Genomic DNA, 119,908 nt, shown 5'->3' with positions numbered 1-119,908 from the left:
AACCAATCAAAACTAATATCACATCAATTATACTCCTAAACTAGTATATTGTATATATAATATAGTATATTGTAATATAGTAATAATATAAAAATAATATATTATAGTATATTATAATATATAATGATATATCATTAGTATAACTATTAATACAATAGATTATAGTGATATAGGATTTTAAAATTTAATATTATATTAATTAGTAATTTATCATATAATACAAAATTATTTTATATATAATTATATATTATATATAAAAAATCATATAAAAATATTTTATATAATATAAAAAATTAATATATATATATATATGAATCGGTCCAATCTAATGTTAGAAAAAGGTAAACCGGAATTGAACTAATTTTAACCAATTTTAAAAAAAATGAAACCGGTACCAAATCGAATCAAATTCGATATCGGACCAAATTCACTGGTTCGGTCTGGTTTATTGGTTCACCAGTTTTTTTTCACCCCTAACTAGGATATTTCATTAATAGTTTTAAATCAAAGTGATTAAATTTCTAGATGTGGGAAGTTAGAACTAAAGGAGCTTCTGGTTTTCCTTTAATACACTTCCAGTTTTGAATTTCTGGACGTAAGGGCTATTCTTAGTTATTGTAAATAGCCCAATTTCCTAGCTTTTGTATGGAATTTGTGGTCCCAAAATCTTTCGATGAGGTTTGTGAGGGCGTTATGTGGTTGATTAGAATGTATAAGATATTAGTTGTTGATCATGGGGGGTCCAATAAGATTAGTCATTAAATAAAAAGACCTTCGTTATGATGAAGGAGGGAGGCTTGGTGCTCATTTTAGAGACGAGTTGGTGTGTAGTGAAGGAGTTACGTCTTGGGAAAGCTTTGGTGAAATGGTTTATCAGGACCTTAGAGGAAAGCTTGAGGAGTGGGATGAAGGAGCTGTATGCAACAATAAGGCAGGGAAAACAGAAGTTTTATAGCACAGAGGTGCTCAAATGCCCAAGGAAGATTTATAGCATTGGTGGAGTATAATGGAGATGGAAGAAGTAACTTCATCTTCATTCAAGAAGATGTGGAGGGAAGGGGATGGAGGAGAATGTCTGCTATGCTAGGAGAGATCTCCTTGAATGAACAAAGTGCGATGTACAAAGGAGGAGGATGCCCACAGAAGCTGTCGGAGGTGAGGCCTAGTATGCAGTCTCAATCATATAGGGAGGCACCGATGCAATGTAAGGTGCCAGCACAACCTAGGGAACATAATAGAAGTGGAGTTACAAACACGGCGTGCACAGTACTATTGCAGAGGGAAGAAGGCGGTGGCATGTTTTGTGCCAGCATGTCAAAAAATGACTTGCAAACTACGTTACATAGAATGAAAGACCAGTTGAAGGCATTGCAGGAGCAAGTTGGTTTACTAATATAGTGCTTTAAGGAGAGAGGTGAGGTTGACCTAGCCCTAGGACAAGTCCATGAGAGGGTCAATTGGCAGAGGCGTGGGTCTAGTCCAAAAGGGAGGACAAAGCCCATGGAAACTCACTCATGGGTGGTGCCTATACATTTTCGAATAATCATACGTGGTCTAGATTGGACAAATTTTTAGTATCAACATAATGGAAACTCACTATCCAAAGCTTATCAAAAGAGGTTGCCTCATCTATGCTCGGATCATTTCCCACTTACTAGATTATGGAGGTATTCAGGGAGGGCGTCGTTATTTTAAGTTTGAAAACATGTGGCTAAACACTGAAGGTTTTGTAGAAAGGGTTAGGCAATGGTGAGATTCTTAGCAAATTGATGGCACCTCTAGTTTCTTTCTTGCAAGTAAATTGAAAGCTCTAAAAACGATTTAAAGCTATGGACCTTTCAATCATTTGGTAATGTAGGAGACTGTAAAAAGTTAATGCCAGAGGCCCTATGAGCTTCAGGAGGTAGAGAGGACTCAAGAGGGGAAGGCTCTTTCTATGGAGGAAGCATCTCAGAAGGCTAAGTTAAAGACAGAATTAGAAAAGGTTGTATGTGTTACTAAAGGAGGTCTATTGACGTCAAAAATCAAGAGTTTTATGGTTGAAAGAAAGGGACCGCAGCACAAAGTTCTTTCATAGAGTGGCCAAATCTCATAGGAGAACTAACACCATCAAGATGCTGAAAATAGATAAAGTGGATTGTATGGAGGCTCCTGTAATTAGGGAGCATATTGTGGGATTTTTTGAACACTTACTTCATTAACAGGTAGGATGGCGGCCAAAACTCGATGGACTAGTCTTTGAGTCCATTGATCCACAACAAGTTTTGTGGCTGGAGCGGCCTTTTGAGGAACTAGAAGTCCACGGCGTGGAAAGGAGAATGGTTAAAGATAAAACACCTAACCCTAATGGCCTTTCCGTGGGATTTTTTCAAACTTGTTGGGATTTGGCAAGGGTGGATTTAATGAAAGTGTTCCAAGAATTCTTTTCAATCTGGAAATTTGAAAAAAACCTTAATGTCACATTTATTGCACTCATTCCTAAGAAGATTGAGGCCTCGTAGGTGAAGGATTACCAGCCTATTAGCCTTGTGAATGAAATTTATAAGATTATTTTTAAGGTACTTGTTAATCGCTTAAGAGAGGTTTTGGAGAGGATCACTACAAAACCCCAAAACGCTTTCGTTAAAGATAGGCAAATTCTATATTCAGTCCTCATTGCTAACGAATGCCAGATAGTAGGCTAAAATATAGCCAACTGGAAATCCTATGCAAGTTAGATATGAAAAAGGCGTATGATTATGTAAACTATGAGTTCTTACTCTATGTGCTTGGGAGATGCTATTTTGGGGAGAAATTGTGATCATTCGTTGGTTCGATGGTGTATTTCAACGGTAAGGTTTTCCATATTTGTGAACTACTGGGCACATAGTTTTTTTTAATAGCTCTTGAGGTTTAAGATAAGGAGATCCTTTGTCTCCACTCTTTTTTGTTCTTGTAATGGATGCACCAGTTTCGGTTTGGTAAACAAAAATTTTCATCTCAAACTCAAAATTCTCATCTCATCATTATAACTTTCCCAAATCCCCATACAAAATATAATAAATAATTTAACTTTTTCTTAACTTTTTCAAATCTCAAAACAATAATAATATTAAAATATAATATTTTAATATTTTATCTTAAACTCAAAATTTTCATCTCACTTAAAATATAATATTTTAATGATTCTAGCCTTGGTAAATAGTGGTTTTATCAAGGGATTTTTGGTGAGTAATCCTAATAGGGGCACCATTAACCTATCTCACTTATTGTTTGGCACTGATTTTTTGTGAGGCGGAACAAAACCAAATTCAAACATTAAGGGCATTATTACTTTGTTTTGAAGCGGTTTCCGGATTAAAAGTAAACTTTAATAAATCAAAATTGGTGTCAATGGGTAATATTCCTAACATCCGGCAGCTGGCTAGGCTTCACAGATGATGTACATGCAGCAAGATGAATTCATGCGTACGGGTAAACCTTCATTGTTATTCAATTTTGATTTATGATGATCATGCAAATATATAATTAACTCTTACTAGCTTGACATTTATGATATTACTAGTAAGGGCAACGTGTGCTACATGTATGCCCAGTTGATAAAAATAAAGAAAAAAAATACTAGTTAGTAAAAAAAATAAAAATAGTACAAAATAGTAAATGGGAATGTAAGAAAAGAAATCTAAACAAAAATTGAACAAAATATAATAAAAAGTGAAGAAAGAAACATAGATTTTACATACAAGTTAGTGTCTTATTTCAATGTTCTTGTAGCCGCCCGTTGTCACTTTTGTCTACTTCGACTGCTCTTTCTTGTTCTCTACTCTTTGGTACATTTTTTTTTATAAGAAAAAATTTTATTTTATTTTTTAATATTTATATAAATGCACATGTAATTAACAAAAATAGTTGACATCATATGTTTCTTGTACGAATAATTTTTTTCTCATCAGATTGATTTTTTTTAATAGATTTGTTCTATTTTTAGATGTACTAACTAATTTAGTTGATTTAATGTAATCTGTATGAATTTATTTATAATGAAATGTTTGCTTCTTCTCCTATTAATATATACATGTCTACCTATATGTAATTAAGGCAACATCATAAAGGTTCAAAATCTCTTCTTGTTAAACTTTTAACAGTTATAATTATATACTTAAACAGAACGTTGACTTATATTTTTAGATGTACTAACTAATTTAGTTGATTTAATGTAATCTGTATAAATTTATTTATAATGAAATGTTTGGTTCTTCTCCTATTAATATATACATGTCTATCTATATGTAATTAAGGCAACATCATAAAGGTTCAAAATCTCTTCTTGTTAAACTTTTAACAGTTATAATTATATACTTAAACAGAACGTTGACTTATATATAAAGTCCATATATTTTTCTTCACTTTTTATTATGTTTTGTTTAACTTTTGTTTAAATTTCTTTTCTCACCTTCTCATTTACTATTTCCTATTATTTCTATTTTTTGCCTTATTTTTTATATTAATTTTCATATTAGTGTTGATATAGATACATAATGTGATAATTTTTAACTTATATATTACAATATCTAGTTTCAAATAATTAAATAATATAATTATTAAATTAAGAATTGAAGGAGATAAAATGTTTCTCAAAATAAAATGCTACTTAAAAGAAACAATCAATATTATAAACATTATTAAAACATTAATAAAACATAAAAATTTCTTAATTTTAAATTTGTATCTATTAATGTATAAAATAATCAAATTTGGGTCTCAATTTCGTAAAGGTAGAGTCACTCTTACTGTTTTACTTTTCTAATTTGTTTTTCTTAATTTATGTTCTAGGGCCCGTGAGTGCTTAGATCATTTTTTGAATTTTTTCTCTCTATTTTAATTTTTGTTCTAGGTATGTAGTGAACTGATGATTTTTTAAGTTTTTTATTTTTTATTTTTTAGTTTCTGTTCTAGGGCCGTGAGTATGATATGATTAGCTTTTAAACTTAAAAAGTTACTCAAATCACTTTCATTTACTGCACGTCAAAACAAACAAATAAATAATAACAATATTTATCTAAAAACCATTTTATTCTAACCAACTTAAAATAAGACCTAACGAAGGTGGGCCTTTTCCTTTCCACATAAATAATAACTCTTTCTCTACTTTCCCTTTCACTTCCCATTTTGTCTCTGCTTCTATTTTCAAATTTTAAACATATTTATTTTCAAATATGTCCTTGCATTTTTTATCAACTGACCATTTTGTTTATTTCTACTTTTCCCTTGCTGTCTGCCTCATTTGGTTATATAGTTTAGATAAGATGAGATGTTTTGTTAAAAGTTGAATAAAATATTGTTATAATATAATTTTTTAATATTAGTTTTGTTTTGAGATTTAAAAATGTTAAATTGTTTATTATATTTTATATAGAGATTTGAAAAAGTTGTAATTATAAGATAAGATAAGATAACTTTGGATAAACAAACGGGACCAATTCTTACATTTCTAAAACCTTCTGAAACTTTCTGGACTCAAAACTTTTAGATGTTTATACTTTCCTTTGTCTTCAACTTTTCAGCTGCTTTTGGAAACACACGGGACCCACCATTAGTGGGAGATAGGGGAATTGCTTCAGATGTTTATACTTTCTTTTGTCTTCGACTTTTGAGTTGATGATTTGAGATAATAAAAAAAATCTCGATAGAGGTGATGACAAGCAATATCATCTTGGTTCGGCCTGTTAATTATGGAATGGAGCTACCAACGAAAGAAAATAACTTTGTTTGTTATTTTTCAATCACAATAATTAATATACCACATTAATCGAAGTGGTCTATAGATAAAATCTAATATAAAAATACTATTATTAAACTTTAAATCCATCCATAAGGGAAAAAAGTGATCATAAAAATAGAAAGTAGCTCAATATCATGATTAAATCCTGACTGTTGAAACTATTGGATTAGATCTAAAAATCCTAGGATGAATGGCCTAGATTAAAACTCACCAAACCCTAGCATTTTCTTTTCTTTTCTTCTTCCTTCTCAGTCCTTGTTCATCTCTCTCTCTCTCTCTCTCTCTCTCTCTCTCTCTCTCTCTCTCTCTCTCTCTCTCTCTCTCTCTCCAATTCATTCCCCTAGCCACTATAGCCTCCCCTTTCCCTCATCGGCCCCTAGGGTGACCAGCAGTCATCGTTGCAGCATCGACGGCATCACCCCACGCTGAACCCCTAACATCCGACTATCTCTTTCTCTCCTCGCAGCCATGTTGAAACACACCATTTCTCTTCCCGATTTCTCCCTCACGCCAGCTCCTCTGCAAATCGACGGCACCACGAGCACACCATCAACAATGAGTTTCCCCACCGCAGGTCTTATCTCTCCTTACCCGAAACACACTCTCTCTATCTCCCGAATCTCATTAGATCCTTGTATTGTCGCTGTGAGCCATCCACTAGCCCTAGGCTTATCAGCTGCAATGCCACCAATCTCCCCTTGCCAACCACTAATGGCAATCTCTTTACCCTCCCCTAGGATCTCTCTCCCTCTCGGATCTAAACAAATCCATGTAGACACTAATATTGCTGCCACCCAAAGCCACTTGCAGCGCCACCATGAGCCACCGTGAGCCTCCATGACTTGAGCCACCTCGATCCACCATTGCTTCACCCAGCAACCAAACAAAGAAAAGCCAAAAGAAAAACTATAGGATTACAGTAAAAGATCGAGAAAAAAAATTCAGATGTTGAGAAACAACGAGGCTTGGGACACACCACCGAACATCCCTTCATCCTCATCATCACCTCCTCCTTGTAGCCGGCCATCGCGTCCTTCTCCACCAAATATCTAAGATCTACACAAACCACACCTGCAAATACACAAAAAATAAAATAAAATAATCATTCTTCTCAGATGTTTATACAAAAAATATGAGCACATGCTTCCGAATAGATCTTAAGCAAATCTAGAGAACATGGCTAAAGATTTGCGATAGATCTAATGAACCATGGGCCCCAACTGCAAGTCAGTGATAGAGACCAACACATCAACGATTTTTGCCATGATTTTCATCTACACGGAGAATAGAGCTCAACTGCAACTTGATGGCTCAAAAGTGTATGATCGGTGACTTGTGAAGGATGACGACAACTGAAAAAGAGAGGGTTGCGACTAATGGAGAGAGAGAGAGAGAGAGAGAGAGAGAGAGAGAGAGAGAGAGAGAGAGAGAGAGAGAGAGAGAGAGAGAGAGAGAGAGAGAGAGAGAGAGAGAGGTTTTCATTGGTTTAAAATCAAAGGGAACCTAGGGACAAAAAGGTACACATTCAGCTAGGCAAAACGGAAATTTGGAAAACAAAGCAAAGGCAAAATCAGTAACAAAATTGTTTAACGAAAATATTATTCATCCCACATTCGCATTTATATATATAGTAGATATGCGTGCGTGCGTATGCAATTGGGTTCATGGTTTGTAATTTTAACTTGCATATTTAAGTAGCTAGCTAGTTACTGCAGTCAATTAAATAGCATGAGCAGAAAATGCATGGCATGCAGCGATCTCCAATATATCTATATACTAGTAAGATGTTACATGCATGCCCAATTGAAAGTACTATTATATTTTATTAAGATAAAAAAAGGGTGATATTATGGAAAACATAACAAAATAGGTTCATGTAATTCTAGCATGGGAAACTAAGGGCACATTTGGGGGTAGAGATGAGAATTTTGAGTTTGAAATGAAAGTTTAAAATATTATTTTTTAGTATTATAATTATTTTGGGATTTGAAAAAATTAAATTGTTTATTATATTTTGTGTGGAAATTTGAGAAAATTGTAATGATAGGATGATAATTTTGAGTTTGAGATGAGAATTTTCTACCCTCCAAACTTGCCCAGATTGGTGGTGTGGGACTTTAGACCATTTTTATGCTTCTTGCAAGTGTCGGTTAGAAGTTAATGGAAAATGATGGACTTTCCTGGAACTTAGAAGCTGTTTCACTATATGCTTTTGCTCTTCTGGGAACACTAAAGCATATTAATAATCTATAGAAGTAGATAATGCACAAATTGATTAGGAAATGTGCTCATTACATTTTTTTTTTTTTTTTTTGATCGGTGGAAATGTGTACATTACATATAACACAAAGGTATTGGTATTAAAGCTGTAATAACTTAGAACATAGCAAATTACTTCATTTCAGTACACTACAGGTAGATCATTTCCATGCATATTATGCAGTAGTCATAAGTTCATCTTCAATTATGTTATTACTACAAGAAATGGGAAGAGTTCAAAATGAGCATAATTGATTGAATAACAAAACAGAACCTTCAAACAAGGTATCAGTGCAAGCTAGAGAGTCTTAATAGATTATAGTTAATCCACATAAGGAGCTGGTATCTTGATGGAAAATAATTTCCACAGATAGAATCGACATCCGATTTCCTTACTGCCATAAAAATTCATCTCTCAAATAATTTACCATGTACAAAGTGTAGGAAAATTGATAATGATACAATTATATTTGTTTGCTCGAGAAAATTAAAGAAATTAAAGATAAAAGAGACCAGAGATTTAAGAATCAACTCAATTATGAAAGAAGCATGGTTGGAATTTTTAAAAGTGACTGTACAAATTATACTACTGTACTAACCAATCAATACAAGAAAAAAAAATCCAAGGTTACATTCTATATGAAATGAAACTGCTATTAATCCAAACTTGCTACTAGGTGGGGTTTGTAAAGCCCTGGGGTTTTGTGAATTATATACAATGATTTTGACAATAGGTTTAAAATTGTAACTTCCCACAAACAAATGATCACATGGCCACATTGGGACTTCTCCTTACTAAGCAATGTGAAATCTTATACACTGCATACCTTATCCTCTTATATATGATCAAATATCACAATAAACTACTTTTTTTGTACAAGTAAACGAGCATCAATATAAACCAATTGGGGCCTGCCAAATGGATTATTTTCTGCCACTCAACTCCATCTAGTATTATATCCTCAATTCTCTATTGAACAACCACGTTATTAGATTGTAACGTTAATTATTTTCATTCTTTACACTTGTAGTGTATGTTTATTTTATTCTTTAATTGTATAGAGTACCTTAGTGAAATATAAAATGTATAAATAGGGCTCTGAGTCTTGTACAGTGACAGACATTATTTTCTAATATAATGGATTACGTACAGTGGAAAGCAGAGAGTTTAATATGGTATTAGTGATTTTTTTTTTTTCTGCAATTACCCTTACTTTCCCTTTCATACTTCCAATCTTACTTTCCCTTTCGTACTTCCAGTCTTACTTTCCCTCTCTTGATTTCGTTCGATTATTTTTGTTTGGCTTCTGATTTCGTTATTGTGTGAATTCGATTTCGATTCCATCTCACATTTCCAAAGCCTTTGATTTCAATTTCGTTTCTTTGATTTCAATTTTGCCTAAATCATAAACCCTAGAATCATGCCTGAAACCGATTCATCCTCTTCTTCCCCTCCTGTTCTCAATGTAGAAGCCGATCCTCGCAGTCCTTTCTATCTAACGACTGTGGATCATCCTAGTGTGCTCCTCGTCAGTGAGAAACTCCACACCAGCAACTACCATTTCAGGAGCCGATCTACGTTTCTCTCTTTGAAGGCGAGAAACAAGTTAGCTTTTATTGATGGATATCTTCATCCTCCTGCTCAAACTGATTTGCTATTTTCTTCGTGGAGCAAATGCGACACTATTGTCCTCTCCTGACTTCTAAATTCATTGTCTCCTAAAATTGCTCAAAGTGTCATTTATATTGATACTTCTCGTGCGATGTGGCTTGAATTGAAGGAGCGATTTTCTCAAGGGAACGGACCTCGTGTTTTTGAGTTGCAGACTGCCATCTCTGCCCTACGACAGAATCAAAGAGATGTAAGTACTTACTTCACTGAATTGAAGGTGCTTTGGGATGAACTGTGAAATTATCAACCTCTACCAGTGTGCATCTGTCGAGGATGTACATGTAATTCATCCAAGACCTTTGCTACATATCATCACCAGAGTTATGTGATGGCATTTCTCATGGGGCTTACTGATATATTTGATGCCGTGAGAGGTCAGATTTTAATGATGGAACCTCTACCATCTATTAACAAAGCTTTTAGTCTTGTTATACAAGAAGAACGCCAAAGGCTTCTTAGTCAGAGGCATACTCCTTCTGTATCTGTTGAGTCTGTTGCTTTAGCTGCTAAGCCAGACCTTGTAGTTGGGAATTTTAAACTTTCTACACGTAGCAAGGTTACTTGTAGTCACTGTGGCATTTCCGGCCATACAGTTGACCGGTGCCAGAAAATCCATGGATATCCTCCTAACTATAAATTTCGAGATAAGACTAAAAGTGTTAATGCCACTGTCAATGCTGTTTAGAACACTGATTTGTCTTCCTTGTCACTTACTGCGGATCAGTGTCAACAATTACTAGCCTTACTCAAACCAACTGCTTCCTCTCCACCTTCTTCAGTAAACATGGCTTTAATTCCCAATTTTACTGGTAAGTCTAATTCTGTTTGTGCCTCTGTTGACTCATTTCACTCGAATTCTTGGATAATTGACAGTAGTGCATCAGACCACATGGTTCATTCTCCTTGTTTCTATACCAGCAAGCCTGTTATTGTCTCTCATTCTGTCAAGTTACCTAATGGTACTTTTGCTCGCTTAGGTTACACATATTGGTGATGTTGCCTTAAGTTCCTATCTTATTCTCACTAATGTTTTATGTGTACCTAGTTTTACTTTCAATCTTCTGTCAATCAGTAAAATTATTCAAACATCATAATGTTGTTTGATCCTTAAACCTCATCATTGTTTCTTGCAGGACCTAGTAATCTTGAAGATGATTGGGATGGGTGAAATGCAAGATGGCCTTTATAGGTTGACTTTTCCTCAGCCATCTATCATTTCCAGGGAATCTTCTACTCCTATATCTTGTTTTTCCATTCAATCTAATGTAGCCTTGTGGCACTTTAGATTAGATCATCCATCTTCTTCTAGATTGCAATCTTTACGACAGTTTATTCCTGTTTTGCATTCTAAATTTGATACTTGTACCACTTGTCCAATTGCAAAACAGAAACGTTTATCTTTTCCTGTTGGTCATCATAAATGTAATGCCTCATTTGATTTGATACATTGTGATATTTGGGGACCAATGACCTCTTCTACTTATGATGGTTTTAGATATTTTATTACCATAGTTGATGATTATTCTCGAGCTACATGGGTATATCTAATGAAATCTAAGTCTGAAGTTGCATCTTTACTACAGTCTTCTTTCTTCATGTTAAAACACAATTCAATCTCAAAATCAAAGAATTAGGTCTGATAATGGTCCTGAATTTGCTTTAAAATCTTTTTTTGCTTCCGAGGGTATGTTTCACCAACTGAGTTGTGTTGCAACTCCACAACAAAATTCTGTTGTGGAGCGTAAACACTAACATATTCTTAATGTGACAAAATCCCTTCTTTTTCATGCTAAACTTCCTCTTTGTTATTAGGGAGATAGCATCCTTACTTCTGTTTATTTGATTAACAGAATTCCGAGTCCTATTCTTTTGAATAAGACTCCTTATGAGCTTTTGTATCACAAAACACCATCTTATACTCATCTTAGGGTGTTTGGTTGTTTATGTTTTGGTTCAACACTCTCTCATGCTCGCTCTAAATTCTCTCCTAGAGCTGTAAAGTCTGTTTTTCTAGGTTATCCTTTTGGTGTTAAGGGTTACAAGCTGTTAAACTTAGAAACTTAGACTTGCTATGTCTCTAGAGATGTAGTATTCCATGAAGAAGTATTTCCTTTTGAATCTTCTTCATCAACACCATCATGTGCTACAGATTCTTCTCTTGGTCTCCTACCCAATCTTGCTCCTAATTCTGATTTTAATATTATTGCTCCTCCACAAACTGAGATCAGTAATATTAATTCAAATTCTTTATTTCCTTCTCTTAGAAGGTCATCTAGGACTCCTCACCCTCCTTCATACCTTCATTCCTATCACTGTCAACCGGTTGCTGCTTTGCATTCACCTTCTCCCACTGATCAAAAGGTTGCTAGTCTTCCTTCCTCCCACATTTCTCACCCAATCAGCAGGCATTTGACATATGATAAACTTTCTTCATCTCAGAAATCTTTTCTTCTCTCTACGTCTATTCTTGTTGAGCCTAAATCTTATTCTCAAGCTGTCAAATATCCTAAATGGAGGGAAGCTATGCAAGCTGAAATTTCAGCTTTAGAGCAGAATGTCACTTGGGATTTAGTCCCTTTACCCCTTGGTAAACGCCCATTTGGATGTAAATGGGTTTACAAGTTGAAGCTGAAGTCTGATAGGAGTGTGGAACGATGTAAGGCTAGGTTAGTAGCCAAGGGTTACACCCAGTTAGAAGGACATGACTATTATGAGACTTTTAGTCCAGTAGCCACTCACTACTGTGAGAATTTTTCTTTCAATCACTGCTGCCAAACAGTGGCCAATTTTCTAGCTAGATGTAAACAATGCCTTCTTGAATGGTGAGCTTCAAGAAGAGGTTTACATGTCATTACCATCTGGTTTTGACAGCAAGGGGGAGTCAACACTTGTATGCAAACTTAAGAAATCCTTGTATGGCTTGAAATAAGCATCAAGGCAATGGTTTGCAAAATTCTCATCGACTTTGTTGCTTAATGAGTTTACTCAATTAAGATCAGACTACTCATTTTTCAGCAAGCAAGAGGGTACTTTAGTTATCTTTATTCTTGTGTATGTAGATGACATTTTAGTCTCAAGTAATGATACTGCTGTTGTAGAAGCCTTGAAGTCATATCTGAACATCCATTTTAAAATGAAAGACCTAGGTCCTTTGAAATATTTCTTAGGCCTTGAAGCAGCCAGATCTGCTAAGGAAATTCATCTGTGTCAGAGAAAGTATTCTCTAGAAATTATTGAAGATTGTGGCTTGGCTGGTTGTAAACCAACATCTTCACCCATGGAACAAAATTTGATTTTGAATGCTGAAAGTGGGGATGAGTTAGAAGATCCTTCTCAGTTTAGGAGATTAATTGGTAGGTTGATTTACCTAACCATTACAAGATCAGATATTGCTTTTTCAGTGCAAAGATTAAACCAATTCATGCAGGCCTCAGGTACCACACATGGCAGCAGCAAATAGGGTGGTTCGATATGTCAAAGCCACAGTTGGCTTAGGATTATTTTTCTCATCTACTACCACTGATTTCCAGCTCAAAGTGTACACAGATTCAGATTGGGCAGCATGCCCACATACCAAGAAATCTGTCACTAGTTACACTGTGTTTTTAGGGGATAATTGGGTCAGTTGGAAGTCAAAGAAGCAACAAACAAATTCCAGATCTTCTGCTGAGTCAGAATATAGGGCAATGGCAACTGGGTTTTGTGAAATACTTTGGCTGAAAAATTTGTTAGCAGATTTTGAGATTTCACACTCACAACCAACTTTAATGTACTATGATTCACAAGCTGCTATTTACATAGCTTCTAATCCGGTATACCGTGAAAGAACAAAACATATTGAGATAGATTGTCATCTTGTGAGGGAGAAGATGCAAACTGGTGTGATCAAGCTATTCCATGTCAAAACAGGTTGTCAAATTGCTGATGTCTTGACAAAGTCTCTAGGTTTGAATCAGTTTAACCATCTCATTGGCAAGATGGGACTATTAAATATATATAGTCCGTCTTGAGGGGGAGTATTAGATTGTAACGTTAATTATTTACATTATTTACACGTGTAGTGTATGTTTATTTTATTCTTTAATTGTATAGAGTACCTTAGTGAAATATAAAATGTATAAATAGGGCTCTGAGTCTTGTATAGTGACAGACATTATTTTCTAATACAATGGATTATGTACAGTGGAAAGCAGAGAGTTCAATACACGTGTTTAGAGCTTATAATTTCAACTTAAATAATTTTTTGCCTCCCTTTCTCCCACTTTTTATTTTTCCACATTGATAAATCACTCTTTCACACTGGTGCATTTGAATGCCTCTGATGCACGACTCTCTCCCTTTGATCTCAAATGGTGCCACCCTCACTTTCTCATGAATTTAAATGAAAGCAATAAATCTAGTTGGTGTCACCATTTAACTCGTACTTCTTTTATTAGTGGAAACAGGCAACTCTATTTATGCTAGTTTTCCATTATTCTCTTGTTTTTTAAATAGAAAATTGGTGTAAAAATTTACAGGGTACCATCCCCTTTAAAAACAATTAAAGACTGATATACAAAAAGGGAATTTGCTCCATGATCATACCAGACCAACTCAATCATCAAAATTAGCTCTAAGTTGCCAGCTACCTTAATGTCTATGTTTCAATTATTATTATTTTTAATATGCATATAGGTTGCAACTATTAAAAATGTCCAAACTCAAATATAATCTAATTCTCAGGAGAATATCTAACGTCTAACAGGAACATCAAGAAAAGGCGCATATGCACCTCAGAGTATTGGGGGATGTCAACCTATCACTTTAGCCTTGAAAAATTCAGATATAAAGGGTATGTGTACACACCATAGGGAGGGATGATGAACGGGTGGGGGGAAAAAAATTTACTATAACAAAATTCCCAAAAGAAAGTAATTAAAATTCTGATGAGAAGCTTACAAGGGTGGTGGATCTTCTAGATTGTTTGAGAGGTTTTCAAGTAATTCCAAAATTGTGACAATATGGAAAATCATTCCTCTGCCTCATGTGGTGTATTTGACTTGAAAGGAATGACCAGAGTTATGAAGACTAGGAATGCTAGTCGGAAGGGCTTAGATGTTTCTCTTTCCGGCCATTGCTATTTCTTTGGGTCTTTGCGATTGTTTTTCTTTCTTTCTTTATTTTTTGGGTTAATTTTCATAATTTTTTCTTGTATACTTTTCTAGCTCCTAAATTGTAATTAAGTGTTCTCTCTTGTATACTCCCTATAAAACACTGAAAGAGATTACCAACAACTTAGTTATGACACCAACTATCAAGCAAATTCTAAGAACCATTTTTTTTGGCAAAATAGAAGCTGCGTTTAGATAGTGACAAGTTTGTAGTCAAGATACCAACTAGGCTCCAAATACTAAAAAACAGCATTTGATATAGTATATATATATACTAGCAGTAATAAAACGTCCAAGGGACAATTCGTCCAGTGGAGAGAGAATATATATGTTAATTATATATATGTGAACTATATATATATATATGGAAAAGTAAATTAATATACACCAAAAACCAACACTATGCCCAATTTAAAAAAGAAAAAAAAAAGAAGAAAAAACATTGCATTATAAGAATGCAATGCTTGACATCTCTTTATGATCATAGTGTAAATTAAATCGTGGAAGATGCATATATATTGTGATAAGGTAATGTGTCACAAGTACATATTAATTCGAACATTTCGTACCTAGATTTTATTTTTTTAATCATGTTACGTCCCTTACATTTCAATTTTTTTTATCATAATATTAGCTAGTTTATTATTGTATTACAAAAAGATTAATAGTTTGATAGTTTAATTCATAGACAATGCTTCGATAATTCTGGCAATTGATTTTTGAGATTTTTTCAATGAGATTTCTGCATTGTTCTTCTGAGGGTGGGTGTGGAGGACGTAGGGTTGCAAGCAAAATAGCTGTTGTGTATATCTCCAACTGTCTGACCACTGTCAGCCTGTCTATAGTAGTCCAAACTTTTCCAGTACCACTTCTCCTTGCTCAGTTGGCCGAAGGGTACCCTGCAAATTCCATATGCCTTTAGAAAGGTAAGGTCATATTCAATATAAATCCATGGATGAGATAAGTTCAATTCCAACAATTTTTTATATGATATTGATAACTATTGGGCACAAGGTTATGAACTTTGAGTCAAATTAAGCACTGAATTTGAAGCAAAACTTGCAAATGAAACTCAATGCAAAAAATCAACAAAAAAGAAAAACCAAAATCAAAGTGGTAGAAATTCTCATTCAAGTACATCAAAAGTTTTAGGAGCTTTACAATTACTTTTAGTTGTTGTTAGTTAATAATAGTTTATAGAAATTAAAATCCACATAGCAAAAATCATGACATTTATACAAGTATCAGTTTATACAATTGAATGACATAGAACACTTCCGGGAATAAACAGCTTTTAAGTTGAAAATAAAAGAATATGAAGAAACCAAGGGAATTGGACTATAATGATTTTAATATGACTCATATATTTTATTTGATTGGAGCATCTAAAGCCAAGATATACACCACTTTTCATTGGATAAAATGTGATGCAGAAAACTATTGCAAGTACCAAGATATAAATTTAATAGATCACTCACCATTACATAGCCAGGTGGTTGGGATTGGTTGGGTTTTGTAAAGTTCCAAAGCAGTAATGAAACGCCTGCCCAGCATCTTTACCAGAATCAGAGAATCCAACTATAACCTGTCCGTAATGACATATAACAGTTAATGACTATCATTAGTTTGAAACTTCACTTCAGAAGAAAATCTCTTTCCATTTCTAAATTCTGGAGTGAATGAGACACCAAATTTCCAAAAGAAATAATTCTGATAGCATTAATTTTATTTTATAAGTTTTAAATTGTGGTAAGTTATTGTCATCCAAAGTTCCAAATTTTCTTTCACGTGAATCAAATTGTGCCTAAATATGAAGCATTACTACAAGGGATTAGAGAATTAATTTAATCATGTGCTACATTTATTCACAACTGGATTCTTGAAATCAGGTCTCAAACACAAAGTGGTACAAAAGAATAGTTTTTCATAGTGCTTTAACATTAAAAAGAACTCTTTTTTTGGGCCTTGTTTTGCTTTAACAATTAAGAGTAGCAGTTTATTACTCAAGAGAATCATAAAAAATGACTTGTGGAAATACTTTTTAACAGGCCAGATCATTTTTTTGAAGCTTTGGATCCCAATAAGAACCTCATTCAAAAAGGAAAAAAATGGTCCACACCTATAAAAAATTACAAGCCTTGTTTACCTATAATCTGGACTTCTTAAGTTGCTCCAAAAGTACTTCCTCTTGCAACAATAAAGGCAATAAACTTCCATACAGTTTGAGAGTTTTGAAAGAAACTACATATGAAGCCAACTTTTAATTGAAAGTTTGGCTACCATTTTAAAAAAAGTGGAGGACTAATAGGGACTTAAATGGGTGCATAGAAAAATGTTAACATGGTGAAATTATGGAAACAATAAGAATTTTGATTAACACCAAGAAAAAAAAAGTATAATAGCAATGATTTTTTTTTATAAATGATTCACACTTAGATACACAAACATTTTGTTCAAAATATGCAGATTCTGAGTGTTGTTATTCTATGAGCTTGGTCTCCAACTCTTTGACCTTAAGGAGAAATAATCCAGATTTAGCAATAATAATAATAAAAGCATAATTATCTACTATAATTCAAGTGGAAAGCAACCTTTTGTTGGAGATTTTACTGTAGACTTCTTCCCTCCCCTTCAATCTCTCAAATAATTCCCAAAGTTGCTACTCATATTGGTTGTGGATGACTGCCTTCAACTCAATCTAGCCTTCAAGTTTTTTGATCTTCTCATGTAGATTTTTATGACTCTGATCTCTGCCTTCTGCCTTGCTCTCAAGGTTATGTAAGTTCTCTTCTAGCTTCCTCAAAGATTCATCTTTGAATTTTGATTCCTACCTTACTTTTTCAAGTTTTATGCAATAGAAAAAAATAAGTAAATAAATCAAAGTTAAAATATAACTTAATCATTATTACTGTAACTTAAAAAAATGTGAATTGTATAGAAGAAATGCAGCTATTTATCTAGCTAGAGTTATCAACCCTATAGAAGTTGTTGTTTAGGGAGCTTTAAACAACAAGTATTGTAGAAGATACAAAAAACAAAAGCAACAAAGAAACATTAATTCATCTAGTAACAATGAATTAAGATGAAACATTTATGGTGGCATTAATTTCCAGATGTGGTTTAAGCAACAACGAAATTGTGTTGTCTTTGATATTTTAAAGATCTTATGAAATATTTGTTAAAAAAAGATGAAAATAGAAATTTAACTATAGATAATGAACTATATATATATTTTTAAAAAAATACATTTTTTATAAGTAAAGATTTAAAAAAAAAAAAAAAAGCCAAAACAACATCACATCTATTCTTTCTGCAATATACACGTGGAAAGTTAAATTTTGAAGAAGGCTCACGCCAATGATTGCCCCATAGTTTTATGACCCTCTCATGGTCTACACAATACATGTCGTAAGCACTCTAACCAGGTTTCCAAGTAGCTTATGTTCTTGGACCAGATATAAATATTTCACCAATAATCTGTAACGTAAAGATTGTTTGGTAATGTGGCAAAATAGAAAAGGGAAGATATATTTATTTACATGAACCACTTATAAATATTGGCTCATGCAATAAAAGTCCTTTATTTTCACAATATGACTCAGATATTTTAATTTAATTGGAGCATCTAAATCCAAGATATACACCACTTTTCATTGGAGAAAATGGGATGCAAAAAGTTATTACAAGTACCAAGATCTAAATTTAAATCACACAGCCAAAAAAAGCTATAACCCAGTTGAAAAAAAAAAGAAATGACAAGGAAAAAAGAACAAGAAACTACAAAGAGAGAAAGCCAACAAACGAACAACAAATTTGCAAATCCAAAGAGAGAGAGCCAACAACCCCATGTAAAAAAAATCTATTTTTTCACACAAAAAATACAAAAAACTAAGAGCATGCAAACCTAGAACATATCATCAAACATTTAACAGCATAAAAATAAAAAAAATAAAACGCTTACTGGGTTTTGGCTCATCAGTCATCCACAGGCAAAAACGCAATATTCAATCCTCCAAGATCTGACCTAAAGGCCACCAATCTTAGCATTTTCCTAGTTCTTTAATGATTGATGTAGGAAAAAAATAAAGAAAAATAAAGAATATGAGACTTTAAGAAAAATTGAGACTAACAAAATAATAATGCCCATTCGCCATGAACGTAGTTGTCGATGATCTGCTTGTCGCAATGGGTGAGGAGTTGAAAAGCAAAAAGGCACTGAGTTGAAGAAATGACAAGGAAAAAAGAACAGGAAACTGCAAAGAGAGAAAGCCAACAAACGAACAACAAATTTGCAAATCCAAAGAGAGAAAGCCAACAATCCCATGTAAAAAAATCTATTTTTTCGCACAAAAAATACAAAAAACTGAGAGCATGCAAACCCAAAACATATCATCAAACATTAACAACATAAAAATAAAAAAATAAAACGTTTAATGGGTTTTGGCTTATCAGTCATCCACCAAGCAAAAATGCAATATTCAATCCTCCAAGATCTGACCCAAAGGCCACCAATCTTAGCATTTTCCTAGTTCTTTAATGATTGATGTAGGAAAAAAAAAAGAGAAAAAAAAAAGAATATGAGATTTTAAGAAAAACTGAGATAGAGAAAGTTGAGAGGTAGAGAGAGACTAACAAAATAATAATACCCCTTCGCCACGAACGTAGCTGCCGATGATCTGCTTGTCGCAATGGGTGAGGAGTTGAAAAGCAAAAAGGCACGAAGTTGAAGAAATGACAAGGAAAAAAGAACAGGAAACTACAAAGAGAGAAAGCCAACAAACGAACAACAAATTTGCAAATCCAAAGAGAGAAAGCCAACCACCCCATGTAAAAAAAATCTATTTTTTCACACAAAAAAATACAAAAAACTAAGAGCATGCAAACCCAGAACATATCATTGAACATTTAATAGCATAAAAATAAAAAAATAAAATACTTACTAGGTTTTGGCTCATCAGTCATCCACCAAGCAAAAACACAATATTCAATCCTCCAAGATCTGACCCAAAGGCCACCAATCTTAGCATTTTCCTAGTTCTTTAATGATTGATGTAGGGAAAAAAAAAAAGAGCAAAATAAAGAATATGAGACTTTAAGAAAAACTGAGACAGAGAAAGCTGAGAGATAGAGAGAGACTAACAAAATAATAATACGCATTCACCACAAACGCTGTCGATGATCTACTTGTCGCAATGGGTGAGGAGTTGAAAAGCAAAAAGGCACAGAGTTGAAATTACTGCGATCTTCAAGCCAATCGGAGTAATATTTTCCTTCTTCTACGAACAAAAATCACAGATCATCAAATCTACAAACAAAATAATACATAAATTCAAAAATGTGGAGAGAGAGAGAGAGAGAGAGAGAGAGAGAGAGAGAGAGAGAGCAGAAAAGTAAAATACCAAGACGAAAAGAAGAAGAATCGGAAAAAGTAGAAAAGTAAAAAGAGAAAGAAAAAAGTAAAGCAACTGACCCTTTGACACAGTTGCAAAATACCAAAACATCCTTATTTTAACGAACACAAAATGAAGATGTAAAAAGACAAAAAAGACTAAACACATGAAAAGAGTAAAGACATGAAACACACAGAAATAGAATGAGAATTTACTGTTCATTTCTGTAACAGTGGGATATATGCTTATTATTATAGAAAGATATATATATATATATATATATTTATTTATATTAGAAGCTCCAATATGGACACAAAATAAGATAATGTTTGCACATCTGTGTCACTTTGTCACCAAAAGAAAAGCAAAAAGAAACAGAATTATACCATCTTTGGCTCAGTTGGTTTGCATAAATCCACTGGGGTGATAGAGGTATGCTACTTTCTGATGCCACCTAATCTACAATAATGAAAACAGAGCCGCTTCCAAGTGGTCCAGCTATTTATTAGAGATAACCAGCCCTCCTATCATCATTAGCCATGTCAGAAATCACACAAAAAAAAACATAGGTCTAGCCACGCACGATTAGAAAGCTAGGTCGTCCCTGCCGTTTGAATCACACCCCTTGCCTTTCGAAACACATCTCACAGAGACCCTGCCATCTCTTCCATTGGAATCGAAAATCACTACTCGCTGCGAGGGGTTGGCATCTCTTTCATCTGTTTGCACCGCCGCCCAATAGCTTTGGAAGTTCAACTACCACAATCTCAATCTGATAGACCAAGTTGTTGGGAAATTTGTAAAAAAGCTCTTTTGACATCAATGGCTCCAAATAATTAACCACTTTGAAAAAAATGTACTACTGTGTTAAAATAAAAATAGAAAAAATAAAAAATAAACCCAGATCTCACTATCAATGAAGAAAAGATATATTCTACAAGGCCCTTCGTTGCTATATTCTCTTAGGGTTCAGTTTTATTGCATATAGCATAAAGTGTTTTACACGAATTCACCAAATCACCATTGTTCCTTGTTGCATATACTACAAGATTTCCTCCCCCACACAGTGGAACTTCCTTGTCTATCATGATCCTTTGAGCCCCACCCCCACCATCGGTAATCTATTGCCATTCAAAACACAAAAAGAACCCAAAAATTTTCTTGTAATCAATCTGTTTCAGCAAAGAAATAAAAAACACGGGTTGGGTGGAGAATTTCTAGGGTTGGAACTTGGGGGTTTCAGTGGAAGAGGGAAGAAGAAAAAGGAATGACCACTTGGGAAGAAGCACAGTCAAGCACCCTCCCTCCAGTCGCCAAATAGAGAAAATATGAAAAAAAATCAAAGTACATTGGAGGATGCAGCTAAAGAAGATGCAAGCAATGACCCTTTCTAGTTGCACGAGGTGGAGGGAGGAGGTTCACCAAGTGGTGCGAAAGGGATTGTATGCAGTGCGGTCACACATGAATTATACAGTGAAGCGTACGTGGTAGTCTATCATTGGGGGGCTGTTTATTGTGGATTATAAGCCCAACCGGCTCAAAGGTTTTCTCTAATGAAAATTAACAACTCTTTACATCAGAGCAGAAACAGGAAGCAAAATGACAGCATGTAACGCATAGGACTCAATAGTTCATCCTTTTGGCAAGAAATAAGTCCAACTCAACAACAATACCTTTCAACTCATCAAGCAATCCCATAAGGGCCAGTTTGGTTCTTTAACTCATCTCATTTAATTATTATAATTTTTTTAAATTCTAACATAAAATATGATAAATAATTTAATTTTTTCAAATTTCAAAATAATAATAATATTAAAAAATAATATTCTAACAATATTTTGTTTAACTTTTAACTTTCATCTAAACTCAACTCAACTCAATATCTAAACGTAATTTTAGAGTAGTGATAGGGTTACTACCATATTACTACCCATCTACTACTTAAGTTCATTTCAAGTTTTTTCATTTTTTTATCATTTTCTTTTAAATATTTTTTTAACATTCTTAATCATTAAGAAAAAATTAAAAAAAATATATAACTTTACTAATATTCATTTCCTTAATCATTAAATAAAAAAATTAAAAAAATAATCAAATACAAAAAAATAATAAATAAATAATAATAGAGTAGTAACCCTATTATTATTCCGCAAACTTAAAGGACCTTGTCCTCTTCATTTCCTTCATAAGCTTCCCTGGCATAGCACGAACAAGATGAAAACACTGACACAACTTACTAAATTTTGTACGGACTGTATACGGAATAAAATAGAGGATAAAAAGTAAACATACAGTATAAGGAAGGAGAATAAAAATATTTTTTACAATTCTGCTACATGTACCCGCCGTGGGGTACCTTTTGGGGAATTGCCTGTCAAGTTGTCAGCCGATATCAGGAAAAAAAAAAAAAGGAAAAAAAAAGAGACCAAAATCGATTTCAGAAAGAAATACCCATCCTAGAAGGAGGAGCCGTTGTGCGATCGAACCCCAACTAATGTCCTGATATTTTTCTTACCAGCCAGGGAGGATCCTATCCACAACTTATTGGTTGAAAAAATTGAGTCCCACAAAGCAATTTCACGCAACAACGTGCGCTATCTCAGAGATCAGAGAGAGAGATTTTTTTTTCTTTGGTTTTTCTCGTTTCATTCTTGTCCTCTGGTTGGTTTCTGAAAAAATGAATGGTTTCTTTGTTCTGACTTTTTTTTTTTTTTTTTTGGGTGAAATAAGCGATTACAACTTATTGGTTTGCCACAACATTTGCCATCCTGCAGTACTACTTTTTCATTCTTTTTTTTTTTTTCTCACAAAAAATGGCTGCAACACCAACACGTTGCCGAACCTTTGAAATCTCACTCAAAACCCAAGCTCTGAGCTTCAAATCCAATTCAAAAATCACAAAAAATCTGAGAAAAAAAATGAGAGAGAGGGGGAGCAGACACATGAGACCACGTAGTGCTCTTTAGGGCATGAGAAGGAGATGAGAAGAAGGAGATGAGAAGTACATGTGTTCATCTTCATGGGTGCTCGGAGAAGATGAGATAAAGTAAAAAGCAAGCCCCAGCATGTATTTTATGTAACAAAATCCAGTGTAAAACCAAGGCCGAAAGACTAGATTCATACTCGTTTTTTCTCCAAGGAAATCAAAAGCGATTGCTGGGTAAGTCCATCAAAGTATTGAAGCTGCTACGGAATTGTGGACATAGAGATCATGAGATAGATGAGGGAAATATTAGAAGAAGATGAAGCCGATTTTAGAAAAGAGAAGAAGGAGATGAAATGGAAGTTCAATCCATGTTCTGTGCCCTAATCTCATCTGAAAGGGGAAGGAGAATCGATGAAGGAGAAATTCTGAAGGGGGGAAAGGCAACGAAGAAGGAGAATCGATGAAGGAAAACTGCTACTACTACGCACCGTTTCATTAATTTGTATCCACGTGGACCCGTGTAGGCGGGGTGTCCCCTTCGGCATGTGCAAATAGCATTTTTCTATTTTTTATTACTGTATCAATGAACAGTGCTGAATGGTGCGTACGTAGAAGATACCAGTATTGATCAATCATGATCATTAACGTTCATTTATTTTGTTTTTTAAAATATATGGTACGTACGTGCAGTACTACTACTACTGGATGTTAATTTGCTAGCTGTGTTTGTATGTGAGAGAGAATAATATAATTGCAGTAGTTTTTCCAAATTAAGATCATCAAATATATATCAGTGTCCAATACAACCGGCGGCAATTTTAGAAAAAAGATTATATTTTCCACAGAGGAACGGACCCTATGGTGGCATGATCATAGTGAGTCGCAGTGGCGAGCAACCGTTAACGGTGCTATAGTACTCGTCTATCCCAAGTGTACTAGAACCAGTTATATCTCATTTTCCTCTTCTTCATGCACAGATCATTCCCATCACTATCTCAGGTACTACGCATATATATTAACGTACAGTACAGGTCGATACTCTCTAGCTATTAATGTTGGATTGGATCATTCTTTCTTTCTTTTTTATTTTTCCCTTCCTTTAATTATATTGATAGACACTCAACCTATATATACACACGTACGTACATCATTACACACATATACATGTATGATATATATATATTGCAAGTTCATGATTACAACTAGTTATTTAATTATGATAATGTAAGAAATTAAATTTCACTGAAATATTGATTTTTGCAACGATATTTAGTTAATATTGGAAATTAAACTCATGTTATTTTGCAGGATATTGGTGGAAGATCAAAGATATATCGGAGGTTTATAACAAAACTCTTGCGACAGGATCGAGGAGACCCGGAAGTTTCTGATGCTTTCACCATCTATGGTCAACCTGGTGATCCTTTATCCATGCTCAAAACCAGGTCAAAGCTAGCTACGTACTAACTGTTCAATTAAGTTTTAGATATATATATACACTAAATACACAAATAATTAAGTGATCGATCGAGAACTAAGGACAGATTAATTAATGTGTTATACGCGACAAAGTACGTAATTAACTTGTTATAATCCAGATGATCAATATGCAAGATTAACTATGGGATCTCACATACGTACCTATCAATGAACATACTATGATCATGTTGATATGGTACTTGACCTATTAATTTTTAAGTTTGGTCGTAGAAGTAAGGTACTAATTGATCATGCTTGATTGATCATGAAATGCATGCATGATAAAAATGAACGGTCTCATATACCTATCAATGAACAATGTATAATATACCATGACGTCAAGTTGACATATGTACGCATAATTAAGGTATGCATACAATTTTTTTATAATTATTTTAAATCAACCAATGTAATATTTTATGCCACTTCACTAAAAAATATTTACAATTTTACATGACTACGCTTCATCTTAATTAGAGTTATAAAATATAAGTTTTAGACTAATCGGAAGTTTATAATTTTCCATTTTAATTAAGTCTTGGAAGTAAGGTACTTGAAGTAATAGCTAATTAACTGAAGAGTTTTGTTACATACAAGCATAATTGCGCACTAATCTGTGTACCAATACTGATTTATTCATATTTAAAATTTAAAATAACACTGTTTTCAATCAAATCTACTTTTTGACCAATCACATCATATTAGTACACAGATTAATACACAATTGTGCTTGCAACTATATTTTTCCTTAACTGAAATGATGAAAAATTAATGAACGGCCTCGTGAGATATTTTACCTATCAATGAACATATTAGAATGGATCTTTGATATCCATGGGCCCAATAAGTATATAAGCCTATCACATTTATAAGCCCAATTACCTATGGCGGCTTAGGCGCAAGGCGTTAATTAGATAACACTACAATTGTATAAGGAAATGATCACTACAACTAATAAGGAAATCCACTGGTTATCTTCACTCGTGGAGAATGATTATCTTTTCCTTCGATAACTCTATAAATAGCCTGTAGGAGGTAACAAATATTCAATTTGATTTACTTCATCTTTTACAGACACTACCATATTATTATCTTGACTTTGGCATCGGAATATTACTAGGGCAACCAATGTCGTTCCTTTATTCATTGTAGATTATTCGTATAGTTGGTGATGTGAAACACATCTTTAACATATATAACACTATATTATATATATATGTGATGTTGTGTTGGTACATGATATTTGTATGTTAATTTGTCTTAGAAGTAAAGTACTTACTAATTGAACTGGCCAGACGGCTGGATGACTTAAATCAGGAAAAAATAAACTTTTTTCCATAGATCAAAGAGCAGTTATATTTGATTATCATGATCATCACATTCTTTATCATTATTATCTATGCTCATGTAAATACAATTCATTATTTGTAGAAACGTTCAAACTAAAGGTTAATCATAGCAAGATTTATCTACTCTGCATAATCAACGCTTCACTGCATGATATTCTCTTCTTTGTCATTGCTGACCACAAGTTCACTGTAGTCAGAACAGATGGTAGCTACACCAAGCCATTGAGGACACGTGTTTACATCGCTATATCTCCTAGCCAAACCATTTAGGTTTTGCTTAAAGCTAACAGGCAACCTCATGACCACTCCAACCATACTCGAATTTGGTTGTAGCTCTTTTCGACAACACAACCGCCACTTCCATTCTCTATTACAATACTAATTAATCCATTCTCACAGCCTCATTCCTTTCTCCATCTTTCTTATTATAACAACTGTAACAGCCCGCTAAAAATTCAATTGTGAAATTTTTATTAACTTTAGGAACCTCCTGAAAACCCCATAAGTTTTCACGATCGAATCCATTAATCGTATAGGTTTTTGTCTAACGACATAGTTAGTGTTATTATTTACTATAGTATCAGAAGTGTGTTTTTGATTATTGGAGATAGTTAGAAGTGTCAAAATGTATTATGGTTTGTGCCATTAGACTCGGAGGGTTATTTAAAGTCTTATGGCGCAATACCATTTTTTCATATTTTCGGACAAAACGTCTGTTTAAAACTATAGATATTATTGGATAAAAAGAAATATCTTAAGATAATTTTCATGAATATTATTGGGTAAAAATATTTTGAGTTTATTTTTATAGATATTATTAGATAAAAATATTTTAAGTTGATTTTTTGTAGATACTATTGGATAGAATATTATGAGATAATCTTTTATAGATATTTTGGGTAGGAGAAAACTACACTCAACTCTCAACTTCAGCCTCATCTCTTCCATATCTCATCCATAAGTATCTCCAGCCACCTCTCCCCACGAAATTATCTTCATTTACACTTTCCATTGAAAGAATATCAAACACTCTCTCTCGGACAGTTTTTAGGAGGTCTTTTGCATACCCATTTCGAAGCTTTTGTAAGTGTTTTATTATAAAGTGTCCTTCATATAAATTGTTCCTTTTTTAGTCTAGTTTACATGGATATCTTATTTGCCCCATTTGAAAATCATTTGGTCAGTCAAATATTATGTAAACTATAGAAAGGTCATTCTGGGAGATAAACTAGAGAATATGTTATAGTTTGGAGTTTTTGACCAAGCTAATGGATAGATATTGGTCCGAAATTTTTATGGAGTATTGTTAACATGTATATGTGACTATTGGTTGAGGATTTTTGCATGATTAAAGGTTTTGATGAAAGATTTTCTTAGAGTTAAACTTTGGTGGTCTAAACCTATTCCAATGACTTTGATAATTTTATTGGAGGATTCTAAGCATCTTATATACATGTTATATTATTATTTTGAAGATATTTGGTGTTAGTTTCAAAAATATGAAATTTTATGCAAAGAGATATTCAAATAAGCCAAAGTGTGGATATTCTTGGCTAAATTTATGTTTTGGTTAATTTCTAACCATGTGATCTTGAATTAGAAGCTTATATATGTTTTAGGACATCTTTTTAAACCATGTGATGGTTTGGTTTGAAGATCATATATTTATAAGTCATAGATCAAGAGATTTATCAAAACTAGTTGAGGAAAAAGTTTCTGTTTTTGGACTAAGTGTAAAACCAAAAACTCCAAATGTTATTTTGTGATTTTGGTGACTTTAGTTTGATGATTTAAAGCATGGTTGATGTTAGGATGATATTATGAATATGTTAGAAGTAAGATTTGATTTTTAAAATTCTTGGAGATGTTTTGATTTAAGGTCAAAACTTGTGATTCAAGTGCTTGGATCTTTTTACAAAAAAAAGTTTGGTGTTAATTATTAGTTTTTTCTAAATGGATGTTTTAAGTATTGTTTTGAACTTATGATTGGAAGATGTTTGTTGCAAAATTTTGGTTTAAGCATGAGTTTTGAAGTTAGAAGGAATTGCAACAAAAATCAAGGGAAATGACCTATGGATGTTTCGGCTATAGTGTGTTCTTCATAGTTGTGTTTTGTTTTAAATTTTTCTGAGTTGATATTTAAGTTTAGGACAAAATTTATATGAGAAATGTAAATTTTGGAAACTTTTGGAGTTAGTATGCAAAATCCTTAAGTTATGGGTAAAACGGTCATTTTCCCACATGTAGAGAGTAAAATGAAAATTTTATTCTTTAAGTTAGTATTTTTCATATTTCAAATTATTAGTGATTTAGTTCTAACTTTTAGAATCACTAATTACAGTTTCTCGTGGTCGCACTTGAAGTTTTATAAGAAATGCGGAGATCGAGGTAAGTTAGCTTTTAACTTACTAGCAGTCTACTGTGTATGTGTGCTAAGTAAAGGAACTACAGTGTATGTATGTGTATTATAATATATGCCATGCCATGTCAAGTCATCACGTAATTATTTGTTATACAGAATTTATTCTGTCATTAGTTTTTATCTATTACATAATATATTCTGTCATGTATTGCTATACATTACAAGTACATCATGCTAAGTATGTCATCTATTACATGTATGTCAAGTCATGTAATATTCACTGTTGCAAGTATGTCATATTAAATATGTTGTCTATTATATGTTATGCCATGTTACGAAATATTTCTATCTCAAGTTGGTCATGTATTTCAAGTTATGTTTAAGTCACGTTATGTTACGTCAGAGCTTCAGTCCTTTCGTATTCTAGTCACATTTCATCTTGATTACTTATGTATGGGGTCACAGCAATTGTGATGCATACACTACGTGAGACACAACAATTGTGACACGTAAAATACATGGGGCCACAACAACTGTGGAGTGTGTATTTAAACAGTTAAAGAATAAGTTTCCGTAGAATACATGGGGCCACAACAACTGTGGAGTATGTATTTACACGTAGAATACATTGAGCCACAACAACTGTGGAGTATGTATTTTTCATGTTAAGTCAAGTTTGTGTAGAATACATGGGACCACAACAACTGTGGAGTATGTATTTACACGTAAAATACATGGGGCCACAACAACTGTGGAGTATGTATTTTTCATGTTCAGTCAAGTTTGTATAGAATACATGGGGCCACAACAACTGTGGAGTATGTATTTACACGTAGAATATATGAGGCCACAACAACTGTGGAGTATGTATTTTTCATGTTAAGTCAAGTTTCAGATCAAGTTCATGTCAAGTCAAGTTCAGTTCATGTTTCAATTTAAGTTATGTCAATTATGCTATGTTGTACGCTAAGTTATGCTTTAATTGCTTATGAATTTGATTATGCATTTATGCTTTTACTGTCATGCATGCATCATTAGCTTGTGTGGAAATTTTTTGTTAACTTATTGAGATTTGTAATCAAATCTCACTTTGGTAGTCCCAACTACCATTCCCCTCGAATGGTAGATCTTGTTATAGGACCTGAAGGAGAATCAGGAGCTGATCAACTAGACACAGTTGACTAAGCGACGGTGCGACGTCAATGTTAATATAGTAGTTAACGTAAATTACTACTTGTACAATGGAGTTGCATCTTTAGTATTTTTGGATCATAACCATTTTGGACCAGTGTTGTGATCTACTCAATGGGTCTTTATGCATGAAGTATGTTTTAAGCATTTGAGATATTTTCAATTTAGTGCATAGTATTGCTAAAGAAAAAAATTATCCGCTGCGAATATTGCATAATGTTAGATGCATGTTAGGAACATTGCATCTTATATGTCATGAACGGGGGCAGGTAACCTTGTGCTGTATGTCTCGACGCTTCAAATATCCGTCCGATCCCAAACAGAATTTGGGGGCGTCACAACAACACCAATGCCTTGGTTGGTTTCACCGCTAGACTTAGAAGTTTAGTCGATGAAAACCGTCCCATCGAAGTCCCAATAAATGTAAGCTTGAAATTACTTTACACAGTTTCTGTCAACATGTTTCCATGCCAAAACATGAAAATTCATGTCAAGGGCCTAATGGCACGAGACTAGCCACTAGTGTCAACAACATAAGCTTTATGAACACTTTATAGTTCAAGGGTACATTTTTTTTTTTTTTAATGTTTTTAGCTACAAGCCGTTAATTTACATTTTATACCTCCAACTATTAAAATTGACACATTCAAACTATCAAATAGTACTTTTAGTGACACTCAACCATCAAGATCATTATATACTAATTTAAAATTGACACCAAGAGCCATGTAAAAATCAAGGGAAGGTGCTAGCGGGTTGTGCAACGGTAATTGTTGGGTGTTCTGTTATTGCATTTTTTTAAAATATTTTTTTAACATCTTTAATCAATTAAAAAAATACAACTTCATTAGTAATTTCTTTAACCTTTAAATAAAAAAAAATTAAAATACTTGAACAATAACTTTGAAGGACTCTACTAGCATTTTCTAAATTCAAATGGCATTAAAGCCCCTATATCCCAAATGAATGTTCAACAATCTTAAAAGCACTAACATGTGTCGACCCATGATCTAGGGTCCGAGCAGCACTCTAATTACATAGTGATAGTTACTCTCTAATTTCTAATACATGAAGGTATTTCTAACAAGTACAAGGCTAGCTGTCTAAAAACAGAAAAATATTTACCAAAAGAAGAAATGGCACTCTAATTTCTTATAACACGCTAATTAAGATAAACTTTGCTCTTCCTCGCTCGCTTGGTTCTTGAAATTATAGCTCAAGAGGCCACGAAAGATCAGCTTCAAGGAATTGAAAAGTTTCTAGCTCAACACTAATTACGAGGCTTAGGTTAATCACATTTAATTAACCGACTAAACCTCTTTTTATAGATCTAAGCTGGTTATTCACTTGATTTATATAATTTGCTTTTGCCGCTTCTTTGATAAAATGAATCAAAATGATGCTCAATCTTTAAAAAACCTCATCCTTAGCGAAGTAGATATATATATATATATATATATATATATTTGGTATTGCTGACACGATAATATTTAATTCATAAAAATATTGACATGTTAATAATGTGTCAATTATGCTAATTATAAATAGAATAATTTACAGAAAAAGATAGTATATAAAGTGGACTTGTATTGTTATACAATGTTATAACGTGTTAACAAAATCTACCCCCTCAAGGAACAAAAAAGGTATTGGCAATGACTCCATTCTAAAATTTGACTAAAAGTTGAGGTTTTGGTTGTCAAAATTAATAGATATATTAATCTGTATTAGAATATCTATCTTAAAGTTAAAATAATAATATAATATTATTTATTTTAATAATAATTTTTTAAATATTTTATAAATACATTTCATATATTAATTAATAATTTAATTTTTACTTAAAATTATTATTTTTCAACTATTTTTTTTCTCAATCTAACTATCTAATAAATACATTTGAAAATATTTTTACAATAAAATATTGTTTTGAATATAAATAATGGCTGACCAAATTTAAAAAAAAAATAATTTAATTAATGGAGCTCAAAACTCAAGACATGAAATTTTGACAATTTCAATAGTGACAACTTTTGCTCAAGTCATTTTTATGTAATTTTATAATGAAGTTATAAATAAAATTAAAAATAGAATAAATATTGAAATTAATAATTTTTTTCGCATAATAACCTGAGTAGAAAAGTAAAAGGCCAGACCACTTAAAACTACCTCGTGAAAGGGATGAGATTTAGCAAATACTAGCCATTGATGATTATTAGGTTTTGACTTTAAACTAGTCATTGCCAAGTTTACAATTAAGCTAAAATCTTAACTTTTCGTCATAATATCAATTTTTAGTTAGATGAGTTTACGTTAGACTAGTCATCTTAAACATTAAATAATAATATAATATTATATATTTTAATAATATTTGATAAATATCTTTTTTAATATTTTGTAAATACACTTTGTATATTAATTAATAATTTTATTAAAAAATAAATTATTATTTTTTAACTATTTTTTCCCTCAACCTAATTATTCAATAAATATATTTTGCCAATTATTCACCCAACAATCATATGTACAAATATACTAACATTTATTCTAACCAATATTTATATTTAGAATCACGGTTGCTAACAAACATCTAGTTTGTTGGTGTAGATATTTTACACAGTTACCATTTAGTTTTGTTGCCAACATGCGACAGCTCTTAGGAGACCACCCCAACCTCACCAAAAGCTTTGGGAGTTTCCGAGACTTTAGACAGGGTTTTTTGGCCACTTGAGAGGATTTCAGCACCATTATCAATTTCTAGGCAGCTGAGGAAGGTTTCGACGGTCCAAGGGTATTTGCCAGCGTGTTCCGTGTTTTCTCACAGATATCCCGCCCTCCAACAACTCACCCATCCTCTCCACTGTAAGAACCAGTGACAAATCTACAGTTGCCAGCGTTAATGATGTCGCATTCACCATTGTGATGGCAGTAGGTAGCCTAGACGAGTCCGTTGCACTTTTCTGTGCCACTCTGCTAGCCTTTGATCCTCTTGACGGTGCTAGATTGACGGTGAAGCAAAATAAACATTAATGATCATTTGAAGCAAAATACACGATGATTCATACACTTGATGAAGAGAAAATGAGAGAAAATTGAAAGAGAAGAGGGAGAGGAAATATGGTAATTTTAGGATCAAAGAAGAGAAAAAAGAAGAGAAGCGCAGATGTAGGAGTTAGATAAAATATTAAAATATAGATTTGGTATGTATATTGTAGCTCATTAGGTACGGTGAGGGGCTGATATTTAGTGTAATTGAAGTATTAAACTTTTAATATATAACTAGTCCGATATAGATGAAAATAATCATAAGATTCTAAATTTTAGACTTACATTGGACAATGACGATTGCCATCGCTCCAAGAGTGTGGTGGCTGTTCTGGTCTCCTCCACTCTCTGGTGGGTCTTCACAACTTATGTAAAGGCCCCAAAATGAAGTCTCCAAAGGACCAAAACGGCAGAGAAAAACAAAACCATTGAAATCTCGTGTGTGATCAAAACGCCAGCAAACTCTCTTCTCTACGACGGCTGGACTCTGGAGGGAGGGAAGCTGTGTTGGATTAAGATTATTATTGTTTTTCAAATATCTCTCTCTCTCTCTCAATTTTTTATTTTTTTAAAAATACCCAATCTCCAATTATCGTTCCCCCTCCCTCTTCTAAACTATTTCTCTGCTTCATTCTCAAGCTACTCTCTCTCTCTGTCTCTCGATAAAATCCAGCCTCTGCCTCTCTCTCTCCAAACTAATTCGTCTAATCTCTCTTTTTGTCTCTCCACCTTTCAAGAATCTTCATCTCTTCTAGGGTTTTCGCTTCAGGTTTTAGGTTCCGTTTTCGGTGCGTACGGTCACTAGGGTTTATCAGTGAGTGTATGTTCTGGGGGTGGCGATGGCGGCCGAGAAGCTTAGGGACTTGAGCCAGCCGATCGACGTGGCCTTGCTCGATGCTACCGTGGCGGCCTTCTATGGCACCGGATCTAAGGAAGAGGTGAGAGATTTCTTCCTCCCTTATCGCCCTCTTTTTTGTTTGCTTCCCCAGAAACTGCAGGAAATTTGAAAGCTCCAGATTCGAAGGCACGTTGACGAACATCTTCGAGTTTGCTTCAAAGAAGCTATGCGAATACTTGTCTTTATGCAGTCTCCCTCCCCTCAATGAATGCGGGAAAATGAGGGAAATTATAACTCTTCATTTTAGGGTTTAGTGCATATATGAACTTTTCAGTTTTTCTGGGTTTATTACTCGTGAACTCTTCTTCAATTGGTCGTGGGGATTTTGTTATACCTGTGGTGTAGTTTGAGTGTTTCCTCCTGTAGCAATGTGATACCCATATGATAAGGATAATAATAGGTGGTGTATAAGATCTCACATTGTCTGGGAGGATAAGTTCTTGCTTTTTTTAGGTTTTAATGGATTCTAATTGTATAATTGACTATTTTTTTGGAGCATAGACAATGTGGTTTGGACTTTCCATTGGGACGTTACAAACAAGTTGGGGTTTTAGGTTGTTTTGAGGCATTGCAATTTGAGCTTTGTTGTTCGATTTCTACAAATAGAGAAATTTCGATGGGGTTGTACAATTTTGCCTTCTTAAACCTTATGTCTGTTTTCTAATTAAAATAAGTTATTTTTCGTGGGAACTACTGCAATTCAAGAGCCAATGGGTGTCTTTATTTTTGTGGAATTGTTTCCCACCATAAATTTAACATCGTCGGCTCATTTCCAAGGCTCTCATTTTCTTTTGCTGCCATTCTTGTAGACCATCATTACATATATCCACACTGTTTGCTCCTAACTTGTAAGTTTGTAACTAGGTTCTCTCTGTTGTATACTTCCTGTCTACTTGGCCTATACCTATTTACTTGTTTCAATAAAAGTTATGTTACTTATAAAAAAAAGTCTATATACATATATATATCTGCACTGTTAAATCTGTTCGCGCACTTCTCTTTAATCTGGATTCACTGTCTGTCGGTGATGCAGAGGACAGCAGCAGACCAAATTTTGCGGGACTTGCAAAATAATCCAGATATGTGGCTTCAAGTTATGCACGTCCTACAGAATACAAAACACCTCAACACCAAGTTCTTTGCCTTGCAGGTTTGTAGCCTTTTGTGTAAAACAACTCATGCTAGCACATTAAGTTTTACAAAGTTTTCTCTCTATCTTTTGATAAGTTTTTAATCTTTTTTAGATAGGCAATCGGGATGTGCAGATTTTTCTTTCTTCTTGTTCAGTAAGGCATATTTTATGAGGAAATTAATATTAATAGCAAGAATAGTTTTTTGGGAACTATTAATCACGATTCTATAATATACGTGACTCAGGGGGAACAGTCTGTTTGAGGTCAATACCAAAATCTTCACGATGAGTCTGGGCTTTGATTGTTTAGCCATGAGTGCCTCTTCTGAAGATGCTATAGACTTCTGAAAACCTTGTTAGGGTAGATGAATTGAGTTTCCGCGTTAACTTTACCCTCATAGTATCCAAAAAAGATGGTGGTTGGATTTCCAATAAAAAGATGGTGGTCAGATGTAAAATTTGTTTGGATTTGTGGAGCTATATCAGTATAGATAATGGTAGTGACAGATGGTTTGAGTTCTCTTAATCTGAATGCAAAGCCAAAAAATCTTAACGTAAAATATTTGGAAATGATAACATTTTGAATCCACAATCCTCAAGAAAGGTGACGAGATTCAAACCTACTGTTGACCAGCCCGTTTGCTGGTTTAGCATCCCTTGTTGCTTCTGTGCCCAAAACAGATGCAATATCGTTGAATGAACTTTAGTCATAATGAATTAAAATCTATGCGTTTTGCATTCTGAACACGGAAAAGTTTCAGATTTGTACCAAGGGAAAGCTTGATTGTAAGGTTAGCTTCCAGAAAATTGTCTGGAGTGTTTGTTGAGCCCTAGATGCTCAGCAACAAGGTTCTTTTTTTGTTTACATGATCTCTTATTGAGCCAAGCATTTAACCATGAAATACACATTCTTTTAAGTCTTTGATTCTGTGTGTTGGGTTGTAAATAATTTTGGCTGCACTTCTAAACTGAAAAGATGGTCGTATCCTCAAATTTAAACATTGTATTGTTCAAATTTCGGTTGGTATGCTATTTGGTGCTAGAGGCTACGCTTGAATTTGTGGCCCGGGGGGGGGGGGGGTGTGGTGGTGGTGGTGGTGATGTTAGAGCCTTCATATTGAGCAATTAATTGATTGATGATAGTTTCGATTTTGTTGAATTGGATAGTTGACTCATGCGAGAGGGCCAATATGCTTCAATACTTTTTTTTGTAAACCCAACCAATTCTATTTCTCTTGCCTACTTATATTTTGATGGAAGAAAGGAGGTGATATTTTATTGGTTTCAATCAAAATAGGGTCTTTCCCACATGAGTTGTATTTACATGTCCAAAAACATCCCATATAATCGGGCCTTTGTCTATCTTATGCTCAATAAAATTTTGTTTATTGATAAAAAAAAAAAAGGGCAAGGCCTGGATTCGTTGCAAATAACTTTGCCTGCAAATTTTGGTGACATGAAAGTATTAGAAAGAACTTATTTGAACTTCAAAGTCTATGCATGTAGCTAAAATGAAGTGGATTATAGTCTTGCATGGATCCAAAAATATCGAAAATATTCCATAAACCTTGTGCTTGAACCTTCAAAAACATCTTAAATGTTTTTTGTTGATAATTTTGCAATAGTTTGAATGTTATGTGTTTGCATTTTTTGTTTATTTTGACCAGAAATTCCCACAAACAGAGTTGTGCTATTTCTGATATCAGTTTGTGGCGATATATGATAGGTGCTTGAACCCATCCCATCTCCATTGACCCACTGAACCCACTAAACCAGAACCCACTAAACCCACCCGAATCCACTTGATTATGCTGTGCCGTTGAACTCCTCTGTGTTGTTGTTGTCATCATCAGACCATTGGAAGTTTCAATGTGCTGCCGCCGCACACTATAGAGACGACGAGTGAGAGAAACGAGATCTCCCAGGCGTTGTCGAACCTATGGCCACGACAGACAAAATTGCAACACCCCCTTCCTGTAGGATAGAGATATTGCTAACATTCAGAACATAGTACCTGATAAAGAGATTCATATCCTGAAATACTTCATTTATTAAAAGACATTGAATTGAAATGAACATAAATAGTCTTTGGAACATGAAACTGAAAATAAAACAAAACATAAACTAGTCTTAAATAAAACATAAAGAACTAATCCATGTGAAAAGAGCACTTATTTAATTCTAAGTCCTTGAACTAGATCTTACTCCGGGTCATCTAGCTTCGCATCATCATAAACTTCATCTGTGACAATTATACATAGAAGAAAACAGAGACGAACAAAAATGAGTCGAAGACTCAGTAGATAGCACATCATACTGTAAAATATTACATAACTTATCATAGACTTAATTTTGAAAGACTCTTCATAACATACATATATCATTCACAAATTCTCATAGCATGTCTATACATCATCAACATGAGCGGAAACATACATAATCGTGGCAAACATGTAACGTGAATGCATGAATAACTTGTTTATCTTGTATTTTACTTATCACATGGTGAACCACGCTTGAGTCCGTAGCACCCCATAACTTGTCATATCATGTAGTAGAATACGTTTGAGTCTGTGTTTCACTTAACTTGTGTAACATGGAGTAAAACACGCTTGAGTCTGTGTTTTACTTAACTTGCATAATATGGAGAAAAATATGCTTGAGTCCGTGTTTTACTTAACTTGCATAACTTGTACATGGAGTGGAACACGCTTGAGTCCGTGTTTCTCCTAACTTATGGTAACCAAGTTTGAGTTTGTGGCACCGTCTTAGTATAACTTGCAGTGAACAAACTTGGGTCCGTGTCACCTTAAAATATTTATCTTTCTTAATGCATGAGAAGCTTCTTGGACTTCATGGACTTTTCTAGCATGGCCTATTCTTGTACATAGCATGGCATAACATGATATATTCTTGTAATTGGCATGTTCTTGTGCATGGCGTTGCATAGCATGACATGACCTAACATGATTTAAACATTTTATGACATTTCATGGCATGCATGGTCCAAGGACTACATGAACATGGCATACATGATCTAAGTATTTACACGAACGTGGGATACATGATCTAAGTACTTACATGAACATGACATACATGATCTGGTTATTTTATTACATGGCATACTTGACTTAAATTACTACATGAACATTTCATGGCATACGTGACTTTTTGATAATATTCAGTCCATCAAGCACCGAATTCATACATACAAGCATCATGTTATAATTCATCAAAGGTTGTGAAAGGAATCTAACCTTGATTTGGCTCTTAGCATAGCGTAGATAACCATCATAAGCACATCATATTTTCATACATAACAATAATATTTACAATACACATGCATTTATATGATCATTCTATTTACCTCTTAGTGCTGCTTCCTGATCTCCAACTTGTAGTGCGCTGCCTATACAAGGTACCCGGCATCACTACTTCTTTAGAAAAATGTGTCAAAATTCTTTACGTAATTAAATACGAAAAAATAGAATTTAACATAGTAATTGTCCTGTTTTCATGCAAACTTAATAAATACTTGTGATATATATACTTAATTAATTCCTAATCTTTGTCTGAGTACTACAAAAGATTCGGCCTACTAACATAAGGTGCTAAAGAGGAATAAGGGTTGGGCCCAGTGCATGACAAGGCCTAACAAAGAGCTTCTCTCTCCTAAGAAAGTAGGCACAGGCTGAAAGTAACTTAGGCTCAAAGCCCCTTTAACCCATGATGGTTTTTGAAACATGGTTGAATTAAACCCAACCAAGCCCACTCTCTTAATTAAAGAATTATTTGGGTGGAAAGACTTAGGGCTCAAGGGCCCGATTCAATCCCTAAGGCATTGCCTTACTGGAAGCTACATAAGACAAAGTAAAAAGAAAAAAGAACTAAGTGGCCTTATGATGGCAGAGGGACTCATCGAGAGGAGGGACCAGCTGCGATGATGACCCTGGTAGTTGGGTGTGACCGGCGACATAATGGGGCTTCTCTGGGTAGGGTGACGTGACACAGTGACAGAAATGAAGGAGTTACAGTGAGATGGGCTGAAACCGAAAAGAAGTAGAGAGGGAGGAGAGTGAGTGCGATGTCAGTGGCTTATCAGAGGGAGTGGGTGCAACGGCACATGGTTGGCCAGCAGTTTTTTGCATTGTCGGTGGTTCTCCAACATCCTGGGGTGGTTGGCAGTGGGTGGTAGAAAACTAAGCCTATGCATGAGTTTCCCTGTGTAACGGGATTTTTGTGTGATGAATTTGAGGGTTTTGTGGGATTTTATAGACAATGGGGAGGGAAGTGGCGTGAATACTTAGGAGATATACTAGGGTTTGGAGTTGAGTATTCTAGTAATCTATTCAAATTGGAAACTAAAAGATAACTATGTCGATAAGGAGCTTCCTAATGAAATACAAACCCTTTTAATCTGATCTGTTATCCAATTTGAAAAAAAAAAAATAAAATAAGAACCCGATAAAATAGAATTAGATAAAAATGAAATAAATAAAATAATAAACAGAATAATCATAAAATAAGAATTAAACTAATCTTAAGTCCTATTTTGGGTTCGTATATTACAAAAATTGATGGGCTCCGGCGACCCGTTGGAGGACACCCCGACGACGCCCTTCCTTCGGCGACTAGGATCCTCACAGAATGCCTTCCTTTAGGCTTCATCAATGCAGATCTGGTTTGTCACAGACAAGGCCGAGCTTTGGCGACACTCCGACGACAAGGTAGATCCTTCTTCTTTAGCCGCATTCGTCTCGGTTTTCTCAGAGATGCACAAAGGGCTTGTGCATGTAAATGTTGCTTGCTGATCTAGTATTTTCTAGAGCTGTTCTGATGGAGGGTGATCTGCTTTATATTTCTGTATAGAAAGCAAATGGATGATCCTGTGATTTGGGATTAGAGGATTACGACGTACGGCATGGATTCATCTTAGATGGATGGTGAGAAGTGGTTGAAGGTGGAATCAACCACTTTCGTTTTTAGAAAAGAGGGAGGAAATAGTTTTCGCATCTTTGAACGTAGTAAAAGGATGGCAAGTTCATGTGTCTATGTGGGACGCTAGCTTTATGGGTGGCTAAGGGAATAGAGGATTGCTTAGAACTCATCTGTCATGAGGGATTCTTTAGGGAGGTAAGCATGGGTTATGGAGTTACCATCATTCAACATCACATTAACGCAATGGGCAGTTTTTTGCAACTCTTAGATTTTTGGAATGGAAGGAGGAAAGATTTGTTGGTGATCCCGGAAAGTGCAAATGGCATCGGATGGAAAGGTTTTTTGCATTCTATTCGAAGCATCACTGGGTCCAAAGCTATTGTTCTGAAGCATGCAAACAAAAGGGAATTTGTTGATGGAAAGACAATGGGAAGGCCTCCCTCGGTCAAAGGTGCCTCATATGCTTTGGTGTTGAGGTCATTGGCGTGTGGTCCGGCAGAGAATAGCTTCGTGGCAGAAGGAAAGGGTAAGGCACTTGGAGGAGACAAAGGCTGTCAGGTGACATTGGGAGAAGTGGAAGGTAAGCACCATGTGTTGCAGGGTGGAATGGCTGACTCTATTGGGTGTTTGAGGGTGGGAGAAGTGGAGGGGGTCTTGTGGGTTGTAAGAGTTCAATTGACGGTAGTCATGGAGTATGTGAGAGATCTTATGATTAAAGTGGATAAGGGGCTGGACCTGGTCACTGGTTTGGGTTTGGGTGATGGGTCGAAAACAGACGAGGGGGGGGTGGGGGGTAAAAATATGGGTTTGAAGGTCTCAAGTGCATGGGCACAGGGCATTTCCACGACATCATAGATAGGGTCGTTGGACGCTGACATCACAGTTCATGCCGGTATCACTTAGGACATCGACAACTTGCCGTCTGATTGCCCTCAGTCACTAGTTGCAAATGGGGTTGGTACCTTTTTCCAAGGTTCACTTTCAGTTGAAGATGAGGTTCCTTTCAGGGTTTTGAGTACTTTGGAAAAAGCAGATGAGCCTCTTTCAGAAAATGAAAATGGGGTAACAGAAGGTAGTGCTTCCCTTACCTGTTCTATGCCTCTTGAGGGAGCAGTAGGGTCTGGCAAAGTGACACAGAAAGGATAGTTGGGGGGTGGGGCACCTACAAGCAATGTCCTCATCGATGGAATGACAACACCCATGCCAAAGGTGAAGGAACCACCTTTAATGGTGACAACAACAATATAGCTGTTGAGGAGGTTCGAGATTTGAATGTAGGATATGGTGGGGAGGAAATTATGGGTTTGTCGTTGGTGCTTTGTGAGGAGAATGTCTACAGTTAGGAGTGAAGTTGGGAACTGTGTCTGGGGATAATGTTGTTCCCCTAGTTTCTCTCCCTCTAATAAACAATATAGGAGGTTCACCATTGGATTGGGTTCTACATAGGTTTAACGAGATTCAGCATATTGTGGGTCTTTCATATCGAGGATGTGAAGACCAATTTAAAGCACAATTCATTGCGATTGAGGTGAGCCACTTGCTTGAAACAAAATCAAGTTTTAAAAAAAGTAGGGAGTTAAAGTGTCTTTCTTGGGCAATCAACTAGGATGCTAAGGGAGGTAGCTCAAGTCCAAGGAAGACTAAAGGGAGGGCTTTATGAAGACGTCCTCGTAGAGGGACTTTCAAGTGGAGTATTAGTCTTAACGGAAACAAGGGGTTGGGGATGGGGAGGTGTGTTCTATTCCAATTCGAGCTTGGTGTATTTTGGATACATTTTTGACTTTCACAGGCTTTTTGGGTCATTAGGAGCTCTCTAGTATGGGCTAGGTATTTTCTTGTATACGCCTAGTGACTCGGTTAGTCCTATTGATATATATATATATATATATAATATTTTTACTTATAAAAAAATGTTTTTTTGATAAGTAAGGTAATTCTATTCATGGAGCAAAGGGGTGCAACCTACGTAGGGGGCATACAATAAGAAACGCCTAACTATTGGGGGATGGGGAAGAACACTATTCCATAAAATCTAGAAAGCTAGAGGAATAAAAGCCATTGTACTCTACCATCTAATCATAAAGAGAATTGAATGCAATGACTGTCAGTTCTAACACTTTCCTTTCACATTCTTCGAAGGTCCAAGCATCCTCAAATACAAGGGGACTATCCTCGAAACAACTAAATCACTATGGCTACTAAGTTGTTTTAGCTGAACCGGGGGTCTGAATTTTGTCCTTGAATTTTTAAACCATAGTTTTGACTGCTGATTGGCATATTTATCTTTGGGCTTCAATTATAGGTTTTAGAAGGTGTTATAAAGTATCGGTGGAATGCATTGCCTGTTGAACAGCGAGATGGAATGAAAAACTACATATCTGAAGTTATTGTTCAGGTATAATTTGTGTAGTGATTTTTTAGGACCGTATTTTAGTTGATGTTATATATAATTTTTATTGTGATCTAATGCTTCCTCTTACCCCCCCTTTTCTCGCGTAGCTCTCAAGTAATGAGGCTTCTTTTCGAATGGAAAGGCTGTATGTCAACAAGCTCAATGTTATATTGGTTCAGGTATGCTTTGTTTAATCCCCAACATATTGTTTGGAGGAGTTGATTACGGTTGTCTTTGATGTTACCTAATTTCTTATAACGTGCAAAGGGTACGTATTATGACAAGTAGGGGGATGCTTATTACTATTATTATTTTTCTTTCTGGCTTTTGTTGGATTGGACGTGTTTTGTAATTTTAAGCTGAATCTGATTGAGTTGTAGATGCTTTGACGTGTCATAAGGTGTAATAAGGTGTATTCAATATACAGATATTGAAGCATGAATGGCCTGTCAGATGGCGAAGCTTTATTCCTGATCTTGTTGCAGCGGCTAAAACTAGTGAAACAATTTGTGAGAATTGCATGACTATATTGAAAGTAAGTCTATTGCTATATGCCTATTCATTTAATTTGGGTATGGAATATGTAGTTGACATAATCTGTTGGTTTTCAGCTTCTAAGTGAAGAGGTTTTTGATTTCTCAAGGGGAGAAATGACTCAACAGAAGATAAAAGATCTTAAACAGTCATTGAACAGGTAACTGCTGGATGGAGTTCGAATCAGTAGGGATAATGAGTCACATGACATTTTTTTGTTCTATTTTTTTTAACAAGTAAGAAGATATTTTATTAATATTGAAATAGGCATAGCCCACTACACAGGAAGCATACAAGAGAATAAGCCTAGTTAGGACCATGCTTTTATAAGTGTCATCTTCATTTGGTAGAAATTAACAAAACATATTTTTTTTAATCTTATGGAAGTGTCTTTATGTGGATCCACCAAGTCCATTCTTCTATATTTTTGGCATGTGCATCTTTTAGATTTTTCCATGAATACCTTTTCTATCATTTACATATTACCTTTATACTTCCAAATTACGGAGAAAGTCTCTTTCTGACAAATATGTTCTGGTTGTTTACAGTGAATTTCAACTTATTCATGAGTTATGCTTATATGTACTATCAGCATCTCAGAGAGCTGAGCTTATACGCGCTACATTATCCACATTGCATGCTTTCCTTTCATGGATTCCCTTGGGTTATATTTTTGAGTCCCCATTGGTATGCACATTCTTCTTGTGTTGTGGATGTTTTCCCTATTTGAGAAATTACATTTGTACTTACATTCCATATTCTGTTTGTGTCTTAGCTTGAGACACTCCTAAAACTTTTTCCAGTGCCATCATATCGGAATCTTACCCTTCAATGTTTAACAGAGGTACATCATTCTTCCATTGTATCAAGATTAGCTTTTAAATCTGACTGTTGAGTGATCAATTTTTTTCTTTTCTGCTTTTCTGTTTTTGTTTTGCAGGTCGCAGCCCTTAATTTTGGGGACTTCTACAATGTGCAGTATGTTAAGATGAATAGTATATTTATGGTGCAGTTACAGGTCTGTTAGAACATAACCGTTACTACAATTTTGATCTGCAACTGAATTTCTGATGTCTGAGTCTTGTGGATACATTCTTAAGACTATTCCTAATAATTATACCATTTTCAGTTTTTTTACCTTTGATTAAGTTTTATTTCTTGGGATTTTTTGGATATTATACAGGCCATCCTTCCCCCTGCAACAAACATCCCAGAAGCTTATGCACATGGATCTAGTGAGGAGCAGGTGAGTGTTTTTAATGATTAGGGCATAAACCTAATGTTATGTGTGCTTGTAACTAAGTTTGTCTTTTTGTTGTTACTTCAGGCATTTATTCAGAACTTGGCACTGTTTTTTACCTCATTCTATAAGGTAAATGTTTTTGCCCAACGGATGGAAGGATGTTATACAAACAATTTAACCATATATACAAAAAACCAATGGTAATATGGGCGTTGTCTTGGGTTGTACCTTGGCAGTTCCCTCATGGTAGGGATGCGTCAATCATGTAAGAGTGGCATTAATTCCTTGTTTTCTCCTTAAAATTTGGATAGGCATTAGGCAACGCACAACGACTTTTATGTATATCAATTAAGTCTCGCACATTCACATTTGTTGTTTAAAAAAAGGGATTTTATAGTTCCTAACAAGAGGCACTGGGCCGTTCACCACCGCTTTTATGCAGACCTATTAAGGCTTGCATGCTTACATTTGTTGTTTATAAAAAAAGGAATCATATAGTTTCTCGTGAATCTGTTGAGGCTTGTGTGCTCACATTTGTTGTTTATAAAAAAGGAATCATATAGTTCCTAACAAGAGATACTGAGCCATACACAATCGCTTTTATGCATATATATTAAGGCTCGTGCACTCACATTTGTTGTTCATAAAAAAAGTATCATATAGTTAGATTCAACTGTACATTTGTGTGTGTGAACAGATGTGTACGGTTGTATGTCTATTTGTGTCCTTGTATGTATATATATGCCAGTGTTAATTACCTATAAAAAAATAAATACTAGTGTTCATTAATTTATATGATTGAATCATTGCTCTATTCTAATGGTTGTATTGCTGAAACTTTCCTAGTTAGATTGGATGAAATAGATTGGCACGTCACATTGGATGTGCCTATTCTCTTTGCGCCATATGTTTAGTTCTCTTGCCCACCAATTGTGCCTGGAGCCTTTCATAACTATCTTTCTTACAACCTCCTTTTTATGTAGTTTCATATCCGAGTGCTGGAAACCACTCAAGAGAATATAGCTGCCTTGCTAATGGGTCTTGAATATCTTATTAGCATCTCATATGTGGATGACACAGAGGTTTTTAAGGTATATATATATCTCTCTCACCCACATTTACACTAAATTTCCTTACTTAAAACTATCCTACTTCATTGTATGGTTTGAACAGGTTTGCTTGGACTATTGGAATTCCTTGGTTTTAGAACTGTTTGAGGCTGAGGCACACCATAATCTTGATAATCCTGCAGTTGCAGCTGCAAATGTGTTGGGACTGCAGGTATTTGTGGATATGTTAAGATGAATTTTTTATCCCTTTGGCATGAGAGATTCTGCATCAAAATTTGGAATAGTTGAAGTTTGATTTTTAAATATTTCTTTGTTTCACTAACTCTCCCACTAACTTCTTGCACTAGTTTCCACAAAACTTCACAATGATGGTAGTCAGTGTTGGTGAAAGTGCTGGGCACACAAGCACACATACCGCCTAAAACCTAGGTTTCAACACAAAGTGCAAGTGCATGCCTGATTGAAGAACTCCATAAAATACATTAAAAAGGTTTAGAAAACAAGATGGTAATGTATTTAGCCTATTAACTCAATTTATTAGTGTTCTGCTACATGAGAATCAAGTAATCAACTAATCACAAAAAATTTAAGAGAATTGCTACAATCACAAATACATAAAAACTAAGGCTCCTTCGCCCATAAAAACAATGACTTAAGAGAGAGAACTTTTAGCTCATCCATACATAAAAGTAAACTTACAAATTGATGTGATTTTATGTGATACGTTAGATTTATTTTATAATAAAAGTAATTTAACAATCTGACATACTACGTCAAAGGTGACTTTAGTTTGTGAGTTTACTTTTGGGAAGTTCTTTTGTGGCTAAAGCATTTCTCAAAATTTAAGCATAAAATTTTATATAATTCTCTTTTGCCATACTAATATACACATATTTGATAGCCATAATTAAATTAAAGTACATAGTTGAATCAAAATATACCAAAAGGCCATGAAAAATAAAGCTCAATAATTGTAGGTATTGACTTCTGTGTTAACATAAGCAATTATATATCAATCCATTGCGAAAGCCAACTTGGACTACTATATCGGGTCCAACGCATCTATATCACTTATGAAAACATGTGGCGCGGGGGTAAGTAAATGATTTCAATATCAACTAAATAGGTAAGATATTTTGTTTATATCATTTTCTATATCTTGAACTAGAACTAATACTTCGTATTATTTTAAGTTACAAAAGCATGCATTTATGCACTTCAAGTTCACACAAAAAAGCAAGATGCTTCATGCTTGGCCTTTGTGCTTAAGTGCTCTTTTACCAACACTGATGGTGACTGAATTGCCATCTCCATCATGAAAGGACTACCCAACCACTCCAAAGAGGCTTAACCTATGGTTCTGCAAGGCATTATCCACTTCACATTGAATGAAACAATGGCCAACAGATTTTTTATTACTACAGATTTAACACCAATCAATCACCATCACACTATTTTTCCTTAAATTATTCAAAGTGAGAATCTTCCCTAGGGCAGCTGTCCATACAAAAAAACCCACTTTTGTGTAGCCTTGGCCCTTCAAATACTTCTCCAATGAGAGGAAGTTTTAGCTCATGGATATATGAATTCTTTGCCCTTTTTAATATCCATCAACTTGATTTTTATGTTATTTCTATATTTTTTTATTTTTATTTTTTTATGATAAATTGCACAGATGCCATTGCTCCCTGGCATAGTTGATGGCCTTGGTCCACAACTTCTGCAAAGGCGGCAACTATATGCTGGCCCGATGTCAAAGTTGAGAATGCTCATGATCTGTCGAATGGCTAAGCCTGAAGAGGTTCTCATAGTCGAAGATGAAAATGGGAATATTGTTCGTGAAACCATGAAAGACAATGATGTTCTTGTTCAATATAAGGTAACAAACCTGGTTTTGATGATACCTGAATATAGTCTGTAATTTCGAAGCCATGGGGGTGCATATTTTCTTCTGTTGGAATTCCATGCTTCACAACTTTCAATCTGCCGGCCCTCTCCTCTCCCATGCGCTTTAAAAAAACAAAGATGAAAAGAAAAGAAAAGAAAGAACGTGCATTTTGTTAAGAGAAGTGCTACATACACAAAAAGATTACACAAAGCAAACTCACAAACTGATGTGGTTTCATGGGATCCGTTATATCTACTTTGCAATAAAAGTTATAATCTGACGTACCACATCAAGCCATATCAGTTTGTGGGTTTTATTTTGTGTAATCCCTTTGTGTCTAAAGTATTTCCCTTTTGTTAATGCCTTTTGGATGAATAATATGCTCTAGACTGGTCTAGACTGTTAATAAAGATGGCCCCATGCGAATTTTAGGTAATGAAATCTTTGTTTTATGTGAAGAGTGAGGTGCATTTAGCACGATATGGAGTATAGTATCTACTTACAAGCTACAAATCTGTTGATATTCGTTAACCGCTAGTGCATTGACTTACTGGAATGTTAACCATTAATGAAATATGCCCATTTCTTATTGGTTGGCTTCTTGATCCTAAATGTGTTCACCATAGAGAATCTCTGTATAAATCTTCCTTTGTTTTATCAGGATCTATAATAAATGAAAGTTCACTGTTGCAGATCATGAGGGAGACACTTATCTATTTGTCACATCTTGACCATGAGGACACTGAAAAACAGGTAAAGGATTATGATAGCAGTTGTGCGTTCTATGTTTTCGTCTAACAGATACTGTGATGCTATTCTCTCATACTTTTTGACACATTTCTATGCTTGGTTTCACTAACAGCATAAAGCTATGCACACAATTAGCTTTGGATATTTTATTTTTGCGATCGGTAATTGAAAAAATACATTTGACTCACCAGAAATTGAATCTCTGATTCTTTACAAAAATACAGAAGGGAAGTGTGTAAAAGCATTTTTTTATCTCTTTTAAAACCAGATAGCTTGTTCACCCCCACCCCTCAGGATTAATCCTTTCTATATTGCACAAAATATGGAAAAATATGCTTTTGTCCACTGGTTTAGTTGTGCTCTACAAAATGGGGTACATTTGATTTGATTGTGAATCCCCTTCCTATACGATATTCTAATGTTCATGCTTCTCTGTTTTTCTGTTGGAAGATGTTGAAAAAATTAAGTAAACAACTGAGTGGAGAGGATTGGACATGGAACAACTTGAACACATTATGCTGGGCAATAGGATCTATATCTGGCTCCATGATGGAAGAACAGGTATGTTTTTTGTCGTCTTCCTCGAAAATAAACGATTAGCCTTCCATTGTTTATGATTTCTGAGATGCTTGTCAGAAATGAATTTTTACTTGCTTCTCTCCTTCCTAGTTATCCGAGTCTGTGTGACAGGTTTGACTAGTGGTCAAATTTCAAGTGGTATAGGACATGGGTATAGGCTTTCTTTGTACGTAGGTTACTCAAAACGAGATATTTATGGTTGTATGTGGTATGCCACTTTCCTTGAACGTGTTAGGCTATACATATATTAAAACTGTTTTTATGCAGTATGCATATATTAATACATTTGATGTACACATGCAATTCATGTTTTCGGTTTGAAATTAATGTTACCAGGTTGACCTAAAAGTGGAAGTTTCATAATTGTAGCTCAAGCTTGCTAAAACCTTTGTAAGATTTGAGTAACACCTAAAATATCGTTCAAAAGGATAAATAGGATAGGGAAAATGTAGAACTATTTGGATTGACAAAATTTTTGTTTAATTGGAACAAAAGTGTACCATGTTTTGGGTTGAATGATCCTTAACATTGTTAATTTGGCTAGCAGAGCTATATTCCTAATCCTGTCCCTTGCCTTTTTATGCAAATTGTCTTTTGTTATCTCCACCATTGGATTATGTGTACTCATATCCATTATGCGTTGGGCATATCATTGATCAATTTCTGGTAACTTTTCAAATCACAAACATATTTTTTCCTTGGAAATTTTTTATATGGATCACACTGTATGGATGGGGATATCTCCTAACTGTTGAACTTGATATTTGACCCCGAGTGGCACGAGGAGCATGTAGCCTTGTAATCTGACTTTGGGCGTGGCATAATATAGTAAATAAGCTCATTATTCTGTCATTGCTCTCTCTCTTCTTTTTTTTTTTCTGTACTAGAATAATGTGCATACAGGCGCCTTTTTTTTCTGAATGCAAACTGTATCCATGTGAAGATGAATCTATCCACTGAATATGGTCCTTTGCTTGTACAATTGTTTGATTGGTGCTATAATATGTGTTCACATTTACTTGTAACAAAAATAATATTTGTTCACATTTTTTATGTGTCCTTGGGCTATGCCCATTCCTCATCAATAAAATCTTTATATACTGATAAAAAAAAATGTGTTGACATTTCTTACCTTCACTTTGGCAGGAAAACAGATTCTTGGTGATGGTGATTCGTGATTTACTGAATTTATGTGAAATCACAAAAGGGAAAGATAATAAAGCTGTTATTGCAAGTAACATTATGTATGTGTACCTTTAGGGCTTTCTTTGTAACACTTGGCTATGCCTATTCTTTTTTAATACATTTGATTTACTTATATCGTGATTTACTGAATTTATGTGAAATCACAAAAGGGAAAGATAATAAAGCTGTTATTGCAAGTAACATTATGTATGTGTACCTTTAGGGCTTTCTTTGTAACACTTGGCTATGCCTATTCTTTTTTAATACATTTGATTTACTTATAAAAAAAAGAAAAACATTATGTATGTGTACCCACTGTAAAAGGCTCTCAGTGCATTTGCTACTGGTTCCCACCCTGCATTTTCCAATCAGGCATTCCACATTTTGATGCTTCCATCATTTTAGTTGAACAGTCTAGAGAATCAAATTTCTTTATTTTTTTGCATTTTCATTAGCTTAATGGTACATTTCAGGAGTTCATCAACATGTTATGCCTAATTGAAAATTGGGGGAGCCATGACAACCTAATTTAGGCAATGTGCTGATAAAAAAAATAACTGTGGGGAATATATCATATATTGCTTAGTATTGACATGTACCAACTTTTCAATTTTGTAATTGTCACCTTTGTTGGCAGGTATGTTGTTGGACAGTATCCAAGGTTTTTGAGAGCGCATTGGAAATTCTTGAAAACTGTTGTGAACAAGTTGTTTGAGTTCATGCATGAAACTCATCCAGGAGTTCAGGTTATTGTCGCTTTTATCATTTTTGTTTGTGCGGATCTAGATGCAATTGCACCCAATAAGATGAGAGAATGTGTGTTGTTTCAATTCTCTCATAAAGTTATGTGCTTGCTTGGTTTCTCAAGGAGTGTTCTGTGCAGAAGTCATATATTAGGATGTTTTGATTAATGGTATATGACGTGTTACCGAGAAAAGGAAATGGTGTACGACTTGTAAAAATTAGGGGTGGCAATTCATGTTTGCGGTCAGTGTTTGTGTTGTGTCAAGTCATAGACATTTGTTTATCTGGGTCAACCCAAACCCGATCTATTAAGCCAAACGCGTAAGACTTTCAAACCCTAATCCAACCCATTCAAATAACGGGTTGTGTCGTGTCATCTGTTTTGACCCGTTTAATAATTAATTATAAATAGATCAACACGACATGACTCAGTTTAACTTGTTTCATGTAAATGGGTTGAACTAACACGCATAACCCATTTGACCTGATTAACATAATTTCACATAAAAGTTAAAATCTATATTTATTAGAAGTCACAATATCTTAAAAAATAAAATAAAACTACCTACTAACAAAAAATATCAATGTTTTTGAAATTTTAACCTAGAATAAAACCAATAGTACAAACCCTACAATAATAAATATGAGCATAGGTCTAGAATTATAATCCCAACAAGAAAAACATAAGTATATTGAGAAATATCAATATTACACTCAACAGTAATAAAATTGTAATTTTGAAATAAAATTCGAAAGGGTTATTATGGGTTGACCCATTATTGACCTGTTTATTAATCATGTCTTAATGGGTCAACTTGTTTTGACCTAGACTCGCTAATTTAGTGACATGTTCGTGTTGGGTTCTTGGGTTGTGTTACATATTTCCACCCCTAGTACAAATTGATATTTTGGTACTAATTGGTGGTGGTAATTAGAAGATTTAAGTCTAATTAGAGGTGAGAACTTTTTAGCTCTAAAATTTGTAGAAACGGTGGCATCAGTTATCATTCTTTCTTTTATGTATGAGACATCAGACTTTTTATTTTCTGGTAAGTGATTGCATTTTCAAACATTGATATAATTGCATTGATTTATATTAACTACTAGTTTTTCTTACGTGGAAAGATTTTTGTTGTGGTATCAGATGCATGCTCTCTTTTAATCTTTAAAATCGATTAAGGATATGCTTCTGAGTTAAAAAAAAAAAGATTTATAATGGTCTATTTTTCCCCTATTTTTCTTATTGTTTTCGGGGGGCTGGAATGGCTGTCAAGAAAGTGTGCCATGTACACATTGTTCGAAAGGTGTCTCTCTGTATAATCAACTTTTGTAAAGAGATAAATAAGAATGTAGTCATGTTTTTAATATCTAGTTTATTCAACAAAATATGAGATAAAGGTTGAAGTCCAGCTTAAAGAAAAAAAAGGTTTCCTGTGATCTCATGTATTGAGAGAACATAGATATTATTGTGAATTATGAATCTCCCCACTCTGTACTGTTGTTAATACTGTATTTAGGAGTACATAACTGTGTATGTGTATTTGTATCCTTGTCCCCATTGTGACTGTATATATTGGACATCATATGTAATGTCTTTGGCATAGTATGTGTCAAAAACTTGATTCCACTAATAGTAGAGAAGTAGAGTTCTCTTACCTCTTGTCCCTTTTGGGGCACCATTTCTTGATTTGACTTACAGTTGATTAATGAGTGGTTTTATTTGCATCCCTCAGCCAATCCTGATCTAGTGGTGGACTCCACTTTGAAGCATGATGCGTAAGAGTAATCAGTAATCTTGTATTCATACTTGATTTGTAATTAATTCAACAACATAGAAATGATTGGAGAGTCTAGTCTAAATTCTTTTATAAGTAATACTAATTTTATTAAAAAAAACTTAAAAGGTGCATTCCGAGTACAGCAAGATATGTACAAGAAAATATTCTAGTTTGAAGTAGAAAAAGATACAATATTTAGCATGGAGAGAGTCCATTTTCTCTTCAAAAGAAAGGGGTTGTTATTATGAGGAATAAGGGCATTATAGAAACAACGGACATTAAATGTCTATTTAGAAGTCTGTTGGACATCATAGATATCCAGTATGAATGTAGAAGGTTCCTGCTTCTTTTTCTATCTTTTCCCAGAATGGTGCTTATAGATGGAAAGCTCTGGACTGATTTAGTGTTACTCTGTTTCTGATGCATATTATAGAGTTATCCCTAACCTTTCCAATATACCACTAATGAAACTGCTTTCAACGGTTAAAAAATTACAAATCAATTGCAAGTTCTTCCACTCTGTCTGGGCTATGTCAGAAAGTGTATGGAATTACACTTCTGATATGTCTAAAAAAATGTATGTACACTTTTGATGTTATGTTATGAATTTTATCTTGGACATAACTAAGGTGTGTCCGATTTTTTATTCTTTCCAATATATGCAAATCTCTAATTTTAATTTATTTTATTTGTGTTTTTTTTTTGCATGCTCGTGCTTTATTTTTACCCTTCCATTGAATCTACTTCAGGATATGGCCTGTGACACATTCTTAAAAATCGTTCAGAAGTGCAAGCGTAAATTCGTGATTGTACAGGTACAGGTTGCTTTAAAATTTACCTTCTTTTGGTTAGCATTAAGAATCTCATATACTTCTGGTAAGAGTAATTTATATTAATTTGCTGCACGTTGATGATGTGCTTCTCTTGTTCTCAGGTTGGAGAGAATGAACCGTTTGTATCCGAACTTCTATCAGGCCTCGTAACAACCATTGTTGATCTTGAGCCCCACCAGATCCATACATTTTATGAATCTGTATGTATTTTATATGTCCCAAGCAATTCTGTATTGTAGAGATTTTGTGCTCTACGTTTAACAGCCCACCTTTTTTTTTTTTTTAAGGTTGGTCACATGATACAAGCAGAATCAGATCTCCAGAAACGGGAAGAATACCTTCAGAGGTTGATGGAGCTACCAAATCAGGTATGCCTGGAATTGGAGTTTGATTTTTCAGAAGAAATGCCTGGCTCACTCTCTTATGCACTTGGAAGCATGCATATATACACATTCTGCACAAGTTTTTTTTTATTGTTTTTTATCTTGTGGGTCATGGTATTGCCCCCTTTTTTGGGTGTAGAAATGGGTTGAGATTATAGGGCAGGCCCGCCAAAGTGTTGATTTCCTGAAGGATCAAGGTGTCATCCGGACCGTGCTTAATATTTTGCAGGTATTGTTTTTTAATCAACCTTGTAACTTTCATTGGATCTCTTTGAGTGGTACTTGATGTGGTATTTTGAATCTGCTCATTGGAAGCGAGGCACTCGTTTGCATATTATGTATTCATTAATAGATGTTATTCTCATATACCTATAAAAAAAAAAAAAAAATAGATGTTATTCTCATATGGCTTATGAGTCTCAGGGGATGCTTGGAAAATGAGATAAGATGAGAATTTTGTGAATAGTAATAAGATGGTTTCTAAATGGTAGTGAGATAGTTTGACTTAAATATTGATTGGCTTTTGAGAAAGGAGAGAGAGGTTGAATAAAAAATATTATATAGTTAAAATATTGATAGAATATCATTTTATTGATATTATTTTTGTTTTGAAATTTGAAAAAGTTCGATTGTTTTTTATTTAGAAATTTAAAAAAGTTGTAATGAATCATGATTAGTTTGAAAGTGTGTGTTTGAATGATGTTTGGAAAGCAAATAAGATAACACCCCCTTAGTGGTGCATCGGTTGTAAAATCTAAGAACCGCAATTCCATCCATTTTACTGAGGCCCTGCATTGTATGTTAATTGGCTTAGGTTGGGAAATCTTAACCAGGTGGGCGGGCAAAGGCAGGTTGAAGGGGTTCCAGCCCTATCCCAACCCAAGAATAAATACTAAATTGTGCTTGGTTGTTTTTTAACATCTTGTTCTCACTCTCATGTGAATGTACCTATATACATAGTTATGCATGCATGCAGTTTAGTTAACTGTTCTATTGTATAAAATTTTATTTGATTCAGTCACGCATTAGTTTCTATTGGAATCCAATATGTTTCTTTCGTGTATTTTGTTGGGTTTGCCTTTTTGTAGCATCTTTCAAATTTTTTGTCAGTAAAATTTGCATTTACTGATTTAAATAAACACCTTTCCAAAAGTTTGGTTTGAATTTGGGCTATTTGGATGTTGATAGAACGTAAGAAAAAATAAATAAAGTTTTGGTGTTTTGGCACTAATAGTCTTGCTTTTTTAGGCTGGGGCAGGTTGCAGGTTGAGATAGCTGGGGCTATCAGGCGGCATGGGAATGGGTATATTATTTTGGGTATCAAATGATGCCCCGCCTAGATAACGTTGGTATAGATGTTAATGCTTGTTAAGCAGGGAAGGGATGGGGTTGTGGACATCTTCCCTGCCCTCATGCTTTTGATTTTAGTAGTTTTTATTTTCTCATTGTATAAATTAAGGAAAAGGTTGGCTTTCCATGATAGGTGAGACATTTTGAAGGAACAAAATAATATATTTGGCCTCTTTTTTTTTTTTTTTTTTTTTTTTTTTAAACAAGGGTTGTATTTCTACTAAGTACATTATCAACTTGCAAACTAGAAATGAAAATTCTCCCTTTTTTCATTTTTAAGTCCTAAAACTTGTTATCAACTACCTTGTTATTTTTTCTGTTATGAGACTTCTCTATTGAATTTTCAATTCCTTTTAATGAGTTTTGAATTTGCACCTGTGGCCCTTGTCTGTCAGATTATTTCTGTTAATTGTTGTGCCTGTTCAAGGATTGAATGTGCTCTGAAGAAGTGTTTGTTGCATTTTTCAGACAAATACAAGCGTTGCCACTTCACTTGGAACTCATTTCTTATCTCAAATTTCTCTGATATTTTTGGACATGCTTAATGTGTACAGGTATTGTGCCCTATATTTATGTTTCTAACTGTTTATAGATGTTAGTTTTAATGCCTTTGTTATGAGTTGGTTTGCGTTATCCATGTTTTTTGCAATTGTAATAGATTTCAATGGCATGAATAGCCATGATTTTCTTGTATCGCTGGACTCTCATGCAGTCATGCTTAGGTGTCACTCTTGTATATGTCCATCTTACTTGGGCTATGCCTATCTATTTCATAAAATCCTAGTTTTACTGATAAGAAAAATGTTATCCGTGGTCTTTGATTTTCTGTAACAGAATGTACAGTGAGCTTATATCAAGTAGCATAGCAGAAGGAGGACCCTTTGCATCTAAAACATCCTACGTAAAACTATTGCGGTAAACATAATTAGTTTGTGGATTCTCCATCTGTTTTTCCATATAATATCTTATAAATCTAGGCTTTAATCTCATTTATGAATCAGGTCAGTTAAAAGGGAGACTCTTAAGCTTATTGAAACGTTCTTGGACAAGGCTGAAGATCAACCACAGATTGGAAAGCAATTTGTGCCCCCAATGATGGATCCTGTTCTTGGTGACTATGCTAGGAATTTACCCGATGCTAGAGAATCAGAAGTTCTGTCACTTTTTGCCACAATAATAAATAAGTATAACATCTTTCATTACTTATTAACAAAAGTATGGCATCTTTTCTCGTTATGTTGGCCTTCTGCATTTTTCTTTTATTTTGTTGAGGTGAGTCAAAGGTCTTACAATTGAAAATGACAACCTATGACTCTATTAGACCCGCAACAGATTATGCCATATATGTTCTTTTCTTCAGCTGGAAAAATATCACTTTTTGAATATTAAAGCCCCTCCAACCGTTTATATAACAGTGTAATCCCATCAGCCTTGGAATCATCTGACTTTATTCTGACCCTTTATGTTGATCCTTACTAGAAAGCAATCATCCTTTCTATCTCAATGCCCCCGATTCTCCAAGTAAAAGATATAGAATTCAGAACAGCGTCTTTTCTTAATGTCTCATTTTTCATGTCCTTTGTATATAGATATAAAGCTGCAATGATAGATGATGTACCTCGCATATTTGAGGCAGTTTTTCAGTGCACATTGGAGGTGAGGATTTAACTAATATATTTTCTACTTTTAAATAATTTTTTTCAACTCAGTTCAGTGTTGACAATATTTTTACCATGGGCCATGATGTTAGTTGAACCTAATTTGTAGAATATTTTCTTTCCCAAATTGGTATGAACTAAATTGAAGGTTGGACAGCATTCTAGAGTTTTTTTAAAATTGAATGTCTGTCCAACTGTTTTAAAGTTCACTAATATCATGTTACCTCTCGTATACTCCCTGCATACTTGGGCTATGCTTATTCTTATTAATATAATCTTTTACATATGAAAAAAGTATTGTGCCCATGTTATAAATCACTGTATTCATCAATTTGCTTTTCAAGCAGCCTATACGGTTGTACGTTTTTTTTAATATTTCAAGTTCTCTCTTGTTATATCCATTAATTTGATTTTCTCTATCTCATTTATTTATTTATTCTTGAGTTTGTGCAATGTTGGTGTCAAAGTGTACCCACGGCATAGGATGTTGCTTTCCATGTTTTATTCACACTAGGTTATGAGGGGAGAGAAGATATAATAGTATTGTTTCCAAAAAACCCACTTGTTGTTTAGCTCTCTCCATGTATGTTGTGCTTTAGTTGTTTGGCTAACAGGTATGTTTTCTCTGCCCTGCAGATGATTACAAAAAACTTTGAAGATTACCCAGAGCATCGTCTCAAGTTTTTTTCTTTACTTAGAGCAATTGCTACACATTGTTTTCCTGCATTGATTCGTTTATCAAGTCAGGTTTGTGTTAAAAAGTCTCCCTCTGTTGAAGCTGTTGCTTCATTTTTTTTTTTTAAAGATACAATCATACAATGTTATGTTGCTGGATTTTGTTTAGTGTTTGTTGTCACAATGATGTTTTAGTCATTTTAATGGGCTTACCAATTTATTGTTGGTCCTTGCCCTTTTTTTTCTTCTTCTTCTTCTTTTTTCCCTTCTTCTCCTTTGCAGCAACTAAAGCTTGTCATGGATTCCATTATATGGGCATTTCGGCACACAGAAAGGAATATAGCTGAAACTGGGCTAAACCTTTTATTGGAAATGTTGAAAAACTTTCAGGTGTGGTTTATTATTTTACTAGTCGGTTTGTCAGCATCAAGGACACTAACAGTATTTTTGGCGTGTCGACAGAATTCTGAGTTCTGTAATCAATTCTACAGAACATACTTCCTATCAATTGAGCAAGAAATATTTGCTGTCTTGACGGACACCTTTCATAAGCCTGGGTTCAAGTTGCATGTCCTTGTGCTTCAACACTTATTTTGCCTGGTAATGTATCTTATAGTACCTTCACTAGTCAAATAGCGTACAGTCCATATTGATTGACATTGTCTTTTTTCCTTCTGCAGGTGGAGTCTGGTGCATTGACGGAGCCTTTGTGGGATGTTGCTACGGTTCCTTACCAATACCCAAATAACACAATGTTTATCCGTGAGTACACCATAAAACTACTGAGCACATCATTCCCTAACATGACTGCATCAGAGGTATGCAAGAAACGAAACTTCATCACTTTCCTCTCTCTTTCCCCTGGCTGCATACTAAGTTGAAGGAAATTTTCAGGTCACTCAATTTGTAAATGGGCTATTTGAATCAAGAAATGAGCTCTCTGCTTTTAAGGATCACATAAGAGACTTCCTTGTGCAATCAAAAGAATTTTCTGCTCAGGTAATCATGTGAGACGGTGTTGCATAAGATGCCTGGTTAAAATAATTTTTTGTTTCCCTATAAAAAATATTTTTCCGTATAAAAAATATTATTTTCCTTTTTTCTTCCTTATATATTTTTGCTTGTTTTAAAGGTTAGATTGCTATCATTTGAATGTTTATTTGTTCTTGTGGTGGTTGAGTTTCATTTGTTGAAAGTCTTGCTCACTCGAGCTAGTGCTTATTTGGAATTATGGTAATAAGGTTGAGAATTAAGTCGAAATATTGAAATTGAAGTTTTAATCAAACTTCTTTCACAAGTAAGTTTATAAAAATAGTTTATATATTTATATAAACTAGAGTTTTCATACGTGAGAAAAATAAAATACGCACGACATGATGATGCTGCTTTACCACATGATGTGGCTGTTAGAGTTGTTGCATTCCCTGTGATATACAATCAATCTTTTATCTATGTTGTATGGATTATGCATTCCTACTTACATAAAAAAAATAAACTAAAATAAAATTGTATGGATTATGTGATATTGGTAATGAGCAACTGCCTTGTCGGTTTGTTGTTACAGGCATGTTTAGTTTTTAATAGTTCTTTTTATTTATTTATTTAAGTTTTGCTAACTTAGCTTATAAAAAAATTAACCATTTCCTATATGAATCGCTTTCCAAGTGGATGGTTAAAACATCTAGCTTGAGGAACTGCATTGTCATTTGCGCACCAGCTTGTTCTGTTATTCTTGATTCTTTTTCTGTTGAAGTAGTGATAAATGTTCTATGGTACTTGTAAATGCTCAAAATCTTCTGCAGGACAATAAAGACCTTTATGCAGAGGAAGCCGCTGCTCAGAGAGAGAGAGAGCGACAACGGATGCTTTCTATTCCTGGGCTTATTGCCCCCAATGAGATACAAGATGAGATGTTGGACACATAAGATGGCTAATTGCGTGAGGGATCTAATCTCTTGTGCTTCTGTAACTCGAATTGCAATGGGGCACCTTGATTCCTATACCAGATTCTGTAGATGTGTGGTCCGTGGACAGGAAAACAGCAAGATATTTTCCCAATTGTTGTGTCCCTCCTGTTCCCCAGGATTTTCTTATTGAAACTGTGGTATAAATTACTGAGGTGCTTGGGCGAAAAGGTTTGGGTGCTGGCGATACTGCCAATTTGTCTCCTGGCTGGGTGAGATGTTCTAGTTGCTAATGTAGGGAGAAATTTGAGTTTGAGTCAGTGTAGGGATTTTGCTGGATCCAGCTTGATATTGTGTTTGCAGGATGAGATGCGGACTATTTAAATGGCCCATCACCGTATCGATGATTCGGCGTAACGTATACTAACCGTGGAGGCTTGTGCAGAAATTCCTTTGGTTAATAGAATGTGATATTTTTTGATTTTTGGTTTGGGGCCCTCTTTTTTATTCTTTTTTTTTTTTTTTTATTTAAATCCCCTTTCACCCCTATAGGTTTTAGTGAAATTCAAGTACTGGGTTTACGTTCATCTGTCTATCTTTTTTCATTTTCTTTTTTTATTTCTTGTAGTATTGTCTAATTTATTGACACATCTTATGTAACACTTTTTAGGTGATACTTAGGTTAGTGCCCTGGTAGGTTGGGGTCGGCTTAGGCTAGTTTTTAACTCTCTTTTTTTCTTTCTTTCAAATGTTTGGTATATGAATAATGAGTAAAATAATTAATTAGTTTAACAAGTATAAATCCAAAAAATTTTTTTTAACAAAATTGTGGGGTGTGGGGTGTGGCGTGTAGTGTGTAGGTTTGTGTGGCAAGCTCCCATTGACCTCTTTTACTCACCACCCTTTTGACCTCCTCTCAAGTTGATAGCCCTTCTGCAAGTATTTCATTGATATAAAGGGTTTAAGTACAACGGAGGTGAGGTCTCCTAGCAAACACCCAATTATAAAAATACAATGCAGGTAAAAAAATAAGAGATGGTAAGGCCTGTTACTATATAACAATTTGTTTACAATAATGCAATAAGATAATATTATTTTGACTTCTATTTTCAATTTGATGGGTTTAAATTTAATAAAAAATATTATTATATTTAAAGTTATCTATAAATTGCGAGAAAGTTGAAGTTTATCGCTAAAAAAATAAATAACAAAAAAGTGGACTCAAATCATCTACATATATAGGCCTGCAACCTGCCCTATCTGGACGGGTAGCTAGGCATCCCTCCACCTGCCCCTGCTTGGATCGGTGCCCACTTTTAACACCCGTCCCTTGGTCCTGTACTCCATCCTGCATATGCGGGTGGTCCTATCCGGTTGTTGGTTGGGCCAATTTTCAAGCTTATTGTTCGGCTACATAGCATGAGTTTTCGAGCAAACCCACGGTGTTGCTGAGTTAGGGAGAATAAATATAGAGGAAGAAATGAAGAAGAGGAGGAGAAAGGGGTTAAAGAATTGAGTTATACTACACAATCATCCACTGTTCACGCAACCATCGCACTCCAGTCAACGTGGCATTTTTTTTTTTTAAACGTCGGCGTTTTGGTCAGCTGCATTATTTCAATTCCCCCCCCCCCCCCACCCAACCCCCGCATTCTTCTTCACTTAAGACGCAAGAAAGCTTCCCCGCGTGCTCTGCTCCACGCCCCCAGCTGGTTTCCTTTGCCTGCCTGACCTTCTTTCCGACCCGTGTGGGTGCATCAGTTTGGCCTGTTTGACTTCATCACTCCGGCCCATTTGGCTTCATCACTCCGGTTGGTTTCGCTCCCTCTCTTAGCGCGGTTTCCGCGTTCTCTTCTCCCTCATTTCCAGCTGGTTTCCTTTGCCGGCCTGACCCTCTCGTCGGCCCGTGTGGGTGCATTAGTTCGGCCCGTTCGACTTCATCACGCCGGTCCGTTTGGCTTCATCACTCCGGCTAGTTTTGCTTCCTCCCTCGGTGCGGTTTTGTCTATACGACATGGAAAAGCCAAACCCATTTATTTTTGGTGCACAATCCTCCGGTGGTATCCTAGCTTCCCAGACCCACAGGCTGTTGCATTGCAAGGGTAAGAAAGTAAGGGCTAGGGTTTGTAATTTTCTGTTATGGTTTAAGCTGTCCATTAGCTGAATGTCATTTCTGTATGTTTTTCGGTTATGGGTCTGCGATTTACAGTATTGTTGCTTGAGAATATTCAAGTTGGTTACTTTTGATTTGATAACCCAGCAAGTCTCAACTTTTTGCTTGGATATAATCCTTCCTTCCCATTGGTAGCTACTCTGCTTCTTCTTGTTACTGTTTTAGTTCTTATCGTCGTTGCGCGTACAAACCAAGTTTACGAGAAAAAGAAACACTGGGAGAGATGGACGTAAGAGTCTGGAATTTGGGGAAAAAAAGAAATATGTGACTGCCATTACATTAATTACTATTACACAAAAGCTAAAACTTTTGACTGATCAACACAAAGGTTGAAGTTACATTCATTGTTGGCGTTTGAATTTGATCATCAGTTACATATCCTGATTTTTAAAAATGTAACTGGAGGCAAGCCATACCCGTATACGAAAGTTTAAGGAAAGAACTCCTAAAACTGGAAGCCTTGGTGTCTTCGGCAATAAATTAACAGAGAATTTTTTTTCACCTTTATTTTTCCTGGAGTAACGAGTTTGTCCCAGCATTCAAATCATTGCTTTTTTTTTTCCCTAAAGGCAGTTGGTATTGTATTGAGCTTGTTGCAAGTAAAAAATAAAAATGCTATATTTGATAGGCTTGTCTCTACAAGCTTGCAACGTTAGGGGCATTAATTTGTGCTTGTGTGATTGATCAATGGTAAAGAAATATATGCGTTGCTTTTAATTAGTTTGAGGAGGAATATTTTAAGCTTCTAACTGATCATCACAATGTTTTACTTAATGCATTTGAAGCAAAGAATTTGAATATTGAGTACATTAGTAGTGGACAAGAGCAGTCTAATTTATTCTCATGGTTGGTCCTCTTGTATGATGCATATATATATATATATATATATATATATATATAAATGCTTATAAAAGTATGATATACGTTGGCCTCATTGATAAATGAGAAAGGAAATCATGAGATTAGGATATTTTTTTTTTTTTAACAGGTCTAGCCTTTTGCATCATTGCATGGTATTTTCTTATATTTTTGAGCAGTTGTAGGCTTTTGCATCATTGATCACAACCTTTATCACATGATGATTGTTGCTGCATCTTGTTTTAAATGAAGGCCCCCTCTGTTTCCATTGAAATCAAGATTCTCTGCTCTCTAGAGATCACTAACCTTGGAGACCACATTCAGAATTCTTTAGTAAATTAGATAACTACATTTATGAAATAGTATATGTGAATTTTGTGAAGTCGAAACTGTACGCACAATCCATTATTTGAAAATCCAGAATATGCACATAAAGTAGCCATTGCGTTTGTTTAGTGGTTAATATTTTCTGGGGATCACTTGTTGGTGTTGTCGGGTATTGACAGAACTGTTATGTGTTTGCAGGGTGAGTTATTGCTGTTGATTTTAAGTAGATAAGCTGCCCGATAAATTTAAGTGCAAAATATACTGTCCCAAATTCGGTTCCTCAAATAGCGTGATGGGCGAAGAGGAAGATTTGAGGCCACCCAGGCCTTCTAAATCGACTTCACCCACCCAGGTATGATACACACATTGGTTATTTGAAAATGCTCAATGTGTTAGATATTGAGCCTTTAATTAATCCATGGTTTATTTGTATATTTTAGGAATATCATGATACACTAAATCCAAATACAACGCCATATATGATGAATCTAAATACATATCCAACTCCATATCCGTATACTTGGGGTAGCCAGGTAAATAAATTATCTATATTGACTATTTTTTTCATAGGAATATTTGTTTAAATTTTTCTTTTTTACGTGCATAGGTTTGAGTCATTCTAACACAGTGGGTAATTGCAGCCTCTGGCAATGCCACCCTTTGGGCCAACAATGCCATACCCTCCGTCGACTAATTTGGATGAGTTGAGACAAGGTGAAGATACAACCCAGGTAGTTATTTTGAGTTAACTGTTATGTAAATTTTCGACGTACCTCCGTATTTTGGATAATGTATAACACAATAATTATAATACAGCTCTCAGCAATGTCGCCATGTGGACCAAGTATGCCCGTACCAAATTGCGCAAGTGGTTCATCATCTATGCCATTTAGTGTTGAAGGTGAAAATGATGTTGGAGGTACACTTTTAATAATATCCACCCCCATCCATTGTATAAAAAAAAAAAAAAAAACTATGTGTCCTAACCACTCATTCTTCCTTTTCAGAAATTTCACCCGACAAAAATGTATCGCCAAACAAGGGGGGGATGTTTGAAATTTCAGATGATGATAATAACATTGAGCCTCCAAAAGCTGGTATGAAATTTGGTACTGATAAAGAGGTTTTGGCCTATTACAAACGATTTGCCAAACAAGAGGATTTTGGGGTTATGATAAGAAGGATGAAAAGAGATCTTGATGGGAATGCTAAGTATGTCACGATTGCCAGTACACGCGGCGGCAAGTACTATCCTAGCCATAATAATTTAGCCAAGCCTAGTCCAACGACAAAAATAGATTGTAAGACGAAGGTAAATGCTTGCCTTGTGAATGGGGAATGGGTGTTGACCAGTGTAGATCTTGTTCACAATCATAGTACTGTGAGCCCAAAAAAATCCATATTTTTTAAATCTCATAAAAATCTGGATGAATAAAGTCAGAGGATGCTCGACTTGAATGATAGAGCAGGTATTCGGATGTATAAAAATTTCCATGCACTTGTGACTGAAGCGGGGGGTATGAGAAATTGGATTTCCAAGAGAAAAATTGTAGAAATTTCATTGACAGAGCTAGACATCTAAGAATGGGTAAAGGAGGTGGGGAAGTACTGAATGAATATTTTAAGAAAATGAGGAAAATGAATGATGGCTTTGTCTCCGTCATGGATGTGGATGATGAGTTCAGAGTTAGGAATGTCTTTTGGGCTGATGCAAGAAGTCGAGCGGCATATGAATATTTTGGAGGTGTGATCACGTTTGATACGACGTACCTCACAAATAGGTACGAAATGCCATTTTTCTCCCTTTGTTGGTGTCAACCACCATGGCCAGTCCATACTCTTAGGGGCAGGCTTAATTTCTAGCGAAGATACAAGTACTTTCGTGTGGTTATTTGAAGCTTGGTTAGAATGTATGAATGGACGGGCACCCCAAGCCATAATAACAGATCAAGACAGGGCAATGAAGAATGCGATTGACATAGTATTTCCGAACACAAGGCATATATATTGTCTCTGGCATATCATGCGGAAATTGCCAGAAAAATTGGGATCCCACTCAAAATACAACAAGTTGAAGACTGCCATTCAGAATGTAGTCTACGATACACAAAGCTGCGAAGAATTCGAGGAGAAGTGGGAGCAGTTAATGCTTAAGTATGAGCTTACTGATAATGCATGGTTGCATGGGTTATACATCGAGAGGTCATTTTGGGTACCAGTCTTCCTGAAAGGTGTATTCTGGGCTGGTATGAGCACTATCCAACGGTTGGAAAGCATGAATGCCTTCTTCGACGGATTTGTGCATTCCAGTACGACATTAAAATAATTTGTCGACCAATTCGACAATGCCTTGAGGAAGAAGGTGGAGACGGATACGACAGCTGATTTCCAGTCCTGTAACCAAACAATCTCATGTGTTTTCCCATTCAAAATTGAGAGGCAGTTTCAGTCATTGTACACGAATGAAAAATTTAAAGAGGTCCAAGCAGAGGTTTGGGGAATGCTTTTATGTAACCCTTCACTTGTGAACATAGTAGGTAGCATTTCTACTTACGATGTCTTTGAAGAAATTTCCACCCCCGATGGACAGTCCAAAATTATGAAGTACATAGTTTGGTTGAATGAAGATGAATTTGAAGTCAAATGCACGTGTGCCCTGTTTGAGATGAGAGGAATTATTTGCAGGCATGCATTTAAAGTATGTCAGATGAAGTACATTCATTCTTTGCCGGAAAAATATGTGTTGGATAGATGGAGGAAAGATACAAAGAGAAGATACACACTAGTTAAGAGTAGCTATGATGATTGTCCGGTGAATGCGGATGCACGTCGGTATGACCTTGTTGTTAAAAGATGTATAAGATTTGCGACACTTGTATCTAGGAGCAATGAGCATGTAAGTGCTTTCTTTCATTTCTTGGATGAGTTTGAGCAGAAGTTGGTTGGAGTAGAGCCTGAGTCCTATTCAACAAAGATGAAAGAGAATGTGGATGCAGAAAGGGGTAAGAAAATATTAAGTCCACAAGTTGTTCGGGGGAAAGGGAGGCCGCCAACGCGAAGAAAGGTCCTGATGGTTGAGAAGGCTGCAGGGAAGAGAAAGAAGAAACAGATATTTCACGTTTGTTCGTAAGTTCTGAGGTTATTAATATTGCATACATATGTTCGTAATAGATTTTTTATTTTCTAATTTAAATAAAGCGGAAAATATTTGACGACGAATCACAAGTTGGTGTGGCCGTTGACGAGGTTGTTATCCCAACCCAGTGTAGTAATCTAACTCAACTAACGCCTACAGCCAATGATCAGGTGTGAGGTTATTTCCACCTTCATGCATTTATGGATTTTCCAGCTTTATAAACTTTTAATTCGTATATTATATTAATTAAGAAATTTTACGTATGTTTAGTCTACGCCAAGCTTGCTCCATGAAACTTAGCAGCATTGGAATGCCTTGGTGAAATTTTGGAGATATAAGCATTTTGTGAACTGTGGTGGAAGAAAGATAGACACTTGGGCATAGCGTCATTGTCAACTATGGTAAGCGGGAGAATATTTGTACACGAATTTGTCGGGTCATGAGTTTTAATTTTCTGCAATACACTAGTTGTTAATAAAAAAAAAAAAAAATTATCTTCTGCAATAGGTTGATCTCACAGAATTTTCTTTGTGCTAGTCTATTTTAATTCGTCAAATAGCGTGTATATATAATCGCAGTTCCTCACTAGCACATCCAGGAACTCCCTTGGTGTTGGTAACAGTAATTTTCGCTCTTTAACATATTTGTCATTGTGCAAATGCAGTTTTGTATGGGGGGAGAGAATGATCATCATCATCTTGGCCTACTACTATTGAAATGTGGGGAGAGCATTTTCTATTATCTCGGCATCCGACCCATACGGAGTGAAATATAACATACAAGTGAAACAGATATTTTGTCTATTGGGATTTAGAAGCTTGACTTCTAAAACCATTTTTTGCTTTCGAATTAATTTGATATGAATGTTCTTCAAATTTTGGAAAGTTTATCACATATATAGCTATGATGATAACTCTGGGCTGATATTTGCATTTAATATCTTGCAGGTACTCTTGAGATATGCCCGAAAGTGATTTTTGATCCTACTCAACTCCGTGGAATACATACAATATTTTGGCAATATTTTTGGATGATATGGCGTAGAAGTTGAATATTGTATATAACAAGTTGAAAGATGAAAATATTTTGTAAAGGAATTTGTATATGAGGTGGATAATATATTTGTAAATTCATGGTTGTATATGAAGTGGATAAATTATGCATTCCAATTTGTATATGGTGTAGTGTTGGGCAGCAGGTTATAGATTTAGTTCTTATTCCAATTTGTACATGAATTTGTAGTGTTGGGCAGCAGGTAGCGTTAGACATGAATGGTCATGAGTTACAAATTACTTCCTTGCATATGGATGGATTTTTTCAGTTTATATTGCATATAGACTACAGGTGACAATTTTAAGAACTTGGTTGTCCACAAAAACCATGGCAAAATTTTAATGAAATCGAGGATGAGTTGACACAGGTATATTGGTTAAAAATATGGTTCAGCCAATCCGGTTTTGACATAGGTATGAAATGCTCAATTCCGGTACGTGCCCCAAATAAGTTTGTAGAATTTGTTAGTTGGCAACCTGTAATACAGAAAAGGCATTTAGATAAAATTAAAGTACATGTCAATTGTTAAGTGGTGTAGAACATGCTTTATAGGAAGCGGCAGTATACAAAAAATAAAATACACAGGAAAGTCAATATTTATTTTGCAAGAGAAATAAATGCTTAAATAGGCTTGTCTACTAGAAATTGAAAAAGCAGTCCTTACTAAGTCAGATGATATTTACAACCATAATCTTGGCAAGGTGGTTTGATACAACAAAAATCTTGCCAACATTACTTCCAGAAATGCAAAATTAAAATACAGCCAATCCGTCGTCATAATTATACATGTTAGGATAAGATAAAGTTATTTACATCTAAAACTAACATAATACACCTACATTTAGAACCAACCTATTACAAGCGAGACAATCCAAAGTACACACAACAAAATACGACCAATTCTATTCTCTATTATCCTTCTTCTCAGTTCGCCCTCTTGCTTGTTAAAGATATGCTCTCTCTCTACTAGCTTGTCCTTTTCTTTTTGAGCTTCATATTCACGCAACAATAATGCATCCTCCCTCTTCCGTAGTTCATTCTCTCTTCCATTGTTTACATTCTCACGTACTACTGATTGAAATATATCTTCCCAAATGAAAAATTGGCATCTTAGTTCTTCCTATGGACAATTCAAGAATTTCAAGTTTCAGTAAATTGACTCATTTTTGTACATTAATTTCAAATGTAAACAAAAAAGGGAGAGGTTAATTACCGTGTAATAATTTGGACAAGCATAATATTTCATTTCAGGATTTTTGTGGGTGTGAGAGATCTTTAATGACGATTTCAAACCACACCAACAATTCGGTGAGTCAATTTCAAGATCATTAACTACAGAGGATGATGATTGACTCGATGCCATAATTGATCTACATGATGATTGACAAATGATCCCACTCAGAAAATATAAAGCAATATTGAATGCAATGAGTACTTTAAGTGCAAAACTGAATTATTATGTGCATGTACAAATTTTCAGAATTATTACATCGTAGGTGCAGAATATAAAAGAGAATATAAACCTTCATTTAAACATGTTACTAAAGCAATAAAGCACCTTATTTTGACATTATGGAGACATGGTACTAAGAAGCAATAAACATGGTACTAGGAGCATAAGTTTGACATTATTTTTTCAACAAACCAAGTAAAAAGTTAAAATGCTAAGAAGCAATAAAGCACCTTCATTTATAAACATAAACATATAAGTTAAGCACAATTATCTATGTTTTTAAAACAAAATAAAAATAGAAAGCCCCTTGTAATCCTTTTTTCCCATTAAAATGAAGAAATATTCAAGTTTTGTGAAAAAGTTTCATTAAACATATCATTTTCCATTCATGTATGATTCAGATGATGTTCATTATGATCTTTTTACCCAGGTATAAGTCTAAATTCTTCATTCTTTTCCTTTGCATAAAGCTCTATATATGCATGTTTTTTACTTTTTCCATCTATATATATGGATGTCCTTTTACATTAAATGATGTTAGATAGCTCTGATAACATTACTCTTGATAAAAACCTTGATTGCTACTCAAAACAAAATTAGTGGCTACAAAGAACCTTTCCCTCAAACCCATTCACAATCCATGCCCATCATTTCCCTCAAACCGATTCACAATCCATGCCCATCATTTCCCTCTCCATCCCAACCAAATTTATGAATTAATACACCCTCACTAACACTATAGTACTGCAGTAAGATCATCTGAAGACTAATGTCTCTACAAGGATTTTTTCACCAACTCCAACACAAGATTAGGACCATTAAGGTAAGAAAAATGCTATTTGAGTCGTAAACTTTATATAGCTCTGATAACATTACTCTTGAGAAAATTGGTACTCAAACAAAATTAATGGCTACAAGTAGCCTTTCCCTCAAACCCATTCACAATAATACCCCTGATTTCCCTCTCCATCACAACCAAATTTATGAATTAATACATACACCCTCGCTGAATACTATAGTACAAGCTTGGGTATGTTTTATCCGTGTTTTCCACTTCCAACCAATCCTAGCATCTCCCTCATTTCAGATGTTATCAACAACCAACAAATTTGTTGCTATATACAACATCAACAACCCAAAAAAGCCAACAAAAAACAGATCAAAAAGCAGATCAAATCCCACATCCATAAACAGAAAATATCAGATATGCTAGAAATGGAGAGATGAAACGAAAAGACAAAAATATAAACGTAGAAAAATAAATATAAAAACCTAGAAATATTTGTCCCATTTTAATTTACTCATCTTACCCTTGCAAGATAATAAACGGTGGGTCGTGTCGGAGCGATGGAGTGCGGGCAGAGGGTTAGGCCGATGCCGTGCCGTATGGAAATGGTGACCCTTCGGATAAGTTTCCTTTCCCGTGTGCCGGAGTGATGGACAACGGTGGTTGGGTCTTTCTGGCGAAAGAAGGGGTGAGAGAGAAGAAGGAGAGTCGAGTGAGAGGGAGGAGGATGGACGTGAGAGGGAAACGGCGTTTTGGTCACTTTGGCGTCATGAGAGTAGTGAGAGGGAAGAGGGAGGAGGACGGACGTGAGAGGCCGATTTTCGTTTATGGGTCTAAGGGTTTTGGTCACTCTGGCGTCGTGAGAGTCTTGAGAGGGAAAAGGGAGGAGGACGGACGTGAGAGGCCGATTTTCGTTTATGGGTCTGAGGGTTTTGGTCACTCCGGCGTCGTGAGAGTCTTGAGAGGGAAGAGGGAGGAGGATGGACGTGAGAGGCCGATTTTTGTTTATGGGTCTGAGGGTTTTGGTCACTCCGGCGTCGTGAGAGTCCTGAGAGGGAAGAGGGAGGAGGACGGAGAGGGAAGAGTGAGGTCAGGCCGATTTTCATTTATGGGTCTGAGGGTTTTGGTCACTCCGGCGTCGTGAGAGTCCTGAGAGGGAAGAGGGAGGATCGTGAGAGGGAAGAGTGAGGTCTGAGAGTGAGAGTTTGAATTTCGTCCCACTCGAGGCAAAAGTGGATTAAACCGTGATGTTGCCTCCGGACCGGGTTTGCCACGTCAGAAGTGTGGTGTGCGTTTTAAAAATCGGGGGATGGATAGATTAATTGTAAAGAACTTGTGGTTGTTCACCTGGTAATGGGTGCGGAGGATAAGGGGGCCCGCCCAACAGGCTTATTCATATGAAAAAAATTTAATTGCAAATATAATTGTGCATTAATATGTGTATTAATTTAATGTAATTGGTCAAAAAGTAGATTTTATTGAAAATAGTGTAAATTTAAATTTTGAATATGAAGGAATTAGTATTGATATGCAGATTATTATGTAACTTTGTTTGTATATAACAAAACATTTTCATATTTCGTGGTTGAATTACATACCACATATTTTGTAAGAGAAAAAAAAATTATGTGTGATATGTGGTGCAATGATGATAAGTAAAATTTGTCATATGTAATAGTCTAAAAATAAATACTTTTACCATCTTTACTAAAATACAAACTAAATAACTAGGATTAAAAATACAAATCACCTGTCAAATTAATAAATGTTAGAATTGATTATTAACCATTACTAACTTATCAGTGTATAATTACATGTTATTATACTAGACTATTACACTATTTTTCTAATTATATGTTATTATACTAGATTATTACATATTATTGACTATTAGCTAGTCAATTATATTATTTCTATACTTAACTATGTATGATCATGTTATTATACTAGACTATTACACTATTTTTCTAATTATTTGTTATTATACTAGATTATTACATATTATTGACTATTAGCTAGTCAATTATATTATTTCTATACTTGGCTATGTATGATAGTAATATTTTGATGTGTGCATACACTAGACTATTAGTCTATTTATCTTATAGTATAAGTATATTAGTTTTTCGATTTTTCTGTTGAAACCCTAACCCAAAAATCCCTTCCTCACTCTCTACTTTTGCAATCTTTGCATAGAGCTTCACATACTCTTTATTTTTTCTTCTTCTTTCTTCTCTTTTTTTTTTTTTCCTCTCTCCTAGAAAATCCTGATTTTATTAAAATCTAACTTATGGTGAAGGAATTTCGTGGAAACAATCAGACCCTTGAGGTTAGAAACTAAAACCATAAGTTAGTGCTAAAAACTCTTAAACAACGAACTGTAGATAGTTGAAAATATAAAATCATAGCCTATCCTAGACAACCTCAACAAACTTGTTATCTCCTTTAAGACTAGCTCAAAATTTGGTGTATGTCTCTTGGCACCTTCTTTAGCAAGAAAATTCATCAACTTGATTTATTTCTCTATATGCGTGCCTAACTACTAGATTTAGATCCTTTGCAGAATAATCAATTCTCTTCCAGACTTCTCGTAAAGATCGATGTACATCACCCTTTCTATTCCACCAATTAGCCAGCAATTGGGAATCGATTTCAACCACAATATTTTCCTGCTGCAGCAAAGTGCAAATTCGTAGGCCATCAAGCAATGCCTTTGTCTCAGCCATTGTGTTGCTTCTATAATAGGCCATAAAACCACTCAAGAGGTCTTTTCTGGAATCACGAACTATCCTTTCACAACCACATTCACTAGGATTCCCCAAACTACTTTCATCTATATTTAACTCGACAAAACCCAATGGTAGGATAGACCACCGCATAATCATAGTTTTTGGGTATTTTAAATCCAAGATAGAAAGTCACGTTCTTCTAAAGTTTGCAAACTTGGCCAAGCTTAGCCTTGGTACCCTGGTGGTTTGGTCATAAAAATTTCTTCCTTTAAGTCACTATGAAGGAAAGTATTATTTATATTGAATTGATGTAAATGTCATCCATGAATGGCAGCTATAGACAAAAGACAATGAACAGTCACCATCTTAGCCACGGGTGAGAATGTCTCAGTGTAGTTAATCCCCTCTTGTTGAGTGTAACCCTTAGCCACCAATCGGGCCTTCAACCTTTTTATACTATCATCTGAGTTGCGCTTTATTTTATACACATACTTGCAAGCTATAGGTTCTTTACCAGGGGAAGGTCTGAAAGGACCCAAGTTTTGTTTTGTTCCAAAACATGCAACTCGGCATCCATGGCTATGCACCAGTTGGGATCTTTAATTGCTTGAAAATAGGATGTTGGCTCACAAACAGTGGAAAGTGAGGAAGAAAAGGCTTGAAAGGAAGGCGAGAAATGTTCATAAGCCAAGTAATCATGTAAAGGGTATTGACAAGTAGAAGGAGGAGAATTTACCTAAGCCAGAGATTGTGATGTTGAAGCCAAAACAACATGTTGACAGTGGAAGTCATGTAGGTAGGCAGGTGCATTTCGAGTTCTACCCGAGACTGTCTGTCCATATGGGCGATCCTTCTTATCTCTCATCCATAGATATAAGTTCATCAACTGACCTGCTAAATCCTCTCCAAGCAGCCGCCATCCATGTTTTCCCCATATATCATTCACTTGCATATCAAGTTGAATAGCCTGTTCTACTTTATTTGCTAAGTTGAATAGTTTGCTCAACTTGTTCTCATACTCTCAACCATTGATATTAGCTTGTTCTCCATCACCTAACTATGCCCATAGCTTTCTTCAAATCCTTTCTTCTTATATATAATGACAGCTCTAAATGTAAGAGTTTTATAGTTTTATTTAAATCAAAGCTTTGAAATCCATTCCGGAGACCATTCCGGTTGAGGCACTGGAACAGAATATTTCGGTACCGGTACGTTTCAGGATTAATTATATATTATATATAAATATTTATATGTATATATAAACTAACAATTAATAAAATAAATATATATGTAAGTGTGTGATATGTATATGTGTATATATATAGAAGAATTAAAGATTTATAAAATGAATATATATTAAAAAAATCACAAACTTGAGTTAAGATACAAAAATAAAGGTAAAAGATTAAAGAATAGATAAATTATTAAAAATAACAATACTTCTAGTGCACGGAAATGAGTATTTGAATTCTAAAAGTACAATTTTATCCATTATTTTTCAACTTATTTACAAAAGAGCTATTTTTTATTTATTTTTTAATTTGAATTTTAATTTCAGATCGGAATTACTATTCTGGCCGGAATACTGGAATTCTGGCTGGAATTGACTGGAACGGCCGGAATTTGACCTGGAACGGAATAGATACCTATCCCATTCCGGTCACTGTTCCGGCAAGAAAATTCCGGCCGGAACGGAACGATTTTTAAAATATTGATTTAAATTATATATTTCACACAACCATATTTAATGGATTTAGATAAGCTCAATCTTATCACTTAATTTAAATGAGTCATAGTGGGATTAGAAACCTAATCACAGTGAGACACAAAGTTTCTAGATTTCATGATGACCAAAAGTCTATTAATAATATTGGAAAGTTAAAGGGTTCTCACCTATAATATTATTGTCCCTTTAACCATTGAGAAACACTTAGAGATAAAGTTGTTAGAGTGATATTCTCTAATAGCCAGATCAAATTTTTCATCGAACTGAGATGAAGAAATGTACGTTATTTAATTGTTGTCATTATATTATTGTAGATCATAAAAAATCTAAGATCCAATTATTAATATTCATGTTAAAATATTTAACACTAAATACTAACAAAGAATATGCAAACTATCACAAACAGGCAAATTCATATTTGTAGAAGCTAGATTCTTCCCTTAACTGAACTCAATCAAGTAAAAATGGATACAGTAATAAAAAAAAGAAAAAGAAAAAAGATTTCTTTCAACAGAAGCAAACAATATACTCAGTACAACAATAATAACACAAAATAAAGAACTTGATTTTGGATTCCAGGCATTGTTTACATTTCGATGGTCAAGGAAAAGAGACTTCAGTGTCTTCTGCCACTTCAGGTGCAAAATTACAAAGCCTTGAGAACAGAAAATTTCACCATGTGCACCTTCAAAACCTTAGAACACTCATCAGACAGAGTATAAGAGCTCCTTGGCTATAATTTAGTAAAAAGCTTTAACTTTTGACAAAATGATATCTACATTCTACTAACTATTACATATTTGTTATAGTTGAAATTTGAGAGAAATTTCACCATTGAGATTATCCATTTTTTTAATTTGACTATTTGGAAAAAAGATGATTTTTTTTTTTTAAAATATTATCGTTATGAAAGCACTGGTTTTAAAATCATTACCATTTAGAGAGATAAAATAATTTTAAAAAAATTCATTACAAATGAAAAATTGAAAACACGGCACAACAAATTATCAACTAATTACAAAAATGTGAAAAAAAGTTAAAAAAATAATAATACCAAATAATGAAAAAAAAATATTATTTTAATAAAATAGAGAAATAATAAAGAGTGGAATGAAAGAAGTTTAAGAAAAGTAAGTATCTAAAATAGAGAAATATGTTTTTTTTACTAAAATTTGGCAAAAAATTTAGAGAGTCAGATGTGAATGCTCTGACTTCTTTTATAAGATGGAAAAGTAGTACAAAGTAAAAAAATTGGCTAGTTTGGTTATACAAAATCAAATTATCTCATTTTATTTCATATAATCATTACAATTTTTTGAGATTCTGACATAAAATATAATAAATAATTTAATATTTTTAAATTTTAAAATCAAACTAATATTAAAAAATTATATTATAATAATATTTTATTTAATTTTTAACAAAACATCTTATTTCATTTTATTTAAACTGTATAACAAAATGAAGTTTTAATTATAGAAGCAAGGATCGTAAATAGGAGGTAGGACTATCATTTTGGCAATCACATGTGAATCGCAATTTCATATAAAATTAGCCTCAATTTCCTGTAAAATTGTAAAAGAATTATAAGCCAATTATTTGGAAGATCCATGTTCTCTTCCATTGTATTTTTAAATTTTTTATTTTGCTTTATAAAAAAAAGTGATGTGTTATCGTTGCTGTCATGGGCTCGATGCATGCCATAGTTCTTACTGCGAGCCCCTCTGCCCACGCACTCACTTGGAAACGAAGGAAAAAAAGTTTCGTGTGAACAGTGAACAAAGGGAATATTCTATTCTATTTTGTTTGTTTTCTTTTTAAATTTTCAGTGGAAGAAGCTGAGTGAGAGGCGGCCAAGAGCGAGAGGTAAAAAAGCAAACGCTACCTTTATTCAACCAAATCAAAGTTAAGACATTTCTTTAGTGATCGACGAGCTTTCAACTTTCCCACAACTTGGAGAAAGAGAGACAGGGAAGGCTGATTGAACTCCCAAATGGGTCAAGCTTTTCGTAAGCTCTTCGATACCTTCTTCGGCAATACCGAGATGCGGGTACACACTCTTCTTCACTCTTTTTTTTTTCCTTCTTTTTAAATATATGGCACGATAATCTTGCTTGCTGGGGTGTGGATTAGGGCTCTTTCTCTTTGGCTTGTTTCTAGGGTTGTCGTCGTCGCTGGTTTTTTATTAAAGATTTAATTTTTTTGGGTAAAGTGAGAGATTTTTACTTTAATGGGATCCTTGTGATTGGCTCCTCTAATCTTTTTTTTTTTTGACCTGATGATTTGCGGGCTCTTATCGTTTTTGCCAATTGGTTTAAGGGACAGTGAAGTTATTTCCATATTTAATGAATGAATATTTCACTGCCCAATAATTTCAGAGTCGAATTATGTACGCACATGTTTTGCTAAGGTTTATAACAATATCTATGGTAACCACAGAATTCAGCAACAGATGGCTGAATGCTAACAAAACTTGCGTCAGAGATTTAATAAAAGCATCGTATGGTTTTTACATTAATCTGTCGTAAATCATAGTACCGAATGCGCGGAAAATCAGAACAATGCAAATAATATTTATGCAGAACTGTAGCGTAACAAATCTCCTCCTCCTCCTTGCTAGATTAGAATATCATGCTTTGATATTGTTAGAACGGGCAGTCTTGTGCGGCCGATATAGAGTGCATCTCTGCCACTTTTTTCACCCCGGGAAAAATGCTGATAGAAGTGACATTAACGACTGATTACCTGTCTATTTATGAATGATCAGGATAGGAGAGTAGATAGAGTTCTAATGATGAAAGTCATAAGTTTTATGTTTAAATATTTTTTTGATAAGTAGTTTTATGTTTAAATTAATTGCAGTTCTTATCAATTTAATGCCGACCTCATTGTTGTTGCCCACATTATTTATTTATTTATTATAAGGCTAAAATTTAGCTTTTATTTTAAACAAAAACAAGGTGGGTTATTGATTTTCATGTCCCATTCTAATGCTGCATCTTTTTTATTAGTTATTCTAATGCTTTTAACAAAAAGCTGTATATACTTATTTTTGTTTATGAAGGCTACTTAGTTAACCTTTTTTTTATATAAATAAATGGTGGTTTAGTGGCTTTCATGTTCATTTTTCCTGATTTTAGTGCAGCTTACATTAATTTTTTTTTTTAACTAAGATTACTGGTAACATGGTCTTTTTTTAACGACCCAGGGAAAGTGCTAGCTACATCTGCACTATAACCCCCAAAAAGACTAGTCGATTTGAAGTTTCTCTATCAGTCCAGTTTCACCTATTAAATATTCATTGTGGGACTTAGTACTTATGACTACCTTTATAACCTACCCCCTCTATGTGGTTATCATATTCCCAATGTGGAATTTGGGTGTTACACTTTCTACTTGTTTATGCAGCATACTGAATAGACTTCCCCCCCTCTCCCCCTTTTAAGCACTTCTATTATGGAACGTTTCATTTAAGTTTCTCGTCCTGTTTGCCTATAAAAAAAAAAGGTTTCTCGTCCTGTATGCCTGTTTACTTTGTGTTTAATGCAATGAAATGTACACATTTTATTATCTAGTATACTTTGAGCCCCTCTTCTTATTTGTAATACTTACTTGAGCTTGGATAGGTTGTGATGCTCGGCCTGGATGCTGCTGGCAAAACAACTATACTGTACAAGCTGCACATTGGAGAGGTTTTATCAACTGTTCCTACAATTGGTATGCCATTTCTTCACAAAAACATGAATTATTGATACTTTTAGATGAGGGCTATACTTTACTGGGGTCATCTATAAGCTACTCTTAAGAAGTTATTCTTTCCCTTTAGGTGAGCCGTGTGACTATTTTATTATGCTGTTTACTTTCTTTTCTTCCCACCACTCTTGTGTGGCTGTCCGAAGATTTCTTGGCAATATTTCAAATAATTTCATTCTTTGAATGATAAATTTGTTTAATTAATAAAAAAGTGGACTAGGCACTTAAAAAACTGGACCATACAATTTCTATAACCTGAATAGAATAACAAGATCATGAAGGAAAAAGGAAAATGATGTGAATGGAAAATATAAAAAATGCTTTGTTGTTTCATCAAAGCAAAAAAAAAAAAAAAAAAAAAAAAAAAAAGCTTGGTTGCTTGGTAAGATAATAAGAAAACTGTAGTAATCTATTCTCTTATGCATCAGTTCAAGGTAGTAAATTTTGATGAACAAGCATAAATTCCATCATATTGCAGGCATATAAGGTATCCAATCATATTATTGCTCTCTTATAGAATAGCTTGAAACCATCCTGCCTATTAAAAACATTATTTGGAGCTTCGTAGAGTTTTTTGGATAGGGTTCACTTTGTGGTCCACACTTGTCAAGGCTGATACTTATCCTGCAAGTAGGCCTGTGCATAAAAGGGCTTGGCCCGATCAACCCGTTAAGCTCGACATGGCCTCACCCGCCTAAAATCATGTTCAGCGGGTCAAACCCATTACCGGGTTTATTACCCATAACATCGGTCGAAACCGATCATCCGCAGTCAAGAAGAACAAGGCCCAGCCCCCCATTGAATCTCAGATATTGTGGTGATGGAAGTGGCACAGGCGGGCGCGAGGACCAGGGCTTGACCATTTCTAGCCATGGTTGTGAGCTCAGCAACCACCACTAAGAGGAGGAAGCTCCATGCCGAGGAATGGAAGTGCTCTTCGTCGTCCTCTTTGTTGCCATTTTTGAAGCTAAGATGGAGACGCCTCGCGATCAGCACAGAGGCGACGGAGGAGCGCCTGTGCTCCAGCCCTATTCAGATCATGACGCGGCACTGTGTTGCTAGAGTAATGGGTTTGCTCTCGGAGGAAGAGAGATTTCTTTGGCATGGCACTTGGTTGCTGCCCTCAATACGGCCTTGTTTTGTCCCATTTCACACAAACCCTAATCCCTCTCTCCTTCCCTAGTCCTCCCTCTTTCTCATTCTCGCTGAGCTCTTCTCTGTTCTTTTTTTTTTTTTTTTTTTTTTCTCAGGAATATATTATTGCATTATTAGCCATTTTTGAGATTGATTAAGATACAAACCCATCTTCTTCCTCTCGCTAAAGCTACGATGCAGAAAGTCATTTTGCCCTCCAACGTACATGTTAGAACAAACGAGGAGAAAGCGAACGGGTTCGACCCGACCTAAATTTCACGGATCGGATCGGATCAATTGTGTTTTTGTTTTCCCTGCGGGTCAGGTCGGGTTGGACCAAAATTTGAACCGGGTGGTTTGGTGTGCAGCCCTACCTGCAAGGGTTGTTTGTGATAATAAAAGTTTCATTAATATCATTACATTTTAGACACAACTTATTGTTCCAATCGGCACTAATTTTGCCTTGTGTAAATGGATTTTTCAACCTAGAAATGGCTCTAAAGCATGGGAATAAACTACACAAATGATGATTGTTTTCCTGGATAGTCTCACAAAAAATAAGGGCATTATCAATGAACGGGAGATGAGACAGGACAAATTCTTCATTATTTCTAGTCCCCACTTGAACCTTTTAAGAGCCTCCTATTGAAAGCAAATGACAACATTCTACTCAGCGCCTCTATTAACACTACAAAGAGTAGAGGGGATAAAGGATCCCTCTGTCTTAATCCTTGATAACTATTAAAGAAGAGTAATGATTTCTACAATTCCCAAATAGACAAGCTCCGTGCAGTCCCTTTATGAAAAAGTGGACCCAACCATGAAAAAGTGTCAAAAAATCTATTCTTTATCAGTGGGACCCACTTTTTTACAAAGGGCCTGTGTGAGACTTGTCTATTTGGGGCTTGTATCTAGCACTACTCATCTTTATCAGAAATCACATCTAGTAAGTAAATCCATATTGAAACTCCATTTCATATGGTTGTACACCTTTACCAAGTCTACTTTACATAGCATACTTGGAATCCTGATCTGATTTTACTATTGAGGCATTTGTTAGATATAAGAGTCGAGCCTAAGATTTGTCGACTTTTACTGAAAGCATCCTGAGATTGGGAAGCAATCTTCACCGACATTATCTTTAGCTGGTTGGCAATAATTTTGGGAATGATTTTATCAACACCACCTAGCAAGCTAATAATATGAAAATCCCCCTTTATGTATTAGGTAAACTTATAGTATGAAAATCCTTAATCTTCAGGATAAGAATGTTATTGTGGATGCCAATTTGATATCTCTGGTTCATTGTAGGTTTTAACGTGGAGAAAGTTCAGTATAAGAATGTGATATTCACAGTTTGGGACGTTGGTGGGCAAGAGAAGTTGAGGCCACTCTGGAGGCATTACTTTAACAATACGGATGGGCTGGTAATGATTAACTTCTACAAGCTTTTCCTGAGATTAGTTTTTGAGGGCAATCACCCTGCCTCCTTCCTCCATTCTTTTTTTCACCGTGCGGACATATTTCTATTTCGAGTTAGTTCGTGATAGCCTTATTCTTTATACTTTTATACTTCTTTCCAGTTTTCAGTAAGTACTTCAACTATGTTTTGAAACAAAAGACACAGAATGATATAATTATCTTCTGTTTCCTCTACCTAGTTTTTTGTGATCTTAACAAAGCAAACTAGTTGTTTTAATGAAGTAATACTTTACTGAAAAAATAAATAGTTTTATTCTTAATCCTCATAATGTACACACCTTCAACTATACATTTTTGAGTATAATATACGTGGATGGGATTCATATATATATATTAATATATGTCGTCTCTATGCCAGATCTATGTCGTTGATTCCTTGGACCGAGAGAGAATTGGAAAAGCAAAGGCAGAATTTCAGGTTGCTTCTTCTTCTCTTCTGATAAGCAACAGGTTGTATACTCTGAAGGATGTAATACAATAAGTCGTAATGTAATGGTTTCTTAGTTGACCTGCTAATTTTCTTTCAGGCCATCATCAAGGATCCATTTATGCTCAACAGTGTTATATTGGTGTTTGCCAATAAACAAGACATGGTAGGTTTCATTAGTAATATGTTATACTTCTTGCACCTGAAGGTTTAATTATACATGTATGCATGGTTTGTGTTTCTATGCATTCATTAAAGACATACCCTTCTTATAAAAGGAAAATTAAAGACATACCTTGTAGTTTGTGCCTTGCAGAAACAATGTGTTAGAAAACCTTGCTAATGCAATATTTTTTTTTTTTGTTTGGCACTGGGTGTCCAGGAACTAATTATTGACTAATCTTGGGGGTGCCAAGCTCTCGTCAAGGAGTTTCCTTAAAGTGCTCCTTGGGTTATTCAAGGAGAAATTCTCCCAGTTCGATGGTCCCTAAAAATTATTTGCACCCAAGGTTTCGAACCTTAGACCTTGAGAAAACATAGCACCAAGACCAAGGCTCTTGCCACTTGAGCCAACCCCTAGGGGTTCTTGCTAATAGCAATAATTTTCTCCAAAAAAGGAGTTCTGTCATATTTTCTTGGTTTGTAATCATTTAAATTATCTGTCATGAGCTTGCAACCAAGTTCAAAACCAAGTAATATCTATTGCTACAATCACCCAAGTGATGGGATGGGATGGGGGTTTAAGTTTCTCTAGTTTTATTTATTTATTTATTTTAATTGGCACTAGGTGTCTGGGAACAAAGTTCCAACTAATCTCGGGTAAGGAGTTTCTCTCAAGTGCATCTTGGGTAATTCAAGGGAAAGTTCCTCCAATCCGATGGCCTCTAGAAATTGTTTGCACCCAAGAGGATTCAAACCTTAGACCTGGAGGAAGCATACTACCAAGACCAAGGCCTTTTCCCATTGAGCCAGCCCCTCCTTGTCTTGTCATGTGTATGGATCTTGTTAACGGAGCACTGTTCTAGTTGCACCCCCTCCTCCAAAGAAAAGTAAATAATTAGAACAAGTTTTATTGAAGCAGTAGCATTTTTAGTCTTATTTCCTCAATAACTTTCCGCTGCCTAAATAATATTAGTACAGGACGCTACAATCATCTTTGAAAATATTTTTCAGACTTCCCTAATTGCTGATGTAAGGATTTTAACTAGCATAGAAGCTCCCTTTTTGGACACAAAAAACAAATAGATAATGAAAAACAATAGCAGTTACACATTTCACACAGAAGTCCTATGCAGCATTATATTCACTCAGATGATTTTTCTCTTTATCTTGTTCAGAAAGGAGCTATGACACCAATGGAAGTATGTGAAGGACTAGGTCTCTTTGATCTGAAGAACAGAAAATGGCACATACAAGGGGCTTGTGCACTGAGAGGAGAGGGGCTTTACGAGGGCTTGGACTGGTTAGCTGGGACTCTGAAGGAAATGAAAGCTGCAGGATACTCTTCAGTCGGCGCATCCTCTTTCTAAAGGTCCAAGTTAATCTCTCAACCTACTTGAAAAAGAGGCGAGGCATCAATCCCATTGTACTCACTTCCACTTTTTATAGCAGGGTTTTATGTGACCTTGGTTCTGTCGACAAAGCTGAAGAGAATGCCTGACAGACATTGGAAAATCCTGACTTGTATGAAATATTCTTGGGCTGTTCTAATGCGAATGTTGTAATAGGTTCTTACTCACTTATATAAAAAAAAAAAAAGGTAATAGGTTGTTACTTCTGGCCGTGACACTTAAAAACATGTGGTTTTCCTGCGATGTAAATTGCTTGTAGGACTTGCCATTGATAAATATAACTCAAGTCTGGGATCTCTGTGTGCTAAGAATGCCCCCTGGAATACAATCTGCATATATTGGTAATTCTATATGGATGGCTTATGATGACCTCATTCTCTGTCTCGCACACACAACAACCAGGAATGCTTTGTGTTATGTGCTGATGCTTTTATTATACTTGCATAAACAAACATGTCAAGTCTTTTTTGGTTAAGGAGTTCATATGGACACTGAATGCAAACTGACGAAAGAGCTTTGGTTGACAGTATTTTTGGAAGTAAGCATTAGTCAATGCTTAGATTTGGTAGGGGACGGCGCGAGGGCTTGGTTTTTGGCTTACGACTGCTGGAAGAAGAATACCATCATCTGTTATTTTTCAGAAAAATTCTTCCCCTTGTGGTTATTGAATAGGGAAATGATAATTAGTATCCCATTTGAATTTTCTCAAGTGACTTTGGACGATTCATTTTTCTTGAATCAGCAAAACATTATTTTCTAAAAAAAGTAATGCTACTATGCTCTTAATTTATATCACCCACTTTGCCTCTTGACGTGGCACCATGTCATTTGTTAAAAAGTTTAAAAAATATATATTTAAAATAAAATGACACCCAAAAATATAAAAAGAGAAATGATTTGTGCAGTCGGCGTGCAGTCGCTTTGAAAAAAATGAATTAATATGGAATTTATATAAAAAAAAATTATTTTTATAACTTTTTTTTATTCATTCTGTACAGCCATGAAAAAAAAATATTTTTATATTTTTATTTATTTATTCTGTACAGTCGACTGCATGCCGATTGCATTTGCCGACTGCGTTTAACAAAGCCCATATAAAAAATATCAATGCTAGATTTTTTCTACCATTTTATGTTTCTATTTTTTTTTTAATAATACTGCATACAGTCATTTTTATATACTTATTATGCATTCTACTGATATGATTTGTTGTATTAATTATTTTTAATATGCAGCCAATCACACAGATGGATTGTGTAAAAGAGTACGTAAAAGTAATTGCATATAAAATTTTTAATTTTTTAATAAGTCATGTGGTGTCTTATTAAAAGATAAAAATGAGTGGTATAAATTAGGGGGATAGTAGTACTTTTCAATAAAAAAAGGGGTTGCCTAGCGAGACCCTATTGTATTGGATAACAATTGAATTTGACAATTAATTCCAAGAGATGATTATCAATGCATTTTAATGGTTTTTTGGAATCTATTTGAAAGAATTCAAAGCTAATTGGAAACCATTAAAAAAGGGGATTAGGGGTTATAATAATAGCAGACGATTGATTTTTATCCATCAGCTTCCCCTCTAATTTATTTTATTATAAAAAATAAAATAATTAGTTTTTATGCTTTTTTTTTTTTTAATAAGATTGATAGAAAAATGATAAGAGTTTCTTGATATTTTCTATCTTGAAATCCAATCACAATTTTTTTCCATCTAAGAAAAACTATTTTATTTTATTTTTATATATAGTCCAAGTGTCACTCTGTCCCTTCTCCACGTTCCTAAACCCAAAAACACAGAGATTTTTGAGAGAATCAAAACCATAGATTCCCCTGCCCCGACTCAATAGCCATTTCCCAACCACACACGCACCCCCTCTTGTTAATATTTCTATTTATTATTATATATAAATAGTTTGGACCAAACCGAAACTAACCAACCACCCAACCACCATGTCCTCATGTCGAAACCAGAGCTCCACCGTCGCAATGTTTCTTTCAGCCCAAAAGACCAAGTACCCTCCACTCCTTCGCACTCTCCACCGTTTCCGCAACTCCCGGAAATACCGCCCTATTGGCTATCCGATTGCTCCCGTACTCACCGTCTCCTCCTCCCTCAGCTCCGTCATCTCCGCCGGAAACGCCATCGCCGCCGCCGGCTCCGGCTCATCCCTTCACGGTGCCGTGACGTCGGCCATTACGCATGTCGCCGTCACCGCTGTCGCCATCGCTTCCGGGGCATGTCTTTCTACCAAGGTCGATTTCTTGTGGCCCAAGGTGGAGGAGCAAGCAGGTGTGTTTTTGTTTTTGTTGTTGTTGTTGTTCTTTTTTTATTTTTTATTTTATTTTATTTTATTCTTTTCCCTTAGTTGGGGAAATTCTATGACGAGAAATCGGTGCTTAATTTGCTTCTGGGAATTAAATTTTGTTTTGTTCACGTTTCGAGAGAATGGTTCACAAATATTTTCGGATTAAACAAATAAGTTTCTGCTTCTATTGTATGAAGATCAGAATATTTTTTCCCGTTTGGTTGGCATGAAAATCTTTTACACACCACCGCCATCACCCATACCCACCTTCAACCGTCAACTGTCAATTATACCCAAAATTGTCACCGCTATCGCCTGTCCACATTGTCATAAAAGATGTTGATGCCGTTGGGTGGGGGTGTGGAATGCATTGCAGAAAATGGCTCCCGCCTCTCTTTTTTTTTGTTCCACAGTAGCAATTTTGCAATTGACCCAAAAATAATTTTCTCAACAGTATTTTTTTTCCACAACAAAACAACGGAAAATGGAAAAAACGTTTTCTGAAAAGCTTTTTACGACAAAACAAGTCAAACAACACGTTCCAGTTTTAATAATAGGGTGATGGAAGTTATTTTCGTTATCCAAAATATCGTTTAGTGAATACAAGTTGACTTGGAATGTTGAAATTATTTACTCCTTTTGTAAATGGTGCATTTGAAACAAAATTCATTTTACTATTTTGTTTCTTCTTGGTTTTTTTTTTACTATTAATGAATTTGATTAAAAGATATCAAATATATTTTTTTTACTAAAGCACAAAGGTGTACAACCCAATCGCACAGGGAGTATACAAAAGAAACACCCAACTAACAAGAAGATGAAAAAGAGCAAGTCTTAAAGTCTAGAAAACGAAGAGATACAAATTTGTGGTGAGCAGCCATCCAAACATATAGGATGCTGAAGATAGTATCTTTCAACTCTGCTACCATCCTTTCTCATCCTTCAAAAGCATGAGCATTGCGTTCTTGGCATATAAACACATTAAGTGTAGGGGGACCATCTTCCAAATATATGATTATCCATGTCCTCTACAGGAATTCCCATAACCCCCTCAATTCCAAAAGCACTGAATATCACACCAATAAATTCCCAGGCAACTCACAATGTAGCAAGAGATGATTGATGCTTTCCCAGCTTACTGTTCTGGTCTTTGATACAAAATAGTTTTAGGAAGTGGAATTGGTCTGCAGTAATAAACCAACTGAAATTGGATTTCTTGCCAATTTGATTGACTATAGTAACTATGTTTGCTCTGGTTGACTTGCTGCTGTAGTATGTTGCCTTAAGATGCTTTTTGAAAACAAAACGTTATTTCAAAGTGTAGTTTTATGTAATCAAATTTTTTGTCTGAGCATAACTTATAATGCTCCACTTTTTCACAGTTTAATGGTTTATATTGTTATTGATTTATTCTTTGAAAACTAGAATTTGTACCAAACCACATTGACCCTTTTTAGTTGGTCAGTTGATCCTTTTTGGGGGGGGGGGGGGGGGGGTGTTAACTTTTACAATCACCAGAAGAAAACTAACCAAAGTGTGATAACCATAAGAGAGAAAAATACTGTTTCCTAATGAGAGAGAGAAAATCAATAAGAATTAGTTTAGATGTAACGCCCCAATGGAAGGCCCAAACCACAAGGCCTATACTCCAAAAGGACTAGTCAATGATACAATTGGAGTCCCATTAGAATCTTATAAAGAGCAAGAACTTTTCCTTCCCAAGCAATGTAGGATCCCATACACCACCTACCCGTTTCCTTATCATATGGGGTATTACAATCTACCCCCCTTAAATTCTCGACGTCCTCGTCGGGCCCGTCCGTTGTAGGTGGCACGGCTCAAGTCCCATATTTCTGGTTGGGATAAGTTCTGATACCATTTGTAACACCTTAATGGAAGGCCCAAACCACATGACCTATACTCCAAAAGGACTAGTCAATGATACAATTGGAGTCCCATTAGAATCTTATAAAGAGCAAGAACTTTTCCTTCCCAAGTAATGTGGGATCTCATACACCACCTACGCATATCCTTATCATATGGAGTATTACATTAGAAAATACCAAAATCTCTGAGAAATTAACCAAGTCTTGCTATCTATCTAGTGCAGAAAAAAAAAAACATAAGCAGGGGTGAGAAGCTGGTAGATTTGGGTTTGGGCAGGATTTCATGATTTTGCTGATGATGAGGGTATAAAATACTAGGAGCTTCCACCTTTACTTTCTTCAATCCTAGGGTACTCCACTCCTTGAACCGATTCATTGCCACGTGGGATCCGAAGAGGATGATGAGGTGGGGTGTGAATCTGGTCACGAGGGTGACCCATCTGGATCTGAACAGTTTAACAACAAATGATCCGCTTGCTATTTGCTAGATTTGCCCAGGCAACCCCAATCAAACGATAATGACCCTCTTAACACTAAACAGATCAAACATCATACTGCAATTACAATTTAGCTTTCAAAACTTTTTATGATCTCCTTTCCCTATGGACTCCTGATCAATTTGAACTTATTCATTGGTGTAGCTTTAATACTATCAAGAATTTTGTCATTTTTTTTTTTTGACTGGAATTAGTTGAAGTTCACAGGTGGTGCTTTTGAAATATTTAACTTATGGATTTTCCACTTGTGAATCATTTTCTCCTCTATTTTGTTAAACTAAATATTACTACCATTGTTGTGGTGCAGGTTCTCTGATACTGGAGGGGGTAGATGTAACTGGATATCCTATATTTAGCGATTCAAAGGTTTACCATCTTTACTCGAATCATGACTTGCTTATAGGCATCTGCTGTGACTAAAACACTCACTCTGTGAAGGCAGGTGCAAAAGGCTATAGCATTTGCAAAAAAAGCTCACTGCGGCCAATTACGGAAAACAGGAGATCCTTATTTAACTCATTGTATTCATACGGGAAGAATCTTAGCAATATTGGTTCCATCAAGTGGGAAACGAGTATGCAGGCCTCTTTCTTTTGTGTTTCCAGTTTTTAAGGCTTCTAGTTTCTCCATACGTAGCTAGCTGAAGGGATGCATGAACTTAAACATAATGGCAAGATTGACGGGAAGAATGCTTGTTGAATAGTCTAGAAATATGGTGATGGTAATCTGGAAGACCTGAATACAAGAAACTGTGTTGTAAAGGGGTAGACCATAATCATAGCCATTCATTGTTGTTTTTATCTTTTTTAATTTTATGCTCCCTGCTTTAAGTTGAAAAAGATTAGTTCTAGTATTGAGTGGTCGACCTTTCAACACCAAGTGGCAACCCCAAGTTGCTTACACAGACAATATATACCTATAAGGATTCTGAGCAGAAAAAATGAAGGAATTTATTGCCTACTTTAGCTCAATAGCATATGGCCCTTACCATGCCCCGTCTCAGTTGACCTCTTTTTTCATATCTAATATAATTCTTAGGTCTTAATTTCATCCGCACTGGGGATAAGAATATATATACATATATACACACACTTATAGTTACATATTTATTTAAAATTCACAGCACTTGGTGTGCTTTTTTTCCACTTTTCCCCTTTTTATATTTCTCTTTGGTTACTTATCCCTTTTCATTGGCAGTTATGGATTCTCTTTTATGCTAGTGTTGATACTTGTACTTTTTCCCCATTTTTGGGGGTAGTTTTACCGTGAAACCTTTGTGGAATATACTTTCACATTGACTTCTAATTTTATTATTTTTTGCTAATGATCATGAAACGAAGGACTAACAGTATATAAAGAAATATGATTCAACATGAAGTTGATGGGCAATACTTCTCTTTGTTATAATGTTGCATGTGTTAGTAGCAATATGGTCACTTATTTTGGTTTATGAAAGACACTTTCATTTTATAAAACCACATTTCCATCCCATTGATTCCTTCATTAAGATTGCCAAGTTGGTGCAGGCTGTTGATACAGTTGTTGCTGGGATTCTCCATGATGTGATTGATGATACATGCGAAAGTTTGCACAAGATAGAAGAAGAATTTGGTGATGATGTAGCTAAGTTGGTAGCAGGCGTTTCCAGGTTAAGTTATATAAATCAGGTATTATAAACTGGTTATGATAATAAGAACCATTATCTTTTGGCTTCAAGTGAAAATATTCAAGCGGGAGATTAGGTCTGACATTTGACTTAATTTGGAATGTTCATCAATTCTTTCAGTGTGTTAGATTGGGATGTTTGGATGGAATTCGTTTATGAATTTTGAATTAATGAGAAACTTTATAATCATGTGATTTTCGATTTTCTTGCCCTTCTGAATTAGTGGTATCGAGAAAATTTGAAGATTGTTTTAAATTCTCTCTGCCAATGGTTTTATACTTCATTTATATTTTCATTTTAACCATGAAAAAAGATTTTCGTTTCCTGTATAATATGTGGATTTTCCTCAAGCAAGAGATAAACAGATGCCACCTGGATGGTGGCAGAATTGGAGAAAAACATTGCTGATTCTGTTTGAAGTAGGAAATTGTTGACATACATTTCCTAATCTTCTTTTTTCATTTTGTTGTCCTGCTACATTGATTTCATGTTCCATAGTCTTTATTATATTTTTGGTGGCATTGCAATCATGGTTTGAGTTCTAATGGTTTCATCATGTTGTGCTCATCATTTACTTGCTATCTCTGTTTTTGGCTTCTGCAAGATTGTAATACTTATGGTTATGTTTTTTGGTCTGCTCTCTTGTGGTGTCTTCGCATGTCATTTATTTTGTTTTTGCAGCTATTACGGAGACACCGCAGGATACATGTGAACTCGGGTACCCTTGATCCTGAAGAGGTATACAACTTAGTTGCTAGATTGTGACGGAAATTAGAAATTTTTAGGAAATTAATTTGGAATTTTTTATCAATACACTTGAATCACAAATGACCTTAAATGTAATATATAAGAACAAATTCTGTTGGCGTAAATATATATTGGAGGTTCTATGCCATCATGATTTAGTACTGATTGTAATTATGAACCAAGGGCAATTGCTTATAGAAGCTTGTGGTGAGATCCACTTGTATACATTGGTTCATCTTAGGTGTTGTTTGGATAGTGAGTCGAGATGAAAGTTGAATAAAATATTATTAGAATATTATTTTTTAATATTTGAAAAAGTTGAATTGTTTATTATATTTTGTGTGAGAATTTAGGAAAGTTGTAATAATGTGATGAGATGAGATGAGGTGAAACACTTTCACTATCCAAACGGGGCCTTACCATTGATAATGCTTTCATTTGCATTTCAGAACATTTAATAACACCCTAAGAGGTCAATACATTGTGTTAAAGGTTACTTGGTCAAAAGGAAACTCCAATGCTAGAAAACGTGGGTGGTCTTAGTTAGATGCAACCGTAGCATTAAAATTTAACATTGTGAATTTTAAATAAGCAAGAAGCACCATATCATAGCTAATGAAATTTCTGAATCTCATATTTTAACTGTTCATTTATTAGGCCAACAATTTACGAGTTATGCTCTTGGGCATGGTTGATGATCCCCGTGTAGTTCTCATCAAGCTTGCAGATCGTCTTCACAACATGAGAACCATGTACTGACTCTTGACTGTTCCTAATTCTCTCAATATTATCAGTTTGTGTCTGTTAAAAGGTTGAATATATGAATTAATGTTTACTTAGAATTGATTCTAAATCTCTTTTTTCCTTCTTATTTTTTAAATTTTAGTTCTAGGGTTAATTGCAATCCATTTTAAATGACGTGCTCATTTGCAAACTCCCTCTAAATGACAAGCGTTTTCAATCAATACCCAATTCAAGATTAATTTGGAATGTCTTCTCCTCTATCCAAAACAGTGTTAAAATTAGCAGCTTAGTGAAGTGGATGGATGGATATTGCATATTAATGCCCACATACATATTAGTGCCTCCCACCATCCCACCTAAAAATTAGTGCCTCCACCACATCTTCTGCCCACTAATCTGTTAGTTTTAACAATAAATTGGAATATGAGGTGAATATTTACTGATATCGAACTAAGTTGATTACAAAATGTAGGCTTATAAATTATCATGCGAGTCAAACTTGGATGATTTATTTTTACAGTTACGTGCTGCCGTTGCCAAAGGCTCAAGCTGTTGCAGAGGAGACCTTGGTTATATGGTGCTCACTTGCGTCCAGATTGGGTCTGTGGGCATTGAAAGCTGAATTGGAAGATCTGTGCTTTGCTGTTCTTCAGGTCTAATCATAATATTTATCTATCATGGATAATAATGGTTTCCATGTTGTTACTATTATTTGATATGCATGTGTTCTCTTAACATGATCTCCTGTAAAATCTGTTCCTGACGAGTTAGCACAGTTTCTCGCTGGGATTTTTTTGTACTTCATTGTCAAGGTACCTTGGTATACAGAGTATGTGGTTTTTGAACTGGTTACACGTCAAAGCTAAGGTGTTGGAGTTTTTGACAAAGGAAGTGGTATTGGTGTGATGTATAGTGGAAAAAATAAGAGGCCTACCTGAGCAATTTCACCTTGTAAAGTCAGTTTGCCATGGTTGTTTGGGAGGTGGAAGCCTTGTTCTACTAGGTTTGTGGGATGATGGAATATGTGAAATCCTCCAGGGCTTGCAACACAACTTTCATTGCCCAGTGTTGTTTCAATTGCCATGATACATTCTTGTCTTTGGCAGGATAGGGAGGAGGTGGTTGCAGTGGTTTCTTCACTATACTGGAGGGATGCTATGGTCGTGGTTGGAATTGTTGGAACTTTGATCGGCCCTGCTTTTCTACTAGCTGTGGTTTGGTGATGGAACCAGAATGGCACTCTCTTGGAGCCCTCAAGATTGGTGTTCATCCCATGATAAGTTTGGAAAATCATCTGTGATGGTGATGACAATTCTGTTGGTCAGCAAACCGTTGTCTGCCGAGAAATTGGTAGTTACTAGGAGAAAAAGGGGTGCTCCTGCCACCAGGGGAGCAATTGGCTGTGGCCCAGAATAAGCTGAAATTTCATTTGGCCTTGTACGATTCTCCAAAATTTCATGCGGCTGTGGAGGCAATAGTGAAGCGAGGGTACAACTGAAGAAAGCCGAAGGTATTGCTTGCTGATGCAGAGTCAAAGCATAACATTAAGGACAATAAGGGTGAATTTGGACTTCAACTTCTTGAGAGACATGTTGCTTTTAAAGGGGGGTGGATAGGTGTATAATGAGACTAGACTCTACCTTGGGCTAGGGTCCACTTGGTCTAGCTGGTGGGGCACGGCAAAGAGGCTAAAGCAGCACATAGGCCCTGGAAAGTCCAGTCCAAGTCTAAGCCTTGGGAGCCTCATACTTCTTAAAACCTTACTTAGGCCATTATTTAGTTGAAGTCAATTGTGGCCCACAACATGGGTCTTGAGAGTGGCTTAGGCCTTGGGAGGTAGAAAGATAGTGGGCTGTTAAAGCCCCTTTCCAAGATAGAGGGCAAAGACCTAGCCTTTGGATCACACCTTAAGTGGCTTCAACCCAATCTTAAACCCTAGGTTTCATTAAGTGGAAGGTTAGATCCTGGTTTTGACTAAGGAAGAAATATCGGGTCTGAGCATCTTGGCTTAGGTTGTAAGCTTGTCGATAGAAATGTTGCCACTTCTTGGTGCTGTCAAGTTGTCAACTACATAATTATCGATAGGAACTAGAAATTATGAAGAACCTTTTTTTCTTTGAGAAAAGTAAGAAGTATATTAATAAAAGAATAGGCAAAAGCCACGTTCAGTACAAAGAATGTCCTAGCTACGTAGGAGCACTAGAAATAAGGAAATCATGTAAATCTTGGCCATTAAAATTAACGGCAATGGCCCAAGTACAAAGAGTTCTAAAAAAGAAAGCTTTCAACTCCTCCATTGATCTCTCTTTGTCCTTGAACGTCCGTTCATTGCACTTCTGCCACACACCACATAATGCAAATCGGAATCATCTTCCATAAAGCCTTAATCTGGTTGTTGCCTCTTAGATCAGTCCAACTAGCTAGTGCCACCACTACTGTTTCCGGCATAACTCAACCTAAGTCTAGTCTACTAAAAACCTTGTTCCATAATCCTCGAGCTATCTCATAGTGTAGTAGAAGATGATCCACAGATTCTCCCCCCTTTCTGCAGATACAACACCAATCTAAAATGATCACTCTTCGTTTTCTCAAATTGTCCGTTGTGAGGATCTTGCCCAAGGCAGCAGACCACACAAAGAAAGCTACTTTGAGAGGCGCTTTGTGTTTTCAAAGCCTTTTCCATGGAAACTGAGAAGGATGCGCTTGTGTTAGAGACCTGTAAAATGCGCGTACCAAAAACATGCCTTTACCTGAGGGTATCCACCACAATAAATCTAGGGGTTGGTTGCTTGGTCTGGTTGGATACAATAAACTAAAAAAGGCTTCAAAACTATCAATTTTCCAATCTTGTGCCGCCTTGCTAAAATTGATGTTCTATTGTATTTGCTCCCCCACTAGCACCATGACCTCTGCCACTGATGCCTCTTTGGCACTTGCCTGAACAATGTTGGGAATAGTTCCTTAAGTGCACAATTATCACACCTAGTGCCGTACCAGAATTTGATTCTATTCCCCTCTCCTAAACGAAGCCTGTTGTATTGAGAGAAGACCTCCATCCTTGCTTGATATGTTTCCACAATCCCACACCATGTGCCCCTCTCACTTCCTTAGTACACCATCCACCCCATAATCCACCGTACTTACTCTCAATCACCAACTTCTAAAGAGCTTCTGATTTTCTATGGTATCTCCATAACCACTTTCTAAGTAACGCCTGATTAGAGGTTCTCAAATTTCTAATGCCCAATCCACCATTTGAAAGAGGCCTACACACTTGCTCCCACCTGACTGAATGAAACTTGAACTTCTCATTCATTCCACCTCACAAAAAGTCCTTTTGAAGTTTCTTTTTTCGAAGTGCCACCCTTCGTTAGAATAGGAAACAGGGACAGGAAATAAGTCGGAAGATTAGATAAGGTACTCTTTCTCAGTTTAGTCCTTCCCCTTTTTGACAGGTACATTCTCTTCCACCCTGCTAATTGACACTCCACTCTCTCAATCACTGTATCCTAGAGAGCAGCTGCTCTCGAGGGGGTCCCCAACGGAAGGTCCAGATAATTCATAGGGAGTGAGGCAATCTTGCACCCCAGAATATTAGCCAATTGTCTTAAACGCTGAACGCCTCCGACAGGCACCATCTTTGATTTGTCCAGATTCACTTTCAACCTTGAAGCTACCTCTAAGCAAAGTAGGAGTACATTCAATACTCGAACTTGGATTTGGTCTATCTCACAGAAGATAAGAGTGTCATCTGCAAACAATAAATGAGAAATGTTAATACTACCCCCTCCCGGGGGACCAATCGAGTAACCGGTCATTTGCCCATTTGCAACCAAGACTGAGATCATTCTGCTCAAAGCCTTCATCACAATGACGAAGAGTAGCGGGGACAATGGATCTCCTTGTCTTAGACCTTGTGTGCTGTTAAAAAAACTAGTTGGGCTTCCGTTGATTAGAACTGAGAATTTCACTGTAGATATACACCAATAGATCCAAGAACGCCATCTCTCCCCAAAACCACACTTCCCCAGAGTGTCAATAAGAAAGTCTCAGTTAATATGGTTATATGCCTTCTCCATGTCTAACTTGCATATAATCCCTGGATATCCAGCTTTTAGTCTACTGTCTAGACATTCGTTAGCAATGAGCACTGCATCTAAAATCTATCTATCCTTTACAAAGGCATTTTAGGGCTTTGAGATTATCTTTCCCACGGCCTCACTAAGGCGATTTGCGAGTACCTTGGAGAGAATCTTGTAAACCCCATTGACTAGGCTAATGGGTCGAAATTCATTAATATCCTCCGCCCCCACCCTTTTCGGTATCAAAGCGAGAAAAGTGACGTTTAAGCATTTCTCAAACTTTTCAAACGAATAGAACTCCTGGAACACTTTCATAAGGTCATCCTTTAATACCTTCTAGCATGTTTGGAAGAAACCCATAGAGAACCCATCAGGACCTAGTGCCTTGTCTATAGCTATTTTCTTTACCACTTCTAACATCTCCACCACCTCAAACGGCCTCTCCAAACGGTTTGCAACCATAGGCCCAATGGAGTCAAAAGCCAGCCCCTCTAACTTAGGCCTCCAACCCTCTTGCTCGGAAAGAAGTTGTTCAAAAAAGCCAACCACGTGATTGTTAATCACTTGCTCATCCTTGCATTCTGCCGCATTAATCTTCAGCATCTCAATATTATTAGATCTCTTGTGAGAATTAGCTACCTTGTGAAAAAACTTAGTTCTACGGTCACCTTCCTTCAACCATAACACTCGACTTCTGTCTCCACGAGTTCTCTTCTAGTAGGATGATCCTCTCGAGATTTGCAACCAACACTAACTTTTGGGCTACTTCCTCCTGGTTTAAAGGCCTCGACTCTTGTAGCCTTTTTAGCTTGTGGATCTCCCTTTGCTTGATTTTTTTGAGTTCCCCAATGTTACCAAAAGATTGCATATTCCACAGTTTTAAATCTTGCTTCAGGCCTTCAGTTTTCTGGCATATCCACAGAGCCATTTGATTTCAGCCACATGTTTTTGAACTTAAAATGCAGACGCCTTCTTTGAATCCCTCCACAATCTAACATGCTAGGCCAATGGTCCAAGCACAAATGTGGCAATCTCTTGCCATACCTCCGGATAATGAATTTCCTACTCCGGAGAAATTAAGAATCTATCTAATCGAGACCATGTCTGATTATTGGCCCACGTACAACTACCCCCCGCTAGTGGTAAGTCCACTAGATTTAGCTCAAAAATGCATTCTGAGAAATTGTACATTGCTGAACGCATTTTTTTGTTTCCAAAACACTCGCTTGGAAATCTTGTTACATTAAAATCACCACTAATGCATCATGGGAGATCCCACTAGTTGTGTAACCCAGCTAATTTGTCCCACAGTAATCTTCGATCACTGTCTGAGTTAGGGCCATATACACCTGTAAAGGCCCACAAATAACCATCTGTCACATTCCTAAAAGAACATGCTACCGAGAACAGGCCTATAAACTCCTCCCTTTTCTCCACCACCCGTTGGTCCCACATCACCAGTACTCCTCCTGAGGCCCCATTAGCTGCCAAATACACCCAATCTATATGTACACAGCTCTATATACTTCGTATTATTTTTGTACTAATAACTTTAAGCTTCGTCTCCTGTAGACAAACAATGTTTGCCTTCCACCTACATAGAAAGTTTCTTATTTGAAGACGCTTACCAGCATCATTAAGACCGTGAATGTTCCACGAAAAGATTTTTGGTTTCATTTATTGGACAAGGCCAGCCCCTTCCCTTTAGACCTGTCCCTACTAGAGCTACCTTCAGAATTCATGGACCATGTTAGCCTTTTGATTTCACGCTGTTCCTTAGAATTAGTTTTCCTTTGTTGTTGATGACCTGCTTCAATGGTTGTGAATAATGCCATGAATTTCTCCTCATTACCTTCACACTTCAGTCCCACCATGTCCTTTATATCGCTTACTGTCTGAAAGACCCAACTTGAAACAAAGGCTGGATTTGGGTACAAACAGTTCAAGGGGATAGGATTTTGCACTCTGCACTCCCTCTGCTCCTCCATGTTTTCATTTTCTTCCCCAAGCACAAAACCGACTACCCCTCCAGGGTCACTGAACCCCTGATCCTCACTTGCCGAATCAGATAAGAACAGGTCCTCACTTGCCGAATCGTCTGGGCCCCCATTTCGGCTATCCCCCACCAAGGCAACCTCACTGTGCAACTCTGAGAAGCTTGCCGGACCACCAACTCCTTCCCCCCTCCCCGTCGGCATGTTTTGTTCACTCCTCGGAGGGAGAAAGTCGCTCGGAGGTGGTGGAAGCTCCACCATTAGCTTTGACACCAAGCTGTGAGTCACCTTCAGAGCTAACTTATCCTCCATTAGCTTTGCCGGCGATTTCTGATTCGGATGGCAATTTTGCCGCCTTCTAGTGGTGTCGCGATGAAGATTCCGGCAGAGGATATCCCCTCCCTGCACCAGAACCCAAACCTGAACCCACTTCCTTTTTTTCTGCCCGTGCCCACCATCCTGCCGGGCCCTTGCATGCCTCTTGGGCTGAGGCCCGGGTCTAGCTCAGCCCGTAAGCCTCCTATCCACCCCTAATAATGATCATGGGCCTTAGCCCGTGGCCCACGTCTGAAGTCCAGAGATGATCTTTCAACCCACGGCTTTTGCATGGCCTGATCTCCCCCTCCCCTAAAACTCCCCGTTTTGATCCCAAATTTATTAACCCCAACACACTTCACGATTTTAGCCACCTCCCCCTACAACTTCCCCATTTGGACCTGCAAGTCTCGTACCATGCAGAGCACCTCCCTCACGTCTCTGCCACCATCTCTCTCCCGCGACTGACCACGAGGGGCTCGATGCGACGCGCCTGCATCAAAGCTTCCCCCACCAACTCCAGTCCTCAACGCACCTTGCGCCCCTACCGCCGTGATTCCCTCCTTATACGACTTCACATGCACCTCTTCCCTCCAAGGCTTCCTCATCACACCACCAAAAGATTCATTCTTGCTTCTTTCCACCTGAGTACCCTCCCTCAACACCTCACTCAATCTTCTCCAACCCCTACCCCCCTCTTCCTCTGGAATAAGGATAAAACTCGTTCGTTCCCCCACATCGTAGACGGACACCTCCAGAAATCTACCTCTGCTGTTTGAGCCTCTCTGCACTATAAAACTGTGATAGCCTTCCCTCCTAGACGAGTAAAAATTATTTTCTCCCGTCGCACAATCCTCCAAGGCTCTCTCCCTAACCATTGTGCAATGTTCAGACTCAACAGAAGCTCCTGTTTGATCCTCCTACCTCTCTTAGTAATGCGTATCAAACCACCTTCTCTCACGACAAAAAATAGTTTAGTTTCAATCACAAGCTCCCAAGCAAAAACCATCGGAGGTCAACGTCAAAAAACAGCCCTAACTAATGATCATCCTTGATGGCAAGGAGAAAACCAAAACTTTTTCGCACATGTATGGAGAGAAAATATGAGGAGAGAGAAAAATGGAAGAGGCTCCGCCGATGACACTTTAGTCTTTTTTTTTTTTCCTCCATTATGAAGAATCTACCTTGTCTCATCCACTCTTCGCAGATGAAACTGATATTTTGTGAGCCATGCTGAATCATCTCTGTCATTAATGTTTGTTCCTATAATCCCTGAAGGGTTGGCTCAAGCGGTAAGGGTGTTGGCCTTGGGGTATGCTCCCCCCAAGTATCAAGTTCAATTTGTTGGGTGCAAACAATTTCTAGGGGCTATGCTTCATTGATGAAAAGCTGATACTTCACTTGATCTGTGTGATGTGTATGTGTTACACAGGTTTGAGATTTAACAGAGTAAGGATGTTGCTTTTGCACGGTCTCCGAGGTTCCTAGTCAATAAAATTGAATGCTAGTTCCTTTGCTTTGAAGTCGTTTTAAGGCTAAAAATTATTCTTGCCCAATTCAGAATTAGTAACAGTGGGAGGCAAGGATAATATTGGAGGTTGATCGTATTTTTTGATGTAAGATATCTTCTTTATTGAAGTATGTAGGTATCCCTTTGTGGTGTCGTTCAAAGCGAAGTCTAATTGGGATGCCATTATGGAGAAGATGGAATGTTGTCTAATTGGTTGGAAGCCGTGATACTTGTAAGTAAGAGCATTCTAAATCTGCCAACCTATTTTCTGTCTCTTTTCCCTATCACCACATCTTGAGAATTTATAGCGTGATTTATAGTGGGGCAGAATTAGCAATGAGTTCAAGCTCCACCTAGCCAAGTGGTCTAAGATATGGACCCAGATTTCGTTCTGTGGTTTAGGGTTTAGAACTTTAATTTTGTTAATAATGTTTTTTTTGGACGAATGGTTGTGGCATTATGACACAGAGAAAGGCCGTGTCTTTTTGTGGTGAATGCCAGATATGGTAGCATGTGTGGAGGGCATTGTTCAAATGAGGTTAGTGGACCATTTTGGCATTGGGATTGGGAAATCATCAGGAGGCGGTGCAGTGAATTCTTTCGTTTTGTTAGATATGAGGTGGTTATGGATCAATGGTCCTCAAGTTACTTACAAGTGGTTTGGTATGTACTAGGTCCTGAGTTTGACTCCGAATGTGGTCACCTTAAATTATTAGTATACCTATAAAAAAACAGAAGAAAGATATGAGGTGTTGATGGGTCTAAAATCAAATTTTGGTACGACGTGTGGTGTGAGGACCAGTTTTTGTAGACCTTCTTCCTGGAATTGTTTTGTATATGCCACGGTAAAGAGGCAGTTATAAAAAAATGTATATATAACCTTAAGGAGTCTTTGGTTGCATAAAATTAGCAGATCTTTGATAAATACCATAATGGAGTGTTACTTTTGTAAGATAAGTGCATGATTGGGAGATATTCATAAAAAAAAATGCATGATTGGGAGGTGGCTTCACTCGCTTCGTTTTTTAACAGGTTGGTGTGATCACACAAATCTGTTGGATCTGATCCAAGAGGCGGACCTTCGAGGTCAAGTCTTTTGTCAATGTGCTCATTCCTCAAGTTGACTCTTTATTTCCTTGAAAGAGTATTTGGAGGAATAAGGCTCCTTCAAGGTAGCTCTTTTTGCTTGGATGGCAGATTTAGGAAAGATTATAATGCTGAATAAAGAATAATTTGAGAAAGAGGCACATTATAGTAACATAATGGTGTTGGATGTGTAAGCAGAGACTTTTGCTTTGTTTGAGGTGGCTAGGGATTTATGGGTGTCAATATTCAGTACTTTTTTTTTCTCACCTATCGAAAATATTCAGTACTTTTGGTGTTGTGTTGGTTATGCCCCAATGGTTGGCAGAGTTATTGGCAGGATCCTTTTTTGAGTTGTAGAAATATAGAAGTTTGGAGGATTTTTTTGTGCTTAATGTGGTGTATTGATGGGAAAATAATGCTCAAACATTTGAAGATTGTGAGATAATGGTACTTATCAAAAAAAAGATTGTGAGATAATGGTGATAGAGTTCGTAGCCATCATATTCAACTCCCTTAATATGCAACAGATTGTTGCATAACAGCTCCCAATTTTCTAGGTTTCTAACTTTCAAATTTTGTTTGTTCCTTTTCTCTTTTTCACAAGTCAGGCGTATCCTTTTGTATGCTTCCTAAGTACTGAAGTTGCACCTCTCTACTCATTGGATAAAAAATCTATTTGTCATTTTATACGCAAATAACAAGTTCACAAGAGGTCAGGCTCAGCCTTTATCAATATGAAGAATATCACCCCAGAGATCACAATGTGTTTGGATTGTGGTTTCTGTGCTTTTTAATGCTTCTACTAATAAAAAGAATTCTGTCTTGATTTGTCCTGTACACTGGTGCAGCCTCAAATATTTCGGAAGATGCGAGCAGATCTAGCATCCATGTGGAGCCCTATCAGCAGAGCAGGAAATCTAAGAAGAATATCTGCTAGAGCCAGCTTGCTACCATTGGATGAAAAAAGCTTAACATCTGACTATGAAGGGGCCATGGCAATTGATGAGGACATCACAGGCATGAAGGTAAGTGATTTGAACTTAAACTACTCTTTATATTTTTAGTGCGTCCCAATGGGGATGCATATATTGATGAAATACTATTGACAATTAGGACCTAGATGCATATTTACCATTTCGATAGATAGGACATCATCCACTTATTGTTTGTATTGATAAAAGAATAAGTGCTTGCTTTATGAAAAGGTTCTGAAGTTTCCAAGAAATAAAAAAAGCTCTCTCTTGTTAGTGGTCAATGCACTTTATATATTAGATTATTTAAGCACCTAAGGTCCCATCATAAAAAATGTACATTTTTTTTTTTTTTTTTCTATGAAAGCATGTGGTCAGTGAAAAGCTTAGAAGGTGCTTCAACTGTATGTTTGAGATAGAGTCAGTCTGTCAGTGGCCACATTCATTATAGTTGCTTTGCATAGAGCTCAGTGCTAAAAACAGATTCATTTAAATAATGGAAGTTTCCAAGTATCAACGTGAAAGTTATTTTCAGTGTGAGTATTGTTTTATAGTTAAACCTGAGCATTTTATTATCTTTAATATTTTTTTTTCACTAAAAATTTTCTCATGGATTATACTGCACCATCTGTAAGCACTAGTAGTCAGACTTTGAATGGGATTGAACTTACTCAGAATATGCTCAAGTCTTTGTTTCTAAGAACAATGTTTGATTGGGTGATTGCCTTAGGCAATGTATCTTTTTCTTCTTCTTTCTTAAATATCCTTGATTTTAAATCTCAGATTGTGAATTCTAGCACAAAGTCTCGCATAATGCCCGCATCCCCAGTGCAAACTGAAGGGTCATCTTTCTTTCCGTCATTATTACAATTCATCAAAATATCAAATAAAAGTGATTCTCGGTCCAAAAAGACTGTAGCTGAGATAATGCACACACTTAGGGATGATGATAGGTGTGGCATTAAAATAGGTTTAAACTGGTGGTTTGGATTGCCTGTCTATATTGACTTTCAGAAGGTCTTTATTTGGATTAGTTGACTTCTCGCTTTCTGTTAGAAATTGGTCACCAGGGCAAAGCATGTTGGAGAGGTTTGTAATCCTCTAAAGAATGTGAAGTTGGAATGTTTGTAATGCATAAAAGGACCTTTATTTTTAGACATTTCGATTGAATGTTCTCTACTTTCAGGATCTTTTGGAAGCTGTAGCTCCTTTTGATATCTGGCTAGATCGGAGAAAACGGACAAAATTTCTTAATAGTCTTGGAAGTACTCTGGAGACACACACAAAACCCAAGGTTTTGCGCGATGCTGGAATTGCTTTAGCATCTCTGGTGATTTGTGAGGAAGCACTTGAGCGGGAGTTAATTATATCAACTTCGTATGTTGGGCTTCTCATATTATCATCTGCTTGCTTGTTGAATAGTGTATGCGAACTGGTGTTATTAGTTTGTAGACTCCCAAAAGGGTGTTTAATCTTATTTTTGATTATTCCCTTGCAGGTATGTTCCAGGGATGGAAGTAACGTTATATAGCCGACTAAAAAGTTTGTATAGTATACACAGCAAGGTATGCATAGTTTACTCTAAAAAAAATCACAGTTAGGCATGCCTGTTTCATACGTTATAAGATTATCCAAAGAGTTATGTATGTCCCTCATATTGGCACTTAAAACACCGATGCTTCTGTATAACTCCAATCCGTCTCCATCATATTTAATGATAAAAGTATGAAAAACTGTACGATTGCCTTTTGTTCCCTCTTAAACTCCTATGGTATGCTATAAAGATACCTGTTTATAGCTTAGAAAGTTTGCTGTAATATTATTTTGACATTGCTCTTTGCTTGAGTCCATTTGATCTTCATCAGCATGCCAAGGTCATCATGATTCATGGCACATTGGTTCCCAGGTTTCTAGAAGTTGTTAGGTCTATGCTTTTGAGTTTAATCACAGAGAGGAGTTTTCTTAGAGGTGGAAGATCTTACTCGCCACTTTTTTTTTTTTTTTCCAAAATTTAGTCTATTCTCAAAGCTCTCTGTTTCAGGACAGAAATTGAGAAAAAATGAACCTTGCCATGAAATGCCTACCTAAGAAATAAATCTCTGAAGTAGCAGCACACTGGTGAAAATTGACCACCATATTATTCAGTCAGCTTTTGAAAAATCTCAAAACACTTTGGGTGCTTAAAGTACACACAAAAAATGTTGTGGTTTTCAGCTGCTGTCTCAAACAGTAATGCAGTTAAAATACCAATTATGTTACAGAAAAGTACCATGAAACGACCCAAATGTAGTAGGAGAGAAGTTTGCTTGGAGACTGTACAGTAATTCATTTGGAATGCAAGAAATGAAATGTACTTTCCCTTTTTTCCTTTTTAAATAATTGCTAAATTTTACATGTATGTCGTATGCCCCAACTTCACTCTCCACCTTGTTCTTACAGGATGAGTAGATGTAACTAATTGGGTTGAGTAAGGCAAACAGTTCAGATTTAACCACCGCCTCCTTCTAACACTCTTTTATGAAGTGTATTATGCAGTCTAGTCTATGTTGGTGGTTAATCTTCAAGTAATCTTATAATCAAAGAATGTGATCTCTTCTCCTCTTTTTTTCCCAGTAAGTAGGATGGGGGCAAACATTTTTATCTTTCTGAAGATTGTTAAGCTTTCTTGATTTGGAGGAGAACGAAGTCTAAATTTTGACTAAAATTAGAGCTTTTGGCTAAAGTCCAAACCAATAGAGATAGTGATCCACATTGGACTAGCTATCGTACTTTTTAAATTGTTTTTTAATATTTTGCAAATACAATCCATATATTAATTAATAATTTAAATTTTACTTAAAATTATGATTTCTCAACTATTTTTTTTTTCAACCTAATTATCCAAGTCGGTTTCCCTTCTTCTTTCCTCCTCTTTGTTACTGAAGACTACATTATCTGGTGTGTAGATCAAAATAACTGCCAACTCAACCAACCCATTTTCAAAATCTCAACCCATTTATCTGTTGGTAACAAGTAAACCTAAACCAATCAGTGCTAATAAACGTAGAAAAACCAATAACATGGATGTCCACAACACTGTCTAATTCTGATGCATTAATGTTGAATAATTTATCCATAACAAATAAAGGAAGTTGATTTTCAAGTAATCTCAAGTCCCTTTGTATAGATGGTATCTGTCAGCCATGGCTTCAATAATACTCTGTCTACTAAATAAAGGAACATTTCCTTCCAAACTTTTTGTTGTGTCTACTAAATCCTTGACATTACAGTTTTGAGTGTTGCAGAGGAGTGAACAACTCTTCATTCAGTTTGAGGCCTGTAGATACAACAATCAGTTGATAAGGGTGGCTCCAAGTCTCCTAAATTTTCTTTGATGTTAATCACTAACTCTCTATGTCGATCTCCCTCTGTAATTGAATTGATTGCTTCCCCTTCAATTCTCTCTATGTCCGTGTGTAAACCTGCATGCATCACAAATACTCCATGTTATTAATTCAGCAGACCTTGAGTTATTATTTAATAAATAGAACCTTTATAAAAAAATTTTAGTTGAATAATTTGATAACCTATCCTCTAGTCTCCTTTATTTCTATGTCAATGATGAAAAACATCACAAACTTTGCTCTTCTGATAAAAGCCTGCACTATGCTCCTATACTCTTCTGATAAAAGCCTGCACTATGCAGAAAAATCCTCACAGCCCCAATTACTGCATTACACATTTTCATGTACCAAACTCGAACTGAGAACAATCCTGCACTATGCAGTCCAAACTCTTAACTCCAATCTGAACTTAACATCTATAAGACCAATTAATATCTTCTGATAAAAGCCTGCACTATGCGGAAAAATCCTCTCAGCCCCCAATTACTGCATTTTTCAACCAACATAGCAACCATCGGCATTCCCAAGTTAAACCAATCCAATGAATTATCAATTTTGATAAACTTCCTCATAAATATCATCCCTGTATTCTAATTTCCAGAACTTAATAAAAAAAATTATATCTCTGTTTTTTGCAACTAAATATCACCCACAGTTTGCTCAAAGTCTTCTCTTTAGCCAAAATATGCATTAAACTAAATAGACTTGAAAAAACCCAATTTTACTTCACTCAAAATAAACTCAACTCAGACTACACGCCAGCTTCATTTTAGCATGGCCAACCTAATAATCCTAGCAACTAGAAATAACCCATTCAAATTCAATTAGGAAGCAAACTTCGAAATTTACAAATACAGAAAGGTCCACAGATCGAATCCATAGATCACATAATACTTGCCAACCTTTGAAAGCACCACTGACGAATGAGTTTCAAAAAAATCAGCCAATACAAATACAAATTGAATCCACAAGCCAAAGTAGGAATTTTACCCTTGCCACACAATAGAAAATCGAAATAGACCAACTCGGAGAGGCAGTCTAAGGCAGAAAGCACAAGTCCGAACCCAACGATGCAAGGAGTGAAAATTTGATGTCGAGATTCTGTCTTCCACCGATACGAAACTGCCGACTGCTCCTGACCTAAGCCAAGAGAGAATAAATCGACAACCTTCAGAGGAGGAAAGCAGTAACATAACTGGGAAAAAAAAAGGAAAAATGGAGAGAAGGGGAGAGCGGGAGGGTCGGGCCAATCTAGAGGGAAGAGAGAGGGAGAAAAAGAGAAAATGGAAAGAAAAAAATGGAAGGGGTGTTCGGAGTAGAGGGAAGGGAGAAACGGAGAGGAAGAGAAAGGGGGTGTTGGGAGAAAGAGATTCAAGAGGGAAACCAGGAGTCAATTACGTAATAATAAAATAATCCAGATGACTATGAACAGTCGCTTGCCAAAGATGGAAAAACTTTTACAAATACTGTAGCTCAAAGTCTGAACTTCAGTTCTTTGCCTAGGCCAATGCAGCAATTTTATTAGAAAACTCTTCATATTTTGGCCAAGACTAGATTATAGCGAGTCCGATGCCACTGCTCTTAGACCTTTGAAAATTTCTTTCCCTTCATAACTCATTACAACTACAGAAAAAGTGTCGTAATCACAATGTTTGTGCAACCGAAGTTAAAGGACCAATTGCAAAAGTTATTTGATCTTCGTTGGTCAGAGAGTTGTTGAGAAAGTGAGAAAGTCTATTTATATGAATAACTTTTTTCTTGGAACATGAAATTAATCCTGGTATGGTTACCTGCTTCAGATGAAACGGAAAGATGTCAGCATCGGCAAGGTATATGATGCCCGTGCATTAAGGGTAGTTGTTGGAGACAAGAATGGAACTCTACATGGACCTGCTGTTCAGTGTTGTTACAATCTTCTTGACATTGTACACAAGTAAATTAATTGAAATGTGTGCTCTTCAAGTTTCAGTTTATTTGCAATTGTATTCATTCTAACATGGGTGATAAGAAACTATCTTCCTCTAATATAGTTTCATATTTTTTTGGATAAAATATTTCACAATAAGTTAATTTCTTATAGAAAAACTTTTCTGAAATTTTCAAGTGCTTTTTCTTTCAGTCAAGGACTACTGTTAGTAACATTTTTACATGCTCTCCCCCTCTGAATAAACTGCCTTCTAGTTCTTCCCTGCCAGTAGTGCATCTCTGGTATCTACTTGAGAATATTTTAAATGTCCGTCAGCATTGCTATTTCTTTCTTCCTGTTGCAGGCTATGGACCCCAATTGATGGTGAGTTTGATGATTACATAGTTAATCCAAAGCCTAGTGGTTATCAGGTAATTTCTTTCCACATAATTCAATGTAAAAGTATGAAATATATTCACTGTGATTGTCCTTATGTCCTCACTCCTGTCATTCTTCATGCTACATCACCATTGTTGTTATTGTCACTGCCATCATCAGCACCCACTACTGCAAACCGCCACTATCATCACTTTCTGCCACCACTGCTGCCACTATTGTCACTACCCCTCCCCTCTAACAGCCGCCATAGCTGCCATCACCATCACCATCATCATTGCCAATATTACAATGCCTACCACCACCATCACCATCACCATGCCATTGCCTTTGTGCCATTGCGAGTACTATGGTTTTTATAAGTAAATTTCTCAAAGCGCAGTGTGGCACAACCCAAGTACATAGGAAATATACAATAGGAAACACCCAATTGGACAACTACAATATTATAAAGTGCAATGTGACTCTTAGCCTGGTAACGTCCAAAAAAGCACCCCCGATACCTTGAAGGCCCTGCATATCCTCTTCAACAACCTCCTCAGCCCGATCCACTACCATCTGGTTTGTCGGTGTGATGTGTGGTGAGGACAAGTTTTGCCTTTTGTCGACCACTCCCAATTATCCTTGTTTCATTTAATTTTTTGGTCTGGCTTAAAAACTTGAGAAGCCTATCTTCTTTTCTTTCCCCAAGACATATGATGAATGTTAGAAAAAATACTGGCAAAAAAAAGATGTGCCATTTCATCGTGATGAGAGAGAGAGAGAGAGAGAGAGAGTAATTAAACCACATTGAAGGCTTGTCTCCAGTGTATATTCAGTATGAGGGATCATTGAGAGAGAGAGAGAATAATTAGGCTTAAATACTCTAATTATTTAAGTCTTAAATGTATTTGCCTAGAATAATGAATATTTAAATCAATGTTGTTAATTTCTCATCAATCTAATTTTGCCATTGGAAATTTCTAACAATTATGAGTTCTTCTTCCTAATACAATCTTAACAGCCACACTATAATTTGATACTGGGTTTGATTGCTTGGACTTCATTACTAGTCAAGCCTACTAGAATTGGGCTTTTGACAGCTTGGGATTGCAACCTCATTTTAGCATCCAAAATCTCTGTTAACTTAGAATACAGGTACTCAAGGTTGTCTTGCATTGGTCCATGAGAAGAAAGCTGAATGAGTGTACATTGGTCACAAAATTGCCATGTTAGATGCACATTTCATGCTAGCTATCCCCAATTCTCAGATCCATAAGGAGAATTTCCTTTGGAGCATCCCAATCATTGCCACATTTCACCATATCTACAATGACATCCTCCAAGTATTCTTTCCTTTAAAGATCTCTAATGCATCATATCTGGTTTTCTACATTCATCTCTTTCAAAGTCTAATTTGAAGTCCTTGTACTGCCTCAGGTTGAACATGCTATCTTGACTACACAATTGATAAACTCATCATTCTTGCCTACGCCTTCATTTTACATTTTCAGTCCATTAAGCAAAAAGGCCTGAATGACAAAGGGATAAAATAATTAGGCAATTGGATTGCAGCTCATGATAAGAATAATTCTTTTTTCCTCCGGGAAATAGCTGGATTTTCACTCTGTGAGCCTCTCTAGAATTGTTGGGGGCCATGTGGCCTTGGACCTAATAGAAGCTCCAGAAGCAACTTAAGGAATTTTGAAGATATACTACTAATTCTGGCAGCACCTCTGCAAGTCTAGTTCAATTTTTCAACTAGGAGAGTGCCTCGAACTTCCAAGCATTCTAAGAGTGCTCCTAAGGTATCTGAGCTGATCATAATGAATTTTAAAAAAATCCTAACAATGTGTAGAAGTTGTGTGTGAGTACTTCATCTGCCAAAAGATCGTCAACTAGGGTGTCCCTCTGGTGAAGCAGTCAGTACATGGCACTGCAAAACATGACTTTTGGGAGGCTGAGAAGAAGTGGCAAGAGCGATAATTAGCCCCCAGCGTTAATCACTCCAGCAATCTAGTTTGACGATTTTCTCTTGAAGAATTAAAACTTCAGCTAATAGGTTGTTCAAGGATTTTTGCTAGTTTAATACTAGTTGAATATTTGGCAGTGCTAGGATGATCGATGGCCTTTATTATTTTGATGATACTCTATTCAACAATAAACAAGCTCATGGCCTGAGCTGTAGCTCTAGTTCTATTCCTGTATGTGATCAAATAATGCTTAGGCATCTTAGACTAGGACACCCTAGTTTTCCTTATTTTAAAAATCTGTTTCCTAGTTTGTTTAAAGATTTGAATTGTAATTCCTTTCATTGTGAAACTTGTGTTTTAGCAAAAGTTCATCAAGTTTCCTATAAGTTGAAAACATATCGTGCATCGAAACCTTTTTATTTAATTCATAGTGATGTTTGGGGTCCTTCGAAGGTTACTACCTGGTCTGGAAAGAGATGGTTTGTAACCTTTATAGATGACCACACTTGCCTTTGCTGGATATACGTGCTGAGTGCAAAATCTGATGTTGCAAAATTATTCAAGGATTTTTATCATATGATTGAAAATCAATTTCAAAGCAAAATAAGTATCCCTTGTATAGATAATGGTACTGAATACTTCAATCAATTCTTGGGAATTTTTTTGAAAGAAAATGGTATTCAACATTAGTCTACTTGTTGGGATACGCCGCAACAAAGTGGTATTGCAGAAAGAAAAAACCGTCATTTACTTGAGGTTGCACGAGCTATAATGTTTTCGATGCATATTCTAAAATATTTGTGGGGAGATGCCATTTTTAACATGCAATCAATAGAATGCCTACCCGTGTTTTAAAATTTGCTACACCTTTATCTTGCCTGAAAAATTCTTTTCCTGATACTAGAGTAGTCTCGGATCTACCCCTAAAAGTTTTTGGATGCACGGTTTTTGTTCATATACCATTTGACCTTCGGTCTAAGCTTGACCCTCTACTCCTTTTGAGCTCCGTGTTTATACTAGAAGAAGGTATCATTACAATAATAAAGATCATCAGCCTACAATTCTAGAGCAAGGTCAATCATCATCTCCAAAGCATGGTCATCTGAAAGTCCAGCCTACAATTCCTGGTAATCCTTCTTCTACTATATCTCCTAGTGATAAACCTGCAGACTTTGATGAACCGATAGCCATTAGGAAAGGAATTAGAACCTGTACCACACATCCTATTGCTAAATTTTTAGAACCTGTACCACACATCCTATTGCTAAATTTATGTCCTATCATAGACTTTCTGATAATCATAAGGTCTTTACATCCAATATCTCTCACCTATTTGTTCCAAGGAAATTCATGAAGCACTAGATCATAGTGTGTAGGATGTAAGTGGGTGTTCACTGTGAAATGCAAAGCTGATGGTAGTGTAGAAAGATACAAAGTGAGACTCGTAGCCAAGGGATTCACACAAACCTATGGAATTGACTACCAAGAAACTTTTGCTCCCGTGGCAAAGATAAACTCAATCAGAGTTTAATTATCTTTGGCTGTACATTTTAATTGGTCCTTACACCGGTTAGATGTAAAGAATGCCTTCTTAAATGGAGATCTAGAGGAGGAGACTTTTATGGAGTTGCCACCAGGTTTTGAAGGTAAACTTGGTAGAGAAAAAGTGTGCAAATTGAAAAAGTCATTGCATGGACTCAAGCAATCCCCTAGAGCTTGGTTTGAACGCTTTGGGAGGGCTGTAAAGAGTCACAGTTACATTCAAGGTCAAGCTAATTACACTAGATTCTACAGGCACTCAAGTGAAGGAAAAGTTGCTGTTTTAATTGTCTATGTTGATGACATTATTCTGACAGGAAATGACAGCAGTGAAATTGAAAGATTAAAGAAGGTGCTTGCTAATGACTTTGAGATCAAAGACTTGGGCAGCTTGAAGTATTTTCTTGGTATGGAATTGGCAAGGTCTAAGAGAGGTATTTTTGTTTCACAAAGGAAATATATACTTGACTTGCTTGGAGAAACAGGTTTATTAGGGTGTAAGGCTGCAGAGACACCCATAGAACCAAATCTAAAGTTACAACCTGCCAAGCCTGAAGAAGTCACTAATAAAGATCAGTTTCAAAGACTGGTTGGAAGACTGATTTATCTCTCACATTCACGCCCTGACATAGCTTTTGCAGTAAGTATGGTAAGCCAATTTATGCACTCACCTGGAACTGACCACTTTGATGCAGTGTACAGAATTCTAAGGTACTTAAAGGGAACTCCAGGTAAAGGTTTATTTTTTGGAAACCATGGACATCTACAAGTTGAGATATACACTGATGCAGATTGGGCTGGGAGTATAACAGATAGATGATCAACGTCTGGCTATTGTGCTTTTGTTGGAGGAAACCTTGTTACATGGTGCAGTAAAAAGCAAAATGTGGTGGCTAGGAGTATTGCAGAAGCTGAATTTAGGGCTGTTGCCCATGGGATCTATGAAGTGATATGGATTAAAAGATTACTTGAAGAATTGAGGGTTGAAAATTCACTACCTATGAGATTATATTGTGATAATAAAGCTGCTATAGCCATTGCTCACAATCCGGTACTTCATGATAGAACAAAACATGTTGAAGTTGACAAACATTTCATAAAGGAGAAGATACATAGTGGACTGATCTGTTTGCCTTATGTTCCAACTACTGAACAAATAGCTGATATATTTACCAAGGGATTGCCAAAGAAACAGTTTGAGAACTTGAACAGCAAGCTGGCCATTGAAGATATCTTCGAGCCAGCTTGAGGGGGAGTGTTGGATAATTCAATCAAAATGTATTTTAGGAAGTTTGTTATAAATTTGTGAATATCCTAGGAGAGGTCTTTAGGAGATTTATCTTTTCCTTTTTAGGAGTTATTTCTTTCCTTAGTTATTTTTTTCCTTATCTATTTCTTTCCTTATCAATTAGTTATCAATTAGTTATTTCTTTCCTTATCTATTTCAGCATTGTAATCTATAAATAAACCCTTGTAAATCTATTTTCAGTATGAATGAGAAAAGTAAACTTAAGTTTTTTCTAGAATAACTAGTTGTTTCGGGAAACCCCATGATCACTCTAACTGAAATGAAATTTGGGTTGTTTTGACTTATAATTTGGAATTTCTCACTAACCCCTAGGGGTTGGCTCGAGTGGTAAGAATCTTGGTCTTAGTTGTATGCTCCCGCTAGGTCCAAGGTTCAAACCATTGGGTGCAATAAATTTCGAGAGGCCATGTTCCATTGGTGAAAATCTGATAATTTACTTGATCTGTTGCATTTGCACTGGTTTATCAAGTAAAAGACATTTGCATTTGCACTGTCTCCGGGATCCCTTGTCATAAAGAAAAAAATAGGAATCCTTCTCTCTTTACCTTTTTAGTCTTTTCAGTCCATTCTCTCTCTTTCCCTTGGTCATATTATCAGCCATTCTTTTCTTCGTCTATGAAATTCTCAGCACTCTCTTATCATATGTGTTAATCTGATTTTTAAATGAAATCAGGTTTTTCCCTCCACTCGAAGCTTCTATTGCCCTCTTCTAAACCTAACAACTTCATTCTTACCACCTTCTAGCAAGACAGTTGGAAACTTTTAACCCAAGCCTGTCGGGCCTCACCCTGCCTAGAATGTGTGACATTCAACATTCGGCATTTTATAGTTCTGTTTCTGATACCTGTTGCATCTGGCGTTGTGTTGGATCATCCTCCCCCTTCTCCCCATCTGATGCAAGTGCATCCAAAGGGGCAGCAGTTACCTTCAAGAGCCAAAGCTGAATTAGTGTTACCTAAATAAAAAATAAAAAGAAGCATATAATCAGGAATAGAATATGTAGAATCCCGCAACTACTCCTAAACAAATAAAGTCCAATCATGGTGCTGTTAGAGATATTATAAGAGAATTGTAACCTGAAGGAAAGCAGCATAAAAGATCATTCTTTCCGCTTTCAGAAGGTCAATTTATTCTATACTATTTGTTTCCAAATGACCCTAAGCTGCTGTGGCAAATTTTGCATTTACAATGAGTTGTGATTGTGAATGTTTAAGTAGTTTACTTTAGTCTAACATGTTGACCCTCAAGCCATTATTGTAAGATACTCTTCAAACCAAAACTCCATTTTGTTTGCAGTCTCTGCACACTGCAGTACAGGGTCCTGACAGCTCACCTCTGGAAGTTCAGATAAGAACACAGGTACAAATCTTCTTTCACTTATGTTGGAAGTAAAAGTTACTCTTCATGGCATTTGATTTAGTTTAGAGAGAGATTAACTTCCGCATTTTTAGAGAATGCACGAATATGCTGAACATGGACTTGCTGCACATTGGCTCTATAAGGAAACTGGGAACAAGTTTTCTTCTACTAGCAGTATGGATGCTTCTGAAATGGATGCTTCTGAAATAGAAGCATCCTCCTATTTCTCCAAAGATATGGAGGACCAAAGTTCCAATGTAGATGACTTGTTTCAGAAGTACAGTTCCCTTAAAGTTGGGCACCCGGTCCTTAGAGTGGAAGGAAGTCACTTACTTGCTGCTGTCATTATCAGGTATATAATAGCTACATTATGTATTTTATACTTACTTTGTGTCGGTCTTCTGATTATGCATCAAAATTGAGCTTTTAGAATGGATAATGGTGGAAGAGAACTGCTTGTTGCTGTGAGATTTGGACTGGCAGCTTCTGAAGCGGTAGTTGACAGGAGATCTTCTTTCCAGATAAAGCGATGGGAAGCTTATGGAAGGTTATTAAAAAAGGTTGAGTTTCGTTGCTTAAATTCTTGATTACATAAATCTTGTTAATCTGAAACTAGCACCAGAACAGCTAGATTGTTGTTAGAAAGAAGACTGAGAGCAAGTTCCCAAAAACCTCCCTCTGTTGAATGTCAAATTCAGCTTTCCAACACAAGAACGGTTCTGCTATACTTTGTGATGTTAGTTAGTTCAATTTAAAGAGGGTAAAGACAGCGTTCCATAACTCATTAGCAACGTCACAATGTAGTAGCAAATGGTTCACTATTTCCCCATTCCTCTTCACATACAACACTATTTTATCACTAAAACTTGTTACCAACTTCCCTAATGTTGCCACCCAAGCAAAGAATGCCGCCTCAGTGTAGCTTTACTACCAATAGTCTTTCATGGATTTATGAGTTTTACCTTCAGAGTGCCCTTTCTTGGAGGGAATCCACGACAACCAATCTTCTTTCCCCAGGTTCTTATCCTAACCAAGTACAATCAGACGTAGAAAGAAACAAAGAGATATATCTCCCGGTTTTGTGTTGCTATGATAAATTGCATTCCCCATTGGTTGGAGCTGTCCAAAATCTGTAAATTGTCTATCACCAAAGCATCCTTAGCCTGGGAAATGGTGAGAGGAGTCGGGAAGGCTTCCTTAAGGGATTGATCATTGCACCACACATCATGCCAAAATTTGTGAACTGATTGTTACTGGGGAGTGAACCACTCTCTAAAATTTTTATGTAGTTGTAGCATTATTTTATCTATCATTTCTCTGCTACATGTGATCAACAATTTTTCCATATCCAGTGTTTGGTAATGGAACGTAAAGAAACTCTAGGCCCCCTGAGATTTCGCGGTTTACTTATTTTACTTGAACTCTACCTTACTTTCTACAAAGTTCGAAAGACTTGTATAATGTTTCAGTGACATTTTCAAACCTGAGGTCCTGATATATCTCTGGTTAGTTAGGCACCTTAAATACCATGATACTCTTTCACTCAGGATTGCCTGTTTCAATAACCAAGAATAATCACAACCTTACCATTTAGGCACTTGAGTTTATTCTTTTAACATGAAAGCACCATTCTGGTAAGCTGAGAACATCTCTTAAAGTGCTAATCACTAAACAGAATTCTCATAATGACTTTGTTTTTTTAGTGATTTCATTGGTGCTCAAAGTTAATATTTGGTGGTGTTTTGAATAGGTAGCATTATAATATTGTAATTCATAAACTTTTTTATTATCCTGCCACTGACTCTGCATTATAGGTGTCCGATGAGTGGTGGTGTGAACCAGGACATGGGGATTGGTGCACTTGCCTAGAGAAATATGCTCTCAGTCGAGATGGTATGTACCACAAGGTATGAATCAGTAAAATGCCAGAAAATCTCAAAAGCATGACAAAAACTTATGAGTTATTCATGCCTGTCATTTAAAGGTATAAGGGTAGAAGAATGCGAAAACATGTTGATATTTTATTGAACGATTTTGGCCATGCAGCAAGACCAATTCGGACGCCTACTGCCAACCTTCATCCAGGTCATTGACTTGACAGAGCAAGAAGAATATGAATATTGGACTGTTGTATCTGCTGTTTTTGATGGCAGACAGATTGATTCTTTAACATCAAGTTCAAGCTTTGAATCACTAAATTCAACTTCCATGGAGGCTAGCATTAATAACAAGGTTTGTATGAAAATCACATTACCTTCCTAAAAGCAAAATGTGTTTATTACTATTAGGTGAATATTTTCTTGAGTTATCTAATTTTGTTTCTTTCAAGCTTGCTAGTCAAGCATAATTCAGCTAATGCTGCAATTTTACTAGAAGACCTGGCCAAAATTAAGCATCAGATGATTTTTTTTTTTTTCTTTTGTTAATTTTGGTGTGTAATATAAATGCTGGGAGAAATATGTGTATCATCTTTTCTTTTGTTACTTTTTGTGTGTAATATAAATGTGGGGAGAAATGTGTATTTTGGGACGATCTTACGAACATATGGGAATAGAAGTACTGGGTCAAATACGATGGTTTAAAAAGTTTTGGCATATATATGTTTTTACACATTATCTTGTGCTAGTGGGTTACATAAGAAACGTTTTTGTCCATTTTTTCCCTCTGTTGGTTTATGTTCTGAATGAACTGAGCCTGATAATTTGGCATCCATAGCCCTATATCCTGGAAGAAGACACAGTATCCAAGTCTCTATTGTATCTTGAAAGCAACCATTGCTATCTTTTGCTACTGTTCACACAGCGTCAGTGATTGATATTGCACAAGGTTGCAATGAACGGCAAGACAGGTAGCTATCTTGGCACCCGAAGCAATCTTCAGGGTGCAGACATAATCATTGGTTGACTGCATGATTGACATTCTGATCGCTTGTGACCTCCCTGTTGATTGTAATATAGGCTTGAATATTTTTCTGTAGTAATGCAGCTTCCATATTGCTCACATATGGACTTGCTCACGTACACACATCCGCTCACATACACACAGGTAGTTAGCAACTCTTAGTTTAAATGACTGTTCTCTAAACTAATTAAGCTTTGGATTATAGGTGCGACTATTGAGGACAATGCTTCAGTGGGAAGAGAAACTTCGCTCAGAAGCAAGTCTGGGACAAGCTAATGGTGAAAAATCTTACCGTAGTCCTGGCTCCATTATCCTTGGGGAAGTGGTGATTGTATGTTGGCCCCGTGGTCAGATTATGAGGTTGACGACTGGTAGCACTGCTGCAGATGCTGCTAGAAGAGTAGGACTCGAGGGAAAGCTTGTTTTAATCAATGGCCATCTGGTATTACCCAGTACAGAGCTCAAAGATGGTGATGTGGTTGAAGTTAGATTATAAATAACACTAGTAGTAGACTTAATCAATGTACATAATAGATGGGGCAAAAATTATTGCCCACATTTTTTTGTATGCATCAGAACATTCAAGGGTTTTTATACAGATAGTTCAACAAGAGAATGGGGGCCTAGGATTTATGATTACTATTATTATTTTTTCTGTAAATATACCTCCTATAGGTACTTTTTACTGTACATATTCCATATTCTAAACAAAGGAATTAAAATTCTTGCCCAACTTCAATTCTTGGAATGCTTGAATATTTGGTTTCTTAAACCCTAATAGCAAAATCATACAGTACAGGATAATCATGGCTATCCTGTCAAAGCACTAACTATCCGCTAGTTCCGTAGGTCGATCTCAACACCACACGTTGATTGTAGGACTCTTAGCTAGGCCTTGTTTGGTTGCACAGCGGAGAGAAGATGAGAAATTTGTTAATAGTAGTAAGATAATTTGTGAATAGTAATGAAATGGTTTTATAGATAATAAGTTGAATTAAAAGATTTTAAAGTTAAAAAGAAGGTTATAATATAATTTTTGTTTTGAGATTTGAAAAAGTTGAATTATTTTTTTGTATTTTGTTTGGAAGTTTAAGAAAGTTGTAAAGATTAGGTAATGATTATATGAAAAAGTTGAAAAGTTGAAATTAAAAAATGTTTATATTTGAATGATGAGATGATATATGATATAAGATTAGATGAGATAAGATGGTTTGAAATGTTTGTGAAACCAAACCAGACCTTAATTCCCAACCTAACTACAAAAGGGTACTCAACATTTCTTGGTTCAAATATTGGAAAATGGCTCGAAAGCAAAAGTCATAACTTATTGGATTGTATTAGTTATAATTGCTATAGTCTTAATATGATACGTTAAATTTACTGCACAATAAAAATAATTTTACAAATTAACATACCGCATTAAGTTACGTCAACTTAAGAGTTTAATTTTGTAAAATTCCTTTATGGCTAAAGAAATTTCTTGTAATTTTAATGTTCCAAACAAATAGATAATAAAGGTGTACGAGTATTTGAGAACAAAGTGGTAGTTTGGGACTACCAATGGCCACTGCACCTATTGTGCTACATATCGTGTTAAGTTCCACTCCCCTTGATAGCATTCTAACTAAAACTCAAATGAATGGCATATGGTGTTTTAAATCAGAAGTTGGATAGTATCCAAATTATTGACAATAAATTTTTTATGTCTACCTTACACATAGTAAAAAAAGGAGGGGAACACGTATATTTGGAGTGCATATATTACCAAATCCGGGAGTACTTTTGAATTTGACAAAATACCTGTTATTAAAAATTAAAATACATCTTATAAATAAAAAAAGTTGCATTATTTTTTCTTTTTGGTTATTTTTTTGGGTCAGTTTATTTACAATTCATTTTTTTTTTAATTTTTAATTTTTTTAAAAAAAATCTGTTATGGTAATTATATGATCTGTTTAGAAATTGGTAGCCTTTTTCCCCCCCTTAATATCATCGGCCAGACGTTGTGGTTGTGACACTATTTTTGTGTCATTGTATGTATCTGGCCGCACACGATCTAATCCAATCTAAAACAGTAAAAGCTTGATTTAATGAGTTCCAAAAATTTTCCATCGGCAGATTAGTGGGGGATGGTCGTCAGCTTTCCATGCATATATATATATATATATATATATATGCACGAATATTATATAAAGATATAAAAGATGAATAATGGTTTACGATTTTTTTATTATTCTTTTTATTTTTAAAATTTTTTAATCATTATTAGTATAATTATATATATTTTTAATTTTTTTAATAATTAAAGATGTTAAAAAAATATTTAAAAAAATAATAAAAAAATATACTAAAAATAGGAAAAGAATGATAAATGAGTAGTAAGCCTATATTGTCCACAAAAGATGAAAAAAGCCAAACCCACCGCTCCAAGCTCGCTGGGAGTTACTGCTGCAATTTTTGTTTTTTATTTTTATTTTTTTCTTACTTGTTAGTTAAAGATGTATTTTTAAATAATATTATAAATTTTTTTAAAAGAAAATATTTAAAAATTTTAAAAACATATACATAAAAAAAGGGTGAAAAAACAAAGCAGGAAGTGTGGCTGTGGTGCTCCCAAAAAAGATATTAGCATATTTGTGGCGGAAGGCCGGCAGGTTTTCATGCACCGTACTATGTAAGGTCACCATCAAATATCTGAAAAATCAGGGGGAAATAAAGGAAAATGATGGGATGGAGCTTCCCGCTTCATTTTTATTTTTTAGTGATTAAAAAAATATTATTTAATAATATTATAAATTTTTCTTATTTTTAAAAATATTTAAAAATATTAAAAAGTTAATATAAAAAAACTTAAAAAGAATAGGAATACTGCCAATTTATAATAAAATTATAAAATAATTATAAAAAATAGCTACGTTTTCATATATTATTTTCTTAATGGTATAATTTTTATATAATGATAAGTTTATTACCTCCTAACACTTATTTACTATTTTTTTTATTTTTTATTATTTTTTATTTCATAGTTAAAGAAGTGATTATTACTGAAGTTGTATATATTTTTTTACTTTTTTTTAAATGATTAAAGATGTTAAAAAAATATTTACAAAATAATAATAATAAAAAAAATACAAGTTTCATATATATCTGTAACTTGAGATTAATTAATTATGACATTCTTGTCGTAATTAGTTAGCTCTGAGAATATTTATTTATTACCATTATTAAGTTTTCTTGACACGAATTCGTAGGCGGCTAGATTCTCCCCTTATGGAATATATGCACAGTATTTAAAGAGTTATTGACCTCTCTTTACTCTCTCTGTCTCTCTCACGCACACATATATAAGAATACAAATCTTCATAATTTTTTAACAAAGATTCTATATTTAATTGTGGAATGATCCAAAATATGCTTTCTTCTTGTAAAAAAAGAAAAGAAAAAGAATTGATTATTTAAGAATGATTAATACTAGATATAGTTATAGAGTGTGCAAATTTTACGTATTTTCCTAAAAAAAAAGTCCTACATATTCTCTTTGAAAAAACATGTATTTATGTGGGTTTAGATGTATCCATTTTTTTAAAAGAAATATGCAAAACTTATAAATTTTAAGACTGTAAATATTATTTTTCTTAGAAAATACGTTAACTTTTTTATTATTTTATAGCACATGGTCGGGACTTGCCAATGAATGGAACCAGAAGTACTGTTTATGAGGGGATCAAAACAACTCTTTTAACGTATGACACGTTTATGTAAAATAAAAAAAGACAAATCTTAATTTTAATTTCATGAAAAATATTAAAAACATAATTATATATAAAAATCAGTTCTCGATAATTTGCTATATACATGCAGAGATAAAATTTTAAAAATACAACTTAACATTTGTTTCAGATTTCTAATGATAACGTTTCATAGATTTATATTCATCCATTATTATTTTTGCAATGAAATATTAGAAGTTTATCTTTCATTTTAGTATGAGCACTCCCAATGGTTTATATATCATATTATTTAAAATACATTACTAAAACTCATTTTTTCTATTTTACATACTAACTTTTACAATATATCTTATATTAGCTTATTTATTTTTTCTTTACATCATTTAAATGTTATATAATTTAATAATTTGTTGGAAAAAAATGTACAAGGAGAGAGAAACTATTGTGGGAGATAAAGTACATGAAAAGAGAAAAAATAAATAAAATATTTTTACATTTGTGTATAGTTCACACTAGATCTAGTTGAGCACTGTAGCAAAATATAAAATAGATTTAAAGATACATAATCCGTTGGAGGTAGTTTTGAATTACTTTTCTTCAAATTTTACTTAAAAATGGGTTTTACAGAACTCATTAGGAGTGCTCCTAGTTTATTAAGTTTAATATAAAATCTAGATATTTTGGTGTCACATTGATCATATAATGCTATACTTGAAATTTCAAAGAAATTTTCTCTTGCTTGACGAAATCTAGGGGATAAAACTTGTCAACTATGTTTTATATAGATCATCAAACTTAAATAATTTTCTTGAATTTATTTCACTTTAGGTTTCATATTAAGAAATGTCCTAATATTGTATAGTAAAATACTTTGGGATATAAATTAATAAGTTAATTATTTCTCATAAACTTAACTTTAATTAATTTAGATAATACATAATATATAGAAATTATAAAAAATTTAAGGGCTAAAGGTAAAAATCGGACGAGCATTTATATGTATATAGAAATTTAAATTTTTTTTGGAGATCTGCATATTAGAATTATAAATTTTTGGGGGCCATTTTGTATAAGATATAGAATTTTATGAGAAAAATAGGAGATATTTTGAATTTAAAAAAATTTTGGGAGCCATGCACGTAACGTGGTTCCATAATACTAGTCGCTGGAATCACTTTAAAAATCGATTTAATTGGGACCAGAGTGCGATATCAAATATCATGGAAGGCTTCAAACCATGAATCATAGACATGACTTTTGTAAACACCACGGCCGTCTACGCATCACCCGACTAAATAGTAAATATTAACCACTGGTCCAAAAATATTATCAACAAATTAAAATATTCTACCACCGTTCCAAAAATGACATCAATGAATATCATTAAAAAATCTACTGTACCAGCATTGAATCACTATGTATGGCTCCAAGGCTCCTTTCTCCAGCAACCCATTATGTGGAGTCATATCAACCTCTACTTTCTTATCAGAAATCCAGTGGAGTCATATCAACCGCTACGATCATTTGCACGTTTATGGGCATTGAATCACTATATATATATGGTCGATCCTGAAGGTTGTCCCAAGTAATTACCAATTCAATCAAAAAACACCACATACGCCATATTTACTGTAAGATTCAAAGTACGTACTAAATTAGGCCATTTTGTATGGATCTTCATCTTCTTCATGCTTCGGTACTCTCTACTACCAATTTAACAGGAGTACTTGTCCCATCTAAAATGCCCATGATCTCGGCCTACCACCTTGTAACATCCAGAACTAGTGGCAGTGTCCCTCGTGCTTTCAAATGCAAGGCCACGAGCAGCGAAAAGATCTCAAGCCATTCCGATATTAATGTTGTTAGGCGATCAGCTAATTACCATCCTCCCATTTGGCACTATGATTATATCCAGTCTCTGAGAAGTGAATATGCGGTACATTTTCTTTTTTTTTTTTGCAGTACTGTTTTAATTAATTTACTCATGTCTCACTCATGCATGATGATTAGCTCTAACTGGCTACTGACGAACTCGAATTAATTAATAGGGGGAATCATGCACGAGACGAATTGAGAAGTTGAAGGTTGAAGTGAGGACGATGCTTCACAAAGTGGTTGATCCTTTACAACAACTTGAGCTGATTGATATCATACAAAGGCTTGGAATATCTTATCATTTTGAGAGTGATATTAGGACAATACTGGAATCTAGTATATACAATGCTAATTATCAAGGTGGCTATATGGGCAAGAAAGCTGATAATTTATACGCCACTGCTCTTGCATTTAGACTATTGAGACAACATGGATATAGCTTGCCACAAGGTAATAAGCAACTTACGGCATGCTGCTAGCCAGTATATGCTTTGAAACAACTAAAATTACATGCCCATTTACTCATCAACTGATGACTTCTTTTGATCATTGTCCATTGCAGAGATTTTCAATCACTTCAAGAATAATGAGTTAGGATGTTTCGAGCAAAGTCTTTGTGATGA

General features: G+C 35.5%; 6 protein-coding genes across 7 annotated transcripts in view; 5 read left to right on the top strand and 1 right to left on the bottom strand.

Annotated features, from left to right (window-relative positions):
- Positions 1–33,002: 33,002 nt before the first annotated feature.
- On the top strand, positions 33,003–58,999 carry LOC122309499 (protein EXPORTIN 1A-like). The gene is made up of 32 exons (XM_043123008.1): positions 33,003–33,522; positions 34,516–34,632; positions 41,855–41,947; positions 42,052–42,123; positions 42,372–42,479; positions 42,556–42,638; positions 43,027–43,165; positions 43,254–43,322; positions 43,419–43,496; positions 43,662–43,724; positions 43,806–43,850; positions 44,705–44,812; positions 44,895–45,002; positions 46,467–46,670; positions 47,373–47,432; positions 47,880–47,990; positions 49,155–49,252; positions 49,831–49,939; positions 52,465–52,530; positions 52,650–52,748; positions 52,836–52,916; positions 53,071–53,160; positions 54,750–54,835; positions 55,116–55,196; positions 55,283–55,465; positions 55,871–55,937; positions 56,576–56,686; positions 56,897–57,004; positions 57,077–57,214; positions 57,295–57,432; positions 57,509–57,613; positions 58,417–58,999. Exons 1-32 carry the CDS (start codon positions 33,424–33,426, stop codon positions 58,537–58,539), a joined length of 3,240 nt encoding a protein of 1,079 aa, XP_042978942.1. The 5' UTR covers positions 33,003–33,423; the 3' UTR covers positions 58,540–58,999.
- Positions 59,000–62,701: 3,702 nt separating this feature from the next.
- LOC122310390 lies at positions 62,702–65,006 on the top strand. Its single transcript, XM_043124283.1, has 4 exons — positions 62,702–62,795; positions 62,884–63,252; positions 63,916–64,122; positions 64,414–65,006. The coding sequence occupies exons 1-4, from the start codon at positions 62,702–62,704 to the stop codon at positions 65,004–65,006; spliced, it is 1,263 nt and encodes a 420-aa protein (XP_042980217.1).
- A 5,788-nt stretch (positions 65,007–70,794) lies between these two features.
- Positions 70,795–71,184, bottom strand: LOC122310389. The gene has a single exon (XM_043124282.1). The coding sequence runs from the start codon at positions 71,182–71,184 to the stop codon at positions 70,795–70,797; it is 390 nt and encodes a 129-aa protein (XP_042980216.1).
- Positions 71,185–74,582: 3,398 nt separating this feature from the next.
- Positions 74,583–81,435, top strand: LOC122311478 (ADP-ribosylation factor 1-like 2). 2 transcript variants are annotated; one of them, XM_043126041.1, is made up of 7 exons: positions 74,585–74,810; positions 76,387–76,477; positions 78,959–79,074; positions 79,488–79,547; positions 79,657–79,722; positions 80,894–81,087; positions 81,168–81,435. In XM_043126041.1, the coding sequence occupies exons 1-6, from the start codon at positions 74,754–74,756 to the stop codon at positions 81,083–81,085; spliced, it is 582 nt and encodes a 193-aa protein (XP_042981975.1). In that variant the 5' UTR covers positions 74,585–74,753; the 3' UTR covers positions 81,086–81,087; positions 81,168–81,435. The 2 variants fall into 2 exon arrangements, with proteins under 2 accessions (XP_042981974.1, XP_042981975.1); XM_043126040.1 differs by having other exon boundaries at positions 74,583–74,810; positions 80,894–81,435.
- A 1,608-nt stretch (positions 81,436–83,043) lies between these two features.
- Positions 83,044–114,412, top strand: LOC122311947. Its single transcript, XM_043126732.1, has 18 exons — positions 83,044–83,420; positions 86,127–86,185; positions 86,262–86,393; positions 87,346–87,486; positions 88,167–88,223; positions 88,890–88,984; positions 89,497–89,629; positions 98,812–98,988; positions 100,121–100,311; positions 100,433–100,499; positions 104,117–104,250; positions 104,588–104,654; positions 110,716–110,778; positions 110,871–111,130; positions 111,209–111,338; positions 112,593–112,685; positions 112,825–113,010; positions 113,885–114,412. The coding sequence occupies exons 1-18, from the start codon at positions 83,081–83,083 to the stop codon at positions 114,173–114,175; spliced, it is 2,616 nt and encodes an 871-aa protein (XP_042982666.1). The 5' UTR covers positions 83,044–83,080; the 3' UTR covers positions 114,176–114,412.
- Positions 114,413–119,000: 4,588 nt separating this feature from the next.
- Positions 119,001–119,908, top strand: part of LOC122311445 (myrcene synthase, chloroplastic-like) — a 2,932-nt gene continuing 2,024 nt past the window's right edge. Inside the window, exons 1-3 of the mRNA XM_043125999.1 lie at positions 119,001–119,346; positions 119,459–119,735; positions 119,848–119,908. The exon at positions 119,848–119,908 is cut by the window's right edge and continues 321 nt beyond it. Of these exons, the coding sequence (XP_042981933.1) occupies positions 119,080–119,346; positions 119,459–119,735; positions 119,848–119,908 (605 nt within the window). The 5' untranslated portion in view covers positions 119,001–119,079. The remainder of the gene's footprint in view (positions 119,347–119,458; positions 119,736–119,847) is intronic.

The sequence above is a fragment of the Carya illinoinensis genome, chromosome 5 (genome assembly GCF_018687715.1).
Source record: "Carya illinoinensis cultivar Pawnee chromosome 5, C.illinoinensisPawnee_v1, whole genome shotgun sequence".
Lineage (NCBI taxonomy): Eukaryota > Viridiplantae > Streptophyta > Magnoliopsida > Fagales > Juglandaceae > Carya > Carya illinoinensis.
The sequence above is the reverse complement of the archived record's forward strand: the minus strand, read 5'-3'. Positions and strand labels throughout refer to the sequence as shown.

Excerpts from the sequence above, each read along its gene's own strand:
- LOC122309499 (XM_043123008.1), top strand. The coding sequence starts at position 33,424 with ATGGCGGCCGAGAAGCTTAGGGACTTGAGCCAGCCGATCGACGTGGCC. Across the intron at positions 43,166-43,253 it reads ATATTTTTGAGTCCCCATTG|CTTGAGACACTCCTAAAACT; the intron begins GTATGCACATTC and ends TTTGTGTCTTAG. Across the intron at positions 56,687-56,896 it reads TGATTCGTTTATCAAGTCAG|CAACTAAAGCTTGTCATGGA; the intron begins GTTTGTGTTAAA and ends TCTCCTTTGCAG.
- LOC122310390 (XM_043124283.1), top strand. The coding sequence starts at position 62,702 with ATGTCGCCATGTGGACCAAGTATGCCCGTACCAAATTGCGCAAGTGGT. Across the intron at positions 63,253-63,915 it reads AGATCTTGTTCACAATCATA|AAAAATTGGGATCCCACTCA; the intron begins GTACTGTGAGCC and ends GGAAATTGCCAG. Across the intron at positions 64,123-64,413 it reads GAAAGGTGTATTCTGGGCTG|GTAGCATTTCTACTTACGAT; the intron begins GTATGAGCACTA and ends TGAACATAGTAG.
- LOC122310389 (XM_043124282.1), bottom strand. The coding sequence starts at position 71,184 with ATGCGGTGGTCTATCCTACCATTGGGTTTTGTCGAGTTAAATATAGAT.
- LOC122311478 (XM_043126040.1), top strand. The coding sequence starts at position 74,754 with ATGGGTCAAGCTTTTCGTAAGCTCTTCGATACCTTCTTCGGCAATACC. Across the intron at positions 76,478-78,958 it reads ATCAACTGTTCCTACAATTG|GTTTTAACGTGGAGAAAGTT; the intron begins GTATGCCATTTC and ends GGTTCATTGTAG. Across the intron at positions 79,723-80,893 it reads TTGCCAATAAACAAGACATG|AAAGGAGCTATGACACCAAT; the intron begins GTAGGTTTCATT and ends TATCTTGTTCAG.
- LOC122311947 (XM_043126732.1), top strand. The coding sequence starts at position 83,081 with ATGTCCTCATGTCGAAACCAGAGCTCCACCGTCGCAATGTTTCTTTCA. Across the intron at positions 88,224-88,889 it reads GTACCCTTGATCCTGAAGAG|GCCAACAATTTACGAGTTAT; the intron begins GTATACAACTTA and ends TTCATTTATTAG. Across the intron at positions 112,686-112,824 it reads GAGATGGTATGTACCACAAG|CAAGACCAATTCGGACGCCT; the intron begins GTATGAATCAGT and ends TTGGCCATGCAG.